We start from the raw sequence: 144,179 nt of genomic DNA, 5'->3' as shown, positions 1-144,179 counted from the left end.
AAAGGAAATAAGTATGATGGGACATGAATATTAGATCTGGGCCATTCATAAGGTGTGGTGCCAACCATGCTGGTCCACTTATCATATGGGACACACGTGTACAAGAAAATTGGATAATGTACATGTTCAACTTACACGTGATTCCCCACCAAATGAATGGCTCAAATTTCTCACACCTGTGTCCCGTGAATCACTCCATTTGCATGTATGTACCTGGGCAATTCGCATGCATAAGGCTCCCACCTCCACTTCTGATAGAGAGAATCAGGCCTTCCGTTCCTCTGGCAAGTCACCTGTTTAGTCAAGTAAGGACAGCTCTCCTCTTTGTATAGAGGACGCGATACATCATCCAACACCCATCTCCCGTCGAAAACATCGCATCCGTTGAAAAGAGGTTCATCTCTGGAAAAATTAGTTAAAGATCTGGCATTTGTGATTCTCCCCTTGGAATATGTGGGATAGGACCGTCTTCGGCCGTTGATTGCTCGAGAGTTCTCTATAGCCAGACGAGACGTTCCAATGAAGAGAAGGGAGGCAAGAACGAAGGGGAAGAGCGACAGAATCCGGCGATCTGATGAAGAGGGTGGTGTCATTTCTGGTCAGTGTGTTAGAAGATTTGAGTTTGGTTTTTCTCATTTTTGGGGTTTTCTTATTATTTTGGTGGGTGTCTTGGAGTTTAAGCGTTAGAGAGCTACTGATGCGACAAATAGTTAGTTGTGGGAGACTTTCCTACTACGTCTTTAATTCGTTTTGCCCAACGACTCACGCTCATCTAGCATGGCCCACCTGCTGATATTTGATGGATGATCGGAACCGTCCATATCTGGGGTGTAAGGTGCTATTAAATATCATGCTGACGATTGATAGGCCATTGAAAAGAAATTTTTCAACGGTTAATGGTGACAATCTTCCTTTCTTGTATCACGAACCATCTATAATAGTGCCCAGAAGATGGGCGGTTCCCATCATCTGTCCGGTTATGCATGACGGCCGACACATGCTGGATGAACGTAGGTACCCGGCAGACAACGACCCACTCAAACTTGCATTCAGACGGTTGAGATACGTTACTTTTCTGATTCCTACTTTTCTCGTCTGCTTGTGAGCTTGCAAGTGGCAGAGATTTGGGTCGGGAGAGGGATAGTCTGAATCTGGACCATGTATTTGATGGGCCCAAATAGGATTGTCCTGTGGGCCTGATTGCTTCAATAGAAAAGGTTGCAAAATCCAATATCTGGGGACACTACTCAAGTACTCATACCTAAGGCCTTAAGGAAAGGCCCAGGCCCAAATCAGCTGTCCAATGTTGAACCCCAATCCCATATGATGGTGTGGGCCGATGGAACTGAGTCCTTTTGACTTGCCTAATAGTAGGGGTGGCAGTGGGTTGGGTTGGGCCATGGCGCATCCGTTTCTGAATGGGTCATGGGTCCAGCTTGGGTTAAAAAATGCGGTCCATCTAACTAAATCGGTCAGACTTGGGTTTAACCCTACCCGACCCCACCCATCCTCTTATGTTATCAATGGGTCTGTGTCCCGTCGGGTCACCCAACCTGATTACACTTGAATGGGCCAGGTTGGGTCGGGCTTGGGCTGGATGAATTTTAGATCAGTTGGTTTGGGCCACAGGATAATGAGTGGTGGGTCAGGTTCGGGTCAAGGGTTTGGATGAGCCCAATGCTGCCTGAACCTAACCCATCGCCATCTCTGCCTAGTAATACTCAGAACAAAGGTGGTAAATGGAGTGAGCAGGGCCTAAGGAAGATCCAATTTGTACTGGGCCCAGCTTGATATATGGTGGCCCTATCAGTTCATATGCTTGGGGCCAGGCCGAAGCCAGGACTGGCCCTTCTGCAAATTCCAGTTTCAATCTGATCCACCTGATGGAAAACACGGAACTTGCACGTAAGTGCCATGCTGCCACGTGTACCCTCAAGTAAATAGCCTTGAATTTCTGAGAAACAGGGCCCTCCTTCAATACACAAACTGTCTTGCTTGAGAGTTGCAGCCCATATTATAAGCATCCACCGTTCTTAATACGTGGTACTTTTAACATTAGAAGTTAACAACCATAGGCACATAAAGAGCTTTCATTTGAAAGGCTGTCATACATTGATTTAATGGCCGTTACATAAAGACTATATGGGCCTTTCTCATGACCGGAAATTTGGGACCCTGGCGCACATCTTAGACCCATGTTGCGACTCATACACCAAGTGTACTCTAATAAGTAAGTGGCGCAATTATTTAGAGATAATAATCATATTTTATGCTGTCAATTCTAAGTTCCATATATTACCATTTGCACATGGTACATCAATTTAAGTCTTAATTCCTATCAATTCACATAGATTAAATCATTCTATCACCCATTCACTCCCAATTTCAACAAAGCACCTAAGGCCCCAATCATTTGGAGTCATATTCACAAGTAAAAATTAATAATTAAATTAAAGAATTGTAACATTATGTCCAACACTACTAATTATGAAATAACATTAACACCATAATTTCAACCAACACATGATTATTCAAACTAATTCTAAAAATAATGAGTGAGAACTAAAATGAATAATAAAAATCAATTCAAAGTAGTAAATTCCTCTTCTGTCAAGTAAGGTAATGTGTCTTGTAGATCATTTATTGGCTCAGCTGCATTTTCCTATCCTTGTGCTAAGGGTTTAGCCTCAATTACATATGTATGGTTTTCATCAATAAACATAAGTTGGCCTAGCTTAATGAGAATTCAGGGCATGATTCTTCACATTAAAATTAAAATAATACAATACACGCAAGATGTACAAAATAACTAATAAAGCCGTGTATTAAAGTCCTTTCATACGTAAGCCAGGAAGCAACCCATCATCAGATGACTAACCCTAACCTTTGAATATCACGTGATCATCTTTCAATTCTATTACAAGTGGTTGAATAGGTGATCGATCTTTTAATATCTCAGTCATATACGCTCGCATATAACGTATTTGCCTATCTTAGGGCTTGGGGTCAACTTGTTTGATTTGAACTGTACAGTCAGTTTTGACATACCCACACACACCACACATGACCATAACCAAACCAAGTGCCAACATAGTCCACCTGAGATTATGTCTGCTTCATTTCGGGCTCATGCCCTAAAATGAGATAGGAAACCGATGGATGACATGTATATACTACACATGCATCAAAGTGGGCCCTCCATGGCCAAATTGTGCAGGGTGAGCCATGGGTTGCACCTAATCTGCTCTCATTTTATTGTATCATAGATTAGGGTTGGCAATGGGCTGGTTTAGGGAGAGGTGAAAGGTTGGCCTAGTGCAGCCCTTGTCTCCTAAGCCCTGTCCCTATCATGGCCAAATAAGATCAAATGTGGTAAAAAGTAGAAAAATCAACTTAATAGGTGGGCCATGTAATTGGATTAATACCATTGGTTGTTGGTTGATTAATAAGATAGCTTGCTAAATTTGCGGACAACCCTGACTTTTACACCATGTGATATTTATGTTTTAAAATTTCCACGGTCAGGATGTTTTACATAAAATAAACATAAACTACTTTTAGGATAAACCCTACAGGCGAGGCCATGCAATCCAACTCATCGCTACCCTTAGCCTAAACTGCTAGACTAGCCTACCCATCATATATGCTTGAAAATTCTAAATAAACACCACGACAATTTTCAACAAGAGTAAAAATTGATTAATGTTTTGTCTGTATTGTAATAAAATATTTTACAATTTATATAAAAAAGGTTGGAATGAAGTCTCTAATTAGAAGAATAAATATAATTATAAAAAAAAATACAATCAAGAGAAAAAGAAATAGGCAAAGAAGGCAGGGGAGAGTAATGAATTTTTGCCTATTTCCCACTATGGAGGTCCCATGTGGACTTCTAACTTTCTTGGCAAACAGGTAACCTAGTGATGAGGATCGTAATTTGGAAGATGGCCCATCTAATCTCATGATAAACCTACCATAGGAATAGTGCCTATATATATATATATATATATATATATATATATATATATATATATATATATATCAAATCATCCATTTATGGATGCTTTGTTGATTGAAATTGTACTATTTAATGTGTTTTATTCAACCTTAATCTGATAGTAAGATGACCCAAAAAGCTTAATATATGGTTCATGATATTTCTGAACTCTTAACCTTAATTTGGACAGTTTGATTTAATTCAATCATAGTTTTTCCTGGCCCAAATTGAGCTGTTGTGCATTTATGTGACTTTGTTTCACTTCCGTGGTAGTTCAAATTTTGTGCTTCCATCCACTAGGGCCTGCATTCTGCAATGGGATGATGATTTCAATCATCCATGTTCTCATTGCTTTCAATAATAGGTTATTTTCCCAAAACAGCTTCAGCAATAATTTTAATCTTTGGTTTTTTGAGTTGAACGCGAGCAATAGAAAATTTTCTTTTAAATTCTATAAATTTTATAAATTCAAAGGCTGATAGTGACGGTCATAATGATTGTCGGCATAATTCTATTAACATGGCACATGTATCATAGAGACGACAACAAGGACCGTTCAAATCATAGGACACAGTGGGAAACCGTGGGCGGGGGACAGATCCAGGGACGCGGATTTCCTGCGTGAGCCTCTCGCAGGAAGTTCCTGAGCTGGAAACCTAAGTGGGGCTCACTGTGATGTTTGTTAGAAATCCATCCCGTCCATCCGTTTTGTAAGATCATTTTAGATAATGGAGCAAAAAATGAACCGGATTCAACACTCAAGTGAGCCAAAAGGTGAGGATTGAACTTCCACAGTTGAATTATCCGTGGGGCTGCAAAAGTTTTGAATCAGGCTAATATTTGTGTTTTCAGTTCATCTACTGAATGACGTTATAAAGGGTATGAATGGCATGTAAACATCAGTGTCGAACCAAGTAGGTTAATATTTGTGTTTTCAGTTCATCTCAGTAAGAATGACGTCACCAACGTATATTTGTGTTTTCAGCTCATCTTAGTAGGAGTGACGCTGCGAACGTATATTTGTGTTTTCAGTTCATCTAGATAGGAATGATATTACGAACGTATGAACAGCACGTAAACATCACTGTCGGCCCAAGGAGGTTTCGATGGTAGGAATTTTTTCGCCCACTTGAGTCTTGGATATGCTTATTTTTATTTTATATATATATATATATATATATATGTAAAGTCCTAAAATGATCTCACAAAACAGATGGACGGAATAGATTTCTCACAAACATCACGGTAGGGCCCACCTAGGTACCAGCACAGGAACTTCTAGCGAAAGCCATTGGCAGGAAATCCGCGTCCCAGATCCAGCAGGATCTGAGTGGCGACAGAGGCAAAGCGACGTCTAGGTTGAATATTCACGCTATCCTTTTCGGGTGGTAGCAGTGCCACTATAAGATAGTGGTGGCACAGGACAGATGTGGGACCCATGTGATGTATTGATGACATACAATCCGTCCATTGGATGCATCACCTCCCGTCAGACATAGGTCCCAAAATCATTCCCAATTGTAACTCACATTGGCTACAGAACAGGGGATATGTTGATAGGGGATATGTATACGGGATCCAGTCCCTCCAGAGCCTTCATCTTCCCTGTAGAATAGGCAGGACAAGCATCATGTGGTTTTGCAACTCATGTGGGACCTGTAAAAATCAAAGGTAGGCATCCCTTACTACAAATTTCACTGTTCTGTGGCTCCTCAGAACCTTGGATCGAGCTAATTTTCAGATCTTGCAAGTAACCCTAGAGGAATAATCTGATGGACGGTTTAGATTTGATAAACAGATCACATGGGTACCACTTTTGCCTACGTGGTACCACATGAGTGCACCTCTAACAGTCCCCACCCATCAATAATCTCGCGTGAGTTAGCCGCTAAGAATTTTGATAATCGAACCCTAATCAGATAGGTGTCGGTCCGGGTCCCACCTGCAACTAACGGCCGAACACGTGCAAGCCACCACTCGATCACGAGTCGATCAATTACCTGGCAACGATGAATCGAGTCACTCAATTTTCTAGTGGACGGCCGTGTAACGACGCTCTGTGTCATGCTGTTAAATAATACGATAGCGACGTACCGTCACCGACGCCCGTGACAAAAGAAACAAGGCCAGGGCTACAACTGTAAATTATCTGGGTCAAAGACTCGAAATTATTTAGAAAAAATCTTTGATACTCTGAACAGCGTGATGGATGATATCCAGGTATATGGCATAAAGTAATTGAAATTAAACTGTCTAAATCACGGTACCAGTTTAGATTCTCGTGAACCAAACATTTAGATTATTTGATCATCTGACTATCGGATTGATAGACGTTGATTGGACAACTAAAAGTGGAAAATATCCAGTGGTCCTATTTTAACAAACAAGTGTCAACAAATCAGTTGTTGGGATTGTCCTGCTAATATGATGTTGGGACTGTGGCTTCGTGACAGTGGGCTCCATATTTTAATCGGTTAAATTTCAGTTGATCTATTTCTCGTGCACAATATCCGGGTGTCTGAGTATCAAGCATGATGCACTGTGAGAGTATCAAATAACTACCCAATTATTTATTATATGTAGTGTTTTATTTGACAAGGACGTGTTATTGCTGGATTAGTGGATTTGGCTAGGAGTATATCAGAGCATATCAGGTGCTACCCGGGTAACACCTTAGTAGGTGTTTCCCTGACTGTGGGACCCATATAATGTATGTGTTGTATATCCACACCGTCCATCAGTTTTTCCAGCTCAATTTAACGCAAGATCCAAAAAATAAAATAGATCAAAATCTCAAGTGGACCACACCATAGGAAACAGTGGCGATTAACAATTAAAAACTTTTTGTTGACCATGAAAGTTTTAGATCAAGCTGGTGTTTTTGTTTTCCTTTCATCCTGGTAGTGTGACGTTATCAAAAGGTTGGATGGAAAATAAACATTATGGTGGGCCCTAGGATGTTTTTAATGTTGGGCGTTCAATGACCACTGGTTCCTGTGCCGTGATTCAGTTAAGATTTGGATCTACTTCATTTTTGGATCATGCCCTAAAGATCTGAAAAAACTGATGGACGGCATGGATTTACAACACATACATCAAGGTGGGCCCCACTGTCAGGGAAACACCCGCTACGGTGTTCCCCGGGTAACGCCCGATCCGCTCCCCATTTTGCTTGAACTCTAGTGCACGGCAATGACGTGCGCTTTACATTCGATGCATGCGTACAAAAATCGGAACCATTAATTCGTGGGGTCCACTTCTGATTAGCGACAGCTCAAAATTGGTGGCCATCAGCTGTCTTCTAATGGACGGTTAACTATAAAAGATAGCCAAAAATCCAATGTGATTTCTAGTCTACTACAACAACTATAGAGTGGGCCATCTGATGAACAGTTGGATCTCCTACAAACTTTTCAAGCCTACGGTTCTAAATTGCTTGATACCAAGTATTTGAAGGAGATGATGATCACATAAATGGCTGTATGCGAACTTTAATTACAAAATCAAGTGGGCCACAACATGATGAACACGTGGTAGAAAATCAGGCCGATCCACCCATCTATCTGAACACAAGCTCAAAATCACTGCAGAGCCGCTGGAATGACTCGGTGTACTGGCGTTACCGACACGATAAGTTGATGGGTTTGATTTTCGTGTGAGGTGATCATCATGATGTAACCCACCTTTTGCACGGACAGGATATTCTACGATTATGACAGGGCGGCTGTAAGGAAAATGACTCTATTGGAAGTTCACAAACAGTTGCTGTATCATAAAGATAACTTGTTTTGTTGGGTGCATTTGTTGAGGGGATCTGTTTGATTACCCACCTTGTCAGCTGCTTGGGTCCATCATAGATGGGCATTTCTCTTTGTGAACTGCTCATTTAGTGGGCCTCCTTGGATTGCGTAGAAATCCCAAAGATGGGACAATACTTAGTCTGATTTGCAGTGTGAAACATCTTTAATTAGAGTAGGCTACGTGAGTTTTGTTCTGTTATCCTACTCAACCAAGGGTTCAGATCTTTAGTTAGCCTATAGGCACGTGTCGCACCAAGACAAGTGGTTGGAAAGTGAAAACGAATTTGCTGCTCCCCTGCCACCAGCTAATGGCTGGCGGTCGATGCTCTGTGGGCCCCACTATGATGTATTTGTTTCATCAATGCCGTTCAATTATTTTTCTAGATACTTATATGGTATTACACAAAAAATGAGGTATATCCCAATCTCAAGTGGACCACATTATAGGAAACGGTGTTGAATGTACGTCAACCATTAAAAATTTTTTGGGGCCCATAAAAGTATTGGATCAAGCTGATCTTTGGTTTTTCCCTTCATCTGGGTCTTTATGACCTAATCAACAGATTGGATGTCAAATAAATAGTACAGTGGGCCTTAGTATGATTTAAATTATGGATATCCAATCACTATTGTTTTCCTATGGTGTGGTCCACCTGTGATTTATCTCCCTATGATAATTCAGTTAAAGCCCTAAAATCATCTTTAAAAAAGGATGAACGGAAGGGATGAGATACATACATCATGATGGGGCCCACAGATCACCGACCACTGGCCAAGGGGCCAGTGTCAGGGGGAGCAATCAATCCGTCCCGTCTCCAGCGCGCTGGCGCTCCTCGAGCTGCGAGTTGTACGAATATTTCAAAGGTGATCAAAGTTATATGGCCCTACAGTGATGTATTTATTATATCTAAACTGTTGATACATATTTAGAGATCATTTTAAAGTATTATCCAAAAAAATGGATCATATCCAAAGATCATCTGGACCACACCACAAATAGCAACAGATAATGATTTTCAGTGTGGTCCCACTACTTTTTCCAGTGTGGTCCACTTGATAGTCGGATCTATCTTATTATTTTTTTTCTCAAGCCTTAACACTAGCTCGCCAAATGGATGGACGGTTTGGATATAACACATATTCCATGATTAGACCTACATAAGTAAAGACTTCTTTTCGTGGACAATAAGTTGCCGCAGCTGTCGTGCAAAGCATGTTCGCCGCTGCAGAGCCTCGTGCTCCGAGACGTATGAACGGCTCAACTGTTATCAATCTCATATGGGCCTCACAATGATGTATTTATTATATTCATACCGTTTATCCATTTTGCAGGATCATTTTAAATCATTTGAAAAAAAAAACATATTTAAAGCTAAAATGACCACACCGAAAATAGTAATGGGATAATGATTTTCACCGTTTTTAACCATTCGAATCGCACTCAACCCGATCCGACTCGGTTTCTCTGAACGAGTCGAACGCGGTTCGGGTCAGACCAACCGTGTGTCGGGTCGGATTGAGTCCTATGTTCCGGACTCGGTCCCGGATCGGAACGGATTCGGGTCAGCCCAGTTAGATTTCGGACAGGATCGGGTTAGCCTTAATCCGATCCGACTCGGTCCAATGCCCACCTCTACTCATGACAGCTCAGTTATCACGTGCCTTGCAGTCTTACCTTCGAGCCGATACTTCATATTCTGCTTAAGTAATCGACTTGTTCATGGGCTCGGACCTTCAGGTATGATTCGAACCATGAGGTCGGCTCAGACGGGACAACGACAGTATTAATGAGTAACCCCATAACGTATGACTGGAGTAATGCCTAGCGCACGATCACCGACTAACGGCCGACGACCGCATGCGCGTAGTTTTCGCGTAGTGAGGATGACCGTGCCAAGATTATCAGACACGTTCAGGGCGACCCTCAGGTATAAATACGGATCATTTCTATAGAAACATATACGCAAGATCTCGCACCCTCACTCTACTCTACTCAACTTAGACCCAGTTTCCCTAGCCTGACTTTGGCATCGGAGGGTCCCCTGCTTGAACCAGGGTCTCCTCTATTTACTGTTCTGTGTAGGACCAGGGTTCGTTCCGAGCACTCAAGGCTCGGCAAAGGGTGACCCAGATTTTGACCTCAACCCGTACTATCTTTCTGGGAAACATCCCGTGAGTAAGGCTTGAAATTGGCGGGTCCCACCATGAAGATGAGACCTCTGGACAAAAATCAATTCTACTAACCAGGTAGGCCACATTGTTGGAATCAATGGCAACTGACAGTCTAACTCATTTTGTACACCAGCCTAGTGAGCTAATCAGCCTGATTTTCTCAAAGTATGGTCTTCATTGTAGGGCATAATATTTTAATTAGGGGTGCACATGGGTCGGTTCGGTCCAGTTCTGGGGTGAAATCAGAACCGAGTCGTTCTTAATGGTTTTAGGATATTAGGAACCAGAACTGGATTGTTAGCACCCCAGAACTGAACTAGAACCGAACCATTAAAACCGGTTTGGTTCCGGATCGGTTCAACGGTTCTACAGTGGTGAATGGCGAGAGAGAGAGAGAGAGAGAGAGAGAGAGAGAGAGAGAGAGAGAGAGTCGCAATAGGGTCGAGTAGTCAGCGTGAATAGGGGTTAGGGTATTATTATTTATTTATTTTTATTATTATTTTAATATAGGTTCAGTTCCATGGTTTGGTTCCGCGGTTCGGATCCACGATTTGGTTCTACGGATCGGTTCATGGCTCGGTTCAGTTCTACATACCCCAAACTGAGAATCAAACTGATGTAATCAATTCTTTGATTTTTCAAACCAGAACCGGAACCGGTGCACTCTAGAACCAGACTAAACCGAACCGTTTGGTTGGTTCTAGTCTAGTTTCACGGTTTTACCAGTTCGACGTGCATCCCTAATTTTAATGGTACTGATATCTTATAAAAGTGGCTTGTTATAAAAAAATAGTGGTAAGGGTGCAGTGGATTAGGTGTACCTCAGCCTCACCTAAGATGGTGCGGTACTTATTGTGGCGCCCACCTTCATGTATGTATTTTATATAACTAAATAATTTTAGAGCATGCACTTAAAAAATGAAGAAGATCAAATTCTCAAGTATACTATATTATAGTGGTGATTGAACGCCCTACCACTAAAAATGATGTAGAGCGGGTTGCGGACACTTTCATGGCCAATATAGACTAGAGGAGGCCCAATTGGAAGCGAGGTGATTAGGACTGTCAGAACCTTAAAACAGTTATATCTCACAAATCAGAATCAGTTTTTCGACATATTATATATGATTTTAGGGTAGGAGAAGTTACTTTAGCCAACCAACCTGCTACGATGGGTTGCCCATGCTAGATTTGCACAATTATATCAGATTGACAGTCGAAAGTCCAATTTATTTTCATTTTTACTATAAATAATAAGTTTTAGTTTGATCATAACTCTTGATCCTTTGAGCTTTAAGGGTCATGCCCAACATTAAAAGGGCTTAGAAAAATTAGGAGAATAATGCGGTTCGTCCAAATTGGACATTTATTATTTTTGGCCAAAAATTATAAAGTTTGGTAGGAATTATAATCGTTTGTAAATAGTAAGTTTACTATTTATACTAAGCCACATTTTTAGTGTGTTTGAGTACGAAACTCTGCCCTGGGTTTGGAGTTCACTAAGTAAAGGATTATAATTTTGTTTTTTTTGTTTTTTTATAATCAATTAATTTATTTCTAATTTATTAATAATTATTTCTATTTTTTATCCCTCATAAATTTGAGGAAGCTCTACGAGGAGTCAAAGAACACCGCTGATTCGTCGTAGTTTTCACCAAGAAAGATGGTAATCGACCTTATCACGTCCCTCGTATCAAAAAACTTCTTAATGCTCATCGTAAAACTCTTGTAACGTTTATTTGCCATCCAACCTATTGATAAGCATTATTCTAAACTTTTGTGGCTCATCAATGGTCAATCACCACTGTTTCCTGTGGTTTGATCCACCTGGGAATTAGATCTGCTTTATTTTTGGTCTTGAACCCAAAAATGATCGGGCAAATAAGATGGCTGGTACTGTAGATATAAAATACATATATCAAGGTGGGCCTACAATAAAGGCCACACTTAATCTGATCCCTGGTTAGGGTGCGTCAGTTCCCTTAATATAGTGGCCCAAGAGCACTCTCTAGCGTGCTTTGATCAATGGGTGGGCCAAATCATGTAAGTAGAACTCAAATCATCGGTCAATTTCTCCTAACCTTTCATATATTTTGTACACATATGACTGAACTGATGATCACATTAGCATGATTTTAAGACGTGGGGCCCACTCAGTTGATGATCGGCATCGTTCAAAGAAATGTAGGGCCACAGTTCAACAGCCTTATTGAGCAGAAGAGATCCCTCGTTTTCTGTGTACCGTCTTTAGAAAAATGAAGTTACATTGGTATGAGCTCTGTTTAGACACGTGAACCGTCGAATCAAACCATCGAGTCCGTGACTCAATTCAGGGGCATCATTCAAAGATCATATCCAACTGACGGTTTTAACGATACAGGACACCCTGCAGTTAGCAGGTTGAAATTCGACCTGCAGTGTAGCAGAGGAGTACTACAGACCTTTCATCTTGAGGGACCCACAATGGATGGTTGGAATCTTTGCTGGCCGGATGATTTCGACCATTCGATCAATAACCTGCAATTAGGTTTGTATTTGAAAATCAAGGAATTCAAATTAGTATATCTCTTGCATCCTTAGTTATTTTTTGCAATTTCTAATTGAAATGCGTTGGAATCCAAAGCTCGTGTTTGGATGCATGTAATTGCATCGAGTCTGCATCGGAAAAAGATGGATTTGATATTGATAAAATCTCCCAAATTGTCTCAAGTAACTTCAAATACACTCAAATACAAGTCGTCAACCCTTTACTGAGATCTCTGACAGAGGATGATTTGATTTTTGCGTTACAACAGAGTTACCGTTCACAGAGGTGTGGCCCCACCATCCGGCGGCTAATAATTAACAGAGAGAAAACGTGCTAATCGTGGCCTACCATTTATTAGATGATCAGACAGGAATTGCTGAATGCATTGTATTCCGTGCCGAGTAGAATTCTCATGAAAACAAGATCTATGCTAAACTTACACGCGTGTGCAATCAAGATCGCATACACGCCACACATGTGCCAGCATGGCATATATGTACCAGATCCAATCCATCCATTAGGTTGGCCCAACCTTTTACACGTTTTACCAAAAATAATTCTGGTCTACTCGGGATGTGAGCCCCAATATTGGAAACAGATGGACGGGTAAGAAAACTTCGGTCCAGTTTTTCAGAGCCGTACATTTATTTTGCGACCTACGGCCCACCTGACCATTCGATCAAAATAAATCTTACGCTAGGGCTTAACTATAGTAGTTCTGTTCTGATATATGCATTAGATCTCGGACCTATTGTCACATGTTGTCGTGCGTGTGGCGTGTGCATGAGCTTCATCATACAAGCATATGGGCTTGGCAGGGCTCTGAAAACTACATCCCATCGGTTGCTGGGCAGATTGACTTGTCCCTTTCCTTTCTAGTCCTGTGCCCCTCACCGAACGGCAAGCCCATCGTTTCTCATGGTTGCCCTGCTTCGTGGGCTTGCGGCTCTGCGTGTGACCACTTATAAGATCCAAGCCGTTCATCAGGTGGGCCCCATTGTGAGATTGCTCGACATGAAAACTGGTCAGGTCTATTCATCAGGTTTGACTACACATTAAAGAGAAACGTGACGGTGATGAAAGTCCACATCATGGCTGCAACTTGGGTTCGGGTTGACCCAAACCAAGTTCGGTTGGGTTGGGTTGCTGGGTTCGGGTTGAAATTCGCGTTGGGATAGGCCTTTTTGAGATCGGGTCGACTTCGGGTTAATCAACCCGACCCGACCCATCCGAGTTGCACCCCAAATCCCTGTTCAACAACCCTGTGTGGCCCACTGAGATTTTTGTCCATGGGATCTAAATGGTGGGCCACCTGAAGAAATCCTAGGTTCTTGACTGGCATTATGGTTAAGATAACACTGTATCAACAGTCCAAATTTAATGGAAAGGAAGGCCATAAATTTGATGGGTAGGATTTTCCTACAGTTCACATCAATGATCTTGATCCCGAGGATTGGACGGGTAGGATTTTCAACAGTCCACGTCCAGTCGTTTAGATCCTGAATAGAGGATGGCTGGATTTTTACAATAGTCCACATTCGACAGTCCAGAAACTGAAGCATGGCTCCGTTGTACTTGCTAGGTTAACTGATCGGTTGGCCTGACAATATCTAGTGTTCGTGGTGTTAGGATATGGAGTTTGAAAAACTATTTAAATAAAATAAATTTATATTGAAAAAAATAGAAAACTTATTGGTTTATAAATGTCAAGGCGTGACGTGAGTCACTCGACTTGAAATTAAATTTGCTTCCTTTGGACAACGTCCTAAGTGCAACAGGTTTCCAAAGCAATCAACCTCAAGGATACAACAACTATGACCCGGTTCAAGTGGTGCACTCACTGTACACGGGTTCGAACCATTTATAGTCTTAACTCGAACTAGAAAATACTTAAACAAGATTTTTAAAGAGAAAACCAATTTTCTAATCCATTCCAAAACTTAAAATCAGAAACCTATTTATAGATTTTGTGAAGACACCCTTAAGGACTGTGACTATTAGGTTTAAACCCAATTGGTGCGACCCTTACACTTCAAAAGACGCAACTTTTTAAAATAAAATATGAAAGGATGTAACCTTTTAGACTTAAGTGAAAAGACACATCCATAGGGCACCTATGGTTACATCCACCTTTCGGTAGGCTTGGGCATAACCCGCATCTGGTAATGCTCTACTAGGATCGACATTTCTTCTAGGGAGGGCCCCTAGGATTGACCATGCATTATGCAAATGCAACGAATGATAGATGATATGTAAATGCATATTTTTCATATTTGATATAGTTGTCTTAATCAGAATATTCACATATGAATTTAGTGTACAATTATCATAACAAAATACTCAAATCAGTATATCAATCAATCAAATAATCACAAACGATTTATTTTAATTTTAATGAATTATGAGACAAGTTGGGTAACTCACTTGAGTTTGATAATGTAGAATTCACAAGGTAATTAATTAGGTTGGTTTGAATTTAGAAATCCTATCAGTTATATCAACAACATTATTATTCATATATTTATTTTACATGGTGGGGCCCACCTTTGATATATATCCTAGGTGGCCAAATCTTAAATGATTAAATAATTAAAATTATAAGTTTATCACCCAGCCTGCAACTTCTAAATACTTTTATTTTTGCAGCATTGTTTGCTTTAAAAAGTAAAGAATAAAAAATTTAAAAAATGCAAATATTTTATTATGATGGAGTTCTAAAGGTGATTTTTATGAATGACAGAAATGATAGAAGTCGCCCCCCCCCAATCGCCAATAGGGCCATCAATTTTGCAAAATGTAAAAAATAACAATTTAAATGTCATTATCTTTATATATATATATATATATATATATATATATATATATATATTTATTTATTTAATAATCATATTTTTCTTTTTTGAAAATGCAAGTATGATTGATGTTGGCACCAAGGTCAGTGTGTCATTTACTATAATACCAAGCGTTGATGGTTTTTTGATACCTAAGAAAAACAAATGGGTAGGAATTATATCGTTTATCATCACAATCATCATGACATTTTTCTGGTGTTTATTCGATTTTTATGTAAAAATTCGCCCAGCTGGTGGCAATCCAGACCATCCTGATAATTAGAGGTGGGCATCGAGTCGAGTCGGACTGGATTGAGTCTAACTCGACTCGGTCTAAAATTTTCAATACCATGACCGAACTCGATCCGATCTAGGACCGAGTCCTGGTCCTTTGACTCAATCTGATCCGTCATACTGTTAACCTGACTCAAATCGAATCCGACTCGGTCAGGGAAACCGAGTTGGATCGGGTTGGGTACAGTTCGGATCAAATTCTCCATTTCAATAGTAGACGTTCAACCCCCACTGCTTTTTGCAGTGTGGTCCACTTGATCTTTAGATTTGTCTTATTTTTCGGCTCAAGCCTTAAGACAAGCCCGCCAAATGAATGGACGGTTTGGATATAACACATACCTCACGATGGGACCCACAGAACTTGCTTAAGCCAATACACAAACCAGCATGGTGCATGGCAGTCTCCTACGTACAGAGTACACCTGCCAGAGGGGTTACGTACTTACGTTTACCCTCCCATTAAAATATCACGATCCTTTTTTAGGCCCACTGAGGTGTGGTTCACAAATCAAGACCATCCATTATGTGTGTCTCACTTGGATGAGGGGTCAGACCAAGTTTCAGATGCATCCAAATTTTAGGTGGGCCCCATTAAGTGCTTTTATATGTTTTAGTAATGTCTTCACATGATTTTAGATGGTATGGCCCACCGGAGTTTCGTATACGGCTGATTTTTGGGATATCCCATAATTTAAAGGGGACCCATCAAATGCACAGTGTTGATGTTTGACACACATCAAGGTGGGGCCCACACAGCTCAACCTCACGGAAAGTTGCCATGAGCTGTACGCATAGAACCTATTCGGCTATCCCCTACTGTGTAGCTCGGTGCTTGATGCACCTGGAGCCTTGAGCACAGCAGAGGCAGGATTGGTTGCTCCTCCTTCCACCCACCAACGGTGGATAGTCGGTGCTCTGTGAACCCCAGCATGATGTCTTTATTTCATCCATGTTGTCCATCTATTTTTCTAGATCATTTTATGATATTAAAGTAAAAATGAGGTATATCTCAATCTCAAGTAGACAACATTATAGTAAATAGTGTCGAATGAACATTGTGCGGACGGGTCGGATCGGATCAAATCGGATCCATTCGGATCGGATCGGTCTGGATTGACCGTTAATCCGAACTCGATCCAATGAACGGTCGGATTTGACTGATCCTACTCGATCTGCACTGATCCAGGCCATCGGTTCGGTTCGAAATGGGTCGGATCCACCGGATTGGGTCAGGCATGCCCAGCTCTACTGATAATGAAGAAGGTAATAATTTGGCATCGGCTGGTGGCAATCCAAACCATCCTGATAATGAAGAAGGTAATAATTCGACGCCAGCTGGTGGCAATTTAGACCATCCTGATAATGAAGAAGGTAATAATCCGGCGCCGGCTGGTGGCGATAATGACCATGCTCATGATGAAGAAGGTACTAATCTGGCACCTGCTGGTGGCTACCGTCTTGATAATGAAGAAGCGGGTGACGCTGCAGAGCGGGATTGTCATGCCCCGAAATTCGGGTACAGAGTGTGCACCCTTAGACCCAAGTTTTAGTTCGTAACTCGTACACAAAGTGTACTAATTTAGTTCCTTAATCATTTTAATCAGAGATAATAATTATATTCAGTCTAAGTTCTACCATAATCTCAATCACACATATATAACACTTAGTACCAATCAACCAGACATATATAAATCTCGACAACTCTTGAAATAAAATAAACCTTAAAAATCATTCATTTATTATATCATCGTACTATAATTATGTTTATTCCATACTAACATTGTTTCAATGAAATAAATATAAATAATTTTTTAAAATCTCAAAATCAATACCGATATGCATTTTACGTTAATCAAACTATGCTAGCAATCAGAAATAGTCTAATGCCGCCACTTCATCTTCAGATAAGTATGACCATGTTTCACATGGATCATGTTCAGGTACGGTGCATCCTTTCGATTCTTGCCCCACATCATCTGCTAATAGCTCTTCTGTACGATTTTTCTATCAATAAAAAAGTAAGCTGGCCAGGCTCAGTGAAATAAGCCAACATGGTTCATAATCATAGCAATTAAAATAAAATAAAAATGGATGTACAATGATATGAAGGCATCAGATGGGATGATTGTCCATCTGCTTGGGTTGGAGGCTGTCAACCCGCTTCTACCCGTTAGGTAGGCTTCCACTTTTCGGTAGGCTTGGGCATAGCCCGTATCTGGTAACGCTCTACCAGGATCGACATTTCTTCTAGGGATGGCCCCTAGGATCGACCATGCATTATGCAAATACAACGAATGATGGATAATATGTAAATGCATATTTTTCATATTTGGCATAGTTGTCTTTATTAGAATATTTGTATATGAATTTTATGTATAATTATCTTAACAAAATACTCAAATCAGTATATCAATCAATTAAACAATCACAAACGATTTATTTTAATTTTAATGAATTATGAGACAAGTTGGGTTACTTACCTGAGTCTGATAGTGTAGAATCTATAAGGTAATTAGGTTGGTTTGAATTTAGAGATCCTATCAGTTATATCAATAACATTATTATTCATCTAGTTATTTTACATGGTGTGGCTCACCTTTGATATATATCCTAAGTGACCAAATCTTAAATGATCAAATAATTTAAATTATATATTTATTAAATTTAATTATCAAAATTTAGATTTTCTTTTTAAGATCCTGAAATTGAATGTCAAATAATTAATCGGGGTGGCCCACCGGATGATTGGATAATCTAGATTCTTGAGGTATTACTATGTTTTGCCTCTACATATTACATGGATGGTGTGAATCTAACTACACATATACCGATGGCCCATTTCGACCTTCTACGCCAAGCGATACCAACACTTTTGCAAAAATTTAAGATTCTTTTATTAAACACTTTTAAATCTGACTAATGTGGCCTATCTGATAGTCAGATTGATCTGAAAATTATGACCCTTGTATATTTTGGCCTTAGGGATCATATGATTCATACAGATCTATCTTAGTACAATCAGATTCCATCCATTCAATATATTTATAAAATATTACTAACAAGATCTAAAATCATAAAAACATCACTTTATTAAAATTGACTCTACACACCTATACAATGATAGTGTGGATAATCCATACTATCCATTGTATATATCAAGAAGAAATTAATAACATAATAAAAAATTAAAAAGATCTAACGATTAGAACTTATCTGATTGAACTTTCTTAAAATCTCATCTCCCTTATTCTCCAGAGCTTTCTATTTTTTTCTATTAAGCAGAAATCTTGATAAGATAGGATGAGCATATCCTCTCTTATTCTGAATTTGAATTTTTTTATGACATTTGATAAAAAATTTATTATTACTACTTCAAGAATCAATCCCTAAACCTCTTTCTCAATTAAGAATGTCTTTACCAACTCAACTATTAACTTGTTTTTATTTTTCATGTAAAAATAAAATCTTTAAATATTTATTTTAATTTTTGTAATGCACCAAAATTTAGGGTTGTTATACGGATAGTCGCTATCAAATATTTTTTCAAAATCTCTCATCATAAAGTAGACAATAAACCATCCACTTGTAGTTTATAAGTTGGACATATAAGATTGTCCAATGGGAGAATAATTTGGTGATATATATTATACATGGTCCGGTATATTAGTCGAATAGTCTTGATCACCAAATTTGGGCTCAGATTAGATTATTTAAAGACATATATCATATAGAATTATAGATTGCATGTGTATGAACCATAGTGCTCTGTTAAAGTATTAAAAGGTTGTCTAGGAGAGCAAACTCGCAAGAGAATAAACCCATGAGCAATTAGGATAGATGATTCTAACCGTCCACTTCATTCCCATTGAACAAGTGGTTAGATTATCGGTTTATTATTATTTTTTCATTTACACCCCTTTGAATTTGAGCCATATGCACCTTATTTATTTATTTATTTAATAAGATTGTCCAAGAAATCTTGTTATTGAGACATTCAAATCCTTCCATATTTGGCGATTTTGTACTCATGTGAGATTCATCAGATCAGTGTACTAGATTAAGGGTCATTGGAATACCGTTTGATCTCATGCAATATGTCAAGTTCAGATAGAATGGTTATAACCAGCAGATGCTCCTTGTTAGAACCCTTCTCAAGGGTTGCACCGACTTGAAAATGATGGGAAGATACATAATTAACAACTACATTTCTCCATACAAAGAATTCTATTTCTGGCATATACGTGACGAATTTAGATCCTTTATCTGGTTGATTGTACAATGAATATTACCCATCCGCATGTGAGCAACTAACAGACTTATAGGATAGTGAGCACACCATCGACCTATTAGGCCCATTTAGGAAGATACCTTGGAAGATTACATTCTCAAGTTTCTTTCATATTTTTGTTTTCAAAATTTTCTTTTTAACTATGAATGGTGGTCTATAAAGAAGAATTCCTAATATGGTGAAAATCCCAACACAAAATCTCATTTTGAAATGCATTTTGGGTTGATTTTCAATATACATGTATGTTGAGATTAGTGTATATCTTACTCAGTATGGTTCAACAGTTTGATTTATTTTCATGTGAAAGTTGAGTTTGACTCAAGCTATGAGAAAATAAATTACAAATTTTGAGATCTAAAAAGAAAGGCTCATTAATGTCATATCATGATTTTGAGAAAATCTACTAAATGCAGGCTTTCTTATGAGTGAACAGGCCTGACATTATCTAAGAGGTAGGCACTATAGATTTCTTAGATTTTATATGTGTGTGATAGAATGACATGTATTTGGGACATAAAGACCATATGTAGGTTATAACTCTAGTACCTAAAATAGCCTTAGCCCGACTCATCTGACAACTTGAGGATCATACTCTGTGCTAACGAGGGTTACAACGAACCCGGCCAATTGTTTAGGAATCCAGACCTCTCATATGTTTGATCATAGTCCAACCATTCTCATTTATAGATATCAAGATCTAAAGTACTCTAACCATTCTCAGTTGGTGCATGCATTTACTTTTGTACATGTGGTCCAAAGAACTTACATAACAAGTATCTATAAGATCTTGACCATTAGGTGGGATATGACAAATCTAGATTATATGGGTCATGGCTCACAAATCAGATTGGTGTGGTTTCATTTTGTGCTATTCCAACCAGATAGATGTAACTGTAATTCTTAAATAGTTTTTCAAACATATTTGATTTCAAGATTGTTGGGATATGGAGTTTGAAAAACTGTTTAAATAAAATAAATTTAAATTGAGAAAAAGAAAAAACTTATCGGTTTATAAACGTTGAGGCGTGACGTGAGTCACTTGCTCCCCTTGGACGACGTCCCAAGTGCAATAGGTTTCCAGAGCAATCGACCTCCAGGATACAATGACTATGACCCCCATTGGTGCACTCACTGTACACGGGCTCGAACCACTTGTATTCTTAACTCTAACTAAAAAATACTTAAACAAAATTTTTAAAGAGAAAATCAATTTTTTAATCCATTTCAAAACTTAAAATTAGAAGTTTATTTATAGACTTTGTGAAGATACCCTTAAGGGTGTGGAGACACTCTTTTTAAAAATGGTTGTGACTATTGGGTTTAAACTCAATTGGTACGACCCTTATACTTCAAAAGACATAATTTTTCAAAACAAAATATGAAAGGATGCAACCTTTCAAACTTAAGTGAAAAGACACATCCATAGGATACCTATGGCCACAGCCATAGCCTGTTCCAATGAATATTTTGAAACACTAAATTATTTTAAAATAATTTAAAATACAATACTTTGGCCTTTCAATACGGAGTTTGGTTATCCAGACTGTCGGTCTAATCAGTCTCTTCCATGATGTTCCTTGTACAAAAATCTCCTACAATGGAAGATTCATCCAATCTTTTGGCCGTCTTCACACCGAATATGAAAAAAGAAAATTCAAAGGATGAAGATCTCTCAATCCAAGTGATGTGTGGAGCATGGTCCATACAAATCAGAACCCATCTAACAACGGTCTTAATCATCAGAAAGTGGGGCCCCACTTTGAAGGTCATGGATAGTAGTGATGTGGAGGGGCCGAGTACTATATAATTTCTCAACAGGATAACTGAAAAACCGAAAGGACTCAACCCTAAAATGGAGAGGAAAATGCCGGCAACGGACAAATTAAGTAATACTGACATCAGCACAAATAACTCCAACGAACACTAGACCAAGTAACGCGGATTCAGTGAGGCCGGGGAAACACAAACTTCCGGTGAGGCTGTAGTCATGGGGCCCACGTTGATGTATATTTTGTATATCCACGCCGTCCATCCGTTTTTGCAGGTCATTTTAGATCGTTAGACAAAAGATGAAGCAGATCCAAATCTCAGGCAGACTACACTAGAGGAAATAGTGATGAAATAATAATGATTGAACGTCTTTTATTAAAAACTTCTTAAGGACCACGGTAATGTTTATTTGCCCTCTAACATGTTGATGAGGTCAGACAGACATGGATAAGGCTAAACACAAATATCGGCTTAGATCCAAAACTTTTGTTTTTAATGGTTAGCATTCAATTAACATTGTTTCCTGTTGTGTGGTCCACCTAAGATATAGATGATATTATTTTTTTAGCCCATTTCCAGACATGAGATATTAAAACGGATGAACATGTGGATATATAACACACAAATCAAGGTGGATCTTACGGTCACGGCCCCAACAAAGTCGCCGAATCGGCCTGCCTTGAAAACGGGTGGCATGGCACGCGTGATTCATGCCCAACGAAGCGGATTGCGTCCTATCCCTGCCCGTCTCTGGCCACGAACGGGCAGATCTATGCGGGCCCCAACGTGATGTGTCTGTGTATCCAAACCGTACATTCTTTTTATTGGATCATTTTAAGGAACGAGCCCAAAAATGAGGTAGATCCAACTCTCAAGGGTCGTCCATAGTTTAGTCCGCTTGAGCCTTGAGCTCTTACCTTAGAATATATGAAAAAAGGATTGACAGCGTGATACACAAATACATCACCGTAGCCTTACACAGATCTGCCCGTTCGTGGCTACAGACGGGCGGACGCGGATTTCCTGAGAAAGGCTTTCACAGGAAGTTCCTGCCCAAAGATTTTGGTTGTGGTCCACTGTGACGTTTGTGATAAATCCAGCTTGTCTATCCGTTTTTAGAACTCTTTTTAGGAAATTTCTATGAAAAATAAGGTGGACCCAAAACTCAAATAGGCCACACGAGAGGAAACAATTGGATTTAGTGACCACTGTTGAAATATTTATATGACCACAAAAGTTTTGTATCGCTCTAAGTTTTGGTGTTGTCGCTTCATCCCAATGAAAATGACCTTATAAACAGTTTGGATGGCATATAAACACCAAGGTGGAGCCTAGGAAAGTTTCAACGGTAGGAATTCCTTTCCACACTCTTTCATCTTGAATGGCCCAGTTGAGTTTTGGATTATCCTCATTTTTGGTCGTCTGTCCTAAAATGATCTTGAAAAATGTATGAACGGATTGGATTTCTCATAAACATCACGGTGGACCTCACATTTCATCCCAGCGCAGGAACTTCCTTCCAAAGGCTTTTGGCAGGAAATCCGCATGAGGGGTTAGGACACAGTCCGCTTCCACTTGACAAGCAGCAGTTAGTTGGCACTAGGGATTCGGGTCCCACCATGAGAAACGCCTGGTCCTCAGCAGAAGATGGCTCGACCGACTACACTCGCATCTCACCCGTCCAAATGTGGAACGCTCTTGAGATATCCAAGCAGCTCGTAAGGTGGGCCCCATTGTGCTTCGTTTTGCTCCGTCGCGACTTAGGATCCAACGTGTATCGCCACCCACTAGCACTCACAAAATGAGATAGTCAAGTGATCCGAACCATCCATTTCCCCCGTACTATAATAAATAATAATTTTTTTTCAAGTTATCATGCTTTAAGGATGATCCTTGCCTTTGAATTTTAGAGTTGAATCTGAGTCATTGATATATTCTTTTCACTGTGCAACACATGCCGGTTAGCTCAGTGGAACACTCAACATGTGGGCCCGGTTGGCAGCGATAGACTGTTGATCCGGCATCCCGACAGAAGCAAAACTCAATTCTTTTCTTCAAATGATGAAGCTAGTTAGCTCATTATGTGGGCCACGCATGTTGCAAAAGAAATGGACGGTTGGAAGCAACCGAGAAACGATCTATATTCAGTGTAACTCTAGTGGGCCGTTCCTAATGAAAGCCCAGATCAGGCAGATGGATCACATGTGACATGATGTGCCTTCTTTTCATCTCACTCTTAACTGTGTCAACTGAGACGTTCCTAGCAGCGAAATCTGACCCTTCTTACACGTTTCCAATAACGTCTCACAAAACGCCTCTCTCTCTCTCTCTCTCTCTCTCTCTCTCTCTCATGCACGAATCCTTCCAAGATTTCCATTGGACCCAGCTCGTTCTCAGAAAAAAAGAAATAGGATTTTTTGGTATAAAACATGTGAACCCAAGAATCTTCTATCTATCCCACCCTCTTAAATTCTCTCTCTCTCTCTCTCTCTCTCTCTCTCTCTCAAACACACACACACACATATATTTTTCTCTAAGGAAGTGAAACCCAAGATGGGTTCTTCTCTTTTGTCCACTCTCTTGCTATTTTTGTTTATCCAGGCAGCAAAAGGAAGACATATCAATGACCTTGCCAGATTAAGGGCTAGGATGCAACGGGGCAGTTGTAATTTGTATCAAGGGAGTTGGGTCTTCGACGCTTCGTATCCTCTTTACGATTCGTCGAGCTGCCCCTACATCGATCCCGAATTCGATTGCCAACGATACGGTAGACCTGATAAGCTATACTTGAATTACAGGTGGAAGCCAAACGCCTGCGAGCTACCAAGGTACCATTTCTCTTTTTCCTTTTTTTTTTTTTCTTTTTTCTTTTTTTTTCCATGCTCTTGTTCTTACAGTGTAGTGGGACCCACATTCGGATGGGCATAAACCCAAAAAATGGACGGTGGATGGCCGCTGAACCAGCTTCTGGGATTTCCAGGGTTGTGGTGTCGCTACGCACCATGGGTCCCAGAATTCGTTACGGTTTAGATTGATTTACACGCATGCCATGTGTACAGTGGCATTATTCCTCCCATTACCAACCGTTTGCATGATGAAGGAGAGCGAGCCACTCATTTTTTTTGGTGAGAAATGATCCGGTGCTCTTTGAGTACTGTTGGTTATGGTAGTCCAGATTACATCGGGACACTAGAACAGTCCAATCAGTTCATCCGAACTGTCCATTATCTCCAGCACACGTTTTCTTGGCTACCATTTGAAAATCACTCTGATTCGATGATCTGATCGTCTCTAAGTCAGCCTTCATCAGCAAGCCATGGATGGATGGTTAGCGTTGTCTAAACCAAAAAAAATGCTTCTTTAGAACTAAGTGATCCATTAGGACCCCAAAAAATATGATTTTTTTGATGAATATTGTTGGGATAATACAGATTCAACGGTGAAGATTTCTTATCAAGGATGAGAGGGAAGAAGATAATGTTTGTGGGGGATTCGCTGAGCTTGAATCAGTGGCAATCATTGATGTGCCTGACCAACGCAGCCGTGCCCCACGCCAATACTAGCTTTGTGAAGACCGGTGATCTCCGTTCATTGACATTCCTGGTGCGTTTTGTTTTCTTCTTCTCGTTTTTTCCTCCCTCTTTCCTCAATCCATCCGTCCATCAGTATTATTTCTTTTGAGTATGGTACATGTGCCAACTTGCATTTTTTTTAATTTTTAAAGTGCACCTAACTCCCGCCAGTTATACGACGAAAGAAAAACTTTGATACACTGGCGGAGAGCGGATGATACGCAGGCGCCTAGATATTACTTGGAAATTGCGCATGTGGCATATGAGAAGTCCAATTAAGCTGTCCAAATTATGCTACTCGGTGTAGATGCGTCATGAACCAAAAATTAGCTTATTTTATCATCTAACTATTTGATTGGTAGACATTTAATTGAAATGAGAAATATCCAACGGTCCCTGTCTCCCTAAACAAGTGTCAGCAAATCTATGGTTACGATTCTTCAACCAATCTGATCTTGGGAATGTGACGTATGGACAGTGGGCTGCTTAATATAATTAGGTTTTATCTGAGTCAATATATGCCACGTGTACATTTCCTGAGTGCCAGTGTATCAAGCATCATACACGTACTAAGCATCGTGTAACCTCTGAAGTGACAATGATGCATGGTTTCCATCTGGTTGTGATAATTTCAAGGAAATGGACGATTTTGTACCTTATCCACATATGTCAACGTTTGAAATGAGTGTCTCATCGAACTTATCGCCCAGTAATGGTACCGTCACATACTCCTCGCTATCAGCCCGTTGCCAGCCCGATATTACCATGTAACGGGCTGATATGGGGCTAATACACCCATACCCTTAATGGAAATGCTGACCTGTTAAATATGATCACTGGGGCACCTCAAAAATCAAGGTGATCCAACCATAAGGTGGGCCACTGCATGAATTTAGAGGCTTTTGTGTGTTTGTCCATTGTTTTTAGTAGCGTGGCTCGCCTAATAATGGGATTAGAATGATTTTTTTGAATGTGGAATTTTATGATGAAGGGACAGTGCTAGACGGTTTGGATGCCATTAATACATAATGGTGGGCTCCACAAGTAGGCAAAACGAACACGTCAGCCTAGGCATTCCTCTGAGTTAGGGTACTTCAAAATAGAGGTTAGGCAAGTATAATCTGTACTAACTGACGCGCGCTGAATTAGCTGCAACTATGGGATTTTAATAGGACATTAAAGGAATTTCCAATATAGATTATGGGTACTTTGTGAATTTTGAAAGTATGCTTGCCCATCAATGCGGGTTAGCCCACTCCGCAGCAACGAGTGCGGGTTTTAAGTGCAAGGGGAGTAGCCCACTCCGCATCAACGAGTGTGGATTTCAAGTGCGCGAGGGCACTTTTCCACTCCACATCAACGACAATGAGTGCGGATTTTAAGTGCTCAAGGTTACTACTGTAATTTTTTTCATTAACTCTTTTTTAACTCCCTCCCAGGACTAGAATAGCAATTGTGCGCATTCGTTTTATCATCTGAAATCAACGGTACAGATGTCACATGTACATGTATATTTCAATCTTGACTGTCCAAATCATGGGCCGAAAGTGGATTATTGGTTTAGCATAAACAGAACAAATGACCCGATCAGACAATCTAAACCATCGGACTTGGTTTACTCCACTTAGTTGGACTAGATGTGTATGATCTTTTGGCTTTACTACATCGGAAATGGGTCCCACAGATCCGGCGCTCTAGTGGAGCAAGTGTAGACCACGTGTATGGTACTTGGGCGATAAATGGTGACAAATGCTAAGGGCCTGTTTGGGAGCGTGGATTTGTAACCTCCTGGATTCAGAACCCCCAGGATTAGAAACCCCCTGAATTTGCAAGTCTCCCAGTGTCTTTGGCACCCTTGAGAGTGAATCAACTTTAATCCAAAAGTACCTATCCATGGTATATTTACAGGATTTGAATTTAATTACTAAATCAACTTTAATATCTCTAGTTAGTGAGATATGTAATTTTTGATACAATGGTTGAGATAAGCCCGCTGAAATATATGCTTTGCTCAAAAATGATGAAATTCCAAGTCTCGGATGGGCTACAAGCACGAGATCATGTCTGAATGACTAACCAACGATTTTTAATCGTTGATTTACATGGACAATGATTGGACAGTGTTGATCATCATTAGTGGGCCATGTGCCCAATAAAATGATAATATATAGCGACACATGTTACACCTGCAACTATTGAAATGATTTTAGGTGTAATCCAAGCTCTCACCATGGATTGCAAACCCCCTCAGAGAGGTGATTGGAAACCCTCTGGGTTTGAAACCCCTATTTATCTTATGCTGTCAAACAATCAGGGGATTTGAAACCCCCCCTCAAATCGTCTCCAATCTTTGGTGCCAAACAACCCCTAAATATCATTGGCTCCCTACTTGATGGTTGACAATGCAGATTTTATTTTTCTTTTTCGAGTGGAACCCGTGTATAGTATGCGAGGAACAAAATCAGATTGATTAGATGACCATGATCTCTGATTAGTGGAAGTTACTTTATTTAATTCAGTTCATCTAATCGGTATCAACCGTCCATTAGTTACCCACCAACCGTCCAGTTAGTTAGGACCATCCTTAGGTGTGTAAGTTCTATGGCCTGTCCCTAGTGGATTTATGATTTGTACAGTTTAATTTGAAGTACAAGCATGCCTAGTGTACAAAATAAGTGTACATGAGCCATCTGTTTTCTTGCATTGTGATTGGTTGACATCATAACTCATGTTGTTGGAATAAATACATTAAATGCACCGTAATGATATGTACCAATCAAATTGCAACAAGCGCTACGAAAAAGTGTTAACCAGGACGAGCCTGGGTTAACAGCTCAGTGGGTGAGTCCCTGACCGTAAGGGCCTCAATGTATGTGGTGTATATCTGTGCTATTTATCCATTTTGCCGGCTCATTTTATGGCATGGTGAGCAAATACAAATTTCAAGTAGACCTAAGCACAGGAAAAAATCTCATTAAACGCCCACCATTAAAATCTTCCAAGGTCCAACGTGATATTTATTTATGATCTAATCAAATAATGTCACACAAATGTGAATAAAAGGAAAACATATATATCAACTTGATCCAAACTTGTAGCCTACAAAATATTTTTAATGATCTATCATCACTTTTTCTACTGGTGTGATACACTGGAGATCTAGATATACTTTATGTTTTAGCTCATGCTTTGAAATGAGCTGTCAAAATGGCTGTAAAACACATGCATCGAGGTGGGTCCCACGGTCTAATCCGTGACCATTAAACTATCCAAAGTTTGGTACGCATTTGTTTAGATGTATTGTTTTAAAAAGAAAAATTCTTGTTTGGCTATCTAATCCAACGGAATGGTGGACATTTATGGATCAGTAAAAAACAAAAATATCAGATGGTCTTTCACAGACAACTGTCAACCACTCAGACTGTCAGAAGTTGGATTGTTCAACAATCTTATCATGGGATCTAGACTTGGCATCAGTGCACTGCACAATCTAGTCGTTTTTATTTTACTTAATCATGCCACGTGTGTGCATGCGTATCAAGTGTCATACGCAGCTAGAGTATCATATAACTCCTCTGCTATTCCTTGTTCTGCCATGTTTGTTGCACCAGTGCTCGGTGCTGAGGAAGAGGGGAAATATTGCAGCACGTGCCAACATGGCACATGTGTACGAGATCTGGGCTGTTCATCAGGTTGGCGAAGCTTGAGGATGTTTCCTAGCCCACAAATCATGCCGGTCATCCAATCAGTTGCGCCATGTTCGTACTTGGTACTTGAGCTGTTGGCCAATTTCCCTGTCTGGTTTCCGCCAGCCTGTTTATTCAGCCAGGGAATAATGTTCATGGTGGGCCCCACACGAGAAATGGTCTGATCTCATATACGACATGCCTAAGAACCTGACGTGTTACAATCCACGTATTAAAAAACTGCCCCTCCCAACTACTAGACCTTTCTAGGATAAACTTGGGTCAATATTCTTTCCTAATCTCCACTTGTAGATCTTGATGGTTGAGATCGTCCTATTAGTAATATTACTTATATAGAAACCAGTTGGGTGGGAGCGCACTTGATGAACAGCAAGGATGATGCACAGCACACATTAACCCGATGAACGGCCAGGATAATGTCTTTTCCATCTTAACATTATGCTCGCAACATGTGTAGGAATACGTCCTATCACGGAAGATTTCCGTGCATGGGCCATCCACAGTGGAACCTCTCATATCAATTGTTTGGACATTAGGGCATGTTTAGATACCACCAAATAAGTTGTGTTAAATTATTAAGGCAATTTAGATACGGCCAAATAAGTTACTTTTTTAAAAATAAAAAAATAAAAAATTATTAAAGTAGATAAGTAACATATTTCAGATAAGGAAGTTTAGTTCATTATTAGTTATAAGTAACTTTTTTACTTAAAATTACTTAATCACTTTGGCTTTTTTTTTTTTCCTACTTTTCTATTTTTCATAAGTTGTCCAAAAGAAAATAATGAGAGACAAAAGAGAGGAGCTGGTAAGTGATAAGTACGTGGTTTACCAAACATACTTAAGTAGAAACTAAGATACGTTACTTGAGGCATAAGTAACTTAAGATCCAAAACACCTGATCCATGGATGCGGATTGCGTCCTACCCCCGCCCCGACGGTATTCCGTCCAGGCAGGGCTCTGTGGGGCCCACAGTGCTTTAAGTGTTTTATCCATGCCATTAATCGTTTTTCTCAGATCATTTTAAGGTATGATGCAAAATATTAGGCAGTTACAAGTCTTAAGTGGACCACAAAGTGGGGATCTAACGTCCACCATTAAAAAGTTCTTGGAAGCTGGAGAAGTTTTGGATCAGGCTTATATTTGTGTTTTCACTTCATCCACGTCTACATGACCTTAATAATAGGTTGGATGGTAAAAAAACATCACAGTGGCCCTCATAAAGGTTTCAACGGTGTGTATCATTATCACTGTAGCTTCCTTTGGTGTGATCCACTGGAATTGTGGACCTGCCTTGTTCTTTGGGTCATAACTTAAAATGGTCTAATAAAAGTGATTAATGGCGTGTATAAAACACTTAAAACACTGTGGGCCCCACAGAGCCCTCCTAGACAAATTACCATCCGGGCGGGGGTAGGATGCAATCCGCATCCCTGATCCATAGCTCAAGTGGTAGACTGAGTGAAAGATACCTCGTTTCAACACTGATGTCTTGGTATCAATCGCTAGTGGGGGTGGCTAACAGTGGAGTGTGAACTAACAAGCTAACCAAAAAAAAAAAAAACTTAAGATCCAAAGGTGTTGGATACTACCAAATAAGTTACTTTTTCTTACTACAGCGGTAGATAAGTAACTTAGTTGAGATAAGTTTGATTAATGATCAATTATGAGTAACTTTTTTTTTACTTAAAGTTACTTTCATTTCAGCTGAATAAGTAGAAACCATGATAAGTTAATTAAGGCATATTGTATCTTATCTTTAAGTAACTTAAGATCCAAACAACTCCTAAATTATTATTTTTAATTAAGTTAGTTTGGTAAGCATCATAATAAAAATAATTTATGTGGTGAAAGCTACTTATTTTGATAAGTAAATTTTTTATTTTTATTTTTTAGCTTTTTAACTTGTGACTTTTCCACTTCTCTATCTCATGGTCTCAAAGGAGATCCTCTCTTTCACGGTCCATATCAAAGGAGGCCCCATGTGATGGACTGTCCACATCAAGGGTGGGGCCCATATGATGGACGGTCCACATCAAAGGTGGGCCCCATATGATGGATGACTACATATAATGTGAGCCCACATAATGGATGCTCGACATAAAAGGTTGGCCCCTAATCGATAAATAGCCTAGATTCAAGGCGAGCCGGTATGATGGATGACACACTTTAAAGGTGGGGCCTACACGATGGATGGTCCACATCAAAGGTGGGCTCTACGTGATGGGTGGTAGACATTGAAACTGATCCCACATGATCGATGCCTCACATTGAGGTGGGCCACATGTGATGAACGGTCCACATCAAAAGTCAACCCCTAATGATGAATGACTCATATTCAAGGAGAGCTCCGCATGATGGGCAACCCACATTACATGTGGGGCCCACATGATGGACAATTCACATCAAAGGTGGGCTTCATAGAATGGGCAATTGAAAATGAATGCGGGCCCCACATGTTGGATGATCCACATCAAAGGTTGGCCCTAATGATGAGTGGCCAACATCCAAGGCGGCCCGCATGTGGATGACCCACATCATAGGTGGGCTACACGGGATGGGCAGTGGATATTAAAGATGAGCCCCACATAATGGACAACAACATTAATGGTGAACCCCACATGATGGATGACTAACATCAAAGGTGGGCCCCACATAATGGATGAAGCACATTTAGAGTCAGCCCCTAATGATGAGTAGCTCACATCCAATTGGACCCACACAATGAACCGTCAACATCAAAGGTTGGCCCCACATGATGGACAATGCAATTGAAGGTAGGCCCCACACATTGGACCATTCACATTGAAGACAGGACTAAGGTGGGCCTCACATAATGAATGGTCCACATCAAAGGTTGGCCCACGTGATGTATGGCTGATATTAAGGGTAGACCGAAGAAATTTAAGGGACAAGTGCTTGATGTCGGAAACCAAACATACTTCTCCACTTTTTGGCTCATAAGCATGTTGTTTACCAAACATACTTGCTTATCTACTAAATAAGTAGAAACCAAGATAAGTTACCTCGGGCATAAGTAGCTTATGTAAAAAGTTACTCATCTACTAAATAAGTAGAAACCAAGGCATAAGTAGCTTTGGATCCAAACGCCCCCTTAAAAAGTTTCTGTTTGGTAGACTCCCTGGAAATCACATCATCTACTTCAGTTAACGTTGAAATCATGTACTATGGCTATGGCACGAGCGCTGCATGTGGAGAAGAATAGAAGAGCTGATGCCTTTTTGAAATGACAAAAATAGCCAAGGTTAATGATTAACATTTTTAATGCCCCAAATGCCCCAACCTATATTGAAAATCCCTCCTATGTCCTTCCAATCTTGAGGTTAAGTACTCTTTTGAAAAAAAAGCTAATTGCAAGGGCAAAATTGTCTAAAATTGCTGGCATCATTCTAATTATGTATTAGTGATCTTGATCTCTCATACATAAATACTGTTTACATGAACTCATTATGTATTAATGATCTTGATCTCTCATACATAATTACTGTTAACTAAATGGGTTTTTCACAAGACTGAAGGGCATATAGGGAATTTAGAAATGTAGTACTGCCGACGGGTTGTTTGAGTGCCTTCTCCTCCTTTTTACAAGGAGAAGAACTTTCATGCCTTGGTAGAATATGATACAAGCGCTAAGGTATAATACAATTAGAAGATAATGAATTGAAATCAAATCGTGCAAAGTAGTGAGTTTAAATTCAGATAGATTTTTAAAATGTATAGATTTGATTTTCTGAGTGGCTGATTGGTGGTTAGTGGATAGCCAAATGAAAATACTCAATAGCCCAAATTAAACAAATAAATTCTAATTAATTGGAGATGAAGAGTCAATTAACCTCAATTAATGACATTACATGAATTGATTGCAATTTCAATAACAGGGATCGTTCACCGAAAATTGCAGTAATTTGAACTCCATTGGACTGATTATTGAAATTCATTCAATTGAGCATCCAAACACAGCCCAAGCCATATGCTTAGAATATGTGCGCGTATCTTGGGCATATCTTGCTTTTACAGGAGGCTAAGTGCATGGGTTTTGCAGGATTATGGAGTATCAGTGATGTACTACCGCACCACATATCTAGTAGACATGGTGGTAGAGAAAATGGGAGTGATTCTTAAGTTGGACTCAATTGAGAGTGGCAATGCGTGGAAAGGAATGGACATGTTGATATTCAATACATGGCATTGGTGGCTTCACACAGGCTCACAACAACCGTAAGATCTTTTGAAAATTTGTACACTTGAATTAGATCAAGACCCATTTCAGGTGGGGTTTTCAAGTTCTAGCAGATGGTCCACCACATTGAGCAAATCTAACAGGAGAGAAGGTACCATTTGTTTTTGGTGCAGATGGGACTACATGGAAGAAGGCAACGTCTATTACAAAGATATGGATCGTTTGGTGGCCTTCCAAAAAGGTCTGACCACTTGGTCCAAATGGGTTGAGTCCAATGTCGATCCTGCAAAGACCCTAGTCTTTTATCAAGGGATCTCCCCAACCCATTATAAGTAAGCTCGCTGTGTTCTCCCACTGCCCTTCCTCATTTGCATTTGAAACACGAGTGTTGGTTGCATGCCCTCTGTGCAACTCTTTTTCTCAATACTCTTCATGGAAATCTAGACTGTTAGGGGTAAAGAGTTTGGTGCCAGGTTCTAAAAGTTGCTAACTTGACTCAATGTGATCTCGCGCAGAGTTGCTGGGAAACTTGGAACTGCAATTGTCTCTTATGTCGAATTGGGAAGACTTGACAAGTTGACTTGATCACTCGGTTGAGTCACCATGACTCAACATGACTCAAACTGAGTCACTCGCATCATGAGAACGATTTTTGAAAAAATGTATAGATGGGGAGAGCACAATTCGAATACCTGACCTCAACTAATGAAAGCAATACTCTATGACAAGTACTATGTTGTTACTTAAATTGCTGTTTTTTATTTCGTTTACTAAAGATACCTATTTGAAATAACTATTACCCTTCTTGACATTTTTAATTTATAATAATTAAAAATCGAGTGGATCTAAGTCGAGTCTACAAGTCAACCCGACTCGGCCAAATGTTGAGTCAAGTCGAGTTTTCGAGGTTTTCAACTATGAGCCTAACTGATGGCCGATTTGAATTTTGTACATGCATGTGTATGCAATGTGTGAAAAGTGAGCAAAAAAAAAAAAAAAACAAACAGAGAGCGAAAGAAGTAACAAACACTATCATCTAGCCAATATTCTTGCAATGTGCAAATCTGCAGGACTGAAGTTTTAGGATATCATTGACAACAAAAAAGGGGGGAAAAAAGATATTACCAGACAAAAAGAAAAAGTCATTCAAATTGAGTGACATTCTTACTGGCATTGCAAAGATGAGAAATAAAAGTAAAATTGATTGGCTCAAGCATTTTTTAATAAACATAGTAGAGTTTCTAATTGCATCTGCAGAGTTAGACTCGAAAACTGAAAAGCAAATTAGAGTTTCGATTATAATCGCTTATGCATGATTGAAGACAATCTAGCTTGTGAACCTTTTCAGTTTCTGATCTCTTGTTCTTCTTTTTCCTGTTTCTTCCTCTCTTTTTTTCTGACACAAGGGGGAAGGAGTGGAACCAACCTGGCGCGAACTGCAATGGGCAGACGCAACCACTGAGTGGATCGATGTACCCAGCCGGTTCACCTCCGGAGGCAGGCATCGTCAAGACCGTGCTGAGCAACATGAAAAAACCTGTCTATTTTCTTGACGTGACCGAACTCTCGCAGCTTAGAAAAGATGCGCACCCGTCCACATACAGCGGGGAACACACGGGCATGGACTGTAGCCATTGGTGCCTCGCCGGGGTTCCTGACATATGGAACCAGCTCCTATATGCAGAACTCGTCCTTTGACGACAATGGAGAAGGATGAATCGTCACCAAATAACCTTTAGAAAAATGGCACAGCTTTTCCAATATAATGGTAGGTGCAATCTATTTTCAAATTTATTATCTCTTACTCATTTTGAGTTGTAAAGTACTTCACGTGCCTAAGGATGCATTGGAAGGCAAAAAACCCATCGTACCCGAGGGAATAGAGCATAATATCGTGTGCAAAGAGATTGGCAGGATCGAGTCCCTGGGTTAGTCATTTGAAAAAGGTTCAGGTTGGCCTTGAACACATATGAATTCACTTCTACCGTAAAACGGGGCAGAAGGCAGGAGCTACCTGTGTTGAATTGAAGTGCAGTTTCACGGAACTCTGGATTGAATTAGTTACTGATTGTCAACAGGAAGGTTTTGTTATTGATTTGTTCTTCAAGGAAAAAAATAATAAAAAATCAAGGCTGTTTTAACTTGCATTGTGTAGACTATAAAGCCCTTATCAGGTATATGTCATCTAATGGAGAAGAGAGGAGTCGATGTTGTGGCAAGGTGAGGAGCTGCCCATGTCCAGGTTGGCATCTCTTTGGTGTGGTTAAGCATGTCTCTAGGCCAATTAAAAATGCTGATGTGTCCATTTGATGCAACGACCGACTGTCAAACGTTTAAGTACCAATCAGTGCACAATAGAAAATTGAAATGGCCTGCTTTGGATGTGCATCGCACCAGTTAGACAATCTATAATGTTGAATGGGAGGCCTCACCACTTTACATGTTCTACATTCCACATTTCCCTAACTGTGTAATCAACCCTGCTAAGCAGAACCCCGTTGGGCCTCAACCATCACTCCAAGTTACATACATAGGCATAAAACACTCCATCAGCAGGTCTCATGATTCTATAAACCATTATCTAATCATCCATATAATTGAATTCGGTTTGTCTTGAAGTGCCCAAATATCTTGACACTTCAAAAAGAAGAAAATTGTCATCGAGGCATTCTCAGCCAACGGTCTGGTTTTGCATGGCATGGAGACCTGGATAAACACACCAAAACTGTGATGCTTCTCCATCAGTAGACACCCAAGTAAAGATTATAGCCTTCTATCTTTCTTTTTTTTTTGGGTCCAAGTAAAGATTATTGCTTCTAATAGGCCTTTTTAAAAAAAATAAAAAAAATTAGGAACTGCAGTTTCATTAATCCTAAAGAGCCGCAAGGTGGAAATACCGAACTGAACTGGAAAACAAAAAACACTAATAGAAAAAGCCCAGACCTCCTGGTTAAACAATTTGTTTAACCGAGGGAAGTCAACACAAGCATTACCCCGCGCTACTAAGTCATTCATTCCATAATTGAGATACTTGGCATCCTTAAAATTATACTATGCCTCTCTTTCCAAATCTCCCAACAAACAGCATAATTCCACAAAACCTTCCGCTCTCCCCGGTTTGAGATGCTTCTCCAACTGATAAACTCCCCGAGGCATTTCTAGATCATTAAATCCCAAACAACAACATGCACCCAAAACAAAAGCCCACTTCTCTAAACAAAACGTACTAACACCCAAAAAATAAGGCCTCCTAGGCTTAAAGCATACGTAAGTATAAGCATGGGGCCAATATAGTCTAAAAAGCCTATTGTTTGAGCTTTTGCCTCTTTAGGACTTCTGATCCTGCATATGACTTTGGCCCACTTCAACCTACATGACTTGTTAAAGTAGTTTCTGAAAGAACAGGAAGAAAGATGGGTAGAGAAGCAGTGGTGTGACAATACAAGATGTGGGGAGTTCTCATTTACTACAATTCATTTCCACATTCTGAGATTAAGATTCCATATGGTGTGGCATTCTCAGTTGACTCACAGATGTATTCTAAACCTCATTCAGACTTTACTATTGAATAACTGATCCTTAAGGATGAATAAAACAACCTTAAAAGAAAACATGCTGAAAATACGAGATCACTATTATGTGCTGAAAACAAATTCAATTACTAGAGAATCATAGAAAACAAATCTCTTTGATCATGTAAAGAGAAGTGAAAGCTGACCTTCTGGGAAGTGAAGATCAATTCCCAAAACAAAAAGTGCTAATAACCAACATAAACTGCAGCGTTGACAACATAGCAATCATCATTTTTGTCACCCATTGCTTCTAGATAGACGCCACTTGAGCAAATTAATCCACCATCTACAACTTCAAAACTCACAATTTTACCGCTGCACCATACGAAACAAATAGCAAATAAGAAAACCATCTTCTTTAATAAACCTTATCTATAATAACCTTTTTCATTATTCTAAGAAACAATCATATGATTTCAGTACTTACTAAAACCAGACCAGCATGCATCTGATTTGTGCATTTTCATCACGATGTGTAGGTGGAAAAAAATGGATACATAGAATAGGCCTGACATCGAGGGATTGAAGAAGTATGGGAAATGACGTTGTGCAATAATCAACTATTTGTAGGAAAAGTATACGGGCTATTGCTAGGAAGGGTTGCTGTGGGGCAAACTTTATTTGTAGTAGATGCTAGGGAGGCAAAATTGATGGTGGATTCCTAGGCAAAAAGAAGCATTTCGAGGCCTTCTTTTGTAATCAGCAGCCACCATCCATTGCCTTGATGGATACCTAGACTTCATTGTTCTTTTTTCTTTTTCTTAGTAAAAGTTTCAGCATTCCATTAAAAAAAAAAAAAAATTTAAAAAAAAAAAAAAAAAAGGAAAAAGAAAGAAAAGAAAACTCCTTCAGTATTCAATTCAAGAACCCAGAAGCTCCGCACAACCAAATGCCAGCCAGGTTTACTTGGGGAATCATAAGGTTAATTCAAAGACTCAACTCAATATTTAAACATCCTGTATAGACATTATTCATTACAATGTTAGTGTAGTACAATAAGAAAAATGCCATGCATAATTAAATAATGAACTCCAAAACTAAATTCATCATCATCTTAACCTTTCTCCTAGCAATTTGGGATTGGATTTTAAATGGTCGGTTCACCAAAGTTGTGTCTGCCCACCCGACCTTACCCAAGATCCAAAACAAAATAAAGAAAAAAGTCTAGATGATTTATGTATGTATGTATCCCCTAATTGGACTAGGATGTGCGTACACAGCCTCATATTCCATTCTGAAACCTGAGTTCGGTCATGACAGATCAAGTTAGATCAATCGAGCCTGACCCAATTACTATTGAATGGTTTGGGGTCAGGCCAAGCTCTGGCTTGATGAATTTTAGGTGTGTCCGGTTGGATCAAGCCATAAGTAATGGGCTGCAGGTTGGGTTCGGTTACAATTCTTATTCCTGTTTAGTAAATGGGCGGGGTTTAGGCTGAACCCAACTCAGCTGGAACTTGACCCTTTGCCACCCCTACCACACACATGAAAGGTAATGTTCAAAGTAGTTGGTTATACAAAATAGTAGTATCACTGATACATGATTACCAACATGACTTGCATGCTATCAAAGTCATGCCCCAAACTGCACCTTACCACAACTATTCTGCAGTACGCACAAAGGGAATTTGCAAACAGCTGATGTCCAGACCATGCAGTGATAGAGAAGCCCGCTGAGCATGAAGGAATTACAAAACGGAATAAACACTTAAAAGTTGACCAAATTTCTAGTCAAGTGAACAAGTTCTACAACTACGAGTACAATGCACTAGAGAATATTCAGCAAATGGGTTGAAAACTTAAACAAGCATGACAGACTGTGAAACTCAGGTAGGTCAGGTCGAGTTGTGGGTCAACCCAAGCCAACCCAAACTCAAGAGGAGTCAGCCAGATGCACAACCCAAACCTAGACACTACTTGAAGCTACAGACTATTCAACCCTACCACAATTTGAGTTGGGAGGTAAAAACCCGCAACTAGAAAACTAACACATAAAATCAAGCATCTGACTATCGAATAATATCATCAATGGATCATATATATTAGCCATAAGTCATATGGACATGTAATGCATAATTGCAAAGGTTGGGTTGGTTGGGTCAGGTTGCTTGAGGCCTCAACCCAAGCCCAGCCCAACCTTCACCCAAGCCAAACTAAAATTCAGGTTGGGCCAATCAAGTTTGGGTTGACCCAACCCAAGTTGTACCTAATGACAGATTTGTATCAGTATCAAACTTAGACATATTCCCATTCACATTTCTGTCAATCTTAAATCCAAAGCTATAACTTGAGTGGTCGTAGTTTCTAAACTGATGGTTTGACCTTGTAACCATTGCAAGAAAATCTAAAATACAGCCTTACAATGCTTGTCTAAAAATATTTTTAATAAAAGTCTACGGAAACTTATAATAAGTGGAAACATGAGCTAAGATTCAGTTTCTACAAAAGAAACACCATAGTCACTGGGAAACCCGTTCCCGTGCACGTACCCACATTTCTTGCCCTTTCTCACATTCATTTCATGCATCCAGTTGATTATCATGCCAGCTATTGTAAAATGAGATGTTTCCTTCATCCATTTCTCACCATGGTCACTAGCACCAGGCCCTTGTTTGTCTGAGTAGCACTCTGAACTAGGGGATCAACATATATGTGGCTCGAACACAAGCTAGGGATTATAATGGAATTCAAAAAGTTTCAAATGGAAAGTTGAGGATGATCAAGTTGATGGAAGCCAAGTGATGATTCCACCTTAGTTGTAGTAGAGCAATTGTGTTGCAAAGAACACTTAGATTGCCATCCTATGTAGCTTGTTCCTCACAAGTAGGATACAATTGTTGGTTGAAACTTGAAAGTGGTTGACAATAAATGTGTCTCTAAGACTAGATAATGCGAGGGCATTTTCACACCGGGCTCAAGTAGGGTGGCTTGTGGTATGCGGGGGCACACTTGGGGAGCGGAACCTATGGATTTGGGGCCCACGAGGAAGGTTCGGCCGATGACCTAACCCATGGATGTGGGGCCTAGGCTATGAGATAAAGGGATTAATTGTTCATGCTCTACCGGTTCGAGCTTTTAGAGCATGTGGTTAATTATCCTGCATCAAATTGGTATCAGAGTGGGAAGTCTTGTGTTCGAGACTCTTCACCAGGGGTGATTAATACATGGGCATTTTCACACCGGGTTCGAGTGGGGTGGCTTGTGGGATGCGGTGACACACTCAGGGTGGGCAGCCTCGTGTGAGGTGGGTGGCTCGTGTGAGGCGGAACCCATGTGATTTGAGGCCCACGAGGGGGCGGAACCCATGGATTTTGGGGCCACAATGAGGGTTTGGCCAAGGACCTAACCTATGGATGTGGGGCCTGGGTTATGAGATAAAGGAATTAATTCGCTATGCTCTATCAGTTTAATCTTTTAGAGCAAGTGGTTAATTGTCCTACATCACTAGAACATAGATATGAAACTTCAACCTACTATAATTCTCCTTCCAACAAGTCAACAGACCATTCACTAGGGCATTTGGAGGTGTAAATCTTATTATTATTATTGTTATTATTTTGTGTTTCACCTTATACCAAAGGTGCGTCGGTGCGACTTGAGCCCGCATCTTTCCCGCATAGGGGAGTATCTCTACCAACTCAACTATGGAGCTGGAGACTCTTCGAACTTTTGTCGCTAAGCATAATTTCCCCTCATCAATTTCACCAATCCACTAAGCGAATTTGCTTATGGAACCGCAGATTGCTAAATATATTTAAAACCAAATTTAGTACATCAATTTCATCAAACTAATCCCATTTCTTTCACTTCAAACCTTCCACAGATTTCCTAAACTCAGAATTCCAAAATGTCTTCCTTTAATGAGATCGTGACCATAAAAGGCAATACACTTGAGGGCCATTTGATAAAATTTATTTTCAACGTTTATCACTAAAATTTGATATTTTCAATGATTTTCACTTATTCAGATTATTTGACAAATCCAACTTATTAAGTGCTTAAATTAATTTTCACTAAAAATATGGGACACATTTTTATTTTATTTTATTTTTTATTTTTATTTTTATTTTTTTTTTCAGTTTCCCTTCCTTCAGTTAATGCTAAAGACCAAATGCTGAAAGTGGTAGTGCATTAGAATTTCTTTTCAAAATATCTCTAAAATTATTTCAAAATTACAATTCGGCACTTGAATTAGTTTTCAGTTCATCAAACGACACTTTAATAAGAACTGAATTGTCCAAAAAACCATGTCATGTAGCTATGCTTAAAGGATACAAGGCCAGTTCTCAAAAACGTGGAAAAATAAAAGGACCACATCATCTGCACAAAAACCACACCAGCAAAAGTAATGATGACAGCTAGCTGAGGTTTTTGCAATGGGCTGAATTTAAACAAGGTTACGACTAGAATTGAATGGAATTCCCAAATTTCAATCAGATTGTTAAAGAGGGGGTCTCCTCTTTGGCCTATCTTTCCTAAATTTCTTGAGGTACAATTGGCTCTCTCTTCATTTCCTATATAGTGTATATATCACATGCCTGTGGAAGTTCTAGCACTAATAACCCACCCAATTTTGGAAAGAATTGTAATTGATTATGTACTCTGCATATATGCTACCAATTCAATTGCCCTTTTTACAGGCATTGGCCTCTGTTTCAAACCCCTTTTAATTTTACCACATTGTATATCCAATTTATCAGAAAATGCAAAACATTTGGAGGAGATTAAACATTTGTGGTTGCTGCAATACTCACTAAGGGAAGACAGATTTGACTTTCTCGATGTCCAGAAATTGTTGGGTAGATCGAGGGACTCCGAGCTTTATCTGAAGCTTCATCTGATCGGTATTAACACCAGGAATTGCCCCTGCAACACTCCATCACATGTTCTATCCTTCAATCTTTAAGCCAATTGTTCTCGAAAGACACACACACACACAGAGCAATATTTCAATAATCTATTGAATCCAATTTTCCGAATTACCCAATCAAAACATACATACCATTATAAACAACAAAACCCATTTCTAAACTAAGGGCCTGTTTGGATGCCTGTAAGTTCTTTTAAGTTGTAAGTCACTTACAGGTGAAAGTTACTTACAGGTAACCTGTTTCGATGTAAGCTGTAAGTCACTTACAGGTAAGTTAGTTTTTCTGTTTGGATGACCTGTAAGTTACTTACAGGTAGAAAGCTGAATATTCACATCGAGCAGAGCTTAGATTGGGGAATCATTTTAAAATGTTATAATCATATTAAAAAAAGTGGGATCAAATATGTTATTTTATTAAGCCCATCGAGATGAATATTTGAGATAATTATTAAGCTAAACCAATCATCAAGTGGGCTATAAAAGTGGGCCCACGTATTCAAAATATCTATAGTATGGAGTAATAACTCAATTTAAGCATTGAGAATAAACTTAAAAACATTAATAGAAAATCTACTAATTAAATTACATTACCAATGTCTTCTTTAACTATGGAAATTACATTTAAAACTTTTTACTTGGGAATCATCCTCTCCAACCATTCATTCCTTTGAATAGGACTTATTTCAAAGTGTACATCAATGGCCCGCATTAAACTGAAGAAATGCTATCCATGGTCAGCCCTACCGCGGCCTATTCATCTGGATTGCTGAACCATGGCTCCAGTTATAGAAATCAAGAATTAAATGTACCGTGGATATTTGCAGTTGAACAGTTATTAATGATCTAGTGAAGAATTGGGACATGGTCCATCCATAGTGGGTCCATTTGAACAATGGCCTTAGTTGCAAGGGCCATAAGAATAAATAGGATATATAAGAATAAATAGGATTTATGTACCAGATACATGATGCATTCATGGTTTTCTGATCTAGGCCACTGGTCCATATAAGGGAACTATGGTTGTTGGCCAATGAAAACTTACACTGTAAGCATACGTCCCACCAATCAAATCTCAATGGGCGTCTACTATGAATGGAAATGCCCCACAGTCCATGCAAACTAGAAAATCCAAACCATCTAGAAATGTCAAGCAAGGTGGGCCTAAAATCCCTGATGGAGAAACTGCAGCATATTTTAACATGCCATTTCTTCCTCCGTGAAAAACCTGGCAACACAAGCAAGGTGGGCCAAAAATCCCCGATGGAGAAACGGTTGGGCGGAGTGGATATATAACACATCATCATGGTGGGCCCACGACAAGGGTAACACATCATCAGACTGCGTACTGAGTTGTTGCTATACTTTTTTTATACTAAGTAAATTCAGTTGGGCCCACTATAAATGTATACGGCTTATCCAATCCGTCCATCATTTTTTTTCATCTAGATGTAGACGTTGAGCCATAAATTTAAGAATATCCAAAGCTCAAGTGGGCCATACCATAGGAAACAGTGGAAATACTGATCGGATCGTTGAAACCTTTCTAGTTCTCATAGAGATCTTTATTTGTCATCCAACATGTTCATAAGATCACAAACGCCTGGATGAAGGGAAAAAAAAAAAATCATCTTGATCCATAACTTCTATGGCCCCCCAAAAATTTTCAACGGTATACACTCAATTCACACTATTTCTTATGTTGTGGTCCACTTGACCTTTGGTTATAGCTAATTTTTAGGATTATGATTTAAAATTAAGTATTAAATTGGATGGACAGTGTGGATCAAATACATATATCATGGTGGATCCCACAGATTTTACTGATTACTTAGCACGCGATGCTTTCCGTTTTCAACAGAGAAAAAAAGGGTAGATGAAACCTACCGTTTTAGGAGGAGGAGACGGAAGGCGGTAACTGTAGCGAGAGATTGCAGAGATGGAGAGAGATTGCAGAGAGGGAGGGGGAGAGATTGCAGAGACGGAGAGAGATTGCAGAGAGGGAGGGGGAGAGACTGCAGAGATGGAGAGAGATTGTAGAGAGTGAGGGGGAGAGATTGCAGAGACGGAGAGAGATTGTCGTTTTCAATGGCTGGTGCTTCTTCTTCATTGGCTGGAGCTTCATGGCTATAATGGTGGTTGGTGAGTTGGTGCGTTTCTCCCTCTTCCCCTCTTTTTAAAAATCTGACCGTTGAGCCTGTAAGTGACTTACAGGGAAGTGACTTCCCACCCCCATCCCCCTGCAGTTTTTTGGTAGATTTGCCTGTAAGTGACTTACAGGTGATTTTTCTCCCCCAAACACCACCTGTAAGTGACTTCCCTGTAAGTCACTTCCCACTTACCCAACTTACAGGCATCCAAACAGGCCCTAAAACAGAAATGAAACCCAATTGAATTCGAAACTTGATACTCAAAAAATCTTCGTAATCATAACAAAACTGATCTAAATCAGAAGCAAAAAAACCAATTCCCGGAAGATGATAAAACCCAAAGTCCCCAAACAACACTTGAAATCCCATATCTGGCCACAAGTTTTCCAAACCCAACTCCCAAACTAAACAAAAACGCAAAACCCAGACACTACCAAATTCAATTCCCACAAGAAAACCAAACAAAACCCACCGCCAACCCAAAATCGAAAAAAAAAAAAAAAAAAAAAAGAAAAAAGAAGGGGAAAAAATTCGTACCGCTTCTGAAAGCTGGAATCGAATTGGAAGAAATAGCATCCTTGCACGCGCGCATCGCCGCAGCTGTAATATCTTGCCTGTTACAGAGATAGAAATGGAGAGAGAGGTAATTAAAGAGCTCTTTGAATACAGAAATTCAAGCATGATTCCAGAGAAATCACCCGTGCTGATCATATCCAACGCCCATCTCGACGAACAGAAGCTTCATTGGAGGGTTTTCAGAGATAGTTTCTGCTCTTCTTTCATCGGAGTCCATGGCAGTTGAAGCTGCAGCTCTGGTGATGACTACTGCTGATGGAATTCCAGGAGACGATTGCAGAGAGAGTAGATTTCTATTGATAGGAGATTGAATCTGCTTTGGTAAGGAATGCCGATGATGCTTTTTATTATTAGAATAGGCATAGGCATGAAATGGCGAGGAGAGGCCACGGCAAGCCATCCTCACCTTCTCAATCTACTCCCACTGTGTCGGGTTAGCCTTCCGGTCAACTCAGTGGCTAGGGCTCGGGCTCCATTGTATGTAAATGGGTTAGGTCAGCCTTCGATCAAGCGAGTATCGGGTCAGGCTCGGGCTCCGTTTTAAGTAAATGGGTTAGGTTAATCTAGGCGTGCACACGGTTTGGATCGGTCCGGTTCCAGGTTAAAATCGGAACTGAACCGTTCCCAATATTTCCAAGAAAACTAGAACCGAAACCGGACGGTTTGCACCCTAGAACCGAATTAGAACTGGACAGTAAAAAACTAGTTCGGTCCGGTTCGGTTTTACAGTCCCAGGCATTTTATAATCCAATCCAATTGTATGGTTCGTTTTTATAATCCAGCCTATTTACATGATATATATATATATATATATATATATATATATATATATATATATATATATATATATATATATAATCTAGTCCAGATTCCTCTATTGGAAATTTTCACATACAGTAATCTTGTCGTGGTTTGTTTTTATGACCCTTTCATGTTCACAAAATGATTTTACTGCCCATGTCTATTTGTGTTTGTGATCCATTTGACGAATGGTATAGCTTTATATATATATCAAGGGATCCGATTCCATGTTCAGTTCTGCAGAACTCTAAACCAAGAATCGAATCAAACTAACCGGTTCTTTGATTTTCAGAATCGGATTCGAAACTGGTGCACTTCAGCACTAGACCAAAACATGTGGTCTGATCGGTCCCGCCTGGTGTACCGGTTCTATTGGTTCCATGTGCACCCCTGGGTTTACCTTCCGATCATTTTAGTCACAGGTTAGACTCAGGCTCCATATAAGTAAATGAGTTAGGTACCCATTTCAGTCAACTGAATAGCGGGTTGGGCTCGGGCTCCATCTTAATTAAATGGGTTAGATCAGCCTTCCGTTCAACTGAGTGTTGGGCGGGGCTTGGGCTCCATTTTAAGTAAATCAGTTAAGTTAGCATTCCAGTCAAATGTAAACTGATTGGGCTTAGGATCCATTTCAAGTAAATAGGTTAAGTCACGTCAACTGAGTAGCTGGTCAGGCCTCGAACTCCGAGCTCCATTTTAAGTGTATTGGTTTGGTTAGCGTTGGGATCAATTGAGAAGCGAGTCAGGCTCGGGCCCCATTTTAAGTACATGGCTTAGATTAATCTTTTGATCAACTGAGTATTGGGTTGGACTCCGGCTCCAATTTAAATAAATGAAATAGGTTTTCCTTCCATCAATTGAGTAACGGGTCAGGGTCAAGCTCCATTTGAATTAGGTTAGCTTTCTGGTCAATTGAGTAGCAGATCAGGTTGGGCTCCATTTTAAGTAACAGGGTTAGGTCAATCTTTTGGTATGGGTCAAGCTCCATGGCTCAGTAGTAGACAAGCTCTGTTTCAACACTAAGATGATGCTATTGGGTGCCAATGTGGTGTGTAAAAAATAAAAACAATAAAAAAATCTTCTGATGAACTGGGTAGCAATAGCTTGGGTTACATTTAAGTAAACGGGTCAGATTCAACCCTACTAAACCCAACCCAAATTATGAATGGGTTGTGCCAAATAATCCAATTCTGCCCAACCCAATACCTTTAATAATTTTAATTGTTATGGGAAAATATAATCCGACCACTTCAAGGTCAGCCTAGCCTGGCCATGTTTAAGGGTGGCTCGACCAAACCACCTTTGAGGTCAGCTCAGCTAGATGAACGTTTGTTCCTGAGATGTTTTACTGAAAGGAACCGGCATGAAGTTTACAAATATAGTTCTCAGCATAATGAGATCTCAAACTACTGAATGCTCACACTTATCGAGAACTAGGTGATTTGATTCGACCAAAGGATTGTCAAGGAATAGCTAGAGCGATCGAACAAGTTAGGTCTGAGCCATAACTTGGGTTGAGATAGGCGCGGTTGGATCAACTCGAACCGTCTTCGGTTAAGTGACCAAGTCAAGTTCTGGCGAGCCCAGTCTAGGTTGTCCTCAGCTGTTCGACAGAGCTCGGCTCGGAGAAGCTCAGCTCGGACCGTCTTTGTTCGACTGGGAGGGTTCGACCAGATAAGCTAGATGCATGATCTCCTCCAGTAATGCACGACAAAAATAATCGCTAGACCCACGATTCTGGGGTAACTGGTGACATCATCGCCTACGCACATCTCGCCTGATGGCTGAGATCGTGCCTAAGATGATGGGCCACCCTGTCCTATGAATAGTATAAATAAGGGACCCATCTATCGGAAGAGGTACACAAAATCTCTCACCTAAAACCCTTCTACACCACTAGACCCAGATTCCTAGCCTGACTTAGGCATCGGAGGGTCCCCTACTCTAGCTAGGGTCTCCATTGCCTTTCTCCTATTGTGCAGGTGCTCGGAAGGTCAGCAGCTTAGTGAAGGTGGACCAGATTTTTTGCATCAACATTTTGGGTGGGCCAGATTTTTGCATCAACATTAATAATGATAGAAGATAAAATTAATCATGGATTAGATTATCAGTTCTTACTGGAATATCTTTGACTATGTATTTCACTCTTCATTCGATTATGCAAGTTGGATAGGGTTCCAACGAGCATCTTGATCATTTTGGCTTGTCTCTAACTCACCCCAAATCTTATCCATTTCCACCCTTAGCTATCTTAAATGGAGATCATCATATTTCAGTTGCAACTTTTGAAATGGGTTAATCTCAAACTCCCAAATATATTCCCATGGTTTTCTATTTGGCAATTGAGGCTCACAACAAAATGATGTCTTAAATAAAAGGAACCCTTCAGGACGAGGGGTTGCCTATGTGCCACCCCTCTCATAGCGTCCTAAACTTTCTGCTCCCCCCCTCTCTCTGGATGACGTGAGAGGAAGAACAATGCTCACATTATGTATTGTTGTGGGGAAAACTAAATTGATCTCTCACGCGGGAAGAGCAACCATCTAACTATAAGAGATTTGCCTCCGAGTTGGAGTAACCAAAGGTCCAGATGATCCTCGACGGGTCTCTGAGTCGAGTTGTCAAAGCACAGGGCTCGGAGATAGAATGGGCAATTCCCCTGGTGCAGAGATGAGCCCATGAGTTGAGCTATATGAGGATAGAGCTCGGTGGGAGAGGGTTTGCCTCACTCGGAGTACCTACAACACCTGAAAGTGACTTGTAAGGTCCCCCGGATTTCGAGCTAACCGGATCAACCATTGCCAAAGCGGTACGAGTAACCTAGAGAAGATTACGCCTCAGATCCAGAAAAAGAGGGCTTGACCTGATCTCGGCCAAAGATTTATTAAATCGAGACGGGCTCGATGACATTTTCGAAAGTAGTTTCCCATCTAAATAAAGACTCTTTGGCACATCCCACTATGACACGACGATTTTAGAACTGCTCAGGTACCCTATAAATACAACTACCCTAAACAAATGGAGTAAGTTAAAAAAACAAAACTCTAGCCTTCAATCGGAATCAACTAGCCTAACTTAGGTATCAAAGGGTCCACAACCTGCCACTGGGACCACCCCGTTGTCCACATCTCCCTTGTCCTTGTAGGTCCATCGGTGGAAGCACCTTCAGATAAATTTCATCTGTTGGCCAAAATCTGGCGACAACATGTAATAAATCTCTGTGGATGATGTGAGAGGAAGATCAATGCTTACATTAAGTAATAAAAATTATTTATGAATAATTTTTCTTATATATTTTTTTCTCCATAAGGATGTGTGTAATGAAGGTGTACAAGATACAATGAATAAGGACGGTCTAAAGATGGAATCCCATGATTTGGGTGGTCCTGATTGATAATCAATGAGCTAGATGAAATGCAGTTGCTTAATATTATGTCCAGTCTGTCTTACTTTTGGGCCAATATATGCTATGAGTGGGATCCACATGTGAAACATCTTGGATCTCACGTGAAATTTCAGCGGTTCATCTTCCATGCATCACACGGTTGCTGCTAGTGAGAGAGAGGAGTGACGGGACAATTTGCAAGATAAACCACATATGTACCATTCATGATAATGCATATGCTTATGTAACTTGCATGTTGAATATCCAACCATTCAGCCTAAAGTATTAGATGTTTTGAGGTTTAAAGGATTTTATTTTCAATCCGTGATTGATGATCATTCTCTAGAATGAATTAGTTGTGAGGCTTTAAGGAAGTTACAATCCTATTGAAGCTTCTCATGTTCTATGCATGGACTGCTCAACCCAAAGAAAATTTAAATTATGCCTAGAACATTTTTAAGGACCTTTTTGGAACCTAGGAATAGGATGGGCTACATGATATGAAATTGTATTTGATTGAATATAAATTTCATTTGCCATTTGAAAAGGATGGATTAATAAAGGTATTATATCATTTAATCTCAATTGAAGATATGGTGAGATTTCTTATATTTGTATGCCTATATTAATCTAGGTGTTGTATTTGCACTGTTCATTTTTTTGCACCCTTTGTACATTACAATCTATTTGTGTATGTGTAAAATTGAGTGGAATTAGTTATAAAATTTAATCAGTCTGTGTTCAAACACAGTTTCATTTAATATACTCTTTTTCAAATGGAAGAATTAGATGCCAAACATGATATTTTTAAATATATAAATTTTTTATAATAACAGCGTCGCATTCAATTCAGCCAGTTGAAGCTTCGTAAGGGCCACGATTTGGACAGTTCAGTTTGAGTCACGCGTAATCCGAACGCCACGCATGAGTATGAAGTGGGAACCATCAAACGCCCCCAGAGCATCAAAGTCGTGATCCTGAAGGAAAACTGCTGAGTCACCACTGAAGCTCCTCCAGCTTCAACACGTAATCAAATGCCAGTACACATGTCCAGCCTAAAATCAAACCGTCTCTCTCTTTCTTCTTTAAAACCACCGTCTCCGCTCCATTTCTGCCTTCGTCGAAGAACACCAGAGAATAAAAGAAAAAAGAACCCAATCGTACGCAGAACACTAGTACTAGCGAAAAAAAAAAAAAACAAAGCAATGGCTTCCAACAAAGCTAGCAAAGACACGAAAGCAGGGACCGAAGGCAAAGAAGCCGACAGCGCCAGTGCAACGTCCTCGCCCAACGAGCTTTCCCAGTACAGACAAACAGCCCAGCAGAACTCGATGGACGCGATCAGGGCTGCAGAACAGCGCTACGAGAAGGCCAAACAATCAGGCGCAACGGCCCTCAGCGAGACCAAGGACGCAGTCCAACCTCAACCCAAGCCAAACTAAAATTCGGTTTTTGGCAATCAGCTTTGGGTTGACCCAACCCAAGTTGTATCTAATGACAGATTTGTATCAGTGTCAAACTTAGCCATTTTCCCATTCGCATTTCTATCGACCTAAAATCCAAAAATATAGACTGATGGTCTTACCTTGTATCCATTGCAATAAAATTTCAAATCGTGTTAAAAGTCCTTTTATATAATATGCCATCTTATAATGGCTCGAAGCTTTTAGACGAAGTGGTTGTTTCCTGTGATAACAGAGCAAAAGTTTAAGTGGTCTTTAAGTGTTGGAATTCTGAGATCAGCGAATATGCCTCGGTAATATATTCTCCTAAAGGGGCATCCATTTTTCACCATGGATCAACATGTATGTGGCTTGAGTTCAAAGGTGATTCATAAGCATAACTTCCCCTAGCCAATTTCACTGATCTTCTAAACCAATTTGCTTATGGAATTGCAAATTGCTAAATATATTTTAAACCAAATTTGGTACATTTAGTTCATCAACCTAATACTGTTTCTTTCACTTGAATCCCCCCACAGACTTCCTAAACTCAAGAATTCCAAAATGTCTTCCTTTAACGAGATGGTGAAATTCATAATTCCAAAATGTCTTCCTTTAACGAGATCAATGCACTAGAGGACCATTTGATAAAACCTATTTGTAATATTTGTTTTTTTAAAATATTTATCACTAAAATTAATATTTGTTTAGATACTGACTTTTTAATACTAAAAACTGAATGCTCAAAGTGGCGGTGCATTTTTTTAGTTCTTTTTTTGACGAAAGTATCCCTGAAATTAATTCATGGCACCTTAATAAAAAAACCACGTCATGTGCCTATCCTCAAAAGGTACAAGGCCAGTTCTTATGTGTGTGTGTGAGAGAGAGAGAGAGAGCGACCACACATTTGCACAAAAACCACACTATCAAAAGTAATGATGACAGCTAGTTGAGGTTCTTGCAATGGGCTGAATTTAAACAAGGTTACGATTAGGATTGAATGGAATTCCCAAATTTCAATCAGATTGTTAAAAAGGGAGTCTCCTCTTTGACCTACCTTTTCTAAATATCGTGAGATAAATCGGCTCTCTAGTCATTTCCTATGGCGTACATAAGGGGGTCGTTTGGCACCGTGGATTGGAGGGGGTTTCAAATCCCCTTGTTGTTTGGCAGCATAAAGTAACTTGGGTTTCAACGGGGGGTTTTTAGAGAGGGTTTGCAATCCACGGTGAGAGCTTGGATTACACCTAAAATCATTTCAATAGTTGCGGGTGTGACATGTGTGTCATTGTACACTATCATTCTATTGGGCACATGGCTTACTAATGATGATCAGCACCATCCAAACATTGTCCATGTAAATCGGCACCGTCCAAACATTATCCAGCACCATCCAAACATTGTCCATATTAATCAACGATTAAAAATCATTGGTTAGTCACTCGGACATGATCTTGTGCTTGCGGTTCATCCGAGACTTGGAATTTTATCATTTTCAGGCAAAACATATATTTCAGCGGGCTTATCACAACCATAGTGTCGAAAATTATATATCTCACTAATTAGGGATATTAAAGTTGATTTAGTAATTAAATTCAAACCCCTGAACTAATTAGGGATATTAAAGTTGATTTAGTAATTAAATTCAAACCCTTGTAAATATACCATGCATAGGTATTTTTGAATTACAGTTGATTCACACTCCAAGGTGCCAAATACACTGGGAGGATTGCCAATCCTGGGGGTTCCGAATCCACTCTCCCAACAGGCCCTAACACGTATGTGGAAATTCTAACACTGATACGCCAAATTTTGGAAAGAAATGTAATTGATTATGGGCTCTGCTTATATGCAACCAATTCAATTGTCCTTTTTACAGGCATTGGCCTCTGTTGCAAACCCCTTTTAATTTGATCACGTTGTATATCCAATTTATCAGAAAATGCAAAACATTTGGAGAAAGATATAAACAGTTGTGGTTGCTATAATACTCACCAAGGGACGACAGATTTGACTCTCTTGATATCCAGAAATTGTTGAGTAGATAGAGGGACATCGAGCTTTATCTGAAGCTTCATCTGATCGATATTAACACTAGGGATTGCCCCGGCAACACTCGTGGTTGTTGCAATACTCACCAAGGGAAGACAGATTTGACTCTCTCGATATCCAGAAATTGTTGAGTAGATCGAGGGACATTGAGCTTTATCTGAAGCTTTATCTGATCGGTATTAACACTAGGGATTGCCCCTACAACACTTGTGGTTGCTACAATACTCACCAAGGGAAGACAGATTTGACTCTCTCGATATCTAGAAATTGTTGAGTAGATCGAGGGACATCGAGCTTTATCTAAAGCTTCATCTAATCGGTATTACCACCAGGGATTGCCCCTACAACACTTGTGGTTGCTGCAATACTCACCAAGGGAAGACAAATTTGACTCTCTCGATATCCGAAAATTGTTGAGTAGATCGAGGGACATCAAGCTTTATCTGAAGCTTCATCTGATCGGTATTAACACTAAGGATTGCCCCTGCAACACTTGTGGTTGCTGCAATACTCACCAAGGGAAGACAAATTTGACTCTCTCGATATCCGAAAATTGTTGAGTAGATCGAGAGACATCGAGCTTTATCTGAAGCTTCATCTGATCGGTATTAACATCAGGGATTGCCCCTGCAACACTTGTGGTTACTGCAATACTCACCAAAGGAAGACAGGTTTGACTCTCTTGATATCCAGAAATTGTTGAGTAGATCGAGGGACACCGAGCTTTATCTGAAGCTTCATTTGATTGGTATTAACACCAGGATTGCCCCTGCAACACTCCATCCCAAGTTCTACCCTTCAATCTTTAAGCCAATTGTTCTCGAAGGATGAACAAATGCAGAAAGAGAGAGAGAGAGAGAGAGAGAGAGTTTCCATCCTTAATAATTCAATAATTTATTGTATCTAAATTTCCGAATTACCCAATTGAAACTTCTGTGTCATTATAAGCAACAAAACCCATTTCTAAACAAAAAAAAAAAAAAAAAAAAAAGAAAAAAGAAACCCAATTGAATTCGAACCTTAATACTCAAAAAAATCTTCTCAATCATAACAAAACTGATTTAAATCAAAAGCAAAACAACGCTTGAAATCCCCCGAACAAGATTTGAAATCCTATTTTCTACAACACTTAAATTCCATTTTCTGTCGGGAATATGCAGAAGTAAACCCCAAATTTGGATCAAACAAGTGAAAGATAAATACAACAAAATATTCATAAGAATATGAATTTTACATGAAAAACTCTTGTGATAAAAAATCATAACACAAAGCGACATCAATCATTATGAAAGCGAAAAGTACAAGACAAGGATGAATTTATAATTTTGAAGATCCTTATTTTCTCTTCTCTAAATCCTCTAAATGTTCTAGCTAGCCTCAATTATTCTACTATAATTCCACAATTATACTCATATATATAGCGTAAATAGGAAATTAAGCACACCATTACACAGAATTGCACATGTTTTCGATCTAAGCATCAATCGATTGAGATTGATCGAGCAACCTTTGATCAATCGAGTTCCATATTTTCGACCGCTTGAACATGCTCAAAAGTGTCCATGAACCTATCCAAAACTGTTCAGAGACCAATCTGTATAATCCGGGGCTTAGTCGATCGATTGATCAGCCTGGTCAATCGCTCGAGACCCCTGCTTCATTTATAAATTGAAGACATTAGACAACGATCTTTATTATGGCTTCAATCATCATGAACTACAACTCTAAGCTCCATTTCTAATCACCTTCATTATAACTTTACCATTGTCGTCACTTCTTGTACACACTCCGCCTTTATCAAACTTTTGTCAGACCCATAAAAGTCAAACATAATTTGAACATCTTTGTGGGAACTACCTTCGTAAGCATATCTGTCAAATTCATGCTCGTGTGGATCTTCTCAAGAGTAATATCACCTCCCTCAAGCACCTATCTGATAAAATGATGACGAACATCAATATATTTAGTTATAGAATGGTAAATCAAATTCTTTATCAAATCGACCGTGCTTTCACTATCACAATTAACCGGCATGACCTCCTGTTAAAGCCCGAGTTCCTTAATCATTCCACGGAACTAAATATCTGACTTGAATGCCTTCATCACTACAATATACTTAGCTTCGGTTGTGAAAAGAGAAATTGCAGACTGAAGCTTCAACATACAATTGATCGCTTCACCCGCAAGTACAAAAACGAGTAATCAAAAGTCGACATTATGTTGTCCATGTTTCCTGTACGATCGATGTCCACATATCCTACTAATGTTCCCATAATGTATGAAATGTTAAGACATAGCCAATTGTACCTCGTAGATAAGGATGTAGGCATTTCAATGCCTCCCAAAGCTGTTTGTCAGGGTTTAACATGTATCTGCTTATAACACCGACTGCATGTGAAATATCCGGTCTCGAAGAGACCATAACATACATCAAGCTACCAAATGTACTCGAGTAGGGCACATGAAACATAAACTTCTTTTCTTCATCTGTAATGAAATATTGCTCTAAAGAAACTCGAAAGTGAGCAACATGGGGTGTGCTAACTAGTCTAACATTGTCTATCCCAAACTTCATCAACGCATTCTCAAGGCGTTCTGCCTAAGACAATTGTATTATGCTCAACTCTCTCTATAGGTGTATATCTACGCCGAGAATCCTTTTTGCAACCCACAAATCTTTCATTTTGAATGTCCATAATAATTGAGTCTTCAATATATTGATTTCAGATGACATGTTTTGACCGACGATAAGTATATCATCAACATACAATACTAAGAAAATGAATCCTCCATCACTTAGTGTCTTGAAGTAGACACAGTGATCATATTCACTCCTAGTAAATCACCTACTCACCATAAAAGTATTAAACTACTTATACTACTACCTAGGCAACTGTTTCAGGCCATATAACGACCTCCTCAACCTGTAAACCTTATTTTTTGACCCATATCTTTGAATACTTCTGGTTGCATAATGCAGATCTGTATTTTCAACTCCCCATGTAGGAAAAAAGTTTTCATCTCCATTTGTTCAAGCTTCAGATTGTATCAGGCAAGTAACGCCAACACAAGTTTGATAGATAGCTGCTTGACAACAGGTGCGAAGATCTCACTGAAGTCGACATCTTTTTTCATACCATACCTTTTCACACCTAATCTCACCTTGTATATGTTTTGTTTCTTCTAGTAAATCCACTTAGACCCGATTGCTTTATGCCCAATGGAAAGCTCCACTAGCTCACACGTCTCATTTTTGTACAAAGAGTCTATTTCATCTTCGATTGCAATCATCCACTTCTCAGCATTTGGATCATCCAGTGCTTCTTGGAAGGTAGACGGATCCTCTTCATCCGTAATGAGGGCGAATGCAACATTCTAGTCATCTCTGTATCTCGCTGGTAATTTACAATTTATCAATGAATTTCTCCCGAGAGGTAGCTGCTGCACCTGCTCTTGTACCTATTCTTGCATCTCGGCTTCTTCCTGTGTAGTACCTTTTTCAAATTTAGTGTTAATAACCATTGATTTTTTTATTTCCTTGTGTTCTTCCTTATGGAACAAGAAATTCTCATTAAAACTGACGTCACGGTTAATCGTGATCTTCAGTATTAACCAGTCATACAGCTAGCTTGTATCCATTCACATCATCACATTTAATTTTGTCCCACGTTGAAAATAAGATAGAAAAATTAAGAATTTATATTAAAACCCTTCATTAATCCTTTATAATTTGAAAACAAGAGTATGATACGAGAGCAACCTAACATGCGCGTGAGCGCGGCCAGGGTCATGGCAAGGCACGGTGTGTTGTATTTTATCATATTATGGAGGACATAAGGACAAAAAGTCATCATGCACCTATCTAATAATTAATTAAACGGCATGCACTGACATGTATTTATTATGCCACTTGCATGCCCCTCAAGTCTCAACGGCTACTTACCTTATTCTTTATAAATGTTCCTATCTTTATTGTTTTTCTATTAAAAAAAATTCATCTCTTTTCATCTAAGATTTCTCTCTACAAAATTCTCCATAGGTAAATCAGTACGAGCACTTTTAGGTTTGTGTAGCTAAGATCGTAGTGCACTTGATCAATGTCGCTCATTTGCGATGAGATCGAACTGTTATATCTCAGAGGCAAATTTGCTAAAATCCAGTGTATCAGAGATCTTCCTACGTGGGACAAATCTATCTTTAAGACAATAATAGTGTCATCCCTTAGCTTTCAGATTATTCTCTACAACTTATATTTTGAATTTTCTGCCATATCTTTGCATTTTAAAAACAATACTATATATAGATACAAATTTATTTAGATCCCAACCTAACGTGAGACTATTGAACAACAATGCTGGTTGGTCCCACTAGTTTACATGAAGCTGTTTTATTTATTTATTTATTTTTTATAACACCAAATCATCTAAAAACTATCAGCGGTTATATTACCACATAACCATTCTGATAAATTTAAAATGACAAAACCGCCCTTAATATAAAAAGTATCCGGTTTCATTGTTCTTTCAAGGTAACATCTTGCGGCATGGCATATCCGTTCGTGGTCCATCAGACCAACCGTCCGGATCACTGAAACATTATATCCAGTTGCTCTAACTGACACTTAAAGGGTACCATGCACATACAGAAGCAGATTGCGTCCGACTTAGGTCGGACCTGTAAGCGAACTATGCGATGGCCCCATGATGTATCTGTTTATCCGCGCCTACATCCTTTTTTAAGATCACGTTAAGGTATGAGACCAAAATGAGGCAGATCCAACGCTCTAGTGGACTGTTGATGTAAAAATCTATACCACCCTCCGCTGAGCCTCCAGTGCTCAGAGCGAACCCTAGTCCTGCATAAAGGAACAGACAAAGGAGACATTGGCTCAAGCAGGGGACCCTCCGATGCCTAAGTCAGGCTAATGAACTGGATCTAAGTAGAGTAGAGTGGTGATGAGGGTGCGAGAGATTGTGTACCTTTTACTGTAGAAATGACCTGTATTTATACCTGAGGGTCGTAGTGAACATGCCCGACAATCTCGGCATGGTCATAGCCATCACGCGAGGATTACGCGGGCACGATAGTAAGTAGTTACCCAGAGAACGTGCGCCGGTCATAACTCTAGTCATGCGTTACTGGAGTGACTCATTAAATGGTGTAGTTGATCAGACTCCCATCCGAATCGACCTCCTGGCTCAGATCCTACTCAGTGACCTGAGCCGAGCCCACGGGTAAGACAATACGTTCAAGTAGAAGATCAGGTCGGTCAAGTGTGGAGTATGATTTAGCTCGGATGTGAAGGACGAGTCAGTTCAGACGTATTGCTACTGCTCTGAGGTCATACTCACGAGATGACGAGAAGATCGAGTCGGAGTATAGTTTTACCAGAACCCCCCGAGTTAGATGTTTTCTTCGGCTTGGACGTTACCAGTCCGAGGCTTTCTTCATCGATACCGAAGTTAACCTCGTGCAACTCAGTTCGGATTTACCCATAACATGGACCATACAGGAGATGACTCTTGCATTTAATGCAATCAAGATCACTATTTAGTGTGGTCCACTAGATTATTGGATATGCCTCATTTTTAGCCCATACCTTAACATAATCTGGAAAAAAAAAAGAAGAGGGGATGGACGGTGTAGATAAACATATACATAGAGGCAGCCCCCCTTGTAGTTTTGGTGGGACGCTTAAACGTCCAACTGGGGTCGTACGCAATCTGCTTCCGCCATATACTTGGGATGGAGAGTTAGTCTTCCCGGGTGGGGCCTACCTTGATGTTTGTAAGAAATCCACTCCGTCCATCCGTTTTGTGATCTCATTTTCAGACACGAGGCCAAAATGAATTGGGTTAAAAAATCGAATGATACACGTAAGGAAACGGTGGGGATTCAATTGCGACAGTTGAAATATTATCAACAAAAGTTTTATAAGTTTTTCGTGTTTTCACTTTGGAAATGTACTTATATACAGTTTCAATGGCATATAAACATCTAACATGGAGCTGAGGAAGGTTTCAATTTGATTTCTCGATTCATCTAATTTTTTAGTGGAAGGGATTGGCTGGTGTACCACACACCATCCAAATTCTTAGTCCCTGCCATGAGCCATGTATTATATCCAAACTGTCCATTCATTTGGTGAGCTCCTTGTGAATCTTAAGCTGAAAAATAAGACAAATCTAAAGATCAAGTGGACCACACTATAAAAAGAGGTAGGGGATTGAACGTCTACCATTGAAACCTTTCTGAGGGTCACAGAAGTTTTGGATTAATGTAATATTTGTTTTTCCTTTTCATCTAGCTCTTTGTGACCCTATCAACAGATTGAATGGAAAATAAACGTCACGCTGAGCCCTACAAATGTCTTAACGGTAAGAATCATTGTCCGACTGTTATCTGTGGTATGTCACACTTTAGGTTTGGATGTGATTCATTTTTTATCCAGTACGCCAGAAGTATCTCGGCAAAATGAACGGTGTGGATATAATAAATAATATCATCCCATATAACTTGTTTCTCGACTGAAGAGCGTCGGGCGCGGATTGAATACTGACAAGGTCAGTAGCCAAATCGCTACTGAAGTGACGTCACCTAGCTCTCTGGACCCCACCATGATACATGTGTTGTATCCATACCGTCCAACCATTTTTAGAGATCTTTTTATGGCATTACAAAGATAATGATATAGATCTAAAGTTCAAGTGGACCCCACCATAGAAAATAGTGGGGACAGTGACATCCACCGTTCAAAACTCTTAGGGGCCACAGTAGTTTCCAATAAAGCTGATATTTTTGTTTTCATTCATCTATCTATATGTTAACTTGTGAAAAGGATGGATCTCAAAAATACATCACTGTGGGCCCTATAAATGTTTCAACGGTGGGTGTGATGGCTCCCACGGTTTTCTGTGGTGGGTCGACTTGAATTTTAGATTATCTCATTCTATCTTTATGCCATAAAATGATCTCTAAAAATGGTTGGACGGTATGGATACAACACATGCATCATGGTGGGGTCCACAGAGCTTGGTGACGTAACTTCAGTAGCGATTTGGCTACTGACCTTGTCAGTATCCAATCCGCGCCCAAGAGCGTCAATGTTAAGACACGTGGTCACACCAGTCCGTGATGTGTGGTGCACCAGTACTTTTAGTCGTATGTCCTTGAAATGAGCTCCCAAAATGGATGGACGGTTGAATTTCTTACAGATATCACGGTGGCCCCACCTACCATCCCAGCGCAGGAAATCCGCATCCCAGGTCATCATCCCAAAATCAGGTTGATCAATAAATCCTAGCAGCTGGTTGCTGGAGATTTGTCAATTACAACCCTCGGATATTTCATTTTCATGCGTCAATTAGGTATTCACCAATCCGCCATTTACCTCATGTATCCAATGTAATCTACTCGTATTGACCCATCTACACTAGGGCCCACAATTTGGACAGTTCCGTTTAAGTCATGCGTAATCCGCACGCTCTGTCGCCAGGCGCATGTGTATGAAGTGGGAACCATCAAACTCCGCCAGAGCATCAAAGTCGTGATCTGGAAGAAAAACTGCTGACTCAGAAATGAAGCTACTCCAGCTTCAACACGTATTCAAAAGCCCACAACACGTGTCGAGCCTAAAGCCAAACCGCCTTTCTCCCACTCCTTTAAATCCACCGTCTCCCGAAAAACACCAGGAAAAAAAAAAAAACTAAAAAAACCAATCCTACGCAGAAAACTACTACGAGCGAAAAAGCAATGGCTTCCAACAAAGCTAGCAGAGACACGAAAGCAGCGGCCGAAGGCAAAGAAGCCCACAGCCCCAGTGCAACGTCCTCGCCCAACGAGCTTTTACAACACAGACAAACAGCTCAGCAGAACTCCATGGACGCGGTCAGGGCCGCAGAACAGCGCTACGAGAAGGCCAAACAATCAGGCGCCTCGGCCCTTAGCGAGACCAAGGACGCAGCCAAGCATGGCACCGGCGCTGCAACGGCCTATGTTACCGGGAAGGGAGTGCAGGCCAAGGACTCGGCCATGCATGGCATGCATGCCGCGAAGGATTACGTGACAGATAAGGGCCGGCAAGCCTACGATTATGCAGCTGAAAAGGGTCGGGGAGGCTACGAATATTCGGCCGAGAAGGGTCAGCAGGGCTACCAAGCTGCTAAGGATACTGTGGTGAGTGCTGGACAGACCGTTTCGGAGAAAGGTCAGCAGGGCTTACGCGCTGCTAAGGATAGTGCGGTGGGTGTGGGCCGGACTGCTGCAGATTATACGCAGCAAGGCTTACAAGCTGCTAAGGATAGCACGGTGAGTGTGGGCCAGACGGCTGCCGAGAAGGGTCAGCAGGGCTTGCATGCTGCTAAGGATAGTGCGGTGAGTGCAGGGCAGACGGCTGCAGATTATACCCAGCAAATGGCTGTGCAGGCTAAGGACTATCTACAGCAGAAGGGGCAGCAAGCTAAGGATGCAACGGTGGATGCTGCATCTGAATCAAAGGTATTGAATTTGCAGCAAATTCTTTCATTGTGGGAAATTCAGATTAAGGTGCTTAAATCTCCATGACTCATTTGCTGGTTTCATCAAACAGCTTATGCGGGGCCCACCTTCTAGGATGCAGATTGTTCATATGGTCGACCCCATGGCGGATTATGGGTGATACCCCAAAAATCTTCCCCATCCTAAACAATCTTAGAAAGAGTAGGCCACATCTGCAATGTCTGATGGGTGTAGGATCACCATCAGACAGCTTATGTGGGACCCACCTTCTAGGATGCAGATTGTTCATATGGTCGATCCTATGGCGGATTATGGGTGACACCCCAAACATCTTCTCCATCCTAGACATCTTAGAGTAGGCCACATCTGCAATGTTGCTGGGTGTAGGATCACCTCTTGAAATAACTGGATGTTGCTGGGTGTAGGATCATCTCTTGAAATAACTAACTGCATGTTGCCACCTCTTGAATTGTCTTTTGTTTTGCAGCATAAGCTTGGAGAGCAGACTCGTGGAACTCAAGAGAAGCTAAGTAATCTCTCGATTGGAGGAGATACTGCTGGTGATGAAGACAGGTAGAGAGTGGAAGACCAACCACGGGGAGAACGGAAGGCAGGCGATGTAGTATATACAGAAAATGTCAACCTCGAGGGACGCGAGGTGGGGGAGAAAAAAGGTAGCTTGCTTGGAGCTGTTGGCGAGACTGTCATTGAGATCGCTAAGTCAGCCAAAGATCTAGTAATCGGCCGAGACTCCAACAACCAAAAGGACTAGAGGAACGCATTAGGATTGTTTGTAGAAATGGTCATGTGAAAACAGACGGTGTGGTGTTAGATTTTGCCTTTTCATGTAGAAAGTTGGATGAAGAAGAATAATAATAATGATTTTTTATTAAATGGATAGTGCGTTTGGTGAATTTGATTTGATCTTTACAAGTAGTAGAGCGCGCTTTCGTAGTAGAAGAGGGGGTTTTGCGAGGTTAGCAAGACGTAGACCTGCAAAAGCGATTCTGTTGCTGGGGGTTTTGGCCTTGTATATGGCGGCATGAGTGGGCTTTATTTCGTAGCTCATGGAACGCCCGCATCGTTTCCACATCGAAACCTCCTGCAAACTGTACACGAACACACGAGATGGAGAGAATTACTTGAGGAAATTCGCAAATATTGCCCAAAATAAAACCGGGCTTTTCTTTGACCAGAGATCAGAATTTCAAAGGACCCACTGTGATCGAGCTCTCACGCTGATTGTGTGGGAGGTCAGACGTCTGGGTCTCTATAACTGGACCGACGGCTGAGTTTCAGGCCCAGTAACTAATTGGGATGGACTTGTGCTTGGTACTACTAAATTTCCAACAAGTGGGCCTCACAGGACATCAGGGGGGCCCAGGGCCGGTCTGAACATCAGAGGGTAAGCGGATTTGAATGATGGCCGGGTCCGGTCCTGCCTGGCCCATGGCTGGATAACGTGCTTTAGCAGTCTGGCCCATTTGTAGGGTCAGTACCCATGCATCTGAGCAGGTGATTATCAAAATAGCCCTATCAGGGTATTCTTGATATAGTCGGTTGACCCATTTTCATTAAAGGTCGGATGCGCTACAAAGCTTTGAGAAGCCTAACTTACTATTGTAATGTGTGTGGCCCATGGGAAATGTGCATTGCACCCAATCCTCCATGTGTCTCCCCATGTTCCTCTCTCATCCAAAAACCAGGCCCAACAGAACCGGGTGGGTCGCACCATTTAAAATAATGGCTTAAAACCTCTACAATAACGGGGTGGTCCACCTGAGTTTCGTATATGGTGCGACCCACATGGGTGGGTTTGGGATCTGCCTATTTTTTGGGCCCCATTCATCCAATTGGGGCACGTCATGGAACGGATCGGATGTAACATGCAAAGCACGGTGGGCCCCACACAGTCCACAGCCTACAAAGCTATGCAGTGGATCCTGTCCATTTGAATTCAAGATTAGAGGAGAAATGACCTCCAAGTAATAGAGAATTTGCGGCCCATCCATGATGGTGGATGTCCCGTCCAACCTTTTCATCCACATTCGCACCATGGTGGTAGTGGGTGAATGACCAACAGACCAGACCCGACGCTCATCATCACAGGGAAAGTTGGAATTACCTGATGAACCCGAAAGGCAAACCTCACGCCTTGGACCATCAGCTCCTCTTCTTCGGGGCCACCACCTACCGCTTCTAGCTCTGCTGAAATTCTCTTCATGTACTTCATCGCTAATTTCACGGATGCCAGCTTTATCTGCACCGGATTTCAGACCTTGTTAATTACATTACCACAACAGAAATGCTACCAATTTGGTTATTTGGACACAGAATCCATGAATTGCTGGGGTGGACACAACTCAGACCATTCATCACTTCGCTTCTTAAAGAACATTCCATGGCCAAAATTTAAACCGACCATATGGCCACGAAATTACATGAGAGGTGGAACTGCTGGGTCCCATCATGCAGATTCCAAATCATGAAATAACGACCATCCGGTTAGTTCAAATTCAGGGATGTTTAGGGTTTTGATAGAATGCGGCCCCCCTCATGGCAGCTCACATGTTGTAAGTGGCTTCCATGTACGCATTCAGGATCCAGATTGGGTACTGCTTCTGGCTGAACCGAGTTCCCTCCGCACCTGGTGTGGGTCTTTATAACTATCGGCTGCCTGCTATTCAATTAAATCCTATTACAATAATGTGAACGGAGCTCAATCCAAGTAAAGGCAGTACCCAATCCACCCGTTTATTCGTTAGGTAATGCTCACTCGGAACACACCACATGACGGGTTGTATCCCATCTAATGAGCCAATGAGGTACGTTGAACTTTGAATGTTTTACTCATTTTACTCATAAGGGTGGATGTGGCTAATCATTTAATCAATCGAGGGCAAATGGATCTAATGAGTGCCAGCCGTCTTATCAGTATGTTTCAAACCAAACCTGAAGGTTTAGGGTCAACAATCAGTGTAGGAAGGTCAAAAGAAATGATGGCTGGGATAGTATGGTAGGTTGATCTTCTTTATTTTTTATTTTTGACATAGTGGCATCCAGTACAGTTGAGAAATGGGTCACCGGGACGGATTGCAAACCAAAGGATACAGAAAGATGGATACCTGGCTAACAAAACCCGTTTCCAGCATCCATTGCCAAGGAATCTGAAAGCCTTTATATCTCTTCGTTGCTGATTCTCTCATGCGGCAGAGATTGTATGCACCATGCTCCAATCTATTTCAACCACAACATGAGAACAATGAACATCCAGCAAATATGATTAGATGTGATCTTTGAGAAATTTCCTGAAATTCAGATCAAGATGAAAAATGAAGGGGGTTTTACTTTTCTAGCAAGGACTGCATCTTCTTGAGAGCAGGACCGCAGGGCTGCTGAACATCATTTCGGAATGAGGAGGCATCGGATTCAAGCTTCTTCAAATCGCTATAACCAAATGCAGCTTCTCGCATTGCATCGGCCTTGTGCTCAGGCCAGTCGAAGTGCTTCAGCACTGCCCGCTCGTCAACCTGCAAGCAACATTGTAAGAACTCGTTAGAAAATTTGAGTTCATTTTTTTTATATCATCTTTTTAGATATATCTGAGGGATGTGGATGTTGAAGATACATACAAGGAAAGAGAGTTCGTCATCGAGCCATTTGACGAAGGCTACAACATCTTCAATGTCTGTAAATGCAGCATTCTGCACTTCTTTTATCAGGAAACGAATGAAATCGCCCTGTGTTTCTACATCCGTTTTTATCTGTGGGAAATAAGCAACGAGAAAATCATCAAAAGAAGTAAATTACCAAACTTAATTGATCTATGGCTGTAGAAGCAAATTACTGATGACACACATGCCATGATGCACAAGTGTGAGAAAATGGACCATGAGGTGGGACCATATTGGCAACGGCCTGATGGACCACTCGGATGTTCCATGCAAGTGCTACAGGTGAAGACATGAATGTAGCTGGGCGATATACAGCAAGGATGGAAACGAGCCTGGCTGGGCCATTGAGTTTTACGTCACCGCCTGGTATGTGAAAGTCTCAGGTCGGTGAGTCGGGAGAAGCCAGATACTGTAGCCATTAATAAACGCATTGGTCTATGGCTTATGTTTTGCAGGATGTCTGTGAAGGCCCGAGCCGAGACTGAGAAAAAGGCCCGTTTATTAGTTAATAAGCGGGTAGGACTGGGCCTGAATTGGAGACCCAACTACTGAACAGGTCAGGTACAGACGTTATGGTTTGGTCCGGTTAATAATCGGATTGGGTTCTCAGGCTGACCCGGTCAATCACCACTGTTTCTCATGGTATGATCCACCTGATAATTGGATCTGCTTCATTTTTGGGATAACGTGCTAAAAATGATATGGAAAAATAGATGAACAAAGCGGATACGTAATACATACATCAAGGTGGGCCCCACAGTAACCCCACGAAGTGGAGATTGAATGCCAACTGTTAAAATTTTCTTGAGGGCCATCGAAGTTTTGGATCAAGCTGATATTTGTGTTTGTCCTTCATCTAGTTACGTGCGACTTTTTCAACAACTTAGATGACTAATAAACATCTTTATAGGCCCACGAAGATTTCAACATTGGACGTCAGTATCCCCACTGTTTCCTGTGATGTGTTCCACTTAGCTTTGGATATAATTCAACTTGAGACTCTAGAGTGAGCTGGAAAATGTACGGACGGTGCGGATAAAATGCATACATTACCGTAGGCGCCACGGAGTCCTTCCACCACTCGGGCTCACCACCCAATCCGCTTCCTGATTTTCAGGCCGTGGCCTAGACTGAGAGCAAAGGCTCATTGATGATGTTAGGGGGTAGAACACGTATCAAAAATCCCAAATGATGGCGCAAGTGTCAGACATCCCGGCCATTCATCAGCTATCCCCACTGTGAAGCATGCCGTGGGCTCAAAACAATGTTAGTCCGCTGACGTGTCCATCCCACCCGATCTTTGACAGGTCAACTGCCCCCTCACTTGCAGGGCCCGTGTTTGATTCAACGACCATTTCTGCATTGCAGGTCATCTACAGTATGGCCGACTGTTTTAACAGTTGGGATTGTGCACATGTATGGCATGCGCACAGAGACTATGGTACAACAACCATCTACAGTAATCCACATGCTCTGAGGCTGCATGATCCGCAGCGTTTGGCTGATTGCTCGGCCTCCAATGATGAGGCCCACGAACTAGATAGATGGACGATCAAGACCATCCAATGTGGATAATCTAGGGATAAAACAACGCATTCTTTCAACACTCCTATAGATCTATTCGCAGGCCTCAGAAAGGCGATTAAAAACTGAAATGGTCAAATATCCACGTTCAATCCAAATCGTATCCTAGAGCTAATAGATGGACGGCCCAGATCATCTGACCGCTAGCCGAAAGAAGGGCTTTACCGAAAATCAAGAGCCGTAGTCTGAAGAATCTATTTCGGCACTAGACCGATTTCCACTACCAAACGGAAGACCGTCCATTACGTAGTGACAGTTTGGTCATTTCGAATAAATAGATGCTAGTTTTTTGTCATCAACAACTAAGGGCTCAGTGTCAATTTCGTAAATTTAGTAAAACATCTACAGAGGGAGAGAAGGGACTTACAGCGAGTAGGTGGGCCGACCTATTCTCGATTTCTCCGATCATGTTCCGGGCGTTCGCCGCCGATGGAACATCTGACACGCCGGCGCCGGAGTCTCTCTTCGAATCCCTCCGCATCAGAGAATGGTAAAACTCCACTACCTCCGGCACTCGCCGCACCTTCGCCGCACCGGCATTTGACACCCTCGCCGGCGGCGGCGGGGGAGGGGGCGGCGGCACGACCGCTCGCCTGCCCGGCACCAACGATCCCCCCGGAAAAGGTGGCGGAGCCGGCGGCATTGCCGTCAGATTCGACCTTTCGAGCGAAGCTCTGTTTTTCTCAACAGCAGCAATCTCGCCGTTGGAAGAAGAAGAAGAAGAAGAAGACGTCGAAGAAGATGAAGATGAGGAGGGTTTTGGAGGAGGTTTCGGAACCCTAGGCGCTCGAGATTTCACAGAAGAAGCAGCAGATTCTTGACTCTCGCTATTGCTTCGAGATTGCAGATCTTCTACCTTCAGATGCGCAATCTCGACCTTCGGACTATTGTCCTGATTCGCTGCAGCCTCGCTCGATTTCGTCCCTTTCCTCAAGCTCTTCAGTAGATTCGACCTTGCTGACGCATCTATCAGGCCTTGGAACCTCTGCGAAGAAGACGAGCACTCTTCAATATACCCTATTTCACTGCAAATCCTCTTCGATTCGACTCCCTTCGACTCAGCTGCTGTTCTCCGCAGATCCGCAATCTCATCTTCCATCTCCTTCATCTTCTTCTCCCTCTCCGTCCCTTCCCTTTCTATCCTCTCCTTCAGTCTCTCCACCTCTCGCCTCAGCATCTCGTTCTCCGCTTCCAAGCCCTCAATCCTCTTCGCCGAAGACACGATTTCCGCGTCCTTGGAAGCAATCTCATTTTCGAGGAACGGGACGATCGCAACCGTCTCTTTGAGGAGCTTGTGCTCGAGAAGCTCAGTCTTGAGGCGGGATTCGTTTTCCTGGAGTTCATCTACTAGGCGGAGGAGATCGGAGACGTCAGGCGGGCGGGGCTGAACCTGAGCGGAGGAGCGAGGGAAGTAAACGCCGAAGGAGCGACCGAAAACGGTCTTGGACTGAGAAGGAGGCGGAGGAGCTTTCTGAGAGATCGGAGAAGAGGAAGAGAAGGAGGAGCGCTTTGGAGTTTGAGCTTTTGGAGTTGCAGCAGCAGCAGGGCTTTTCTGGAAACCCATAGCGGCTTTTACCTTGCCTGCAGCCATGGCTAAAGATAGGAGCTTTGAGAGCTCAACTACTGCTTTTTCTCTATCGTTCGTTTTTTAATCTAATACCAGGGAAGAAGTCGATCCAAATACATCGCTTTCAGCTAGTTGGAGAAGGAGAGGGTTTTGAGAGAGAGAGAGAGAGAGATAGAGAGGAGGAGATAAGGGAAGAGGAGCAGCGTTGTTAATGTGAGGAGACACAGAAGCCGAGGAACGGTCATCTTCTTTGGATCCCAGTTTGAAATGAGGAAGATGAAAAATAAAAAAGATAAATACTCTGGCAGCGGATGATGCGCAAGCAACCAGAAATTACTTACAAATTATACATGTCATATAGGTAGAAAAATTGAACCGTCCAATTGTGTTAGTCCAGTGCAGATATATGAAGAACAAAAAATTAAGGTTATTTGGTTATTTTACTATGGGATTGGTGGGTATTTACTGGACGGTTAAAAATGAAAAATATCCAACGGTTCTATTTCCACAAAAAAAATGTGTCCAAGAATCAGAGGTTTGGATTGTTCAAGCAATCTGGTCATAGGATTGTCAGCTGGAGACAGTGGACTGCACAATTTAGTGGTTTTTACTCTAGTTCATGTTGCCACGTGTACAATTTCTGAGTGCCTGTGTATGAAGCGTGAGCTCAGCCTGAGTATCATAAAACTCCTCAACATAAAAGGGTAAAAATAAGGTAGGCGTTGGACTACTGAAGTGAAATAGTAGCCCCAAGTTGGGAGTGGGCCGGTGTAGGTAGGGCCCACCATTGACAGTAGGTGGAATATCGACTCTTTTAGTTATAAATATGGTAATGGCCATTTGAATGAAGGAGTTGAATGTAAGCCGATGCCTCTTCGATGTTTTCATCTCCACGGATCGATGTCTAGGATACCATCTAGCAATTCAAAGTTCCTCAACGGTCATTTCATGAGGGTAACTACCTCTAGAACGGTAAAAGTTCATAGATGTGCATGAGTCAGTTAGCGGACTATCAATTTATTTCAGTAGTCCGCGGACTAAAAGATCGGGCCTCAATAAAAAAAAAATGTAAAAATATTAAAAACAAGAAGACACAGGGCCCACAAAAGGCAGGGAGGGTTTCTTAGCTCAAACGCGTCAGTCCCCTCGCAAGTCGCAACTCCGCACCGGACACACGTGCAAACTTGACCAGATGTGAGTCATCAATAGATGGGCCATCTGAGTCGTCGATTGATGGGCCCCACCGTAGAGGTGAACTGGCCCATTACATGAGGCCTGCCCTGTCATACGGCTGTCCACACGTGTCGTCTGAATGTATAACCACTAAAACTGATAAATGAACGTAGAGTTATTTGATGCTCTGGCTATGTATGGTGCTTGATACGAAGGCACTTAGGGCTTGATTGTTTTTCCAATTCTCCCGTAAATACCAGGTAAACATGTAATAATTATTTTCCCACTATTTATCTCACTTTTTTCGACGTTCGATTTGACGATATGCATTTTTGACATAAAAAATTGAGAATGCTATATTTGTGGGGCCCACCGTAATGCATATTTCTTATCCACACCGTTCATCTATTGTACCTGATGAATTTATTGTATGAACCAAAAAATGAAGCATATCGAAAGCTCAAGTGGACCACGCCACTAGAAAAAAGTAATCAAACACTTACCATTAAAAACATCTCAGGCCCACTATTTCTTTTCGTGTAGGTCATTTGAGTGTTCAATTTGCCTTATTTTCGGCTCATGCCTTAAAATATTGTGTTAAAATGGTTGGACGGAATGGATTTATTATATACATCATCTTGGGTCCACAAATTTAAAATAACTCTTTTAAACCAGTTTATAGGTAAAAAGTAAGGTGGATTTTCCAAGTATTTTCAGAGGAGTGAAATGGTAATAATTAACTATTTCAAGGGTATTTACACAGCCACTTAAAAATCAAACACGCCCTTAGAAATGGTACAGTTGTCATATGTTAATTTAATTGAACCCACTAAACTGTAGAATTCTTGAGTTAGCAGTAAAAACTTCAGGGTGGTTTAAAATCCTTACCTATGATTCGTGGACAACTGTTTGTTGAAATAAGGTTATAGGATGATGCTTTTCAGTTTTACCAGTCTAATAAATGTTCTCTAATCTAATGGTCAGAAAGTCAAATAAGCAGATTTTTTGTTGTTGTTGTTGTTGTTTGTGATCCATCACAGCAGGTAGACATATTTTGGATGGTTTGATTTTAATTAAGTATGAAATGTGTGTGTGCATTGTACCTGCATATCATTTATCACCCTCTGCTGGAGCATTAATATTTTTCTCCGTATTAAATGCACCCAATTTGTAAATCTCACGGTAAGAGTACAGGGGCGCGCCTTTGGGGAGACACGGAGGTAGGTGGATCCCTCGCAATGATCCCCACCTTGATTTATGTAACTTAAATCATGCTGTCCATGGGTTTTTAAAGTTTATTTCAAGACATGACAAAATTAAGCACATTCAGATTCTAGGTTGACTACACTACAAGATATATTGGTGGTTGACCGTTAAAAGGTTATTATGGGCCACAAAAGTTTTCAATGGATCTGATATTGATATTTGTGTAGTCCTTTCATCCAACTCTTCGTGATCTTATCTACAGTTTGGATGAAAAATAAATGTTTTAGTGGCTTTCAAAAAGATTTTCATGATAAGTGTTATATCTTATTTCCGACCATTTTAGAAAAAGCCAATAAAAGAACAACATATGATATTCTATGAGAAATATGACATGGATAAAAATATCTTCATGATATCTTAAGTGCTTTTTGTGAAGTCATAATCAGCATAAGTTCCATTTTACATGTTAGTGGATAGTTGGTAGAGTGGTGTGGTCGATTTACTCAAAAGTCTAACAAGGGAAGAGAAAAACATGGTCAAATAATTCAAAGTACAAAAAGTGATTGAGAGGAGCAAATCTTGGGCGACAGAAGATGAATACTTGCGAAAGAGAAATGAAACAAAAAGAAAGATCTAGAGAATGAGTTTTTTTTTTTTGTAACCGTTGCATTAATATTAAAAAGATCTAGAAGAACAAGTAGCAATAGAACTCTATAAATGATTGTGGAATCCAACATAGAAAAAAAGAAAAAAAAACACAATCACAATAATAAAAAATAATTAATCGACTTTATCAATTTACTTTATCGTAGTTTATCCTAAAAATAACAGTAATCAAGTAGCGATAATTCTTAGCTATAGTCCTTAGTTGTAATCTAAATTTACACTCATATGTTGAATTTGTTCTCTATCAAATATCACATAGTTCTTTTAAGAAACATTTTCTTGTAATCGCTTCTGGTGACTGACTGTGAGTTTTTCTTTTTGTTTGATTGTATTAGTGTTTTGAAAGTCTTTTCTTGTGAAATGCATAGAGCAACCCAACTTTGGAGGAAGAATTTCACCATCCGATTATCACCTGATTGTTACAAAATTCTGTAAGTGTTTGCGTAAGCGAGCAATCTTCTCATAATCTAGTCACATGTGTTCATATTGAGTATATTTGCTTATTTCTATACTTGGGGTTGAAGTTAATCGATTTGGATTGAGCTGCTTTATAGATTCTGACGCGCTCATGCACATTATACTCGAAAGGTAGAACGATATTGAAGTTGATTGGATGATGTTAATCATCTGTGATCAGAGTCCCTTGGATGGCCATTGATGGATTGGTTAAGTTTGTCTAGTAACCACAACCTTTTGGATTTCACCTATCCACATCGAGGCTGATGGTTTTCACAATCTGGATTTAAGTCCAACGGTTGGTGGATGAGTTACCACCATTCCACCATTTGCGAACTGGCAATGAGTGTAGATGGTAGTCTAGCCCCCAACAGAGCCTCTAACAGCACCCACCTCTTCAGTCCACCCGATTTATAGATCAAATTGGATTTTGGCATCTAGGCATAGTATGACACATCTGTGGACAGGTTAGTGTTGGGAGTGTTGCACAAAATACCTTAGGATCTCGCCTCCCAAAACACTAGAATTATGGGATATAATAAAGTAATGAAATAAATCAAAACACAAACCACACGACAGAAGAGATTTTACGTGGAAAATCCTCGAAGAGGTAAAAACCACGGGACCTAGTCCGGATCTACAATTCACTATGAAGTACAACGTTAAAACCGATCACAAGCACACAGCGCTTGGATCAAACCTTTTTCACTCATGTAGGAGTGGATAAACAACAAGAGAATAATGAAAATGGAGAGATCTCACCGATCACAAGGATGTAGAAGTGCTGAGACGTCGACTGCGCAGTAGATCACCTCTACGAGCAGAATCCTTCCTTTCACAAGCTCTCTCTCTCTCTCTCTCTCTCTCCTCTTTTCTCTTTTTCTCTCTCACCTTGGTCATGAAAACTCCTTACCATCCCTAAAATTGTCATAGGGACTCCTATTTATAGTTTATGAAACTCCCCTTCCGCACCTTTGTGAAACCACCTCAAATTTACGCAGTTAGAACAAAATCCGCGCAGAATCTGCATAACTCTCGACTAGTCGAGCCAGGTCCTCGACTGGTCGAAAGACTCTTTCGACCGGTCAAGACAAAAAAATATAGCTTGCTAGACTTTGAGTCGAGCAAGCCTCGACCGGTCGAGCAACGCAGTAATTCCAAGATTTGAGGCATCCGATTTACAACAAGATACAGTATCTCTCCTCTAAATTGAGGAGGAAAACCCCATCAGTTAGGGTAATAAAACATTACGGTGGACCCTTCATTGCTGGAATATGATAATTACCACACGATTGAAATGTATGTGATCATCCCCATTCAATAATGTGGTTTCACAAGAAACCCGCCCTCTCTTGCGATGCGTATAGAAAAATCATTATATACAAGTGACCTACATGAACTTTCACATTGATATGTTGGTTTACCGATCATTTGAGCCATTGAAAAGGTAGGCATTAAACTAGCCTTATCAAGTGTCTACACCAAACTTGTCATGACTGGCTCCAGCAAATAAGATGTTGTTATATGTCAAAGTCAGAAAAGATATTTACAATGTTAAAAGAGAGATAATGAGAATTCATACATCTTGAAAATTTTCGACACTCGAGTATTAAATGTACTTGGGTAATATTAGAAACTTATCAAATTTAATAGGTGAAAACATATGCACACATCTGAATCAAGACTCAAAGATTTCAAAAATTGGTATATCAAACTCTAATTCTAGAGTCTCAGCGCCATTAGAACTGCGTAGAATCCTTATACATAAATCTAACCATACGATCTCAATTAAACACACTTAGACTGTAAATAAATGCACATTGTAATCTAAATCCTATGCCAGACAATGCACGCTACGAATCTATTACCTATATCTATGAAATCTTATTCCCTAAATCACATTTAATTGAATTGAAATATTCAAATGAGTTCGAGACCGTTCGTCGGTAGGACAATGATCACAAAACTATAGGAACATGTTTGCCTCAATGGGCTTTACCTTGCATATGGATTAAATTTCCAAGATCGTACCCCAAATAGTATAACTTATATTAGGACCTAGGAGTGTGAGTTGTGCGAGTCACCTCAGTTTTTGAATAAAATTTATATATATGAAATTCATTTGAGCAAGGGTTAGTAAGTCAGAAATTTGGATTTTTCTTTGGATTTTATCTAAAATTCATCGATTTTGCCACCATTTCTTTAATTCAATCATAGTTTATTAGTAATCAAAGGTGAGTCTATACCATACATTCAATTTAGAAAAATAAATTCATGTTTTCCTTATTTTAACTGAATTTTGTTTTAAATTTATGTAGAATTTTAGGGTTTTCTTTGAATTTTAGATCCTAAACATCTTTAGTACGTGGAATCATATCCTAAGGTAATGACTATTATTTTAAGTTAGCTTTCATAAGCACTTGATGGTTTTAATTGATGAATTTTGTGTGTTTATTGAAATTATATATATTAAAAAGTCAAACTTATTATTTGGTTGTGATTCTTATGATCCGTGTGTTGAATTGGTAACATGCTTCTTGGGTTGTATAAATTTGGTATTTATCTAGGCTTGATTTTGTAGAAATAAGAAATTGTTCAATTTGGAACGTTAAATATTTAGTTAAATGCCTAAGTAAAAATTTTGTGTTTTCTCCCTTTTTATTTATTTATTTATTTATTATTTTTAAGATTAGTCTTTGAAAAATCGTTAGAATTGCGAACCACCTACTTTAGGTTTGGCTGCCACAGATTAATTCGATCAATGGAGACATAACACAGTTGATCGACTCTAGCTTAGGCTACTTGCGAGCTACATTGCACCCAAGGCTAGTCTAGTATATGTTCCCTCGATCTACCGAATTAGTCTAATGTATAGATAATCATTATTCTGTGAACATTGACACACATCGGATCAAATCTAGTATATCACAATTACCATTAATATATAGTCATCATTCATAGCCATCTGTAATTGTAATTGAACAAGCTACTCATTACAGCTCATGGCCAAGTACGGAGGTATGGGACATTATGTCTGTGTTGTCTCTAACCTGTAGAGGCGAGAGAGCCTGACAATGAGTCTTGAGTACCAATAGAGGTGACGAGCCTACCATCATTTATTGGGTGATATTTGTTGGGTGATGACATGAAAATAGTATTGATTTGGGAATGATGTGCTCGTGGTAGTGACCATATTGGTTGACAAGTAAATCCTTGGATTTTCAAATCCATGAGTTGTGATGTCACGAGGTGTTCACGTCAATCCTCGACAAATCCATTTTCATATTAGATAATATTAAACACTAGTGACGACCTTAAATAGATTAAGGACGTTGGTGACGAGACATATAGATCCTATGTATTTCTTGTACTATAATTGTGGTAATTTGTCTTCGCCAATATTATTGTTTGAATATAAATTAATAAAGTCGTGGTAATCATGCATTCATGTGCATGGGTTTTTGTGGGTGTATTAAGTGCCTGAATTGTTCGATGAGAATCTCCATTGGCTAACTCAACCCCTAGCATTGTGTAGTAGGTGAGAGAGCCATGCATTAAAATTGTCTGAACCATGCATTCGTGTATTTGCATACATGCATTTGTTTGGGGACAATATTAGAAGCACACATAGATGAATCTAGGAGAGTAATCCAATTGCACAAGCCAAGCACCATGAGAACACAATGAATTTAACGTGAAAAAACCCTTTCGGAAAAAAAACCATGGCACAAAGTGACAAATGATCACTATGAAAGCAGAAATTACAAAGAGAAATACTATACTCGATTCAAACAACCTCGAATCTCACCCTTGCTACACCCTTTAAAACCCATTAGACGAATTAGAAACCCTAGTAGTATCTCTCAATCTCGTTTACATCCACATATATAGCCTATGGAAGGATCCCAAGCAAAATTGAAAACAAATTGTGCAAAATCACAACTCTGAAAAAAATCTGTGTGGAATCTATTGAATAGTTTTCGATGTCATCAAAACTAATTCTTCGATGACAACAAAGCCACATCGATGACATCGAATAAACACCCCAACTATCCAAAGATAAAACATGATTTTCTGAAAATTCTCAATAACATCGAACTATGTTCAATGACATCGAACATTTCCTTCGATGTCATCGAACACCCTCCGATGGCATCGAAAAGACATCCTAATAGTCCAGTGACCAACTAGAGAAATTTCTAAAAATCTCAATGAGATCGAGCACTGTTCGATGCTATCAAAAGTTGCATCGAACAGACTGTTGATGGCATCGATAGACCTTGTTTCTGACAAGATTTAAGACATAAAAAACAACAACATTAAACAAGTAGATTAGGAAAGTGTTTGCGATGATATGTTTTATTACCTGAACTTGATTGTGTTGATATTATGTATAACTTAGAAAATGGTAATACTGAGCTGAATACTTACTCCCACCTGGGACAGTGTTTTAAAACACCAATCAGATCTCATGTATGCAGGTGTTACCAATGTCGCTGTGATCGATGATTAAAAATAACCTGGTAGGCCTCTACTTCAAAGTTATTGTTAGAGTCATATACAAAAATTTGAAGCTGTGGAATTACTTTTAAACATTAATTTTGAAATCGCTATTAATTGAAATCATTGGTTGTATATAAATGATGATATGAACATTAGTGTAATTGTATTTTACCATTTAGATTTCTAGCATTATGCACTGTTTGATTTAAATTTCAATAAATATTTTTAATTAATAATATTTTTTTACACACACACAAACACCCTACACACTTAAGCCGTAGTGAAATTTCACCACCTATGGGTACTCAAACCCTTGACGAAGTGTTGAAACTCCTAAAAGTCTACCGCTGGAGCAAGAGTAAGGAACCAATTTTAATAAATAAGTTGATGCCAATTAATTTAACCTATAAACTACATTTCTGCATTCATTAGTGACACTTGAAAATTCAGAGATTATGAATGTACTCGACCCCTGAGTTTTGGGGCATTACAAACATACACCTCATATGTATGTCACGTCAATAATGTTGCAACACTCGGAAATGTATGCCTAATTGAAACCCTAAATGCGAATATGCTCCCAGTGTCACGTGACAATAACATGCATGTAACACGGGGGCAAAATACCCAAAGAATACACATTGTTCAACTAATGAAATAAAATAGACCATATCAATCATATGAATCTAGTTGTAATTTGGGCACAAATAAAATGGACCATATCAATCAATTGAATTAAATAATTTCTTGAAAGGGCTTTCATGTTGAATGTGAATCATTGGTCATTGGCCAATGTCCTTCGAACCATTGACTTCACAACCAATCAAATGGCTAGCATAGTCTAATTGGAGGGATATGAGACATAGAAAGGTAGGCCATTAGTGATCTGGAAGGTGTCACCTTTCCGATGTAAATGCTAAATATTAGCCTATATAAGGAAGTTGAGTTCAAGACATGATCCTTAAATATTTGGCATTTCAAACTCTTGTGATGGCGTGCATAATTTTGAATGAAATTGGAAAACATTAGTTATGTAACCAACCCTAATTTGTAAAACATAGACAATAATGGTCACACAGGGCTCATGGAAAGTCATGGGCTATCATCTTTAAGGGTTTTAAGGGAAACAACTAAAGGAACTACTATTTATTCTTACCATGCTCAACTGCAAACTTTAGGGTTTGTTTGGTAATAATACTTTCATTTTATTGACAAATACAGATTTTACAGACTTTGAAAAGAGACTTCAATTGTATCATGTAAACTTTATGAACCCTGCTATGATGCATGCATTTTATCCGAGCATCTATTTATTTTGTCAAATCATTTTCCGGCATGAGTCCAATGATAAAACATCCAAAACTTTTATAACCCCGGAGAAGTTTTTAATGGTAAATTATAAATCCTGTTCTTTTTTATAGTGTGGTTTACTTAAGAGTTAGATATATCTCTTCTTGAGCTCATGCCTTAAATTGATTTGGAAAAAAAAAATGAATTGACAGCATCAATATAACACTTGCCTTAAAATGATCTTAAAAATGAATGGCTGTAATGAATTGACAACAGCAATATAACACATGCCTTAAAATGATCTAAAAAATGAATGGGCTGCTATAGATATAACACATGCCTTAAAACGATTTGAACAAAATGAATGGATGGTGTGTGTATAAAACACATGGTGAGGCCACCTGTCATGACTGTGAGTTTTGCCTGATTTTTAATCCTCTGGCATTTGTTGTAATTATGATTTTACCACCGTTTGCGTCCATGTACCCTAAAAAGTAAAGATCTTTATTATTATTTTTTGAAAAACCTCATTCGGTACGATTTTCTTTTTTTCACCTTGGTAACTGCTTTCTGAGCACCCTGTTAACAGGAGTTGATACTCTGGGGTGGTATGAAGCTTGATACACCATCACTCAGGAAATTTATACCTGGCATACATTATCTCCAATTAAAATGACTGAATTGTAGAACCCACTTTTGCTAAGTCACTGTTCCAATAGCATATTGGTTGAACAATCTCGACCTTTGATTTATGGGCACATGTTTTAGAAACTTTTTTTTTTTTTTTTCTTCTTTAACTGTCCAATATTTGTCCATTCATAAGATAGTAAACTTATCAAATAAGTGTAGGCTTAGGTTCACAAGTACATCTAGACCCAGAGCCCATGATTTGAACAGTTTCATTTTGAACTATTTGCAAGCAATGTATGTAGTATTCCTTTGTAATTTTTATGTGACCGTGTATCATCTACTACACTCTGCCAGAGTACCAAAGTTTTTCTCCCCTACTAAATAGGTATACCTTTTATTTCTACTACTGTTTGTACATTAGCACACCCTTGTACTATTTGAGCGACTAAGGTAAAACTCAAAGGGCGATTCTATCAGAAAATGTGGGGTCTATATATTGCAGAAAAAGAATAAATTTTACCCTGAAATAATGGACGAAAAACGTTCATCTGTATCGTGTGACTCCTGACCATGTCGCAGACAGTAGTTTGTTCCTGCTCTTGTTTGTTTCTGTACGTTGATTCTCACTGAAGGAATCGGCAAGGGAAATTGACATCAATGCCTACAAGATTGTTTTTCTTGTACCCATTCCCTCTTTTTAGGGTGTAAGGTAAATCAATCAGTGCATCTCTATAAGTGGCTCCCAATCGGAACCGTTGCATTTATCGAGAGGTGGGTCTACTTTATATGGGCATGGCCTGAATTATCTCCATTGAATATCATGCGAGCAGCTCTGGACAATTTTAGCCTTATGTTAGCCTATGGGTGATTATTTACTACTGTAATTGTGTGGTTATATTACTGACATTTTACTCTCACCTTGGTTTTGCTATATTTGGAGGCTGTTTGATTTTTTTAATTTTGATTATAATTAAGAGTAAATAAGTAATAATTATTTGCAATTGTAGTTAAGGCTGGCTTCCCAAGGTGATGTTGACAACCAATGTAATTGAAAGCTTTTTGTCACTGGGGTGAGGAGAAAAGTTTTAAAATTTGATGGGCCCACTGCGATGTTTGTGTCTTATCAACACCATCCATCACTTCTGCAGGAACATTTCAGGGCATGAACAATAAAACCAGACAGATCCAAAGCTCAAGCAAACCATATCATAAGAAACAGTGAGAATTCAATGCCTACCATTGAAAATTTATAGGGGGCCTAAAACTTTTGGGTTAAGGGGATATTTTTGTTTTCCCTTAATCTATGATTGTGTGACCTTATGATCAGTTTGGATAACAAATAAACATTAATATGTTAGCTGTAGGGAGGAAACAACTTTCAATGGATGATGTTTTCTAAGTATGCTCTTATGGTTCTGAGTAAACTCTTCTACGCTCATCATGAATGTATGTGATTTATCAATGCTGTCTATGCGTATTTCCAGCTCGTTTAAGGGGCTGATACTAAAATTGAAGCGCATATAAAGCTCGAGTAGACCATGCCACAAGAAACAGTGAGAAATTAATTTCACCTTGAAACCTTGCTAGTCCCAATGATGATCATGGTCATCCAACCTGTTCATAAGATAACAAAAACATGGATGAAGGGTAAAAACAAATATAAGCTTGATCCAAAACTTTTGTGGCTGTGAAGAAATTTTCAACCATAGACATTCAATTCACATTGTTAAAATATATAAAACATGGTGGACCCCACAGAGTTTACTAGATAAACTAAGTATACTGAGTTACCACGCAATCCGCTTCTGTCTTTAGAACTATTGCTTATTGCGGTGTGGTCCACTTGAGCTTTAGATCCATATCAAATTTGGACTCATTCCCTAAAATGTGCTAACAAAATAGATGAATAATGTCGATAAGTCATACACATCATGGTGAGGCCCATAAATTCAAATCAATTCCAACCAAATTATTTCCAAACTAATTTTCAAGGTGAAAAACCTAATCAATTTTCATCTCAAAAAATCAAATGAAAAATAAAATAAAAAATATAACCCTTAGAAAAGCAAGGTTCAAATTTTCTATGCTCACGGCAACAACTTAGATTGTAGCAACTTACCACTTATCTTGATTTCTACTTATTAAACTGAAGTGATTAAGTAACTTTAAATTTAAAGTTACTTATCTATTGCTGTAATGGAAAAATGTTACTTATCTGGTGGTATCGAAATGGGCTAAAAATAAGTTATCTATACCTCAAGTAGCTTATATTAGTTTCTACTTATTAAATTAGATTTATTAAGTAACTCTAAGTGTATAAATTATTTATAATTAGTCATAAATCAAACTTATCTTGAATAATTAAGTTACTTATCTACCACCGTAAGTAGTAAAAATAACCTATTTGGTGGTATCCAAATGGTCAGATTGCTGCAATTTTTAGCTCAATAATAGATGAAGAGGGTACTGGACCTAATGAATGGTTTAGATAGGTGATGTGAATAACAACAATTCGTTGTGACCGCCCATTAAGTGTGGACCAATCATATATATAGTTTAGAATTTTTTGTTTAATGTTAACCTCTGATCATGGTCCATAAAAAATGGGCCCTACAGTTAAGATGGTTCGTATAGAGGAACTTGTTCAGTAGCTACGTGCATTCAAATGTGTCTTAGACCCTCAATGCAAGTTTGCAACCCTACAACTGGTAGTCTGGTACTACTTACTGTGCTCCGGTCATTCATAGATCAGGCTGTGAACTTGTAAAAGGTCAGTCCATGGTTTTGCAATCTGGACCATTAGTCTGTTGAGCCCCACCTTGAGTATATGATGCATGGAAAATCTCATCAAGAGAATGTTCTACAACCGTCGATCTGACACACCATATGGATTTGGACCACCTGATGAGTGGATCAGCCTGCTTTTCCTGTGAGATGATCTTCATGATGTGGCCTAACTTCCTTGAGGCAAGGATGTCCTACACACACAACACATTGGTGGGAAACAGGAAACAGTATCGTAAATCTTTTCTTCTATTTCTTTTATTAACCGTTTGTTGGTGGGCCAGGCAACTGATTTAGGAGATTTGATTGTGTCATCACGGAGAAATTCCGGGGTATCTCACTACAAGGAAGCTGATCATATCAGAGTCTAGACCGATGAAGCACCAAAAAATATCTGAGTATAAATTGGACGGATGATAACCATTTGAAGCCTGATTCCACTACAAAGCTTTGTGTGGGGCCAACCGTGATGTGTGCATGACATGTAATTCATCTATGAGTACGTGTACCCCACATGTTCTCTCCTCGATTTAAAGCTCAAGTGAGTCATATTTCAGGAACAGTTGAGATGAGAACGCTCACCATTAAAAACCATCCAGGTTGTTTGTAGCGATCGACCACTACATTGCTCTGTATAAGCCATCCAAACCATTCAAAGATCCACCCAACCAGGACGAGTAGACACCCAAAAAAAATTCAGGACATTCTAAAATCCAGGTGGGCCACACCACATGACTTTAGAGGTTTTTACAAGGTGTGGCTTACTTGAGATTCTAAAATCATGACATTCAATCCACCCAACCAGGATGAATAGACATCCCAAAAAATCAAGACATTCTAAAATCCAGGTGTGCCACACGACATGACTATAGAGGTTTACTTGAGATTTATATAGGATTGATTTTTTGGGCGTGAAGGAGAATAAGAGGGGCTAATGATGGACGGATTGGATGTCATGCACACATCACAGTGGGCCCCACGCATGGTGCTTTAGGTTGAGCTTAACCCAAAAAGATTAGTAGTGGAACCGGAGCCAGTCCATGGACATTGGAATAGAAGTAGTAATGGGCAACAAAGATGGTCACATGTATTCACGTTAAGCTGGATTACTAAACAAGAATGCGAAGCCATTTGCTTTTGTATTTTTCATATATATATATATATATATTCTGGCATGATCGAAATCAATGTAGGCAGCTGTGATCAACGATGAAGAAAGGAATAGCACATTACTCCTTATTTAATGCGCTAACGTGGTTCCCAGATGGAGGAGCAGGCATGGGAAGCAACGGTGAGGACGTGGATTGCAGTCGAAGCATTTTTGGGCCGCAGAAGTTTCGGATCAGGCTACTATTTGTGTGTTTTTAGTTCATCCCAGTGGAAATGTCTTTATGAACGGTTTGGATGGCATATAAACATTACAATTGACCTGTGAAAGTTTCCACGGTAGGCATTTCCCTCCCCACTTTTTCCTGTCATGTGGCCCATTTCAGTTTTGGATCTGCCGTAGTTTTGGGCTCATGTTAGCACATGATCTGAGTAATCAGATGAACGGGGTGGATTTCTTACAAACATAATGGTGGCAGACGAGAGGGAACAACAAGTTCCCGTGGTGGGAAGTTACGTGGGGCTACAAACATGCTTGTGAAAAATCCACTCTGCCCACCAGCTTCCTAAGACCAAAGTAGGACAGGAGTCCGAAAATCATGCAGATCTAAAATTCCGGTGGGCAGCATCAAATGAAACAATAGGGATTGAATGCTTACCATTGAAAAGTTTTTGGGGCCCACAGAAGTTTTGTATCAAAATGATATTTGTATCTATGGCTTGTCTAAGTGGTAGTAACCCTATAAACAGTTTGGATGGTATATAAACATCATGGTCGGCTCTAGAAAGGTTTCAAGGGCAGATATTTCCTTTCTAACTATTTCGTCTGGTGTGGACCACCTAAGTTTTAGATCTGCCCAATTTTTGGACTCCTGTCTTGTTGTATAAACAAGGCTAGATCCAATCAAGACTTTTGTGGAATAAGCTTAACTCATCAAATCAACATCTGAGTCCACCATAATGTTTTAATGGCATGCACTATATCTGTCATGTGTACCCGTTGATGTTCTCCTTGGTGTCTAAAAAATCATCCGATTAAAAACTTAGGTGAGAACAACATAGGAATAGTCGGGATGTGGACACCCATCATTGAAAACCTTCTTTATTATATCTGGTGCCCATTTTATTTTCCACATGCCATCTAATCAATTCAAAAGATGCATCCACCAGGATGAATGGACACCTAAAAAGAGCTTTCAATTCGGAAACTTAGGTACACCGTAGCACGCAATGTTATAGGTTTTAAGCATAATTCACAAAATTTTTCCCAAATGAGTTTTTAGACCCAAGGAGGATGAGAACGGTTGTCCACATGGTGAACTGGTTGGATGCAAATGGAAGATCCTGGTGGGCTCCACACATCGGATTGTAATATTGGGTTCATGGTACATTTAAAGATAGTTTGAAGGCTTGAATTTGATTTACTTAAATGCCGCATAAGCAATTTTAAGTAATTCTTAAATGCTTGCTTATCATCCATCACTATTTGCCAGAGCATCAAATCTCTTTCTCTCTCTCAATAACGGACGAACCACCCCAGTTGTCTATAAAGAAGCTTGTACGAGTTATTGTAAGGAGGTAGACAAGTGGGCTCGAAGCCAGGTCATTTCCGTACTGTCTCTACCAGCTGGACTAATGAGCCTTAGACCCATTAGAGCCAGATGGGCCTAGCAATGTAATACGGTAGAAGCAGGTGAACCGGAGTATGGTAGATCAAACTCTCTTCAGTATATGCATGTGGTTGTGTGATTTCTTAGTTGGGGCCATCCATCTAGCTGCACCTTCTTCCGTGGGATGAAAATGTCCCAAGCATGCACACGTCAGTTCTCCCAACGGCACAAATTTTTAAATAGTTAATTATATAAAAATTATTATTACAATAAAATGCAGCAAATATCGAAGGACAAAACATGTTCTAGCCCACTAAATGGATGGTTCTATTGATTGATTGATTGATTGATACATCTCTCTGCCATGTACTGTAGATAGAAGGATCTGCTTTATTTTGATTTCTACCCTGTTATGTCCCTAGATTTCATCATTCAGTGATCTAGACCGTTGATGCAAATTATGTGGTACTAGACATGTCTGGCAGTTGAAAGAATCTAACAGTTGAATTTTTGGCCTTTTCACTGTGGAATGTGGACCACCGCCATGTTTTTGTCTTTAATCAGTCTATCTTCTGGCCAGTAATTGAACAATTATAATTCTACCATGCCAAATACTTTCCATGAAGTGGTTTTGTTTTTGAAAGATAACCATTTATATAATAAGAAAGAGTAAAAGTACAAAAAAAAATAAAAATAAATAAAAAGGAGGAGGAGGAGAAAGGGGAGAACATCCGATTTGATAGCAGAGACTTTTAAACTCCAAGAAAAAGAAAATCAAAATCTTTTAAGGCATCTACATAAATAGCCCATTCAATCACCAAACGTTTAGCTTTAGAAGCTATAACTTCCGTAAGATTTGAACAATTCTTAAAGCATTTATCATTTTTTTCTTTTCAAACGGACCATCAAATAGCAAGAATAATTATTTGGTGTTTCATGGATAACCACTTTTCATAAAGTGGTTAAAGCATGAAGCGGTTAAAGTGGTTAATTGGGATATAACATATATGCGTTGGGTGTTTCACGGATGTTCATGTGGTGTGGCCTACTTTAATATTGCATTAGCCTGGTTTTTGGGTCCTTCCTCAAAAATGATTTTGGACAACTGATGGACGGAAAATATTTCACACATGCATTACGGTGAGTCCCACAGCTTTTTGTTACAGCCGCTCATTGCAACAGGTTGTAGGAAATTCATGTCCACTTACTACTATGTCGGTATATAGGCGATAATGCGGACTGACTTGCCTTGTAAAATAAGAAATGCAGCAGCCCATTTTCTCACAAAAGGGCGGTAAAATCATTCCTTTGATGCATTTCTGTTTTAAAGCCATTGACGTGCCACCTTTCTCCTTTTTTCTTTTTCTTTTTTTCGGGCGTTAGCTTGTTAGTGCACACCCATGTCAGTACACACACTCCATGCTAGCCACCCCCACTAGAGATCGATACCAAGACCTCAAGTGTGTGCCACCTTTCACTAAAGAGTAGTTATTTAATACTCCGGCGGCACAATATGCTTGATACTCAGGCACTCAGAAATTTTTATACATTACATATATCAACTATTGTTAAACTGACCAAACGGTAGAAAGCGCTTAGTACTCTCATTCCTCATAATCAGATTAGTTGAGCAATCCTAACTTTAATTAATTAGGAACATCAAATATTTTCATTTGTAAGTTGTAACTGTCTATCAATGTCAACCAATCTGATAATCAGATTATCAAACTAAATGTAATTTTCTAATATTCATTATGCATTTAAAATGGGTCTATTAATTTGGGCAGTTTAGCTTGAATTACTTACAGCCAGGCATATAACTTCGAAGTAATTTCTAGGTGCCTGCGTATCATCCATCATGCTCTATCAGAGTATGAATGTTTTTCTCTTCACCAACTTGTCTGTGCCAGCTAAGCGCAAGAAAGCTCGGCTCACCAGCGAATATCCTGTATCCCGGTTACAGAGAGCCATTACAAACTGCGATGTCCATGTGTCATCCACTCCGTCCATCAGTTCCTCCAGATCATATTAGGATATTAGTCGAAATACAAGGAAGATCCAAGTAGGCAACACCATCGGAAATGGTGGTGATGGAAATGGCCACCGTGTAAACCTTCCAGTGGCCAACGTGATGTTTTCTATGCCATCCAATCCCTTCATGAAAGGCGATTCCCACAGGGATGAATGGTAAACACAAACAACGGCCTGATCCAGAATTTCTGTGGGCCCCAAGAAGGTTTCAACGGTGAGCATTTCCTACTGTTTACTGTGGTGTGTCCCATTTGAGTTTTGGGTCTTTCTCACTTTTGGGAACATGTTCTAGTACTAGCTGGAGAAACTGAAGGATGGAGTGGATATAATAAATACATCACGGTGGGACCCACATAGCTTAGTGTTAAAAGAAATTCATGTCTATGAGATGTAACCGCTGAATATCTGTAGTAAAGAAACTTGCGTTGATTTTGAAGGGATCTTACGTTTCGAGAGGGGCTAGATGTGTTTCTTACGCATCATTCCAACGTAGCTGAAAGCAATGGCTCTGAAGATGAGACAAATGGGAAAACATCCAACTCATGTCGGTCGGTACCAGATAAGAAAGCAACGAGAGGTAACGCTATAAAGGCAGAAACTCTTATGATAGTCCAGCATCATTTTGCGAAAGTGGTGGTGACTGCTCAACCGTATGGATTTCATATTTGCACGGAATCCAGACTGTACAAGGTGCTGATCCCTCCAAAAAAAGAAAGCTGCAGTACTCAGAAAACGATATGAACCGTCTGATTTTTCCGTAGAAATTTGGACTGGTCACTACTTCCAACCATACATGTGATCTCTATCAATTTGAATTTTGTTATGATTGTTTGATCTCCATTGAAAGTGCATCTTAGAATTGTATGGTTTGAACAGGGGTTGTTTGAGTGTCCAACGCAACGGGAAGAGTCGCTACAATTTTCAAAATGGTGGTGAACTATCACATGAGGGAGTGCATTTTTTCGCTACTCCAATCCCGCAGCAAGTTGGCAAACAGGTGGGAGATCGGATTCGTTCATCAAGCTTTCCACACTGTTTAGATGAGTGGTCCCCAAATGTTGAATTTGAATCGTTGGTCTATGGTTTTAACCGGTGGGGCCCTCCGGATGAGAAATCCGGATCTTGCACACATTTTCTACAGTGGCACATTTCGGAGAATGGGATTTCAGATGGCTATTTGTGGTGCAGTGACTGCAGTTATCTTCGACGTTGTCATGACCCACATGCAATATGGTGGGCCAGACAATCCACCAATATGTGCAAATTCACGTGCACTGTGTCAGTGCTCGGTTTGTTTTATATAACTTGTGGTGTGTGCGGGGCATGATAGAATTAACATAGCAGTTCAATTCAAAGTGATAAATTTTGGCCCAAGCACTAAAATAAGTAAATACGTTGGTATGATCATAATAGTAGAAGATGAGTCATGTACATAACAACTTATAAAATTTTATAATGATCAGCCGATAATCAAAGTTGGGTTTCTTTCTCTTAAAGTGAGTTACACTATTTCTCACAAAAAAATAATTTTGTAGTATACTAATGCAATCAAACAAAAGAAAAAACTCTCATATGATTACTAATAGCAATGGCAAGAATGTTATCAAATCCAATCTACCCTCATAACCTTGAATTACTTATTATCACCACTCTTAAGATAGTCTATGATAAAGTAAATTACCAGATTTGATTTGGTTTGATTGATGTGAGACGCCTTATTTTATTAATTTTTCCTATTACTTTTAGATTTCTCTTACTACTTTTCCTCACATGTTTTTCTCTTTCAATCCAACGGTTATAGTAGTTGAGGAGTCGCTATGTCAGTCTTTCGGATTCTTCCTTTTTTGATACATATCTTCTTAACTATTTCGCTTCCGCTTGACTACTTTCCGCTCCTAGGCTTCTTGGTCGCGTCTTGCTTTTCGGCTGCATTTCGCTTTTAGACATCTCGGCCACATTTCTACTTCTTAGTCACTTGATTATGCTTCTGAGCTCCTTGGTCGCTTGGTCGCTTTTGCTGTGTTTCGTGATTAGCTTCCAGATGTCTCGGCCACAATTGACTTCTAAATGCCTTTCATGCACTCCAAGTTTCTCAGTCACATTCGATGAAGATATAATGCATGCTATATCTGTCCTAAAATGACATGTTTTCATTCCTAATTTCCAAAAAACGATTCCAAAAGGTGAATGTGACGTTGATTATTTATTTTCTATAATAAATGTAACTGCTCGATCAAGCAAAAACATCAATTTCAACAACCTTGGTTTAACTTGGCCATTTTAATCGAAAAATATCAAAATCGGCCATCTTAGTTGAATTTAACCACCTTGGTAGAAAAACAGTAAACTCAGCAATCTTGGTTGAAACCATCAAAGTCGACTACCTTGCTCGAATTCAACTATTTTAATAAAAAAATATCAAAGTTAGCCACGACAATGAAGATTGATGATCAATCCATTCCCGATAAAGCTTATGTTACATCGGGGTAGTAGTACGAAAGAGAACTTAGCATGTTACTTCTTAGACTAATTGCATGATTAAGTCACAATGCAGAAGATGTGGTTCAATCACTAGTGGCGGTTCTAAACTTACCTAATTTTGTCTTACATGATATGGTGGATTTTCAGGAAAAGATTGCACCCAAATATACCATGATTTCCTTCTACAAGACTACCCCCAACCATTCTGTTCGCTTAAATTGAATACGTGGCGAAAGATTCCACACTTCCTGTACGAGAGTATGAGGCGTGTTGTGTCATAAAAGGAGGTGTTTATGGTATTAGCTGTACCGAAGGTATTAATGCTAGATTTCTGATAAAACTAGTGTCAACCTATTACTGGGGTGCCATATGTATTTTTTTGGCAAAGAGAATCATCATCCCATTCATGTTTTCAACATGACTAGCCACCCATCTTTTTAAAGTTTCAACCTGAGCTTATAATTGTTTTACGATATATTGAATGCCTTTTTACATATTAAACATTTTGGCCGACAAAATCTCACAGGATCAACTTAAAATGAGAATACCCTATTTGGGTTTAATGAAAATGGTATCAAATTTGGTAGCAAACTTAACTGCCTAAGTATTTGATAAGCTTGTGGGACTCATAATTTATTAGTTTGGACATGAGGTATACTGTTTGTTATGTTGCGTGGACAGTCTATGTGTATGATTGACCATTCTCTGGCAGAGCATGGAATAATTCTTTTTCTGAGTGATCGGGAGGGCGAACTGGAAATCGATGTCAGAAAAGGACTACCGTACCGAAAAATAAAAATTAGGTGGGAAAATCGAACGTTTGGTAACATTTATTAGAAGAGCAGTCCTACCAAAACTTGCCCCATATGCATGCTCTTTCTTACCATCAAGTGATAATCTGGACCGTTAATCTTGAAGGTCCTACTCCATATTAAAAATCTCCACTGCTCAAATATCCTGCACGTGGGAAGGAGAGTAAATACTGCTTGTTTGGACCATTGTTCATGAATTGGTTTGTATGGACGGTTAAATCTCCAGCAAGTGAGAACTTTGGCTAGTAGGGCTCACTTTATCCACGGATGAAATTGATTGCACGTGTACCAGATGTAAAGAGGTGCCTGTGGTGGACACAAGCCTCTCGATAAGGAAGAGAACCGATTAATGGCTAACAAACAAAATGACGGTTTTGTATTAAGATTTTGGTTTGCCTGTTTCACAATCTAGGATGGCTTTCATGTGTTGCTTCACTCGGCCCCACAAGCTATAACGTTCTGATTATTTGAACATCACATGTTCGCAGTAAAATCATTACAGTGGTCCAATAATCATGCTTTGATGACAATCATGACCTTGATTTTTGGAGTTGAACATGAGCCATTGAAAATGTTAGAGAAATATAGGTTCATGTATGGTTCATTGCAGTGCTCCCGCATGACACAATCTTTTCATAAAAACTCTCTTATGAAAATTACCCTGGGAGACATACAAAAGCATGAAGCCTCGTGCCGTAACTTCATCCCACCGGAAGATAGGCTATGATGTTTGTGAGAAATCCATGCTGTTCATCTGTTTTGCCGGATCATGTTAGGACATAAACTCTGAAGTAAGTTAGATCTAGAGCTCAAGTGGCCACATGACATGAAAAAGTGAGGAAAATGCTTACCTATGAAACCTCCTTGGAATCCACTGTAATGTTTATGTACCATCTATACCATTCCAGGTCATCCACAAATGAAACCTTCTTGGAATCCTCTGTGATGTTTATATGCCATCGATACCATTCGTAGGGTCATTTCTACTGGGATGAACTAAAACACAAGACTATTAACCGAATCCAAAACTTCTATGGCCTCATGAATGTTTCAAGGGTGTATGTTCAATCCTTTTTGTTTCTTATCATGCGGCCCACTTGAATTTTGAATTTGCTTCATTTTTGGATCTATGTCTTAACATGATTTGACAAAATGAATGAACAGATTAATTTCTCACAAACATCTTGGTGGCCCCTACCTAACTTCCTGTGATAGAAAGTTTGCGGGAAAGGCATTTGAGGGCAATCCAAGAAAATCAATTTTCTTCAAAGAGCTTGAAAGAAATCGCCAATGTTTATTCATCAATAGAAGTTAAACATTATTTTATAGATCATGCAAAACATGAAATTATTTGGCTTAAATATTTTATTATAGATCTTGGTTAAGACAACCAAACTACTATTTATATTACCTCTAATCCAATGTTTTAGGAATGAATTAAGTATACGGAAGTTGATTCTCACTTTATTCATGAAAAAAGCCACTTCAATCCTTTTTATATTTTATGTTAGGCATGTGTAATATCTACCCTATAGCTTAAGTAAGAGTGCCAGATATGCATGCGTTACTTTCCTATATCCTTTTATAAAAACCTTTTTAACACAACATTTTTCTTTGAATTTCCTCCCTACTGCAACAAATTTTCTTTTTGATATTAAAGTCATCTACACATATATAGTGATGGTCTAGATCACCTGATCAACCTGAGTTTCTTAGGTGGGCCTCTATAGCCTAGTATCAAGAACATGGATGATTTTTATCAATGGACCATCTCAGCATGTGGGCCTCAATTAGGTGACTGCAAGATGAACTCTTTTATTGAAACTAAATTCATTTTGCAGTTAGTCTTGTATAATGCCATTAATAACATAACATGAGACTGGTTCCTTTACAAGGACCAGCTATTTTATAGGGGCTATAGTTCATCTGCGCCTAAAAAGTTAATCGTACCGGATCCAATGAGTTTTCTGTATGCCATTCAACGTGTACATTAAGTGGGCCCCACGATGATGATGGAAAGGTGGATTCTCTAAATTCACCTGATGGCCCTTGCAGCCTTCCTGGGCCCATAGTTGAATGGCCCAGATTTTTTGGAGCGTCCAGCTTTCACAATGACGAGGCCGAGATGGACAGGTAAGATGGGCCCATGCAGCCGTTGATAGCTTTTTGATGTTTGATGCGTAAATGAGAAGCGAAGAATGTCAAAGATGAAGTGAGTGAGGTGGGCCATCTTGTAGGATTTGTCTCCCACTCTTCTCTTCCCGTGACCATTGTTTTGGACGTGCTTGTCACGGCGTTTCTGATTGCGAGTAGGACGTCTCATGTGGATGGGCCCCAAACCAACTGCCTTTTTGCATGGCACGATGTTGAGTCCTCATGTATCCCAACTCACATCCCAAATTGCCAGAATTCCCCCATGTGGGGAGTAGCTCCATCAGTACACATCTCCCATGAATGGTCGTGATTCATTTACCATACACTTGGCAGAATCGTACAGAAATCCAGACCACCCAAATTACTTGCCCTAAAAATATGGGTGGAGAGTGGGCTGTAATAATGCTGATCGGGCAATCTTAGCCGTCTGATTTTCTTCGTTGAATTTAGGGGTGTGATAAAAAATCGGCCTCATGATGATGGACGGTCTGGATCTCACCACATGCATCCTACGTGTAAAGTGGATGAGCCTCCCCGATTTGGATGATGCACTAGAGTTTAGTAGTGCTGTAGATAAGGCCAGAAGAAACGACGACCAGGATCATAGGACAAATGATGTCATGATGGAGCAAATATACTATCTGGGGACCGATCCAAAAGAACTCTGAGACATGTATAGATGGCACATGGGCATGTTGTACCATAACTCTGGCCAGCCTCGTGGTGCTACGTGAACAGTAGCTTGTCATGCAGGCCCACCTTTCCTGCCAACATGCCACTTGTGTAGGACATCCGGACCATGAAATTAGCGGGCCACATCATGAAATGAATTCATATTGAAAATCAGGCTGATCCACTCATTAGATGGGCGATAGGGTGAGATTATCGGTTACCCATTATTCCAATGGTGAGGCCCATCTGATGAGCCGAATTGGCCTGATTTTTTTTCCAGGGAATTTTCATGATGCAGCTACCATTTTCATGGTAGCGATGTCCTACACGTGGCATGGTACACGGGACTTCTCTTTAGTTTTGGGGCCTGAATTAGGGCGACGAACAGCGGACCCAGCCAAGTCCATGTCAGGCAAAGCCGAACAGGTCGTTGGGCTGGCCTGGCCCACTAATAGCCCTATTACGTGGAAAAGTGCTAGCCCTAGCCGTCAAGAGGTGATATCATAGAGATAGGACGCGGTTTTGGGTAGATATGGAGATCACTGATGTGGCTCGATCGGTAACTGTGGAGACTACCATGATATATGTGTTTTATATCAACGCTGTCCATTCATTTGCCAGCTCATTTTAGGTATGAGACAAAAAAATAAACAGAATTGGACCACCAATGTTTCTGGTGATTAAAAGTTTCTTGGGGCTACAAACATTTTGGATCAAAGCTGATATATATTTTTGTTTTCCCTTTATCTAGGTCTGTCTAATCACCTTATCAACTAGTTAGACATATGGAAAATAAATAATACGGTGGGCCCTAGGAAGTTTTTCCTGTGGTATGGTCCACCTGAGATTTGGTTCTTCTTCATTTTTTGGGTCGTTACATAGATCACGTTGGGGTTCTACGGTCACGGATCCATGGAGCTGACAGAAATGAGTATGGACTAGCCATATCTGCAAACCACACGTGGTGAGGTGATTGAATTGATCAGAATGGATGGCCTCAGTTTCCACGTATCAGACAATCCCATCGTCCCTTCATTTCCCCTTACTAACTACCAACGGCTGGCGATTTTTCTTTCTTCTACTGCTCTGTGGTCCACTGATCCTGCTATTTACGTGTATGTCGAAGCATTTGCTGTCCACGTCAGGGCCAACTGGATGGATGGTCCCGACCACTAATTCATACTGCCACATTTACTCCGGACCGTAGAGAGATGGGTCTACCGCATTCAGGTTCTATCCACTCACAGAATTCTCTCTCCTGATCATGCTAATCCCTTGACCAAACAGGCCAGGTCAGAGCAAGGACAGCCCGGAAGTAGGAGATTTAACTGATTAAAGGTTTGAAACGATCTAAACGAAGATTTTATTTATTTATTATTATTTTTTTTTAAATTCTTGATCTAAGAAGAGTCCACTTACCAGCGGTTTATGAGCTTGTATTTAGAATATATTGGATTTCAAATCACAATCCTCATAGGTGATATTTGATATAATGATTTCAATAAGTAAGTTGAAATACATTCTTGAGCAAAAATTGACAAATTTGAAGCTTCAAGTACGGGATCACGAACAAGTGACTCATCAACGTATTTTAACCATCAATTTAGATGGCTAATGTTTGGACTGTTTGAATTATTCTATTAATATAATTTTAGTAATGCAGCAAATAATTTAATTATTTTGGAATATCATCTATGTGTACCATGCGTATGCTAGGTTAGTAGCCTAGCTATACTTTCTTATACATGTGACTCTCTGCCTTTACAAGGAGTTACAAAAGCCTTCAAAATTAAATACTTTTGGATTCTAAATGCAATTAAAGACACTTAAATCTACATTGCCAAACGGTTTCTTAAGATCACCAACCCATTACTTTGGTCTGTCAATCATCTTTAAACTACATGTACACTGAATGGGAACCATTCATAAGCATATTTAAACTCTTCTTTTTTCCTTTGTTATTTTTATTATTATTGTTTATTTATTTATTTTAGTGATGGCCTACTCAATGATTAGACCAGGCTAACAGGCTGGGCCAAGCCATTCATATTGGCCTGGGCCCATCCGGAAACAAGGCTTAGGTTTCAATCCCAGACATTGCACTCCGCCGAGTTTTTAGGACGTCTTGGCCTCTTGTAGTTGGGCGGCTTAGTATCACTCTAATTAAACCATTGGAGAAAAATATGGTTTATCTTGCCTTTTAATTGACCACATCCAAAGCGGCTGGTTAGAAAATGCCCGGCTTATTTATATTGAAGAAAATGTGATTTATCTTGGTTAAGAAGTGCCGACTTATCAATTTGTCCATGGAACTAATCAGGTGCGGATGTAGCGCATTCCAAAATAGGCCAGGAATCAACTAAAAATGACCACTAGTAACTGCGAAAACATGGCCCGAGCCAGAACCCAACCCAAGACTGAAATGGCTCAAGACCTTTGGAAACAATGATGCCCACCAAAAATTTACTTTGAGACTGGCCCATTTAGCCATTGCTACATTCATATCAATGGTGATATGCAATACATATATTATACCCAATATACTCCATTATTAATATTGAGGCCCGAGGTCAGTCTGACCATGCTCGATGGAAAAGGACCAATGAGCTGATGCCGAGGTCGATATGAACCATAATCTGGCCTTAACTTTCAGACCCAACTGACCATATGGGCCGAAGAATCTAGGCCCAAGACCGATATGTGAAGGGTGAGGGCTGATGACTTGACTGGCTTGTGAACCGCCCATCACAAGACCTGGAGGTACGGCTGGAAATGGTCTGGGTCTAGGCTACGCAAAATCCATATTTTGAATGGGTCCAGCCGGACTAGTTCAAAACGGGCGTGAAAAACACAGGCCCAGGCCTGCCCGTTGCGAGTCCTACTCTCACCCAATCGTCTAAAAGATCCCTGACATGGCTACTAGCAACAGTAACACTCTTATCCACACAAGAGCCAGTGAAGCACGTGTGCGAGAGATCCAACCGTTCATGAGATGGAATGTGAACTGCTGATCAATCCTTCTTAACCGTCCATATTTTCACATATGAGAAGCTCGAAGCAACCAGACAGGCCTGATCATCTGGCATGTACATAGTGGACCCCTCGCAGTGAATGGCCCGAATCCCGTTGGCACGTGTGGTATAGTAGGACTTGGAACACAATTCCTCAGGTCATAAGCTCCTCTAGAATTAATTTTGGTCAGTTCCACCACCAGATGCGTTAGAGAAGCTCACGTGTGTCATATCGGAGCCACACATCAAGAAGTCCCTAATTTAGATCCCGTGTCTCAAGAATCAGACCGACCTTTTCATCACGAGGGCCACACACCTGCATCGAAATCTTGGACCGTCGGTTAGTTTCTCTTGAACGTCCATTTGTTCTTCCCACGTATGGCTGATGATGATTGTATTGGAACTGATTTGATGAAATACGGTCACTCTGGACGGAGTGGTCATTTCTCAACAAGCGGTTCCAATTTAACACGTGCCATCTCTCTAAGCGAGTGCACTTCACATCCCTTCAAACATTAATCAGGCCGGCGTTCACCGAAAAAACCAACGGTACTGAATTATGATAGAATGCGGGCCCCACATCACAGCTAGCAGGGAAGCTAACAATCCCCATTTATATTAATCAGGCGGCCAGGATCATGCAATTGTTGTGATTATTCTAAGGTAGGCCCACCGGACAGATGAGCAAAAACTCAAGAGAAATCACGATGAGACCATTGCGGATGGAGCAATATAACATTAGCTAACTAAACTATCGTAGCAGTTAGATTTCATACTTGAATTTGGAGTGCTCATGACAATTGTCTTTGTAGCTGTCCGTTAAATGCTCACGAATTAGACTGCTATGAATGTCTACTAAATTTTATTTTTGAGATGTGCTCCATCGTGATTGTTTGTGCAGGTGAGATTGGACACGGATTTACCACACGTACTCCGAATAAATAAAGTAATGACATGAGGGAGGCGGATTGCGTGCTGACATCGTCAGTAGCGAGGTGGCTACCGACAGTGATATATATATATATATATTATCCAAGCCGTCCATCTATTTTAACAGATCATTATCCACCACAGGTTGATTTTTTGTCATTGTCCTCTTTCATCCATAATCGGCCCTTGTTTCTCTTAACCAATCCTCTAGGCCACCCAGTAGAGGGCTACGATCATCCATTCAGCCAGATTTTTTGTTATGGTCCTTTCGCCTTGGGCCACACTAATCAATTGTCTATGTGGGGCCCATTTCCATGGTGGCCCCCCCTAGAACAATACATGATGAATATCCCGTACGCTGGATGCGGCTATAGACGCGGAGGGAATTAATTGAATTGCTGTAATACCGGTGACCCACCCATCCTAGCCGCGGGATTATTGTCCAGCAATTGCTGACTCGATTACGAAATGGGAACCCAAAAGAAGTTATTGAGATAGCAACCGTCTGATTTTGCTCTCAATCAAGATCACTCGCCTGTTAGCATCAGTTGTTTCAGGGGGTGTGACCGCGATTTAGTTTTGATCAATCAAATTTTGAACTACATGTTTCAAGGAGAAACAACGTTATGTAGTATGACCTTGCCCTTGATGGAATGCGCAATACTCATTTTCCTTGTAATTTGGAGGCAACGGGTTTGGCGACGGTCTAGGCTTGAGAGGTGCCAAGAGCTGCCTTTGGATGAGTGTGGCGAGAATGTCTGTGTATGATTGGGCCAATGGTGTAAATTGCCTAGACACCTGAGCCGCACCCGTTTGCCCGTTTTGGTTTATGTATCGCGGATTCCACCTAAGTTGTTGCTGCTGAGGGTGGTATTGTTGTTCCTGCGGAGGATTTCTTGGCATTTCTTGTGCAGAGGCAACAACATTGTTAGTTTCCGCTGGACGAGGAGCCATATCTCTATTTCTTACTCTGTATTTGCCTGTCTTTTATTCAAGTTTTGCTTTTTGTACCGAGGTAGACTGGTGAGGCCATGGTGCAATTGTGTTGGTTTTTATTCCGACCTCCACCTGTTCCCCCACACAGATTAGCTAGTAAAATTGGCATACGGGTATGAAATTAGATATCCCGATATATTTGGATTAGCCGAATAGACAATCATAGAGATCTGTTCTTCTTCGTTGATTTGTGTTTTCATTCGTGCGGCCATGGCTCTCCATCGCCCCACGTATGCAGACAGCGTTTCGTCGCTCCTTTGCCTAAAGGCTGCCAAGTCTGACCTTCAGGGTGCTGCATTTAAATTATATGCGAAACGATCTACAAATGCTTGGGACAATCGTTCCCATGTTCTAATCTCGTGATAGTCCAGAGACGTGTACCAATCTAATGCATCACCCCTTAGGAATTTTTGGAACAGATGGATCAATGCTCCATCATCTTCTGCCATGGCATCAAGTTCACCATAAAAAGCCTTTAAATGTGCAATTGGACATCCCGTGCCATCGTATCGTTGAAACTTGGGTACCTCGAAGTTTGTAGGTACCCTAGCATAGGGGAATGGGCAAAGATCCCTGAATTTTGTGGATAGGAGTTCCACCCTATGTTGTTTTTGAAGTTCATTTCGCATTACCCTTAGCTGGTTCTCAAAGTGTTCCCGAAGTCGATCAAATTCATTTGGTTAGGACAAAGGAGGTCATGCTCTTTCTAGCATTCGGTTAGGCTCTTCTTCATAATAGTTGACTTCTTCGATATTCTTGTGTTTCTCGGTAGAGGGATTGAGTGCATGGTGTGGTGTGGGAATTAGGATGTGGTCCCGCTGAGAGGGCGAGCTTAGATGGGTGAATATCCATGAATAGTAGGTATTTGATGTGGTTAACTGGGTGGAAATTGAAATAAATTCCCACTGCGAGAAGGTTGTTGGAATTGACCAGACTGTGATTGACTAGAATGTGCTGGTTGACTCCCATCAGGGGGAGGATGTGCTGGAGTTTGAGTTGCTGTGACTGGTGGGTTTTGAAAGTGAACCCGATTTCCGTTAAGAGGAATGGATTGAAATTGATTGACAGTTGGATCTGATAGACCTACATAGATGCTTGGTGGACGCATGTTATGAATGAGTGGCGCCATTTCTGCGTGAATGCGATTCACAATATTCTCTAACCTATTTAAGCCGCGGGCGAGCTTGGTTGTCGAGGGAGTGATGCGGCCGGTTGAGAGGCTTGCGGTCTTGGCGATTATGGAAGAGTTGGAGGATTGTCACATTGAGCTAACATGACTGCTTGTGCACGGGTTCGGATGATACTTTGGTAGGTACACAATGATTGTGCAAGACGACGAACCCGTAATTGATTTCTAGGCGCAATGGTTACAGAATGGCCCGTTACTTCCTTGCAATGGGTACACCTTGTGATCACCTCCTTTTTTTGGTATTTTCTTTCTCTCTTTTTTAAAAAAAAATTCTTTTTTTGGCCTTTTCTTTTCTTTTTATAAAAGGCAAACGTAAATATCAGGAAAATACAGGAGGACCAGTGCACATTGGATTAATAGAAAAGTAAATGGACCAATGAGAACTAGATTACAGTATGCTTGCGAGAAAGTAAAAGAGACCAGTATACACTGGAATGCAGGATGCAGGCAAGAAGGTAAATGGACCAGTATACACTAGACAATCAAAGAATTAGTGCGCTAGTAGGAGACCAATATTTACTAAAATGTTAGAAAGCATGATACGGAGAGTAAATAAGACCAGTATTCACTGAAGTGTAGGAAAGTAAATATGCCGAATTTATAAAATCCTCATAAATTGAAAAAATCATGTGTTTCAAGCTGGGACTAGGCTAGTAACTAGCACAATTCCCAATGAAGTCGTCATTCTGTACCCCCCCCCCACGTGCGCACGAGCGTGGCGGTGCCATCGCTTTGTTGGCTTTCGTATTGATTTTTGCTATCATGGGCGATGTGTGCTATTGACTCAGGTGTAAAAATGCATTTGATTTGGAGTCGCCACTTGCCAAATGAAGCATAAAATTTACGGTCGGCTAGGAACCGTAAAATCGCTTAGGAGTTGGGCAATCTTATGATTTTCCAACTCAAGTGACTCCCGCAGTTGATCTGCAGCCGTAGATTCCGAGTAAGGGCCTTGGTGACAAAAAAGGAAGGGTTTAAGCACCATTTTTCACCCGCACAATGTGCGGTCTCTACTTCACAAGATTTATAATTTTGGGGGATTTAATGGAATTTCAGCATTTTATACTTGACCATGCTTCACATAATCCAGGTGGGCCGGGTAAGCAGAGACAAGAAAAAGGAAGTTATCTAGCCTTACATCACAGGAGCCAAGTGGCTCTGAGTAGGCAAATAAAGTGAAAAATGGAAGATGGAGAATGATGCAGAATAAAATGTGAAAGTGATTAATGCAATAGAAACATGTGGAGTGGAATGCAAATTAAATAGAAATGGACAAATTCTTAACTTTTTTGACTCATTTGATGGCCATTTTCGTCTCCTGTGTTGGGCAGCATGTCGGCACGATGGAAATCTTTAAGGTACTTTGGGTAGCACCTCCAGGCAAACTCTAACCCTCAAACACTCTTTATATCTCTTTATCTCTCTTTCTACTCTCTATTTTTTATCTCTCCCTCTCTATTTCTCTCTGTCCGTTTAAACTCTCTTTCCTCTCTCTTTCTCTCTCTGTAAATATTTTCTCATGTCTCTCCTTATGTTTCTCTTGTGTGGCCCGAGTGCCTTATATAGGCATCAGCCCCCTATCACGAATGATCCATCACTTGAGTTAAATAGTGGGCGCACACACTAAATTGTGGGCGCCCGCCCTAGCTTGTGGGCCCTGCATGGGACGTGTACATGTATGTTTATATTATATATATATATTAATATTACGTATAATATAAAAAGTCATTGTTACCTTTTGTTTTTTATTGTAAATATTCAAACGCTTATATGTTCTTTGTTACTTGTCCGTTTTTGGTAATCTTTATCTTGTTGGAAAGGTAATCAGGTAAGCTTTCTAACAAGACTAGGATCACTTCAATCGAACCTCGTTTGATATGCCAAAAATACGTCTGTCTGATATATGAAATCGGTTGTTCGCAACGCCTTTGATGATATTAGGATTATTGGAAACGTCGTCAATAAGCTTTTCATTGTAACTGAAATCATCTCGATTAGATCCCGTTTGACTAGTTTAAAGTGCAACCAAAGTTTTTTCTGATTTTGGTCAATCGGTAATGCATGGTTTTGATAAACGGGATAGATATTCCTCATCATGACTCGCATTGGAGGAAATTTAAGTTTGCTAGGAAGACCATTTGACCACCTTTCTAATAAATCATAAATCATCCTAATTGGTCAGGATTTGTCTCCAATAATATCATGATCATTTTATATATCAGGATGGCCATAATTTTCCTTGATTTCGAAGATATAACCTTTTAACCTCGACACAACGCTACTCGGAAAGACTGAATGATACAAAGAATAATCCGTGGGTAGAGAGTATTCGTTTTATACATTTTCGCCTGTTGGTTGTGTCATACAGAGAGTTTCAGGGGTTTTGGAGTTTGGGTGCTCGGCCATGACCGAATCGCTATTGGATTTGGTGTTAGCCAGTCTAGTCCATTGGTTATTTCCGGCGCATGCCGAGTATGCTTCCACCGTGATCCATTTGAGTTTTCGATGATTTCCCACTCCACAGGAGACAATTGATTGAAGTCAAGTTAAAGCTCAAAGAATGGCGTATCCTTGTTTTAAGTGAGGTGTCTACAGGTGGTATCCACAAGGGCAGTCTCTCCACCGTATACGTATACGAGGTTGGATGAATTATCTATATGAGCTATGTATTTCGTGATCCTGTGATGGATAGCATATGTTTCAAAAATCACTATTATCAGACAATCCAAGACATCGATTTTGTCTGTTTCTCAGAATAATTGTCACCCTTTTAACCATTTTTTGTTTTCTGACGTTGTTTTGAAGACCATTGATTAGATGGTTACGGATCATCCGATAGTGATGCTCATCTTCAGGAACTGTACATTCACTGTAAGGGAAACTTGATGGACGGTCTCGATTGATAAGGCAGCATGCCAAGTTTCGTCTGGCAGAGATTGGACCTTCGGTTTGTTTCCATGAAAGAACAATCCCCCCTTGGCAAAGGACATTTCTCAACCCATAACTGAAATATGGCAGGTGGGGCCGAGGATCAAGACTGTCCATCAAGTGGGTCCTTTCAGTAAATGTTCTCTGGTTGATAACCATTCTAAACAAGTGATCCTATCCATCAGTTCTTGGCGTTTGAATTCTGACTGTTAAGAATTTCATAATTTACACCGTTCATGGGTGAAGGGTACACCGTTCCATCTGATGTTGAACCATGGGCAATCAATGGATAAGACACAACAGATGGATGGTCTGGATCATTCCTCTTCCCTGTAGATTATTTAGCCAAAAGCTCAGGGTATTCAAATATGAAATAGGACACGCACAAACAAGGAAACAATGGACTCTCCGTCTGTTGTTTTCTAAATTAATTTGCCTGATAGTTGAACGTCCTTAGTTTGTTTTTGTTTTGTTTTTTTGTTTTTTGCCAGGTCATCTACACCGTAGGTCCGACCTAGTACACGGTTGGGATGTCCTACACATATACCTAATGTGGCTGCATGCACCGGGGTGAGTATGGGCCAGCAAATCTCTCGGGCGTGAACTGGAGGGTCGATTATTAAAGCATTAATTGTAACATTCCATTTCCAATCCCAATCTTTTGAGTTTTGGACAAGGTTTTCAATAAACGTTGAAATCCCGTGTTTGTGTGTTTGGACTGTGTGATGTTGATGTTGAGATTATCTGTTTGGGCGACATTCTGAAAGTTCTCAGCCCAAAGCATGGATTGACGACTGGGATGGGTCAAAATCGACTCGAACTGAGTTAAGACCAAATCCAGTTTAGTCACTGTTAAGTTGGCCGAGTCTGGTGGGTGAGTCATGACTGGAATCAACACTGGACAAGTTGGCCCGAGTCGCCAGCTCCGAAATCCATGGCCCAGAGAGCTTACAGAAGGAGCATATCTTCAAGAGGTGAGTTGTGACACATGTACTCACATGCATGGAGCAAATGCTTGATATCAGGGCCATGTATTAGTTTACATTGTGTTTATCTGTAAACGTGCTTCCTCTTGAAACCTAGGCCACATGGATGGTTAGAACCAAATAAATAAAATAAAATTCTTGGGCTGCATTTGAAGTGCGGGAGTGCAACCTTTTTATGGAAACCTTTGTCAATAGGTAGCAGCTGCATTACATAGTAACATACCACATGCAGATCGCGGATTAGGTGCGGTTCCAGCTGGGTGAGTAGGGGTCCTGACCATGGGGCCCACCTTAATGTATGTGTTCTATATCCACACCGTGAATCAGTTTTTCCAGCTCATTTTAGGGGATGATCCCGAAAATGAAGTGGATATATATCTCAGGTGAACCACACCATAGGAAAAAGTGGTCATAAAACCCTCACTATTAAAAACTTCCTAGGGTCCACCATAATATTTATTTTCCATCCAAACTGTTGATAAGGTCACACATACCTGGATGAAAGGTAAACAGGAGTAGCAGCTTGATACTAAACATTTGTGGCCCCTAGGAAGTTTTTAATGGTGGGAATTCAATCCCTACTGTGTGGTCCGTTGAGATTTATATCTGCTTCATTTTTAGGACCACTCCATAAAATTAGCTGAAAAAACTGATGGACTGCATGGATATATAACTTATATATCGTGGTGGGCTCCACGGTTAGGGCCACAGCCACCTGGCTGGATCGGGGTTGCACCTGATCCGTACTCCCACATGCAAACCTAAATATCCTACTGTGTATATCGTTATCTCAATGGAGTTTACACGGTCCAAGTGATCTTGGCCTTTCAGTCCATTCTACCGTTCCTCCTCCAACTGTTCAGCGAGAAACGTGAGGTGTGAAAGGTTTCGGCTCATGATCCATGTGTCACGGCCAGCCCACATACTGAGATGCATGATTCACATGATTCCAACTCACCTATATTCTCACGACTACCACAAACAGGTCATGCTCACGATTCGGCGATGATCTAACCTTTGTTTTTTTAGATTTGAGTGATGGCGCGCAACTGAAAATTCTGTTTCCATTGTTCTAAATTCTATCACCAAAAAGTAACGGTCAAAATCATCTACTCAGAGTTATTTTCTTGAAGTGGCCTGTATATCATAGATTTCATAAAATGGACGGTTCTGATCATCAGATCACTTAGACTGTGGGCCCACAGTGGGCGACACATGCTGGATTTAGCACAGCCTCGGAGGCAAAAAGAAGTCACTGTGTAATTAGTTATATAACATGGCATGCAGCTTCTAATTAACGACTTGTAAATGACAATGCGAATCGGTGTTCCATCTCTAGCCTTACTTATTAATTTGTGGTCTTCTTATTGATTAGACAGAGCGTTGATAAGCACGGGACACACTCACATCAATCAAAACCGTCCAGATAGTGGAAGTTACTTTAGGTGATCGATTGGACCGTCCTTCCTCCATGTATGAACATTTTGTTGAATTTCGACTGCTGTATCTTTCTCCATCTAAACCATGTCCATTTGACGGCCCCGGGAATAATCTCTAGAATGTTAGCTTTTGGGCCATGCCCACAATATTGGGCTCCATATTTGGACGGTTTGGAACGACGTACACGTATTCCACGTGTAGGGGTGACTAGCATGAGAGAGAGAGCCGTGTGTTAATGTTATCACCGTCCGATTAAGATCTAACAATGATGTTATATGGGAATACGTTACTTAGTTTTCAAACGATTAGTTTTCCAACGCGGATAAGCTGCTAACCCGGAACAAGCGATGTGGGTGCGACCCTGGTGGTGGGGCGCACCTTGATATGTGCATTGTATATCCACGCCGTCCATCCCTTTATCTGGCTTACTTTAGGGCATTATAAAAAAAAGAAGCAGATACAACTATCAGGTGGACAACACCACGAGAAACAGTGGTCATTGAATGCCCACCATTAAAAACTTCCCATGGCCCATTGTAATTTTTATTTGCCGTCCGTCCTGTTGATAAGGTCACACAGACCTGCATAAAGGGAAAACACAAATATCAGCTTGTTCCAAAACTTTTGTGGCCCACAAAAGGCTTTTTAATGGTCAACAATCACTGTTTCCTATGGTTTGGTGAGCTTGAAATTTGTATTTTCTTTATGACTTGGACCATGTCCTAAAATAAGCTGGCAAAATGGATGGACGGAGTAGATATACAATTCATACATCAAGGTAGCCCCACACTCAAAGTCCACCCACATCGCTGGTTCCGGGCCTCAGCTTATCCGCGTTCTCCAGGGACTTATTTGATACTCTCACTGCATGTAACGCTTGATGCTCAGGCACTTTAAAATGTACATGGCATAAACTAACTCAAAATAAACCAACTAATTATGGACCTTACTGTCTCTAAGTGATGGCCCACAAAATCAGATTGGTTGAAATGCTAACCTGTGATTCTTTCACACTTTTTTGTTGAAATAAGAGTGTTGAATATTCTCCATTTAAAAAAAAAATAAAAATTCCACTAATCTGATCTTCATTTAATCAAGTAAGAATAATTTTAGTTCATAATACATCTAAAATGATACAATTAATTTATATTACTTGTATACCACATTGAAGGGTCAGGATTATCTACGGGAGGTTGATTTTTTGGTCATGGTCCTCTTTCATCCATAGTGGGCCCTTGTTTCAATCTCTTAACCAACTTCTCGCAGGCCATCATTAAAGGGCTACGATCATCCATCAGGCCAGATTTTTATTTGTTAAGGTCCTTCTACTGTGGGCCCCTAATCAATTGTTTATACTGGACCCCACTTCCACAGTGGGCACCTAAGAACAATTCAAGATGAATTACCTAGGGCTGAAATCCGGGCAGGTTGGGTCGGGTCGGGTTGGTGCTCAACCCTAACCCAACCCAACTCAACCCAAGGTTCCTATACCTCAACCCTAACCCAACCCAACCCAATCCAATCTCAGGTTGAGAATTCTCAACCCAAGCCCAACCCAAGCGGGCTCGGTCGAGTTGGACGAGTATATATATGCTAATATTTTCGTTATTACATTATTTTATTATATTTCAATATAAGAGTTATTTTTTGTATCTATAATTTTATTAATTATATATGTGATTATTCATTATAAGGATTTTCATTTTTTAAAAAAAAAAAACAAGCTAAAATATAAGACAACTATTCCTTTAAAAGTCATGCAGGATAGCATGAAATCTATTTGGGAGAGAGAAATCTAGCATATCTTGTTAGCTTGAGTCCTTAAAAATAACATGGATAAATGAACATCACTAGTGTGCCTTCAACACCAACGATCCGAACTCAATTATAATTTATAAGTAACTTATATATTGATCGGGTTCGAATTGGGTCGGGCAAACCGAGACTTCAACCTGAGCCCAAGCCAAATTTTATTGAGTTGGTGTTTGTATGGCCCAAGCTTAAGATCAGACCCGAAGTATCCTACTCGACCCCAACCCTATGCCAGGTCGGTTACGGGTCGGCCGGGTTGAACCCGCCCAACTTTCAGCCCTAGAATTACCCGTACGCTGGATGCAGCCATAGAGACGGAGGCAATTAATTGACTTCCTGTAATTACAGAGGTGACCCACCCATCATAGGCACAGGATAATTGTACAGCAATTGCTGACTTGATTACGAATGGGAACCCAAAAGAAGTCATTGAGATAATAACCACCTGATTTTCCTCTGAATCAAGACAACACACCTATGGTTCGAACCATTCATTTGATAGCCATCAATCGGACCGTTAGGATTGGTCAATCAGTGTAACCTTTGAGGTATACTCCATCCGTAACGTGCCTGAAAAGATGAATGGCATGGATATCTATACATGTGTGCCACATGTAAGAAAGATGAGTCACCACCGTTTTGGAATTGGTGAAAGTCTCGTCTAAGAAATGTTTTTCCAAAATGAGGTCTGTGACTTCTCCAAATTGATGGAGCTAACTTCTCTTTCCGCGGACGCGGATTTCCTGCCAAAGCCTGTAGCAGGAAGATCCTGCGCACGGATGTTGGGTGGGCCCCACAGAGATGTTTGTGAGAAATCCACCCTGTCCATCCGTTCTTTGAGATCATTTTAAAAAATTCCACCAATTATGATTTGAAATCGAAACTCGAGTGGGCCACACGAGAGGGAAAAGTGGGGATTCAGTGAGCACCATTGAAACATTCATACAGCCATCAAGATTTTGTATCAGGATTTTCTTTTCTTTTTTTTTTTTTTTTCTCATTTCATCCCAGTGGAAATGACCTTATTAACGATCTGGATGGCATATAAACATTAAGATGGAGCCCAGGAAGGTTTCAACGGTAGGTATTTCTTTGCCCAATTTTCCCTCTCGTGTAGCCCAGTTGAGTTTTGGATCCATTTCACTTTTGGTCGCAGCTCTAAAATGATTTGAAAGAACGGATGGACGGGGTGGATTTCTCACAAACATCACGGTGGGCCCCAACCAGCATTCCTGCATAGAAACTTCCTGCCGAATTGCAACGAAATCCGCGTACGATTTTTTATTTTTATATAATGATGAGCCCGCGTGGATCCCTGAGTCGATGATCAAGACCGTTCATCTCGCATACCATGAAACTAAAGCACTAATTCTAGGATATTTTTAAATCATGGTCAGACGGAAACTATCGTCAATGGCCCAGGTTCGTCAGGCTGTTAGAACTGTCCCATCAGTATATATCATTCTTTAACTATCTCTCATCTGGTGTGGAGCTCACCAGATGGATGGATATGATCAACGGACGACGGAGCCAGGATATGGAGATGGAGGATGGACGCGGAAATTAGAAGGAAGAACCGACAACCTCCACTCGCTTACATTTCCGAATTTTTCGTCGTCAAAGGGAATCCCAGTCGACCCAACTTAAGAGTTCAATGCTTCAAGCAACAAAGCCATTGACAATCTTAAAAACCCACTTGCTCTTACGTTCTAGGAAGGTTTCCCCACAAAATGGAGAAATCCCAGTCTTAGTCTCCCTCAGACGTGCCAAATTGGCTGATTGTCAGAGATACGCGCTGTAGATTACTGGTCCCGTTTGTAATGTGATGGAAATCATGCAGGTCCGGTCAACAGGACAGCCATGCATGTACGCAAGTAAAATGGACCGTCAAAAATGACTAATAATCCACTTTGATTTGACACGTGGCACCTAATGGACAGACCCAGTTCGTTCCATTGGTCAACCATCGATCAGCTCATCACCATGTAATTAAATTACACGTAACCTTAGGCTTTGAACAATGTACTTAGTAATACTGATCACATGTCTAGATAATGTAGCAATTGCTTGGTTAGAAGAGAAGGATCATGTCACGTCTTCTTCTCATAAGTATATGAGGAGAAAATTTTCAAAAAATAAGAATAGAAAATTAATTTTATTTAATTCAAACTCTGCAATATGAATTAAATATAGACTTTAAGCTATTCTAAGACTCTTCAAATTATAAAATTTCTTTAAATATAAAGAATATTATTTACAAAAAACAATAAAATTTAACAAAAAACTCAAAATTAACTCTCATAATAACCTGTTTTGAAAATAAAAAATAAAAATAAATTTATAAGACGAGAGCATTTAGCATTCACTATCATGTGAAGCTCTTTCCAACAACATATCATCCATGTAAAAATAATACTTAGTTATAAAGTTAGGGTCCTCGAAAAATATAAAAATATAGCAAGTAAGATTTTGGATCAAACTTTATAGGTCAATTTCTTTCAATCATGGTTGCGCCTGTGGTTATCCTTGACTTTGTCTTACATTAGACCTTTTAATTGAAAATTTAAAATCATTACGTGTTTGGAATGATAATAGGATTGGTCGTGTGAAAAATATTATAGTAGAAATGGGGAATGACTTTTTGCATTTTTGGACGTAATTAAAAGTAGACCTGACGTTAATTGACTTTGAAGATGATGCATGGGGAATGAATCGAAGCCCACTTCCCATCATCGCAGAATTACGGCTATGTGGTTTGACAGGATTGTGAAAATAATGATATGATCTTCTACTTAAAACTCAGAAAATTCTGTTATTTAGGTCAGACAAAATAAAAAAATCTGTATAATAATCCCGTCAGGACCACCCTGAACAATTCAAAATCCTACCAGAGCCTGCCTCTCTAATTGTTTTGGGGCGTCACTTGGTGGGACCCGGAACTAGGTGGTACCCTGACCGTTGGGCCGATCTTGATGTATGCCTTGTCTATCTAATGGTCCATCTGTTTTTCTAACTCATTTTATAGCAGGAGCCGAAAAATGAAGCAGATATAAATCTCAGGTAGACCACACCATAGAAAATGGTGGTAATTAATAACTATTAAAAACTTTTGTGGGCAAGAAAAGTTTTGGATCAAGCTAATATCCGTGTTTTCACTTCGTCCAGGTCGGTGTTACTTTATCACGTTGGATGGCAAATAAACATTATAGTCGACCATAGGAAGTTTTTGATGGTGGGTGTTCAATGACCATTGATTCCTGTGTTGTGCTCCACATGAGATTTAGATCTTCTTAATTTTTGGTCTCAACCATAAAATGAACTGGAAAAATGGATGGATGGTGTAGATATACAACATCTACATGGGGGGCACGGTCAGAGATTATTAGTCATTTGAGAGTGAAAGGGAGTAATCTTTATGACAAAAGATAAGTGTAGCTCACCTGATTAGAAGCTCAGATCTTACACGCGTGTGGAATGCCTACTGGTCCCACACGCCGCACGCGTGTGGAATTAGCAAAGTTGGTAATTTTATCCGGAGGAGGTACGGGATCCTCGGCCAGAAGCTTTGGAATCAGTTTTTATGCTGCGTCTGACAGTGGATGGATCCTGCTCCATAAAATCTCCACAGTATAATGTACTTAACCTTGTATGTATTTCATGCATACAACGAAACCGCTAACAATAGAAATATAGCAACAGTCTGCGTTCATCCGAAAAAAAAGTCATAGGATGAGTTGCTAAGATCTTCGAGGGTTTTTTTTTTTTTTTTCATTGTAAATCGATAGTGGGACACAACAGGCCAACGGTCTGGATTCCAAAACCATGATCCTCAGAAGAATCAGAATTCCTCTTTTTATCTCGTGAGGAATGACATGATCCTCATTGGAGGGTGTTTATACCGTCATTTGAGTTCATACAAAGCGTTGCTCATGTTTGGGTGATCTAGACCATTGATTATTTGGGCGCTACTGTAAATAGACCACGCCCCACATTGTCTTTGTGATTGGAAGATGCAATGATCCAATCTTTGGCCTTTTCCATTGAAAATCTAACGTTGATGTATTGTTATCATTCTATATAACCACCTCCCATTTGCGATATTTTCCTGGAAATGCCCCATCCATGAAGGACGGATCAGACCAACGGCCTGGATAATGGACGCACGAGCCTCACTTGTACAGCCTCACAGGGCATAAGGATGCTATGCACATACCAGCTTGAGATCTGACCATTTGTTCGTAAGGCATACCCCATCGCCATAGATGGTTCGTACCAATCATACACTTGAGTAACAATTCATATTCAATCAACGCACTTTTGACCATCCGATCAGTGGCTCATCCATATATGGCCCACTGGATGAACTGTCCAAATCGTATAACACGCCCCCAACCCATGTTGGGGACAGCAATTTGGATGTAAGACCGTCCTCTTAAAAAATGAAGTGAAAGTGGAAACAACCTGTAATTTGTCCAGATCCAAATTAGAAAACTACATAAATCTCTATTTTGTAATTTGTATTAATTTCTTTTTATTTCAATATTGCTATGCTGAGAATCTTTTCTCCAAATACTTATTTTTCAATTTTTCTTTAACATGTGAAAGTATAAATCATCTCATCCTTCAAGCCTTATTCTAATTAATTGAGGTCGACTATATACATCCTAGTTTACCATTCCAATGTGAATTATTTCTCAACTGTTACCAGTAGAGTTTTTGTCTGGTGCAAGTGAAATCAGGTCAACTTGCGCTGACACAGAAGAGTCTAGGCAATTTTTGAGTGTCAGCGCAAGTTGAGTGAAAACTAATTTTCTATAATCGCGTTTTGTTAAAGATAATAAATCAAATGCTCCTAACGAACGGAAAACCGAGATTTTCGGTTTTGATTTTTCTTGTTTTGTGGTGCCGTGTCTCAATTGAAAGCTTTTTGGATGGTGGCGTCATTCCCTCGTCGATTTGAAGCATTCAAAATCTCTACGGAGAAATGGTCACTCTGTAATTTAATAAAGAGAACTGATAAGCTACAGTAGGCTGTATGATAACTTAGCATACAGCCCTGTTTTTTCACACCAATATGATAGAGGCGTAGGACATCTGATCCGACGCCTGTATGTTTAGTCCGACTCGCACTGGTTAATTTCTTTCTTCGATGGTGTGACCTACCTATTGGATGGACCACTCAGATGCTCTTCATGGTGCGGCCCACCATCTGGTTGGCTTGGATGTCCTATGGAAGTGACGCACTGATCCTATAGATGGGGCTGCATGCTATTTTTTCATGCAGCTGTCTGTAAGGATCGGTTGTCTTTAATCCGTGATTATTATTAGTAAGTGTGGAATCACGAGGTAAGATCCTATTGCAACGTTTGTGGAATTAGCTTATTTTACAAACGTTGCCTGCGGGACCTACCCCCGTGTATGTATAGCATCGAACCCGTCCGAAACGATCACCCAGCCATTGAAGTTGGGCATCTAGAGAATCAGACTAATCCAACAATCATTTGGCCCACCTTGTGAATTTTAATGTTTTTGGGTGATTGTACATTGTTTACTATGGTGTAGCCCACCTGATAACTGCATAGGTCTGATTTTTCTTTGAAATCCCATCATCGTGGTAGTGCTCACTTCATGCACAGGTCGGACTGCATAAGAACAACAAGGTCCGCTGTATCAAAGAAAACCCACTTAAATAGGCCAAATCATTTTGTGGCCCATCTGATAGTTGGATAGGCCTGATGTTTTAGGCGTCCTAATTTTATGGTCGGGCAACCCTTCCATACGGGTTGGATGGCATATGTAAAGATCACAGAAGCCCCATGCACAACAGTTGTAGAACCAACTCATGATACAAACGTTGTAGAAGATCTGGCCTCACCTTAAATCAGTAGTCCTAACCATGATTTTACTCTCCCTGTATTACTTAATCAACTCGTTAGATGCTGCATGCATCATATGCAATGGCAATGGAACGATACTCTAGCTGTACCCGAGTTGAGCCGAACGGAGCACCCAAGTTTGGTTTGGCACAAGTTTGTTTTAGGTTGTTTATGTGACATCCGCTGTTTGAGCTTCATATGAGTTGAGCTTAGAGCTTATCCTTATTATTTGAGCTTGGTTTGGTCTAAATTATACTAGCTTGAGCTTGATTTGGTTTAGTCCAAATATCCGAGTTAAGTCGTATCAAGCTGAGTTCAAACAAGAGTCAGCTCGTTTATTTATTTTGTTAATATTTTTTATATATATACAAAAATAACATTACGTGGAAATTTTGATGGATGGCTGGATAAAACACATATAATGATTGGGCTGACAGAACTTTGACACCAGCTATGTGGCGTGTGTAGAGGTTACCGGCCAATTCAAATCTTGCTTTAGCGAACTGATCAGTAAACTTTTTTAGCCTATTGTCATGTATATGTATTGTCCACATTATCTATCCATTTTTACATATCATTTTAGAGCATGAACTAAAATTGAATCATATGCAAAGCTCAAGTGAATCACACCACTTGAAACAATATGCATACAATCTTCTAGCTGAATCAAGTCGAGCTGAGCTAGTACTGCCCTGGTTTGAGCTTCAGTTTGTTTTTTAAACAAGCTTAACTTCAAGGCTTGGTTTGGTTTGAGCTTCTATTCGAACCAATTCAAGCCAAGCTTTTTCCAACCATTCCAAGCCCAGCTTTTGAGTTGCCTTGGTTTGTGTCCAGCTATTGGAATGAGACTCGCTAGCTTGCAATCGAGGGTTTTTCCAATGGCACACATATCAACGTGGCAATCATGTGTGGGATATGAGATATAATTTATAAATCGGGCCTAATTGTGATCATGTTCAGTGCAAAATTAGGTTAGCCCACTGTATAGTACCTTATTTCTAATCATTCATGAAATAGCCAATGAGAAAAGGACTCGTGTCATTACAAGAAAAATGAAAAGCATGCAAAATATCTTCAGAGATATTTGAAGCGCATTTCATAGAAGTACAGCTGGCGCTAAGGTGGATGATTCATGTCATCTGATGACAAAGCATGGTTGAGAAGCTCTCAGTTTGTGTTAGGCCATCCAAGCTAGGAGTCGCCTTTCAGGATCGTCAGCAGCTCTCAGTTTGTGTTAGTTCATCCGAGCTAGGAGTCGCCTTTCAGGATCGTCAGCAGCTCTCAGTTTGTGTTAGTCCATCCGAGCTAGGAGTCGCCTTTCAGGATCGTCAGCAGCTCTCAGTTTGTGTTAGTCCATCCGAGCTAGCCACAAGTCTGTTTGTCAGTTTGGAGTTAGTCTCAAGTCTGGTTGCGCTGCCCCTTGTGTACTGGAGCTGAGAAGATGCCAGTGGATCTTTGTTTCAGCTGAGGTTGCAGGTTTTCTCAGGGGAGGCAGTGGTTAGCCTCTGCTTTCTCTGTGGATTTCCCTTCTGATTGGTAGGTACCTGGTGCCTGTTGCATCAGGTGATGCTGGCCTGTCCGCAGTTCTCCCCAAAATTGTTTTCTGTTGTGTTTTTCCTTCTAGTTTAAAACGGTGTGAGAGCGGTATATGATAGGTGCGGTCCAGTTCTTTTTGTTGGGACCCACCCGAATGTCTGTAAATTTCAAATTTCTTCCTATGAAATTTAAGTGGATTGTTTTTTCCTTTTTAAAAAAATGGTTGAGAAGTCAAAGAGGCGTGACAACAATTTAGCTGTCATAACCGTTGAAATAAAGGAAGCTACATCATTGTTTTATAGATAGCAAAAAGATCAGTAAAGCAAGACGTCTCATACTAATCAAATTATTTTTACCTTTCTTATCATAGCTTAGCTCTATCATAGAAGTAGCGGTAATCTTTAGTTGTAATCTAATTCTATGCTTTTATGTTGTATTATTTCTATTCTCAATACAAGTTAATCTTTCAAAGAGGTTTCTTTTAGTTGCTCTCCGCGCCCGACTATAAGTATTTCAATTTTTGTTTGATTGCACTAGTATATTCAAGTTTTTTCATGCGGAAGACAAGAAGCAACCCATCGTCAGAGGAAGAATCCCACGCTCTGAATATTGTCTAATCATCTTACATTTCCATCACAAGTGGCTGAATAGGCAATCGATCTTCCCAGATCTCGATCATATACACTCACGTATGATGCATCTGCCTATCTTGGCGCCTGGGGTCAAGTTGTTCGGTTTGAATTGAACTGTGTAATCGGTTCTGTCACGCTTGCATACACCACACATTACCAAATTACCAAATTGAGTGTCAATAATTTTTAGCACGTCTGATGGTATAAAAAACTACTTGGTTGCTATAAATATATATTGTGTATCGGATTTGTAACAAAACAATTTTTGGCACGCCTGGTGGGACTCGAGAATTTGAGTATATATATCGATGCACTAGTTTCGTACGATACGAGTCAAATAGGTCATAATTCTTCTGACACTAATGAACCTCCCGCATCAGAGGAGGAACAGGAAATGTAGGTGTAACCAATGCTTGAATTGTTGTTGAACCCGACACTCAGTTCTTTATGCCCAGATAGAGCATTTTTATCTCGAACTAAACCTCTTGATATAATGTCAGCTTCACTACCCGATATGCAAATAGGAATTCAATATATTACAATATAGTCATGAGTTCAAGTCGAGCGCTCACGAAATTAGGGTTGAAACTTTCAATACATGGATAGCCTGCTGTGCATAACCTTCATGTCCCTTAGCATACTATGTTTCAACCTGCTGTCCCTCGCAAAACGTCCAACGCTACATATTCAAGACAAAAGTGGTGCAGGCGAGCGGCTAAGGAGACAGCCTGATTCTTCGGGCAAAATATATTAACCTTGGGCCAGAAGTGATGAGCGGACAGGATCTCATACCTATGTGAGATGTCGCATGCATAACTAGAAAAGAAACAAAAAAATCTCACACGAGAGAGTCCATTTAACAGAATCTTAATTAACCATCTTAATCAAGGGTTTGACTTTCTAAATATGAGTCGACCATTCCTCTATATAAGCCCATAGAGCTGCTCCTGCTCAAAAACCACCATTGCTCATATACTCTCTCTCTCTCTCTCTCTCTCTCTCTCTCTCTCTCTCTCTCTCTCTCTCTCTCTCTCTCTCAACCCCAGGCATGGAAAACCCAACAAGGTTTTCGAGCTGCCGGGGGGTCTCTTTCGAGATCCATCCCAGCCAAACCAGCCCATTTGCAGTCCCACCCCCGCCAGTGCCAGATCGAGATGGCAAGTGGGTTTGGTTTCCATGGAACTCGAGAAGGAGCTCTTTCCGAGTATTTCCGACGTCAGATGCAATTCAACGTTCCATAAGTCGACAAAGCAGCCATTTCTGTGATCTAACCGATGATGAAGATGATGATGAAGATAACCAGATAGAAGAAGAAGAAAAAGAAAACGACATCGAGAAACAGAAACCTAAACAAGACCAAGATGATCTAAAACAGCCCAGCAAGAAAGAAATCTCAGCTGTCAAAGCAAAACCACAGACAGAATCAAGATTGTCTGTGATACTCCTAGACCAAGGTCTGTTTACAGTCTACAAGCGGCTCTTCCTCGTCTGCCTAACGCTGAATATAGTAGGCCTGGTTCTTGCCGCCACAGGGCATTTCCCCTACGCGAGGCGGAAGACAGCCCTCTTCTCTATAGGGAACATACTCGCCCTCACGCTCTGCAGGAGCGAGGCCTTCCTCCGCCTCGTCTTCTGGCTGGCCGTCAAGGCGCTGGGCCGGAGCTGGGTCCCACTTCGCCTCAAGACCATGACCACTTCATTCCTCCAATGCCTTGGTGGGATCCACAGCGGCTGCGGGGTCTCTTCAGTTGCATGGCTGATATACGCTCTCGTCCTCACACTCAAATATAGAGAAAATACATCGGATGAGATTTTAGCCGTTGCATCGGCAATCCTATCTCTTCTCTGCCTATCTTCCTTAGCTGCATTCCCTCTCGTCCGCCACCTTCACCACAATGTCTTCGAGCGGACCCATCGCTTCGCCGGGTGGACTGCACTTGCACTACTGTGGTTCTTCATCATCCTCACCGTCTCCTACGATCCAATCTCCAAGTCCTATGACATCCGTGGCTCTCGGCTTATAAAAGAACAAGAATTCTGGTTCACTTCAGCCATCACCCTTATAATAATCCTTCCTTGGCTAACGGTCAGACGGGTCCCAGTCACCATCACTGCCCCATCAGGCCATGCCTCTCTAATAAGGTTCAATGGAGGCATACCGGCGGGAATACTGGGCAGGATCAGCCCTTCTCCCTTATCGGAATGGCATGCATTTGGTATCATTTCGGATGGAAAGAAAGACCACTTGATGCTTGCTGGTGCAGTCGGAGACTTCACAAAGTCTCTTGTCGCCGACCCACCGAAGCATTTATGGGTCCGGTCATTGCACTTCGCTGGCCTACCGTATCTCGTGAACATGTACCAAAGGGTGGTATTGGTTGCAACGGGGTCCGGCATCTGTGTCTTTCTCTCATTCCTCTTACAACCATGTGCGGCTGATGTGTGCCTGGTCTGGGTAGCGAAAGGGATCGAAGAGAACTTTGGGAAGGAAATCAAGGAGATGGTGAGCGGATTTCCGAAAGAGAAGGTGATCATCCATGACACGGCAGTCTCCGGCAGGCCAAACGTGGCAGAGATGAGCATCGACGCGGCAAAGAGGTGGAGAGCGGAGGTGGTCATCGTCACCAGTAATCCACAAGGGAGTAGGGACGTCGTGAATGCATGCAAAGGCGCTGGAATAGCTGCCTTTGGGCCCATTTGGGATTCTTAATTGTATATGGATTGGTTTGCTGATTCCACATTCGTGTAGATCTGTACACATCAACAAGTGGGCACATGTGCAACTATGAAACACGAGCGTTAGATTTGATCTTTCCTTGAGGTTAGAACTAATGCTTAGATGTTCTGAATAAAAAATCAGATAATAATTTCTCTCTTTAGATGTGCTACTTCTTACAAAATAAGGACCTAGGCATTTCCTTAAACTGCTTGTTAGGAAAATCTGAGGTCAGCTATTAGAGGTAACAAAGGTGTAAAAGCTAACCCCTTACCCCACTGTAGTGTACAAAATAAATTGATGGTTAGAATCTTTTTCTCCAAGCCTTTAATTTGTTTTGTTATGGTGTGGCCTACCTGACGTGTGAAATAACCTGATTTTTATGGTAGATGATCTAACCAGTGTAGATCACATGATGGAAAGCTCAGATCTCACACACGTATCACATTCTAGCACGTGATCCCGCGTGTAAATGTGTGTGGATGCCACAAGAGTGTGGAAAGTATACTATCGTCCATGACACGAGCATATACACCTGCCTTTTGTTATTAGAAAAAGAAAAAAGAAAAAAAGAAATTATGTGAAATAAATGAAGTCATCCAACGGTAGAAAAGACTCAGATAAAAACGGGATTGTAGTCAACGAGGATGGTTCATGATCATGAGCGGGTCAATGGTCCACTCATGTTATGTTGCAAGTAAACGGCTGCTGTAGGTACGTGTCGTGCGAAGACGAGCACTAACGCTCCTCGAGCTTCGAGTTGGACGAGCGGTTCATAGGAGATCAAAGCTACATGGCCCCACAGTGATGTATTTATTATATCGACACTGTTCATCTATTTGTAGAGATCATTTTAGAGGATTATCCAAAAAAATGGATCATATCCAAAAATCATCTGGACCACACCACAAATAGCAGCGGTGATAATGATTTTCACCGTTAAAAAATTTGTAGGGCTCACCATAACGTTTATTTTCCATTCAATCTGTTCATAAGGTTACAAAGACGTGAATTAAGAGGAAAATTTTTTTTCATATTGATCCAAATCTTCCATGACCCCAAAAGGGTTTCAATGATAGACGCTCAATCCCCCAATGCTTTTTGTAGTGTGGTCCACTTGATGGTTAGATCTGTCTTATTTTTTATCTCAAGCATTATGACTATCTCACCAAATGGATGGACGATTTGGATATAACACATACCTCATGAGCAGAAGTGTAAATGCAAGTCATTGTTGTTTTGTATATTTGTTCAAGGCCCATATTCAAATATCATAATTATCAGACGATCATAGACATCGATTTTGTCAGTTTATCAAAATAATTGTCACCCGTAAACCACTTCTGTTTTCTGCGTTGCTTTGAGACCATTGATTTGATGGTTACAGATCATCCTAGGAGGATGCATATCTTACGGAATTTATATCCTCTTGTCAAGAATATTGATTTTATAAATATATATTTTAAAATAAAATAAAATAATATATAAAAAGTGTTTGAAAAATACATTTTTATAGGTTTTTGGGAATAGTCCCACATTGGAAAAAGAAAAGAAGAAAAAGTAGTTTATATGAGAGTGGTGGAGCATTATAATACTTACCCACGTGGTCCAAAAGAGAATGGAACTTGCGTGTTCAAGTTTGGGCATGGTCACGGGCTCAGTGCGAGGGCGTGGGCATGTGAGACAATGTGATTGTAAAGGCGTTAGTGGCACACTTTGCATGTCCGCATCGTGTCGCAGAGGGTCGCTCCTTCGCGACATTGAGCGAATCGAAGCGAGACGTGTGCGAGTCGCGATGTGACTAAGTGGCTAAGGCGAATGGATGGCTGGACGAAATTTAGAGGATTGAATGAGAGTCCCTCTGAATATATAGAGAGCTGAAAAAGAGCTGTTGCAGCAGATCTGTAACAGCTGTGCCATTAGTGCAGGGTTCAGGTGTAACTGCTGCATGGCTAGCCCAACAGCTAGAAAACGTCTCACAACAGTTAACATACAGCAGCTTAATGGCCCAGCACAACAGTCAGAAAATAACCATAAAACGGCTAATTTTCTCCAACAGTTAGAAAACGGTCATGAGATTTATTTCTCTAGACCATAACCCCCGGCCACTACAGCCTATATAAACAAGGCCTGGATGGATTTCCGAACCATCTCACAACACTCCAGCAATACCAATACGAATCAAAGCATCTCCTTTCCTACAGATCAAAATATCAGCAATATAGTAAGGTTAATCAGAGTCATTGCTTGAAGAACAGACCAACTGTGTGGTCTAGAACAGTTCAACTGAACCAGTGGCTGAAGAACTGACTAATGCAGTGGTCTAAATCACATATTCTCTTCTCTTTTCTCTTTTGAAATTTTTCTTTATTGTAATTCTGTCAGATAGTATGTAATAGAGTTCCATTTGGTGGGCCTTCATGTTTGCTGAACGCAGACCCACACCAGGCTCGTCGTATCCTAGAAGTGGTTTACCTGTAACCTATCAACATACTTAATCTTTTGAGTAGGGCAAATAACGCTTTAAGGACAATATCTTAGACGTGCTACAGCCTGTCCTTTGTGCAGATCATCTTGATTTTTCGTGTTCCATATTTTACAGAAATATTATTATTCTGTATAATTTCTTAAAGTGTTATTTGTGATGGAAGGCGACAGTGTTTCGTCCATCAAGTTGATGAATCAGGACTTAATAAGTCTTGATCGATTCGATGGAACCAATTTTACAAGATGGCAAGACAAGCTGAAATTTCTTCTAACGACGCTAAAGATCTACTGCATATTAGATCCAAATCTGCAAGTACTATCTAAAGCATCTGGCACAAACACACCTGAATAGGTAACTACTTGCACCAAACGAGCTGAAGACGAACTCTTGTGTCGAAGACACATATTGAACGCGCTCTCCGACCGCCTGTACGATCTGTACCAAAAGACGTCATCAACAAAGGAGATCTGGGCCGCTCTGAAATTTAAATACAAGGCTGAAGAAGAAGGTACCAACAAATTTCTCATCGTCAGGTATTTTGACCTGAACACGGTAGATAACAAACCGCTGCTGCCTCAAATCCAAGAACTGCAACTAATATTAAACAAAAGCAAAGCCATCAAAATTAATCTTCCTGAATCATTCCAAGTCGGGGTTATAATCTCTAAATTGCCACTGATGTAAAAAGAGTATAGAAAGAAGTTGCTGCATAAAACTGATGACTATACACTGAAACAAATCCAGAAACACCTCAGAATTGAGAAAGAATCCCATAACCGCGACAGAAAGAATGATAACGGGAATGCCTCGTCTAAGGTACATGCAGTAGAGAACGCTAATAACAAGAATCCCGAGAAGGACGATTCCTTGAAACCCAATAAAGGAAAATTAAACAAAAACGCCCAAAAGTAAAACGGAAAGTTCAAAGGCCCATGCCATGTCACTACAAGAAAGATGGGTTTTAGTGACGAAATCTTTTTTCGTCGCTAAAAGTGACTTTTAGCGACGAAATTGTAAATTCGTAGCTAAAAGTCATTTTTAGCGATGAAAATTTTCGTCGCTAAAGGCTGTAAACAATTTTTGAAATAAATCGGAAGGTTTACTTTTAGATGAGACTTTTCGCGACGAAAATTTTTGTCGCGAAAAGCGTAAGCAGAATTTGAAAGGTTTACTTTTAGCTACGAAACTTTTCGTAGCTAAAAAACGTGAATGAGACTTTTAGCAATAAAAATTTTCGTCGCTAAAGGTAATAAATTTTTTTTGAAAAAATAGAAAATTTTACTTTTAGCTACGAAACTTTTCGTAGCTAAAAAACGTGAATGAGACTTTTAGCAACAAAAACTTTCGTCGCTAAAGGCTATAAAATTTTTAAAAAAAATAGAAAATTTTACTTTTAGCTGCGAACATTTTCGTAGCTGAAAACATAGACGAGACTTTTAGCGGCGAAAATGCTCGTCGCTAAAGGCTGTTTGAAAAAATTTAAAGATTTACTTTCAGCTACGAAAATTTTCGTAGCTAAAAAACGTAGATGAGACTTTTAGCAACGAAAATTTTCGTCGCTAAAAGCTGTTTTCAATTTTTAAAAAAATTCACGCTAGGTTGGAAATTTTTGCAATAAGACTTTTAACGACGAAAATTTTCGTCAGTAAAAGTGTTTTTCCTAAATCTAAAAATGTTTTGATTTAAATAAAAAAATTTGTCGGTAAAAATGTATGTGCATGTATATGTGTGTGTGTGTATGTGTGTGTGTGTGTGTGTGTGTGTGTATAATTAAAGGGTAATATTTAAATGATTTGTAATATCACAAAAAAAAATTATTGAGAAGTTTAGAAATTTTAACAATGTTTGAGAAAAATTTTGGGAACAAAATGATGCTTGTGAAGAAAAAAATTGGCAATTTGAAATTTTTGAGAAAAGAATTAAAATATGAGAAAATTTTTGAGATTTTGAAAAAAAAAATTCAGAATTTGTATTTTAAATATTTTTTGAACTATTTTTTTAATAAAAATGATATTTTCTTAAAAGTGAAAATATATATATTTTGAAAAAAAAAGTTATTTTTAAAAGGAAATTGAAAATTATCTGTGAAAAATAAAATTACTAAATTATTAAGCACACCACTAATTGAACCTTTAATTGTTTTTGGACAATATAATCAGTTCAGATTGAAGAGCAAATAACTTCAGATGTTTAAATCAAATTTCACTGAAATTGTTGATCAATCTTGTATGCTCAATATCTTTCTCATATGTAGCCTGATTGAGGCGAGTAACTAGTCAAATTGAGAGTATTGATCAGTAAAATAGAGTGAATGGACCAAACATGTAAAATGGGCCAAATATTCTAGTCAAAATTATAACCCAACTTACTGACCTCGTGAGAACCTAAGAATTGATGTTAGTAAGTTTTGTGGGCCCCATCATGATGTGTGTCGAACATCAACACTGTGGATTTGATGTGTCCCCTTTAGGTTATGAGATATCTCAAAAATCATCTGTATACGAAACTCAAGTGGGTCAACCATCTAAACATATGTGAAGACATCCTAAAAATATAAAAGCACATGGTGGGGCCCACATGAGTTTTGGATGCGGTTGAAACTTGGTCTGACCCCTCATCCAAGTGGAACACACATAATGAGTGGGTTGGATATGTGAATCACATTTAGGCAGGCCCAATATATGATTATGAATGTTTTAAGGAAACCCTTCTTTACTACATTTAGGTGAGTTACTCGTTACCCTTACCAGAGTAAACTCTATGGGGTCCACTGTTATTTATTTATTTTATCCACTCCATTCATCCATGTTAACGAATAATTTGAGCTCTAAAGAACAAAAAGGAAGCATATCCAAAGGTCAAGTGGACCACACCACAGGAAATAGTGTGATTGAACCTCTACCATTTAAAATTTCTTGGAGGCCATAGAAGTTTTGGATCAAGCTGATGTTTGTGTTTTCTATTTATTCACATGTTTTTGATATTATGAACAACATTTAACCATTTTTGGATGATCTAATCAGTTCACATTTTTGGACAATCTAATCAGTTCAAATTGAAGAGTAAATGACTTCAGATGTTTAAATCAAATTTCACTGAAATTGTTGATCAATCTTGGTAAACCCAATATCTTTTCTCATATGTAACCTGATTGAAGCGAGTAACTAGTCAACTTGAGGGTATTGATAGTAAAATAGAGTGAATGGACCAGACATGTAAAATGGGCCAAATATTCTGGTCAAAATTGTAACCCAATTTACTAACCTCATGAGAACTTAAGAATTGATGTTAGTAAATTTTGTGGGCCCCATCATGATGTGTGTCGAACATCAACACTATGGATTTGATGTGTCCCCTTTAGGTTATGAGATATCTCAAAAATCATCTGTATACGAAACTCAAGTGGGCCATACCATCTAAAACTATGTGAAGACATCCTAAAAATTTTAAAAGCACTTGGTGGGGCCCACATGAGTTTTAAATGCGGCTGAAAATTGGTTTGACCCCTCATCCAAGTGGGGCACACATAATGAGTGAGTTGGATATGTGAATCACATTTAGACAGACCCAATATATGATTACGAATGTTTTAAGGAAACCCCTCACCATTATATTATATGGTGTGACTCACCCAAGTCATGGATTGACTTTATTTTTAAGCTCTTGGCCCACCTAAGTCATGGATTGACTTTCTCTATACTGTTCAATGCTTTTCTCGGATCATTTTAAGATATTAACCAAGAAATGGGGTGAGTCCAAAGCTTAAGTGGACTACAAAGTAGGGACTGAATGTCCACCATTAAAAATAACATTCATAAAAGTTTTAGATCAAGCTGATGTTTGCGTTTTCTCTTCATTTATATCCTTTTGATATTATGAACATGTTGGATGTCAAATAAACATTATTGTGGGCCCAAGGAAGGTATCAACGATGGAAATCATTATTCCACACTGTTTCACTTGGCATGGTACACTTGAGTTTTAGATTTACCGAAAATTTGGGATCAACCCACACCGTTCATCCATTTTTCGAGATAATTTTAGAGAATTATCCAAAAAATGAATCATATCCAAAGATTAAATGGACCACACCACAAAGAAGGGAAACGGATTGACTACTCCCCCTGACACCATCCAATGGCTGGTGGTTGGTGCTCTGTGAGCCCTACCATGATGTATGTGTTTAATCCATGTCGTCTATCTATTTTTAAAGATCATCTTACGATATGAGACCAAAAATGAGATATATCCAAATCTTAAGTGGACCACATTCCAGGAAACAGTGTTGAATGAGTGTCAATCATTAAAAGATACTTTGGGGTCATAAAAGTTTTGGATCAAACTGATTTTTGTTTTTCCCCTTCATTTGGCCCTGTATGACCTAATCAACCTATTAGATGTCAAATAAATAGTACAGTGGGCCTTAGGAGGATTTTAATGATGGATATATAATAATTTTATAATTTATTATATATATATATATATATATGGGAAAAGGTTCCATGCGATCAAGCTCATGGGAACTTCTTGTACAGTCGAGCTATGTGGGCCCCACCGTGATGGGTGTCAAACATCTACCCAATCAATCAAATGCACCATTCCACGGTGGGCCTGAGGCTTAAAAATCAAGTCAATCAGTGACTTTTTTGGGCCACACCACATACACAAGTTGAGAGGGGTTACCCTCCATTAAAATATTCATAATCATTTGTTGGGACCACTGAAATGTGGTTCACAAATCCAGCCCATCCATTATGTGTGTCCCACTTGGATGAGGAGTCAGACCAAGTTTCATATGCATCAAAATTTCAAGTAGTGATTGAATTTCCACCATTGAAAATCTCCTAGGGCCCACTATAATTATTTGACATCTAACCTGTTTATTAAGTAATACAGACTTGGATAAAAGGAAAAAGTATATATCAGCTTGATCCAAAACTTTTGTGACCCCAAAAATTTGTTAACGATGGGAGTTCAATGAACACTGTGCGGTCCACTTGAGATTTAGATCAACCTCATTTTTTAGCTCATACCATAAAATTATCCGGAAGAATGGGTGGACGGCATGGATGAAACACACACATCATGGTGAGGCCCACAGAGCACCGACAACTAGCCATTGGCTAGTGGCAGGGTGCGTAGCCGATCTGTTTCCCCCAATCTGTGAAAAAAGAAGAGGCGAATTTATTTTTTCTCGCGGGCCCTGTTTCCCGCTCTCTCCCTAAATCTCCAGCCCCCGATCATCAACAGCCCTTGCAATCTTCTTCATTAGTAGTAGCCCCGACCAACAAACCCTATCCCCAACACCCTGTAAACCCTGTCTTCCCCACGACATCAACCCCTACATCTTGCAAACCCCTGTGTTCTCCAACTGCAGCTCCAAAATTCCAAACCCGTCTTCGTCCGTGAGCTTAACAACCTCTCCACCATTTCTGACAACTGCAGTCCCCAACCGCCATTGGTGATGAAACCCATCTCTAGCCACTGCCCCAAGTTCCAGATCCACAGGCCGGACAAACGATTTTGGCTGCAGGAGCATCAAATCCGACCACGGTTATCGCTGCCCTCTCAACCCCAATGCCTAGAAGCCATCCACCACCACCCTCTCTGACCACAATATTGTACGTACTCTTAAGATTCTCTGATTTTTTTTTCTATCCAACATTTCCATTTTTTTTCTTTTCTTTCCTTTTCTTTTTTAGATATGGGCATCTATTTGGGATTTGGGATGAAATTGTATTTTTTTTTTTTTTTTTTGTTATTTTGATTAGAATATTTTTCTTTCTTTCTTTTCTCTTTTCTTTTTAGATTTTTTCATGAAATGAGAACAAAACAGGTCTCATTTTTTTCTTCCATAATAAATGCAGTTGTGCATGTTTAGACTTGGTTGTTTGGATCTCTGTACATCTCCACTTTTATCTGAGTTGTTCTGCACACAAGTGTATGAGACTTTGTTGGTTTCATCAGTAATCACATACCTGATTGGTCAAAAGCTACTCAATCACCATCTGTCAGCATTGCCTGGAAATTTCATATTCTTAGAAATAAGCTAAAAGTGTCCATTTCGTTGATTGGCAATGCTTTTAAATGATGCTTGTAACCTTTTTGAAGAAATAAAGCTTCTAAAGATGTGGTTTGTGGAAATGATATGGTATCTTGAGTTCGAGATGTTCTTGGAGTGCGGATTTTCCCTAACACATTTTTTTTTCTTTCTTTTGTATTGTTGATTTCTACCATTTTCTCTTTCTTCACCATTAGACATGGTAGCAACAAAGCCCAATGGAGAAGGAATCTTCAAACTTACAGTGGGAGAGATGTGCAATAGGTAATAGATTTATTTTAATTTGAAATCTTGTTTCAATTTTGATTTATATGTGGATTACATTGGGTTTTTAGATTTTCAGTAATTGGGATTTTGTATACAAGGTTGGTCATCTTGTGCACAATGTGTGTCAGTCATTTACTTTGTGCTTCCACAAAAATTGGACACATGCCATAATGGTTTGTGATCTGAATTTTTGGTGAGGAAATTTGGTTGACAGTCATGGTCTGCTACAGCGGTTGAGGCCACATGCACACACATGTTGAAGGCGATACTTTTGTCCTTCGGTATTATATGTATGCAACTGATGCTTGATGTGGAAATCTGGCCCCTTTCAAGTGTATAACTAAATGCAATTTGGGGTCCATGTTGATGTTTGGGTGGTGCTTTTACGATGACTTTTACTGGCGGTCACAAAACCGTTGGAGGTAAGTTCACAAGAGTCTGCTTGTATCTTTAATTTCAGGTTCCATTTTGTTAGTGTCTACTAGTTCCATAAAATGGTGTTTGATCATTGCACACAATTGATAGCTTAGACATGGCAATTTTTGGGTGGGTCATTAGTTTACATTTATATTTGATAAAAATCATCTAAACAATGGAAAGGATCCTCTTGAGCTTATTTTTTAAATAGAAGCCTCTCCATATAAAATGGACAATCAAGATCATTTAAACAGGAGCCTCTCCATCTCCATGAAGTTCGGTGACCTTCAGTTCTTGTTTTGGTTACATTCATTTCTCTTCTGATGAAGGTTTTGTCTTTGATATTCGAAGTGAGAATGGGCTGGTAATGGCAAGTCACATCAGAAGTTAATTTGTCTTGTTGATATCTTTTTCTTTTAATTGGCTTGTTGAACTCATGTAAATTGCCTGAAAATTTAATTGCATCTTTCTACTTTGTACTTTTTACTTTGTTTGAACTGCTGCTACATTTTGGTATCTGTTTCTTGTGTTCTATGTTTCATAGTTTCTGACATTGCGGTATGGAGCAAGATGAGAGCCTTCAATCCCTGTACCAGCTAAGAGTTGAAGCATCATCAAATGCATCAGGTCCTTCATTCTGAAATGTAATGTTGCAGCCACAATTCCTAATGAGGGGAAGTTAAGGTAGTGCTAGGGGTTTATGTTGATGTGTTATACTTTAACGTAGAAATAATCTTCTAAGTTCAGCACTGTGTTTCCTTTTCTATTTCAGTTGTATTTGTTAATTGGAAGGAATGGCCAGTTCTATACGTTGATGTTTAACCAGTTATAATCTGTCAAAACTTAAAAGTACAATTGCAGCAATGCTTACCTTCATTTTCTGTCTTTGGTTGGAGTTGGTCACATAGTGAACCCAATGTTGCAAATGCTTTTTGGCGACGTAGCCAAAGGAAAGTTGTTGCTGATAAACAGACAACTAGTTCAAGGTTTTATTTTTGAACGTGTCTATTTGCAAGTCTTGATTTGTCTTCATATTCTGTAGTGAATATTATATGATGGAAACATCACCACCATTTGATCATTAGGAAACTTTGTTTTAGAGTTTAAATGACCACTTCGGACTCACTTGAACACCATAGGATTTCTAGATATGAGTTAGAAGTCGAGGCAATATAAGAAACTTGGAAAATCGATTTCACCTATTTCGCAACACCTGTTGTCATGTATCCTTGTACAATCCAAACTCTTGAAACCTGTAACACCCCAAAACCCGACACTTGAGTATCAATGACTCATATCCTAAATTCGTGGGTGTTAGTTATAGAATAAAAGAATGCTTCTTCATAACATGTAAAATTTTTTTTGGTCGAGTTACTTTTTTACATTTGCATGATATACATCATATAAAATTAAAATAAATTAAGCTTTATAAATGAAATTCCAATCATCATAAAAGATAACTAAATTTTCCACTCAGCTGGGAATTTATTACAAAATAGTAAAACTAAAAATTCTACTAAAATGTCATTGAACTCCAAGAGTTCTATCGTGCTCATGTAAGACTTTTCATCCCTACATCCTTAATTTGCTTCTCAGATTGTTTTCCTCCTCATGTTGTAAAACTTTTCCTGTGGCTTCAATAGTCCTATGGTGATTGCAGGGAACATGATAAGAAATTTTGCTTGTTGGGATTGACTTCACTTCTTGCACTTCCTGTGGACCACTTACCCGGAGAAGCACTGGAACGTGTGTTTAGAGCAACACTTGACCTGTTTGTTGCTTACAAGGATAAGTCGCAGGTATTGCTCATTTCATTGGATGCTTTTTCTTTTCTTTTTCCTCTTTCCTTTTCTTTCTACTAATAAACTCAAATTCGTAACTGAAAATCAATGTGAATCATGCTTTCCTTATGATCACTGTTTTTAGTTTTACCTTTCTATTCCGCTTATTTTGGGTCTTCCAAGAGACTCGACAATTCATCCCAGCTCAACTACACATGCTTTTAACTGAGATTTGACAAGTAGGGATAGCCCGACAGTTTTTCCACATATTATGCACATGTTTCACTTGGAGAAGGTTTTCCATGTTAGTATTTTTAGAGTCTTTTACAGGAACTATGCAAGTTTAGAATTGCTCCTAGATTAATCCTAATAAAGGATAGTTAGCTTCTATAGTCGTTGTACTAAGATTATAGATAGATGGATTTTGACCCAATGGATTGAGGTGATTTGTTAGAAAAGATCTACATTAGCTGACCAAAGTCAATCTACAGCACGGTGATTTGGATGTAGTATGATCATGAGCTATGCAGGTTCATTAAAATCGTGGCTTTGAGTGTGGTGGATCATTTTCAGATACAACGTATGTGCAGGGTCAAAGATTTAGCCAATACCTTCAAACCATGGCTTTTGGATCAAGGGATTGAGGGTGCTTTGCTATACATTATCTACACTGGGCTCTAAGCATGATTCATCTGTCATTTGGAGCATTCTTTTTCAAGAAAACAAAAAATAGAGCCAACAAAATATCAAGTTATGTTGGACAAAATGGACTGTCCAATCAACTTTTGAATAATTTATTGTATTTTATTTATGATGTTAAACTATTTAGATATGGATTTCAGGAGTCAGCTTCTGCCTTGATTTTGAACTATTCAGGCTGGACTTATTCAAAGTTTTGATTTTACTTTGCCTCATGCAGTCCTTTGATAGTCCTACTTCTACATAATATGATCTAGAATTCCAAAATCATAACCAACCATTTTAGCTCTCCTACCTGATATGGTTTCCAATTTTGAAGGTGATACTTTTGTCCTTCTGTATCATATGTATGCAACTGATGCTTGATGTGGAAATCTGGCCCTTTTGAACCTTCCTTAATTGCATAAGTGGTTGAACCATCTCTGTATGTTACACATAATTTGTCATCCACTAGTTTCTGTAAATGAAGATATGAGGATTGATCTTAACAGTATGGTCGTCATGCACATAGACAGAAAATGCTTGCAATGAATTTTTATGAGTACTAGGTAGCCTACTAATGAAAGCAATGTCTCCGTCCATAATACGTCTGTTTATGATTTGACCAACTTTCAAATTTGTATGTCCTTTTGAACCTTCCCTAATTGCACAAGTGGCTGAACCATCTCTGTATGTTACACATAATTTGTCATCCACTAGTTTCTGTAAATGAAAATAAGAGGATTGATCTTAACAGTATGGTCGTCATGCACATAGACAGAAAATGCTTGCAATGAATGTTTATGAGTACCTGGTAATTTTGGAGTCCTTGGTTAGGGTTTGGGCTGAAAGTACGAGTGCTGGAGCCGATGCTTTCGGAGTCCGAACTCATTCTTTTGAAAAATAGAAAAATAGGAATATTAGTAAATATGGATTTTCTTGTTAAAAAGAAAATGGAAGGTAAAGAAGAGACATAACTGAAACTTTGCACTGTGAAAAGTAATATTAACCAGCTTACTTTCGCCGTTAAATTTGACGTCCAGGAAATGGACCTTTTCCAAAAAACCATGGATTTAAAACCATTAAATCCTTCTCAGAAATCTGAGTTTATTGAATTGAATTGAATTATTACAATTCAATTTTGTTGAATATCCAAACGCAAGGTTTCCATGAATTAGGCAAATGAATTCATTCTAACCCATTTTGTTGAATATCCAAATGCAAGGATTATTTATTTATTTATTTATTATTATTATTATTTTTTTGTGATATGCAATAGCTTTTCAAAATTCATATGTAGGTGCATACTTATGCTCATTCACATGGACTTTGACTATCTTTCTTAAATTTCTTTGGTTTTTCTAATTTTTGTATCTAATTTTGAATTTCTAGGCCCTAAAACAAGATTCGAGATGCCGTCAACAATATAAACAGAATCCTCCAGGTCAGATTATTGATTGGACCTGATTTTATTTAAATGACCTTGATATTCCATTTTATTTAAATGAGCAGAGCCGGATGTGCGTCGGAGCTATCCGGATGTTGAGCGGGGTTCCTTGGAAGGTAGGAACCGCTGTTATGACCATGATGAAGCTGTCCATTTCCTATGGACAGTATTGGAGTGGCCTGGCCATTTGGACAGGCCGTGTTTATATTTGTATTTGCTCGAAATTAATGGAGCAAACCTGGATGTGCGTCGGAGCTATCCGGATGTTGAGTGGGGGTCCCTGGAAAGTGGGAACCGTTGTTATGACCATGATGAAGCTGTCCATTTCTTATAGACAGCATTGGAGTGGCCTGGCCATTTGGACAGGCCATGTTTATGTATTTATTCGAAATTGATGGAGCAGACCTGGATGTGCGTCGGAGCTATTCGAATGTTGAGCGGGGGTCCCTGAAAGATGGGAGACACTGTTATGACCATGATGAAGCTGTCCATTTCCTATGGACAGCATCGGAAGGGCCTGACCAATTGGAGCAGGCCGTGTTTATATTTGTATTTGCAGGGACCACACCCTTAACCTATAACCTAAACCTATTCTCAAATCCCAAAACCCATAATTACAACCTAAACCTTAACCTAAACTTATAACCTATAACCTAAACCTATAACCTAAACTCAATTCCCTAAACTCTAACCTACAATCTAACCTAAACCTATATTTATAACCTAAACCTATTCTCAAATCCCAAAACCTATAACTATAACCTAAATCTTAACCAAAAACCTATAACCTATAACCTAAACTCAATTCCCTAAACCTTAAGCTACGCCCTAACCTAAACCTATACTTATAACCTAAACTTATTCCCAAATCCCAAAACCTATAACTTAAAGCCTAAACCTTGACCTAAACCTATAACCTATAACCTGAACCTATAACCTAAACTCAATTCCCTAAACCTTAACCTATAACCTAACCTAAACCTATTCTTAAATCTCAAAATCTATAATTATAACCTAAACCTTAACCAAAAACCTATAACTTATTACCTAAACTCAATTCCCTAAACCTTAACCTACACCCTAACCTAAACCTATACTTATAACCTAAACCTATTCTCAAATCCCAAAACCTATAAACTTAAACCTTAACCTAAACCTAAACCTATAACCTAACGCTATAACCTATAACCTAAACTTAAAACCTAAACCAAAACCTACACTTATAACCTATAACCTAAACCTAAACCTAAAACCCAAACATAAACCCGATCTCGAACCCGAACCCGATTTCCTAAACCTAAACCTTAACGTATTCTCAAGTCCCTGAACCTAAACCTATAACCTAAACTCAATTCCCTAAACCTTAACCTATAACCTAACCTAAAACCTAAACCTATAACCTTAACCTAAACATAAAAACCTAAACCTAAACCTATACTTATAACCTAAACCTATTCTTACAACCTAAACCGATTCTCAAATCCCATAACCTATAACCTAAACCTAAACCTTAACCTAAACCTATAACATAAACCTAAACCTAAAACCTAAACCTAAACCTAAACCTACACTAATAACCTATAGCCTAAACCTAAACCTAAAACCCAAACGTAAACCCGATCTTGAACCCGAACCCGATTTCCTAAACCTAAACCTTAACGTATTCTCAAATCCCTAAACCCAAACCTACACCTAATTCTAATCTCAACTCCCTAACCTAAACCTAAACCTAAACTTGAAAACCCAAACTTAAACTCAATCCCGAACCCGAAACTAATTTACTAAACCTAAAGTTATAACCTTAACTTAAACCTATTCTCAAATCCCAAAACCTGTAACTTATAACCTAAACCTAAACCTTAACCTATAACCTAAACCTAAACCTTAACGTATTCTCAAATCCCTAAACCTAAACCTACACCTAATCCTAATCTCAAATCCCTAACCTAAACCTAAACCTAAACTTGAAAACCCAAACCTAAACCCAATCCCGAACCCGATTTCCTAAACCTAAACTTATAACCTTAACCTAAACCTATTCTCAAATCCCAAAACCTATAACGTAAACCTAAACCTTAACCTAAACCTAAACCTTAACCTATAACCTAAACTCAATTTCGTAAACCTTAACCTATAACCTAACCTAAACCTAAACTTATAACCCGAACCCGATTTCCTAAACCTAAACCTTAACGTATTCTCAAATCCCTAAACCTAAACCTACACCTAATCCTAATCTCAACTCCCTAACCTTAACCTAAACTTGAAAACCCAAACCTAAACCCGATCCCAAACCCGAACCCGATTTCTTAAACCTAAACTTATAACCTCAACCTAAACCTATTCTCAAATCTCAAAACCTATAACCTAAACTTAAACCTATATAACCTTAATCTAAACTTAAAACTTAACCTATAATATAAACCTTAACCTCTAACCTTAACTTATAACCTAAATCTATAACCTAAACTCAATTTCCTAAACCTTAACTTACAACCTAATCTAAACCTAAACCTATAACCCAAACTCGATTTCCTAAACCTAAACCTTAACATATTCTCAAATCCCTAAACCTAAACCTACACCTAATCCTAATCTCAACTCCATAACCTAAACCTAAACCTAAACTTGAAAACCCAAACCTAAACCCGATCCCGAACTCGAACCCGATTTCCTAAACTTAAACTTATAGGTTATAGGTTAGGTTTAGGTTAAGGTTTAGGTTTTAGGTTTAGTTTATAGGTTTTAGGTTTAGTTTATAGGTTTTAGGTTTAGGTTAAGGTTTAGGTTTAGGGTATTTTTGTTTATGATGTTAAGCTTATATGTATTTATGCATGAATGAATGTGATGTTGATAAGATTGTTTGTTTTTGGATGAATGTAGTTTATGTTTGGATGGATTTACTTGTTTGGGTTTAGATGGACGTGAATGTGAATATGATGAAATATATTATATAACAGTTGTATATCAGGATGAATATGATGAATATATTGTAACAGGTGTATATTAGGAATTTTGTACTGGAATTTTTTTTTGTGAAAGAGACTTTTAGCGACGACAAAATATTTTTAGCGACGAATATTTTCGTAGCTACAAGTTATGCAAAATATTTTTAGCGACGAAAATTTTCGTAGCTAAAAGTTATGCAAATGTTTTTAGCAACGAAAAGTTTCGTAGCTACAAGGTTTGCAAAATAGTATTAGCGATGAAAAGTTTCGTAGTTAAAAGTTATGTAAATATTTTTTTAGCGACGAAAAGTTTCGTAGCTAAAAGTTTTGCAAAATATTTTTTCGTAGCTAAAAGTTTAACATTCACTTTTTAGCGACAAAAATATTCGTCGTTAAAAGTTTTGTAAAAGTTTTTTTGCGACGAAAATTTTCGTTGCTAAAAAAACTTTTAGCGACGAAAATTTTCGTCGTTAAAAAGCTTCCATTTAGCGACGATTAAGATTTTTCGTCGCTAAAAACCATTTGCTTCGGCCTTTTAGCGACGAAAATTTTCGTCGCTAAAACTTTTTAGTTGTGAAAATTTAGCTTTTAACGACGAAAATTTTCGTCGCTAAAGGTGAGATTTCTTGTAGTGTGTCTGTGAAAAAATCAGGCACTATGCTCTAGTATGCTGATATCACAAATTTAAAAAAGAGGTAAGTGCAGTAGAAGAAGGCGATATTGTGGCTATGATTATTGAGGTGAATACCATCTAAGGAAAAGTTTCAAGTTGTTGGTATGATACTGCCGCTACAGTACATGTGTGCTACGATAAATCAACCTTCAAAACCTATGAGGAATTGACCGATGGTCAAGAAGTCCAAATGGGTAATGAAGTCCGATCAAAGGTTGTCGGCAAAGGAACTGTTGAACTGATATTCACCTCTGAGAAGAAAATGATTCTGACTAACGAACTGCACGTCCCAGACATGAGGCGAAACTTAGTTTCTGAGGATCTTCTGGGTAAACCAAGCATAAGGGTGGTGTATGAGTCAGGTAAACTGATTCTGTCAAAGAATGAGAATTTTGTCAGAAAGGGATATGCTTGTAACGAGATAGTTAAGTTTTCTCTGAATGAAAGTAGCATTTCTGCGTATATGGTATCCGCTGGACTGTGGCAAGATAGACTAGCCCATATAGGGTATAGTACCTTGAAGTTCATGACTAAGAATGGTTTAATCTCATACACAGATAATGAAACAGATAAATGTGAAGTGTGCATACGATCCAAAATGATGAAGAAACCTTTTTCAAGTGTTGAAAGATCGTCTCAAGTATTGGATCTTGTGCACAGTGATATTTGTGAGTTAAACGGCATTCTTACTCGTGGAGGTAAACCGTAATTCATAACCTTTATACATGATTGCTCTAGATATGTGTATGTTTATCTATTAATGAGCAAAGATGAAACATTGAACAGATTTAAAATATATAAAGCAGAAGTAGAGAATCAACTAAATAAGAAGATAAAAATTCTCCATAACAATAGAGGAGGAGAATATTTCTCCAATGAATTCGATAACTTCTGTGAAGAACATGGACTAAGACATCAATGTACTGCGCCATACACACCTCAAAAAAACGGAATAGCTGAAAGAAAGAATAGAACATTAGTAGAGATGGTCAACTCAATGCTAATAAGAGCAAAGTTACTACTAAGTCTATGGGGTGAGGCACTGCTTACAGCGTGTCATATTCTAAAAAGAATTTCATTTAAAAAATATAAAATATCTCCATATGAAACATGGAGAGGTAGAAAACCTAACCTAGGATATCTAAAAGTATAAGGGTGTCTTGCATATTGCAGAACCCTTGATCCAAAAAAACTAAGTTAAGAACAAGATCTATTAAGTGCGCCTTCATAGGGTATGCACAAAATAGCAAAGCTTATAAACTTCTAGATATAAAGTCTAATACAATAATAGAATCAAGAGACGTTGAGTTCTTTGAGAACTCACTACAAAGGATAATGAAATCCAAACTTTTAATAAAGAACCAGATAGCACAGCTCCACAAACAGTGGAAGCTCCTGTTGAACCTCGTATGATTCAAAGAACAAGAATAAAGAAGAGTCTAGGAGATGACTACATAGACTCACAACGCATCATTTTCCATCTTGTAGAGGAGATAGATAAAATGTTAGAAGAAAAATACCTATAGTAATGACTATAGAAGATGATCCTAAAACATATAAAGAGGTTGTATCCTCTAGAGACTTAGCTTTCTGGAAAGAAGCTATAAACGATAAAATTGAATCCATAATGTCAAATCAAATATGGGAACTAGTTAACTTACCTTCAGGTTCTAGACCCATATGTTGTAAGTGGGTATTTAGAAAAAAATATCACTATCCAAACCTTTAAAGCTCGACTAGTAGCTAAGGATTTTAGACAAAAAGAATAGATAAATTACTTTGACACATACTCTCCTGTAGCTAGGATAACATCCATTAGGATATTATTTGCGCTAGCTTCCATACATCATCTTCACATCCACCAAATGGATGTAAAGACCGCATTCCTAAATGGTGACCTCAATGAGGAGGTATACATAAAACAACCTAAAAGATTCGTTCTACCAGGAAATAAAAACAAAGTATGTAGATTAGTCAAATCTTTGTATGAATTAAAATAAACACCAAAATAATGGCATGAGAAGTTTGATTCCAAAATACTATCTCATGATTTCATGCGTAATGTAGCTGACAAATGCATATATTCTAAAGTAGATGGTAGTTGTATCATTATTATTTATCTGTATGTTGATGACATGTTAGTAATTAGTAATAAAATGGAAGGTGTGACTGAAACAAAGAGGTTTGTATCTTCTATATTCAAAATGAATTATCTTAGACAAGTTGATACCATCCTAGGTATCAAAGTTAAAAAATATTGTGGGGTTATGCTTTATATCAATCTCATTATATTGAGAAGATGTAAGACCCGTATCCTAGCCCGTACCATTCCATAAACTTCCGCAGTCCTCCCAGTTGAATTCTGACGACCCGCGACGCGTAGATAGTATTGGCGTACGCTCTTGAGTCACATCCTGTAAACCCGAGCCGACTCAAAATGAGACCTGTGTCATTACGACCGTGCCGTCACTGCGGTTCCGACGACGCGTCTTGTGCGTCAATACGACGCTCAGATTATGAGATCCGGCCCATGCATTATCTTAGCCGTTAATCGCTTGATCGTGAGACCCACCTATCCCTGTTGTTGTACTTTCTTAGAAACATAATTACTATGATGTCACCCTACCCTACCTCTAGCCTTAACCCTTACAAGCAACCACCCCTCCCCTTTTCCCCATAAGTTAAACTCATTAATTGCCATCACATCTCTCTCTCTCTCTTATCTCTCTCCCTCTCTCTTTCTTTCTTATTTCTTAACAAGAGGAAGCTCCCCACGTCCATGAGAGCTCTCCATTTTTAACCCTTTTGCAAGCTCTCTACCCCTAAATCCAACCCTCCAAAATCAATCCCAACCATTGAATCTTGTTCCCTTGGAGCTCTAGATCACATTGGTGGAAGAAGAAGTCCAAGATCTAAAGTGGGTGCTTCTCTCTCTCTCTCTCTCTCTCTCTCTCTCTTTCATTTTTGTGTGATGTGTGGCCCACTTGGATGGACCCCACCTTGATATATGTCTTATCCCAACCACTCAAGTCATATGAACCTTACCTTATGGATGATGAGAAGACATTAGCAGACCCATTAAGTGGGCCACGTTCATGTGGAACCCACCTTAATAAAGAATGGGCCACATACATGTGGGACCCACCATAATAATGTGTTTATCCAAGCCGTCCAGCGTTCAGGGACACTGGACGTGAAGCTGGCTAACATGGATTGCGTGGACTGACATGGGTGTGTACTGACAAGCTATATATATATATATATATATATATATATATATATATATAATATAAATATATACATAATCGTCAGTGGGATTTTAGACTTTCGGGTGGGTCACTTATACAGGCCCCACCTTGATGTATTAATTTAATCCATGCCGTCTATTCTACTCCCTAGCTTATTTTAAGCGTTAGGCCAAAAAATGAAGTAAATCCGATTATTCGTCGGGCCATAGCATAGAAAACAGTATTTTCTACCCTTGAAATCTCCCCTGATGTTTCTATACACCCAAAATATCTCGAACATTAGGCTCATTTAGCCTGTCATGGGCCATAGAATCTAATGGCTGGATTGGATTTTTCGGACGCGGGCCCGACCATAGAAAATCCTCAGAAATTCTTGTTTTCAAAAAAATAAATAAATTTTGCACCAGCAGGTGCTACTGCTGTCAGTAGCGTGCGCAGCAGCGGTTGCGCCGTGGACGGTAAAAAGGGACAGGGACCATGGGTCCCAGCCACGGGCCCCACCGTGATGTGTGCCGATTACCCACACCGTGCATTAAGTGACCCCCCTGCTGACCGTGGGCCACCCCAAAGATCAGCTGTACCTAGAACTCAGGTGGCCCATATTACAGGGAACAGTGAAATTAATTGGCTGCCATTGAAACTCTTTTTGGGTATCACAGAAGATTTAGGTTAATGCGAAATTTGTTTATCTTCTTGATTTAGGTCTTTATGACCTTACCAACGGATGGGATGGAAAGTAAATGTTATGGTGCGCCCCACATGGGACCCACTTACTGTAAACATATTGTCTTGTGTACCACACACAGCCATGTAACTGCTGGGATGTCAGCAACGGCCTTGGTTCTGATTTGAGAACCGTCCATTCATCGGGCAGGCGGGGGCCACCATGATATGCGTTTCATATCCACACGTGTGGAGCCCACCTTGATTTTGTGAGTTAGATCAGCACCGTCCAGAGCATCCAGGGGTCTCTGGACGGTGGCTCTTCTTATGTACCCCATGTTATGTGATAATATAATATTATATATTATATTATATCATCTTGATATGATATTATAATATATTATAGTATATTATATAATTTATATATATCAGCTGACGTCTGCAGCTCGTGGGTTCCACCAGGTATGTGTTATATCTAACCATCCATCCCTCTACAGTATCTCGTACGCCCCACCCTGATGTGTTGTTCAACCCATGCCGTCCATTCAAATGCCGTGGGACCCACCTTACTTGATGATGATTGGCTGGCTACCACATCCCAGCCACCTTATTATTGTGGTGAGCATTAGCAGACATGGTGGGTCCCACAACCGTGCACTACCAGGATGTATGTATTTTATTCACATTGTCCTTATGTGGGACCCACTCAATGTATGTGTTTTATACCCACTGATGTATGGGTTTTATTCACACTGTCCATTACATGGACGTGAGCCGCCTTAATGCATGTACCGTATATCCATGCCGTCCATCTGTCTACCGCTTGGATCACACCATGATGTATTTGTTTCATCCACACCGTCTAGATAGCTCTGGACAGTGCTGGATATGTTTGGATGGTGCAGATTAACATTGGCAATGTTTGGGTGGTGCTGATTTACTTGGAAAATGTTTGGACAATGTTGATCACATTAGTGAACCATGTACCCCTATAATAATGTGCAGTAATGCACATGTTACACCTACAACTGTTGAAATGATTTTGTTGTGGTCCAAGCCCACTTGTGGCCCATTTAGTGAGGCCCGTGTAATGTATTTAAGGCCCATGTGCAGGGTCCGCCTATTGTGTATTTATGGCCCATTTGGCGAGGCCCATCGGTATATATATTTATGGCCCGTTTGGTGAGGCCCACTAGTGCGGCCCATTGATGCGGCCCACTTGATGTATACGAGGCCCACCTTAGTATATTTGTAGCCCATCCATGAGGCCTACCTCGATGTATTTGTGGCCCATCCATGAGGCCCAACGTGTTGCATATGAGGCCCATGTAATGCAGCCCACTTGATGTATCTGAGGCCCATGGGTCGTGGCCCATTGAGATGTATCTTCGGCCCATATCTCATGGCCCATTGGGATGTATTCGAGGCCCATAGTGATGGGTATGTAGCCCTTGTATGAGGCCCATTGCGATGTATATTAGGCCTTTATGTGAGGCAATGGGCCCACTATATGTTTAGCCCTATATGGGCCACTCATTGGGAGCAATGTTGGTTAGATGTCCACATTGATGGGCAATGACGGTTAGATGTCCTTATTATGACCTTCCCTTAGGCCTTGCTAGGCCATTCTCATCGATGTCGATTGCCGATTTCGATTTCGAGGCCGATTATCGATCGATTCTGATTGTTGTGACCGATTACCGACTCCGATTGCCGTGACCGATTTGCCGATTCTTGTTATTGATCAATCCGATTGTCGTGGCAAATTGTCGATTCTGATTTACGTGACCGATTTACTGACTCTGATTATTGATCGACCCCGATTGTCATGGTCGATTGCCGATTCTGATTTACATGACCGATTTGCCGATTCTGATTATCGATCGATTCTGATTGTCGTGACCGATTACCGACTCCGATTGCCGTGACCGATATGCCGATTCTGGTTATCGATCGATCCGATTGTCGTGGTTGATTGCCGATTCTGATTTATATGACCGATTTGCCGATTCTGATTATCGATCGATTCCAATTGTCGTGACCGATTACCGACTCCGATTGTCGTGACCAATTTGTCGATTCTGGTTATTAATCGATCCGATTGTTGTGACCGATTTGCCGACTCTGATTATTGATCAACCCCAATTGTCGTGGCCGCTTGCCGATTCTGATTTACATGGCCGATTTACCGATTCTGATTATCAATCGATTCGATTGTCGTGATCGATTTGCCAACTCTGATTATTGATCAACCTCAATTGTTGTGGCCGATTGTTAATTCTGATTTACGTGACTGATTTACCGACTCTAATTATTGATCAACCCTGATTGTCGTGGCCAATTGTCAATTCTGATTTATGTGACTTATTTACCGACTCTGATTATTGATCAACCCCGATTGTCGTGGCTGATTGTCAATTCTGATTTACGTGACTGATTTACCGACTCTGATTATTGATCGACCCCGATTGTCGTGGCCGGTTGCCGATTCTGATTTACATGACCGATTTGCCGATTCTGATTATCGATCGATCCCGATTGTCGAGGCCGATTGTCGAGACCTATATGGTGTATATGCGACTCATAATTGAGGCTCATTGTGATGCATTTGAGGGTCAGGCCATTGTGATGTATGTTAGGCACATGTGAAAGGTCCATCGTGATGTGTATTAAGCTCTTGAGTGAGGCCTATGGTGTTGTATATTTGGCCCTTGTGTGAGGTCATGGGTCCACTACATGTTAGGATCTATGAGGGTCATTCCTCGGGGGCAATGTTGGTTAAATGTCCACATTGTCGAGGTCGATTGTCGATGCCGGTTATTGATACCGATTATGAATATGTGACAGCATAACATCATGATACATATCCATACGCATCATCTGCATGTTTGTTATGAGATGTAGTTGACCATTGCATATGTCATTGAGCAGGTTATTATGAGACTCCTTGATAGGTAGAGATTGTCTCACCTGAGCGCATGGTATGCATATGAGTGATGCATGATTGGATTGTATGACTCATGCATCTTGCATTGTGATCACTGTACGCCCTAGCGACATCAGGGTCGTAACCTCCACAGGTATTTCATGGATGGCCAGATGGGACACCGAAAATCTGTTCTACATGGGGTGCTATAGATATCCCTGGGTGAAAGTCCATAAACCCTCTTGATTTCAGAGGTTGTTCCAATGTCTAGACCGAGTGGATGCATGAGCGCATGAGGGCCATATACCGTTAAGCCACGTCTCCCACTGTATCGTGGTCGGTTGGAAAGGGGTATGACCTTACCTGCCAGAGAGGAGGGGGCATTGCTAGGCTAAGTCTGACCAGCTCAAGGAATGGGTCCGCTATCGACAAGCTGGGCCCGATATTGGCAGACAGATAGTGAGGTCTCTTCCACTCACCTTATTGTGCGCGATGGGGCGGCAACCTGGTTTGGAGTGTAATAGACCTCGGTGATTTCCTAGAGAGTAATCGTACTGATATGTGGACTTATTGAGCAGGAATTGCACATTCATTCATTCATTCATTCACTATCCACTTGGGCTGGTGGTGTAAAACTAATTGCTGTGTACCTTCGCATGGCCAGGATTTCGGTTGGGCGCGCGACTAACCTGAGATCAGGAGTTTACCACATTGGGTCTGACTATCCAAATTTAGGTATGGGACTGGTTTGGATAGAAGTCCCTTGTGATGGACCCCATAGCCTGCGATACTACGTACTATCATCCCGACTTCACACTCTAGCATGGTCGTTCCATTTGCACCGCATATTGCATTACATTCATGGCATATGACATTTTGGGTTACTGTGTTTCTGCATTATATGGTCTAGATACGACTGATGCTATTCATGGACTCATCAGGAATTGCATATTGCATCGCATCCTCGGCATCTGATACCTGGCTCTTTACGACTCCTCATTTGCATAGCTGTTCTATATTGCGTATTCTGATATTGATTGACTCATGGAATTGTCCGTATTTCCGCTTACTTTGTTATCGTATGATTTATGATCTTGTCATGATCTTGTCAGTATTTCTGTTTACCCTGATAATTCATGATCTTGTCAATATTTCTTCTTATTCCGATATGGTACGATTTATGGATTACCAGTATTTTCGGTATTGTATGACTATGGCATTGCGTTGAATACTTGGCACTTACCTTGTGCACACACTTACACCACCCTCTAAGCTTTCTATAAGCTTATGCACGATAGATGCGTGCAGGTGATGTTAGGTTGCAGCAGTGTTGAGCTTGGAGCGTGCAGCGGTCTTCTGGAGCTTGATTTTCGATTTATGTATTTCCCTTTCAGCATTGTATTCAAATGTTTATATTAGTGGATATGTGATGATGATGTTGCCTTTGTGATTTGGGTATGCTTGTGGTTATGCTTATTACGAGTTAAATGTACAAAAAAAAATCCTCCTTGTAGCATCCCAGGATCGGAATCTGGCGTATGAACGCAAGGAGCCGAGAATGGGGTACTGCGGAGGCTGTCAGCACCGGATTCGGCGATCGAAAATTTTGTGAGCCCAGTTTTCGAGTTTGGGGTGTGACAGAAGATACTACACAAGTTTAACCATCTAAATATAAAAGAAGCAAAAACTCCATTTGATCCAAGTATCAAGCTAAAAGAAAATACCGGAAGAATAGTTGCATAATTAAAATATACGAGTGTTATAGGAAGTCTTATGTATCCTATACAATGCACTAGACTGATATCGCATATGCTGTGAGTGAACTCAGTAGATTTACTAGTAACAATAGTACTGAACACTGGAATGCAATCAGTAGAGTTCTTGGTTACTTAAAAGCAACCAAAGACTTATAACTATTTTATTCAGAATTTCCTGTCGTATTGGAAGGATATACCGATGTGAGCTGAATATCGAGTGCAGGGGACAACAAGTCTACTACGGGGTGGATATTCACCGTAGGAAGTGCAGCTGTATCTTAGGGATCCAAGAAACAGACTTGTATAACACGCTCAACTATGGAGTCTGAATTTATAGTCCTAGCTGCAACAGGCAAAGAGGTTGAGTGGCTAAGGGATCTTCTATTAGAAATTCCTTTCTGTGTAAAGCCTATGTCGGCTGTGTCACTACATTGTGATAGTAAAGTCACATTAGCTAGAGCCTATATCGGCACATATAATGGTAAGTCTAGACATATCAGTCTTCGACATGATTATGTCAGACAATTAATTTGAGATGGAATCAGTGTCAATTCCTATGTGAAATCAAGCAATATCTAGAGGGATGGGGTTGAAACTCTTCAACCAAAGTTCCACCAGTGATGGTAACCCAACTTAAACTCAGGTAATCTCTAATTTTGAGTTTAATAGGTAAGAATAAGTCACTGATATGTGAAAAGTTTTCAGCACTAAATTATAAAACCTCATCCATAATAGGTAAGTGTTGAGCGCTACGAAAGAGTGTTGAGTCTTAGAACTCTTAATGAATTCCAGTCTAAAGGACAAGTTTCTTATAGTAACGAAGACACTAGAAGGATTTCACCTATATGAACATAGAGATAGTGCCGTCTCTCATGAGAGTTAGGAATTTTCTCTCGGGATCGTTCACAAATTAGGATAAGCATATGGCCATTAATTGTGCTGAGCAAGATTGTGGGAGCTTTAACAAACACATAACGAATATATGTGTGGTTTCTCTAATTCCATTATCTAGGAATAACTGGTTCAATACTATGGCTACTAGTCATTTCGATAGAGTTTTGTGATACTTACACTAAGGGAATATTAAAATCGAAAGATATTGTTCTTTATGCATATAAGCTGACGTTTTATCGAGAAAATATATTTTTAAAAAATCAAGTGGGGGATTGTTACAAAAAATATTGATTTTATAAATATATATTTTAAAATAATATAATATAATATATAAAAAGTGTTTGAAAAACACCTTTTCGTGGGTTTTTGGGAATAGTCCCACATTGAAAAAAGAAGAGAAGAAAAAGTAGTTCATATGAGAGTGGTGGAGTATTATAATACTTACCCACATGGTCTAAAGGAGAATGGAACTTGCGTGTTCCAGTGCGTAGCACTGGTACACCCGTGCGCACGCTCGAGCTGGGCACGGGCACGGGCTCAGTCTCGATCTCGGTCTTGGTCTCAGTCACGGGCTCGGTGTGAGGGCATGGACATGTGAGGTAATGTGGCTATAGAGGCGCTAGTGGTGCACTTTGCACTTCGCATGTCCGCATCGTGTCGCAGAAGGTCGCTCCTGAGCGAACCGAAGCGAGACGTGTACGTGTCGCGGTGCGACTAAGTGGATAAGGCGAATGGATGGCTAGACAATTTTGAAGACTGAATAAGAGCCCCTTTGAATATATAGAGAACTGAAAAAGAGCTGTTGCAGCACATCTGTAACAGCTGTGCCATTAGTGCAGGGTCCAGGTGTAACTGCTGCATGGCTGACCCAACAGCTAGAAAACGGCTAGCTGCTGTTTCACAACAGTCAACATACAACAACTTAATGACCCATGCACAACAGTCAGAAAACGGCCATAAAACGGCTAGTTTTCTCTAACAGTTAGAAAACGGTCATGGGATTTATTTCCCTGGACCATAACCCTTAGCCACCACAGCCTATATAAACAAGGCCTGGATGGGTTTCCAAACCATCTCCCCATACTCCAACAATACTAATACGAATCAAAGCATCTCCTCTCATACAGACCAAAATATTAGCAATATAGCAAGGTTAATCATAGGCGTCATTGCTTGAAGAACAGACCAACGGTGTGGTTTAGAACGGTTCAATTGAACCAGTGGCTGAAGAACTGACCAGTGCAGTGGTCTAAATCACATATTCTCTTCTCTTTTCTCTTTTGAGTTTTTTCTTTATTGTAATTCTGCCAGATAGTGTGTAACAGAGTTTCATTTGGTGGGCCTTCGTGTTTGCTGAATGCAGACCCACACCGAGCTCGTCGTATCCTAAAAGTGGTTTGCCTGTAACCTATCAGCATACTCAATCTTTTGAGTAGGGGCAAATAACGCTTTAAGGACAACGTCTTAGACGTGCTTCAACCTGTCCTTTATGCAGATCATCTTGATTTTTTGGGTTCCATATTTTACAGAAATATTATTATTCTGTATAATTTCCAGCACATCCACATTAAGGGAAAATTGATGGACGGTCCCGATTGATAAGATAGCATGCTACGTTTCATCTCCCTGAGAAGGGACAATCGGTGTGTTTGGATGAAAGAACGCTCCTACCTGGGAAGGGACATTTCTCAACCCATAACTGAAATATGGCGGGACTGTCCATCAAGGGGGCTCTATCAGTAGATTTCCTCTGGTTGACAACCATTCTAAAAATGTGATCCTATTCATTAGTTCTATGCGTTGAATTCTGACTGTTAAGAATTTCATTTTCATTGTTCATGTGGGAAGGGTAGTCAGTTCCATGTGATGTTGAACTATGGGCAATCAATGGATATGACATAGAAGACGGATGGTCTGGATCACTCCTCTGGTCTGTAGATCATTTGGGCAAAAGCTCAGGGAGTTCAATTATCAAATGGGACATGCACAAACAAGGAAACAATGGACTCTTACGTTTGTTGTTTCCTTACATGTGACACTTACCTGATAGTTGAACAGCCTTAGTTTTTTCGCCAAGTCATCTACACTGTGGGTCCAACCTAGTACACGATTGGGATGCCTAACACGTGTGCCATATGTGGCTGCATGCTAAAGGGTGAGTATGGGCTAGCAAATCGGTGTAGAACCAGACAATTAAAACCGGTTCAGTTCCAGATTGGTTCTATGGTTCTGGGCTTTTTATAATCCAGCCCAGTGTAGAAAACAAAGATGGATAGAGAGATACTGGTGGCAAATGGCGATTGGTATAGAAGAGATAGAGAGAAGAAGAAGAAGAATAAGAATAATGGATGGCGGCAACCCCAACAGGGCAGCATGAAAACTGAAGGGAATGCATACTTACGATTTTTTTATTTTTTGAAATATATGATTTAGTTACACGGTTGGGTTCTTCAGTTCAGTTCTACGGTTCGGTTTAGCTCTACATACCCCAAACCGAGAACCAAACCGAACTAATTGGTTCTTTGATTTTTGGAACCAGAACTGGTGCACTTTAAAACCAGACCAAACTGTACAGTTTGGTCGGTTCCGGTTCGGTTTACCGGTTCCATGTGCACCCCTAGTTTAGCTGGTGACCCAACATCAGTCGACTAGCTTATGTCGAAGCTTTCTAGGCCCCACCTTGATGAATGTGTTGTATCCATGCCGTCCATTCAATTTTCCAGCTTAGTTTAGGGCATGAGCCCAAAAACGAGGTGGATTCAAAGCTTAAGTGAACCACACCACAAGAACCAGTGGGGAGAATGGTGTCCACCGTTGAAATGCTCTTAGGGTTCATCGTGATGTTTATTTGTCATCTAACATGTTCATAATGTCGTAGACGAACAAAGTTAAAATACAAATATTAGCTTAATCCAACACTTTTGTTGTCCCAAGAAACTTTTATTTGTCTTCCCCACTGATTCATTGAGCCTAATCCA

General features: G+C 39.9%; 6 protein-coding genes and 1 long non-coding RNA gene across 11 annotated transcripts in view; 3 read left to right on the top strand and 4 right to left on the bottom strand.

The window, feature by feature from the left end:
* LOC131245359 (protein trichome birefringence-like 31) overlaps positions 1-671 on the bottom strand; it is a 3,707-nt gene extending 3,036 nt beyond the window's left edge. The window contains exon 1 of the mRNA XM_058244759.1: positions 214-671. Coding sequence (XP_058100742.1) covers positions 214-593 — 380 coding nt within the window. The 5' untranslated portion in view covers positions 594-671. The remainder of the gene's footprint in view (positions 1-213) is intronic.
* A 23,277-nt stretch (positions 672-23,948) lies between these two features.
* Positions 23,949-35,307, top strand: LOC131245355 (protein trichome birefringence-like 38). The gene is made up of 5 exons (XM_058244752.1): positions 23,949-24,507; positions 25,111-25,282; positions 33,023-33,198; positions 33,334-33,492; positions 34,567-35,307. The coding sequence occupies exons 1-5, from the start codon at positions 24,233-24,235 to the stop codon at positions 34,856-34,858; spliced, it is 1,074 nt and encodes a 357-aa protein (XP_058100735.1). The 5' UTR covers positions 23,949-24,232; the 3' UTR covers positions 34,859-35,307.
* Positions 34,762-44,763, bottom strand: LOC131245357 (uncharacterized). Of its 5 annotated transcripts, none has more exons than XM_058244754.1 (5): positions 44,448-44,753; positions 44,287-44,363; positions 41,487-41,598; positions 36,879-37,047; positions 34,762-35,482 (listed from the first exon to the last, which is right to left on the bottom strand). In XM_058244754.1, the coding sequence occupies exons 1-4, from the start codon at positions 44,723-44,725 to the stop codon at positions 36,918-36,920; spliced, it is 597 nt and encodes a 198-aa protein (XP_058100737.1). In that variant the 5' UTR covers positions 44,726-44,753; the 3' UTR covers positions 34,762-35,482; positions 36,879-36,917. The 5 variants fall into 5 exon arrangements, with proteins under 5 accessions (XP_058100737.1, XP_058100738.1, XP_058100736.1 ...); XM_058244755.1 differs by lacking the exon at positions 34,762-35,482 and adding an exon at positions 35,939-36,529; XM_058244756.1 differs by lacking the exon at positions 34,762-35,482 and adding an exon at positions 38,329-38,405 and having other exon boundaries at positions 36,833-37,047; positions 44,448-44,757.
* Positions 41,680-44,260, bottom strand: LOC131245358 (uncharacterized). The gene is made up of 2 exons (XR_009170852.1): positions 43,963-44,260; positions 41,680-41,758 (listed from the first exon to the last, which is right to left on the bottom strand). It is a non-coding gene; the product is annotated as an uncharacterized LOC131245358 (long non-coding RNA).
* Positions 44,764-59,687: 14,924 nt separating the features above from the next.
* Positions 59,688-61,395, top strand: LOC131245354 (seed biotin-containing protein SBP65-like). Its single transcript, XM_058244751.1, has 2 exons — positions 59,688-60,501; positions 60,989-61,395. Exons 1-2 carry the CDS (start codon positions 59,758-59,760, stop codon positions 61,076-61,078), a joined length of 834 nt encoding a protein of 277 aa, XP_058100734.1. The 5' UTR covers positions 59,688-59,757; the 3' UTR covers positions 61,079-61,395.
* LOC131245353 (protein CHUP1, chloroplastic-like) lies at positions 61,366-67,540 on the bottom strand. Its single transcript, XM_058244750.1, has 6 exons — positions 66,127-67,540; positions 64,134-64,265; positions 63,850-64,031; positions 63,627-63,738; positions 62,627-62,761; positions 61,366-61,610 (listed from the first exon to the last, which is right to left on the bottom strand). Exons 1-6 carry the CDS (start codon positions 67,348-67,350, stop codon positions 61,479-61,481), a joined length of 1,917 nt encoding a protein of 638 aa, XP_058100733.1. The 5' UTR covers positions 67,351-67,540; the 3' UTR covers positions 61,366-61,478.
* A 45,712-nt stretch (positions 67,541-113,252) lies between these two features.
* Positions 113,253-114,947, top strand: LOC131247199 (adenylate-forming reductase 03009-like). The gene is made up of 3 exons (XM_058247621.1): positions 113,253-114,099; positions 114,184-114,671; positions 114,726-114,947. The coding sequence occupies exons 1-3, from the start codon at positions 113,286-113,288 to the stop codon at positions 114,945-114,947; spliced, it is 1,524 nt and encodes a 507-aa protein (XP_058103604.1). The 5' UTR covers positions 113,253-113,285.
* The last annotated feature ends 29,232 nt before the right edge of the window (positions 114,948-144,179 follow it).

The sequence above is a fragment of the Magnolia sinica genome, chromosome 5 (assembly GCF_029962835.1).
Source record: "Magnolia sinica isolate HGM2019 chromosome 5, MsV1, whole genome shotgun sequence".
NCBI classification, from domain to species: Eukaryota; Viridiplantae; Streptophyta; class Magnoliopsida; order Magnoliales; family Magnoliaceae; genus Magnolia; species Magnolia sinica.
This window is presented reverse-complemented; position numbering and strand designations above follow the sequence as displayed.

Excerpts from the sequence above, each read along its gene's own strand:
- LOC131245355 (XM_058244752.1), top strand. The coding sequence starts at position 24,233 with ATGGGTTCTTCTCTTTTGTCCACTCTCTTGCTATTTTTGTTTATCCAG. Across the intron at positions 25,283-33,022 it reads TCCGTTCATTGACATTCCTG|GATTATGGAGTATCAGTGAT; the intron begins GTGCGTTTTGTT and ends TGGGTTTTGCAG. Across the intron at positions 33,199-33,333 it reads CACACAGGCTCACAACAACC|ATGGGACTACATGGAAGAAG; the intron begins GTAAGATCTTTT and ends TTTTTGGTGCAG.
- LOC131245357 (XM_058244754.1), bottom strand. The coding sequence starts at position 44,725 with ATGGCTTGCCGTGGCCTCTCCTCGCCATTTCATGCCTATGCCTATTCT. Across the intron at positions 44,364-44,447 it reads GTTGGATATGATCAGCACGG|GCAAGATATTACAGCTGCGG; the intron begins GTGATTTCTCTG and ends TCTCTGTAACAG. Across the intron at positions 41,599-44,286 it reads GATTCCAGCTTTCAGAAGCG|GGGCAATTCCTGGTGTTAAT; the intron begins GTACGAATTTTT and ends GGAGTGTTGCAG.
- LOC131245354 (XM_058244751.1), top strand. The coding sequence starts at position 59,758 with ATGGCTTCCAACAAAGCTAGCAGAGACACGAAAGCAGCGGCCGAAGGC. Across the intron at positions 60,502-60,988 it reads ATGCTGCATCTGAATCAAAG|CATAAGCTTGGAGAGCAGAC; the intron begins GTATTGAATTTG and ends TTTGTTTTGCAG.
- LOC131245353 (XM_058244750.1), bottom strand. The coding sequence starts at position 67,350 with ATGGCTGCAGGCAAGGTAAAAGCCGCTATGGGTTTCCAGAAAAGCCCT. Across the intron at positions 64,032-64,133 it reads ATGACGAACTCTCTTTCCTT|GTTGACGAGCGGGCAGTGCT; the intron begins GTATGTATCTTC and ends TGTTGCTTGCAG. Across the intron at positions 62,762-63,626 it reads AAACGGGTTTTGTTAGCCAG|ATAAAGCTGGCATCCGTGAA; the intron begins GTATCCATCTTT and ends AATCCGGTGCAG.
- LOC131247199 (XM_058247621.1), top strand. The coding sequence starts at position 113,286 with ATGGAAAACCCAACAAGGTTTTCGAGCTGCCGGGGGGTCTCTTTCGAG. Across the intron at positions 114,100-114,183 it reads TCTCTGCCTATCTTCCTTAG|TGTGGTTCTTCATCATCCTC; the intron begins CTGCATTCCCTC and ends CACTTGCACTAC. Across the intron at positions 114,672-114,725 it reads TCCTCTTACAACCATGTGCG|GAAATCAAGGAGATGGTGAG; the intron begins GCTGATGTGTGC and ends AACTTTGGGAAG.